This window comes from Lonchura striata, chromosome 21, assembly GCF_050655825.1.
Source record: "Lonchura striata isolate lonStrDom1 chromosome 21, ASM5065582v1, whole genome shotgun sequence".
Lineage (NCBI taxonomy): Eukaryota > Metazoa > Chordata > Aves > Passeriformes > Estrildidae > Lonchura > Lonchura striata.
In genome coordinates this window covers 1270588-1407075 of record NC_140723.1, presented here as the reverse complement: position 1 = coordinate 1407075, position 136488 = coordinate 1270588, and the positions used below count along the sequence as shown (strand labels likewise).

Genomic DNA, 136488 nt, shown 5'->3' with positions numbered 1-136488 from the left:
ATGAGTGGCTGCCTGAGCACTCTGAGAGCTTTGCCATGGACCTGCAGGTTTCTGTGTGTTCCTTAAAGTGCTGCAGGCTGGCTCCAGTTCCAGGAAGGTTGTTCTGGCTCGGGGGGTTTTCTTGACAAGAGTGTAGGGGATGGGATGTAGAGTTTTGAGCCGTGTCTCCCCTGCAGGAAGGGGTTTTTGCTGTCCCTGCTGAGTTCAGGCTTGTGCCAACCCTCCATGAGCCACTGCTAATACAATATCTCTGACATTTAAAGTTCCTCTTTGAGACTCTCTTTGTTGTCTAAGGATCCAGCAATGGAAGTTAATTTGGATAAGGCAGCATCTTAGAACATCTCTGTATTTTTTAATCAAGCCTGAAGGCTAAGACTCCCCTTCAGTTTATGCTTATTTTTATTGGAAGAGGAGATACGGTAATTGAGTCTAATATTAATGTAATTTTATTTTTCAATCATTGTTAACACCTGTATGAAAGTGCAAAATCCAGGGTGTTTTTCTTTACTCCAGGAGCTTTTTAGCTGACATCTGTGGAGTGTTTGTTGTTTGTTTTTATGGCTCCAAGAATAACCAAGGAGCCCTGAGGCATCTCAGATCAGCCAGTGTGTGTGCTGGAGAGGGGATGTAATCCTGAGCTGTTCTGGGCTGTTCACACGTTGGTCTTGCCTGCATTGCAGCAAGAGCTAACACAGCTCACCCTCGATGAAATCAGGCTTTCTCACATAGTTTTGAGTGCAAGCAAAATGCCTCTGGGGAAGTTCTGTGCCCAGAAGCATCTCCTGCACAAGCCCCATATTCCCTGTTGCCCAGCTCCTTGCATTTCCAGAGGGTGGGTGGCTCTGGGCTCTGGCAGCTCTGGAAATGGAAGCGGTGCAGGGAGGAAGCACGAGATGGGAATTGTGCTGAGACCTTGGTGATTGCAGCTCTGGTGTTCCTATAGCAACAGGATTGTCGTGCTGGCTCCTGGAGGAAGCTGGTCCATGGGGAGGGCAAGGCTGAGATGCAGACACGTGCCTGGCTGGGTGAGACTCTGCTGTTCTCTGGGTGCTGGGGCACCAAAACCACCCAGGCTGCTTGTGGGGCTCCAGGGGACCGTGCTCAGGGCTCTGCAGGTGCTGATGGAGAATGGAGATCGAGCTCTGCTCTGTGCACTTTTATTTTGTTGAACACAAGGCTTGTTTTAGTGTGCTGCTGCTCTCAGCAGTGCATGGTGTATTTTTAGAATGCCAGACTAAGATGATAATACTGGGAATTTCAGGGAAGAGTTAATGTTTAGAAGATTATTGCTGGAAGGTGGGTGAAGAATTGTATGTATGCAAAGATCTCGTGTGAAGTGAAGAATTTCTTTTTTTAAATTTGGCAGCCTTTAGAAATTCCCAGCAGGCTAAACCTTCTGACCTCTAAATGCTTTTGGGGCTTAATTAATTCTGCGGGTGACTACAAGCAAATCAGGTGTACATATCTATTTCTCATTCAAAGAGCACTTGGGAACACAGCTGTTAGAGGTGTCAGCATCTTCTCTGGTGTTGAGGTGGTGTGTTCCAATCCAGCCTGTACCTGCTGGGTTCATGTCTCTGTGCCCAGGTCCTTGCTGAGAACACTGAGCTCAGGGCACGCCTGCAGCCTTCCTGCCTTGCAGTAAAGTCATTTGACCTTCAGCTCATCTTGGCTTGCTAAGACTGAAGAATAAGTGGTGTAAAAGAACTCTAAATTCAGCAATTCAAACAGCTGCAACTGGAACATAATCTCAGCAGGATTATTTTGGAAGTTAGTGGGTAAGATTGTCACTATTGCTTTCTAAGATAGGACATAAACCCACCTGTTAATTATTGTTAATTTGTAGGAAGAATGAGGGTGAGGAAGCGGGAGGCAGATGCAGTGAGAGAAGTATCTGAATGTCCAAAGATTTGTGGCAATCAATGCTTTGCTCATAGAAGATGGGGGATATTTCACTGGGTATGTTGTACGTCTCTATTTCAGGGTAGAAATGTGTGCCCAGGAAAGGGACAGCTGTGGAGAGAGGTGCAGGTCAGGTAAAAGTGTGCCTTTGCCATTGTTCTGTACATTAATTGCTGGAAGTGAAGAGCCCAGTGAAGGATGTGCTCCAAGCAGATGTGGTTCACCATCCCATTGTCTCAGTCACAGGCTCTTGGCCATGTGCAGCTCAACTTTATAACCTGTGCTCTGCTTTTTACATTATTTTACTCGATGAGTAAGAAAACATCCGCTGTGGGAGCCAAGTGGGCCTGCAGGAGCAGCTCAGTGCTGGGGTCCCTGCTTTCCCCTGAGCAGACAGAAGGGCCAGCTCTGTTCCTGGGCAGTGTTTGTGTCTGTACAGGGCACTGGAGAGCTCCTTAATGAGCAGCCTCGTTAGCTGGGTTTCCTTTGGCTCTGGGTAGTTTGGGTTACAGGAAAGGGCTGGAACAAAACCTGCTTTTATGCTGAGAAACGTGGATGACCTTTTTCTGGACAAATGTCACCCAGGCTCTTTTGCTGGGAGACACCTCCAGATGTGGCCACGTGCCCTCAGTGGCCTCTGGGCAGTCGGGGCAGGCAGGGCATGGAGCTGTGGGGTTTTCTGGGATGCAGCCTCCTTTCCTGCCTGGGATTCAGGGAAGCCTGCAGGAATTTTGTTCCCATTGAGACACTGGAAAGAGGAGAGCCCAGGGAAGCAGTCAGCATCTGGGAAGGAATGCAGCTGATGCCGTGCTGGGTGAGTCTCTGTGCTTGCCAGGCAGCTCCAGCTGCTCCTGCACCTTGCAAGAGGCGTGGGGCACTGGTGGGGCACTGGTGGGGCACTGGTGGGGCACTGGTGCCAGAGCTGCTGCTGCAGCTGCCCCAGCCTCCTGCTGCTGCAGCGTGGGGCTCGCCCCCTCCAGCATCGAAGGCTTTGTCACAATCCTTGCAAGTGAAATCCTTGTTTTTCTTTAGGGGCTGCTGGTTCTTGCGTGTTTTAAAATCAACAAGGCAGCTTGTTAATTCCGAGCTGGATCCTGGTGCTATATATCATTTATGTTTTGATCAAGGAAGAAACAGTTTGTGCAGCAGATGAAAAGGGAGATGACTGCAGGGCTTCTGAATGCTGGCAAGAGGGTGCATCAGAGCAGTTTTTGATGTCGTTTTATATAAGATAAGGGCCCTACATATGAAAAACAAACTACTACTGCTTGGTCCTTAATATTTCCTCCTTTGAGTACCTATAACAAATAAATTGTGAGATTTATAAAAGTAAGTGTAGTTGCATTTCAGGAACATTGATTTAGCTTTTAAGAACATTAGCAGGGGGAATTTATAAGCATTTTGACCACTTTTCCTGCTATATTGCAACTGAGGAGTAGATTAGATACCTGAAGAAATGGAATTCATATAATGAGAACAGATTAGAGATTTTTATTAGTCCTCTTTTACCTTGTGTGCAGGTGTATGGGCAGAAGTTGCTTGGGGCACAAAACAGATTTGCTTGTTGATATGCTTCAGGTAAAACACTGGAGGAATTTGGCATGCTGATGTTCTGAGTTCAATTTGAACTTTGCAAAGGCCTGGAAGAAGATTCTGTGGAGCTGAGCAGTTACCTGAACTGGGACAGGCAGTGGTGGTGTTCTTGGCATTCCCTAGTTTGTCATTTGCTTTCCTGATGGTTGTGTGGATGTGTAGAATGATACTTTGGGTACTGCCTCTCTCCACTGCTCTTTAAAGGAAATAATTATGGCACAGATTTCCTGTATCCATTGTTGTTGCAGGTGCTGAGGATGTTGTGATGGCATTTTCCAGGTCAGAGACAGAAGACAGAAGACAGTAACTACAGGACACCTGAACAACACAGAACTGGAGAGGACAGTGAAACTCCTGAAGATAGAGGAGGATGGCTGAGCATTAATAAGTTCCTCTGCCCACCCTAATTGTTCCTTGGTATTCCTTCTCCTTTGTAATGTTGTTTCCCTTTGCCCAACCCTCAGAATGCATCTCACAGCCATCTATTCCTGTCAGATTTTGCAACTCAGCCGGGCTGTGTTCATTAAGGACAAACCTAAAGGTGTGGTTTTGGTTGGCTCAAAGGGACAGGCTGTGGTTGGATAAAGGAAGGCAATTTTTCAAACTTGACCAATGGAAACCTTTTATCTCACATTTTATTTTATATTTTAAACAAAGTCTCTTGACATCCTACTTCTAAAGAAGCTTTTTATGCTGTGGTGCTTATTTAGGTCAAACTTGTGAATTTGAAGAGGGTTTGATTTGGCTGCATAGAACTGGAAGCAACTTGTGATTGGGTGACAATGCAAAAGCTTTCCCTTCAGTTGGCTTGCAGGTATTTTGCTGACTCCAACGTTTTCATTGCAGGAAGCTGATGTTTTGGTGCATTGGTTATTTCTTTATACTTATTGACTTGGGGGGGAAAAGACAAATGTGCTTTGCAATATTTATTACATCTACACACATATAAACGCTTGCTTTTGGGGGGGTTGTTTTGGTTTTTTGATTGGCTTTGAAGTCATGGTTTGATTTCCTTTTGGCTGCAGTGTTTCTGATGCAATCAGTTTTTCCATACTCAGCTGCTCTCTGGCCTGGAGCACTTTTGGGAGCATGTGTCAAAGCAGATTTGGTTCAAGAAGTCCACCTGGCCAGGCTGGAGGCCGAGGATGGCCAGCCCTGGTGGGACGGGGGCTGTGCCCAAGCCTGGCACTCCTGGCTGCCCGGGGGCTTCTCTGCTTCCCAGAGGAGCTGGAGGTGCAATTCTTGCAGGAATTGCAAGAATGAGATCTAAGGCTGTGACACGAATTTGCCAAATTTGTATAGAGAATATGTGAACTTGTGTAAAATACTGCAGAGTTCCACTTTAACCCTTTGACTGCTGCACAAGAATAGCTGTCACATTAGGAACAATTAATGATCATTAACTTAAATCCAGCTTGCACTGGGCTTTAATAAACAGAAGTTTCTAGTCACTTGAAAAATTGTACATGGTTTCCCTCCTTGCAGCTGTTTGGTGATAGGGAAATTCTCTGGATCCTGGGATAACAGCATGTTCCTGAGGCACTGTTCCAGGAGGCAGCAGTGCTGCTCTAGGCTCTCCACCACTGAGTGTACAGGTGACACTCCTCAGCTTCACTCTCTGTGGCTGCAGGGCCTTAAAGCACACACAGACTTTGACAGACTGAAAAACCTGCAGTGGAATTCCCAAGGTGCACTGACTGCTCAGGAATCTGCACAAAGTCTCCAGCACTGCTGCCTAAAACCAAGCACTTCATTTTCTCTCATGTGTGCAGGTGGTTTTTACAAAACTTCTGGGTTTTGCTGTGGGTTGCACTGACTTCGAGATGTTTCAGAATCTATTAAAAGTGAACTCAATTTACCTGTTGTTGGTTCTTTTCCTATGGTTGTTAATTATTTACAGTGACAATTCTAGAATCTAACTGTGAGAACATGACCATTTTCATGGCCAGAAATTCTGCTGCCAGGATGCTGTTGTGGTCTCAAAATTGGGAAAAAGCTGGAGAGAAGCCATGGACTGTCTGCAAAAGGAAGAACAGACTTGTGAGCACAAGGAAGAAATTATCTTGAGCAAATAAATACTGTGTAATGAGAGCAATTGTACCTTTATTTATGAAAACACTCATTTTGATTCAGTTGCAGCTTTGTAAAGGTCTATGTGAAAGTAAATCTTCTACCCCTTTTTGTTGGGGCCAGATAAGAAATTTCTTTATTAAAATAAACAAGGAATGAGCCCAAAGAATTCTCTAGATTGTGACTTGGTTGCCTAAGGAGCACTTTAATGTGAATTTGGTGCAGAGGGGGGGTCCCTGTGACTCTGGCTGCTCTCTGGTGGCCTCCCAGTGCTGACATCCTCCCTGGCTATCCATGGCACTCCTCAGCAGCCAAGGCTTTTCAGAAGGAAAGTGAACTGTTTAAACTGTGGTTTAATCTTTTCACTAAAAAGGGAAGTTTTGGGGGGTGGGAAATAAAGTTTTTAATATCTACTCTTGTTTCATATTGATTTATTACACTGCTCAGCTGCCAAATGAAAAACACCAGGCTTCACCTTTGAGAAAGACACAGGACATCAGCATGGGGGACTTGTTTATTGTTTGTACAAATTTCTCTAGCTTTGCTGTTGTGCCTTTGCCTTCTCAAGTAAACCATTACTTATAAAACCAGGAAATAAATGTTTTAGAGGCCAGAGTTGAGCACAGGTCTAATTTGAAATACGTTTGTAACTAGAAAAGGCTTTGTAGTCCAATTATCAGCCATACAGTGCTTAAGGCACTCAGAAAAGGAGTGTAAAAGCTTTAGAGGCATCTTCCAAGAAAAGCACGCACTCTTTGGGTGGTCTTTTGGGGAGAAACGTTCCTTTAGAGATTCAAAATGTGCTATTGTACTTTTGCTGCCAAGCTGCTCATTACCTCTCCTAACACACTGTTTTGCAGAGCTTGAGGAGAAGATTCAGAGCTGAGTCCCGCCCCTCCTCTCTCCCCAGGTGGGCAGCAGGTGCTGCAGTTGTTGGAAGCTCCTTGTGTCTGAGCATGGCCTGTTGTAGATGAAAATGGGGCTCCACCATTCACTTAGACCTTGAGTCTGATTCTCCCAGGTCCTAAAATAAACCCTGGAGTAACAGAGCACGTGAGGTGGAGGCACAGCAACACTTTGAAGGAGATACAGCCTGAAAGAATCTTGGACCACTAATTAAATTTTAAAAGCTCTTGAGATTTTTTTTGTTACTATTCCTACCTAAGGTAAGCAGTTACTAGGAGTTGTATCCTCTGTGGAGTTGTAGCCTCTGTGGCCTGTGTGGGGATTTCTAATGCTTGATCATTAAATCTGTTTCAGTTTCATGAAGTCTGCTTTCTAATTCACCTGCAGCCTAATTAGTTCCATTAATGGCTGAAGATTTATTGGCCCATGAAGTAGAAAGACCCTCACCTATAGTAGAGATTGTCTAAATGAGACATTGGGATCATATGTGGGATAAATTCCTATGGCTATTGAGAATCCCTTACAAGAAGATAACAGTGCCATGTCTGAGGTTACCAGTGTTCTGCACTGCAAATGGGAAAAATAAAGGGTAGAAGTTAAAAGCTTTGAATTAAATGTATAAAATAGGTTAGAAATTATTTATGAAATACATCGAGTGCTTTGGCAGGGAGGGGAATATATGATTTGGAGTCTTTTAAGATCAGTCCTTCAGCTTTCTTTTTGGTCTCTTGCCTCCTCAAGAACTGTGGCAGAGCTGACAGCAAAAAGGGCTGCAGGGCACTGGGACCAACAGAAACCAGGAGTCAGGAAGAACAGTTTCTGGAAGTTTAAGGAATCTTGAGGTCTATCCAGTCTGCACAAAAGGAAGTCCCTAGTGAGTAGCATCTTTTCCTCACTGTTACCATCAGAAACAAAGTGTTCCAAAGCTTGGAGGCTAAAAAAGGGCGTTTAGGAAGCTCCATTAAAGCTGCAGAACAGTCAGAGTTTCACAAATATCAAAGTGCTGTGTAACAGGGAGGACCACTGTTGTTGCTTACCAAGGTAGGAGCTTGGGTCTGTTCCCTGCCAGACTGAGGTAGGTTCCCATGCAAAGACAGAAATCATCCACTGCCTCCTGAGCTCTGCTTTCATTTGCTCTGCAGCTGATTTGCCCTAAGCAGGATTCCTGCTGTATGTTGTAAACAACCTGGCTGGTTTCCTTTGTAGCCTGAAGAAGTTCAATTTGGGGATTGTTTATTTTGGAAAAGAGGAGGAAAAGAATTTGAAGCTTTATAACCTGGCCTGTTCACAAGCTGCCTCGTGTATCAGCATGAAATGGTTCCATGCACAGAGCTTTTTGCTGCCTTGACATTTTCCAGGTTGACTCTCCTTGGTACTAAATGGTGCTCTGTGGCCAGAGGCGTGTGAAACTCAGAAAATATACTTTCAGCCCTTGGTTTACAATTGTAATAGTGACTCCAGCCCAGATGTGGACTGACGCCTCTGTGCTTTAGTTTTTCACCATCTACAGTTCCTGCTGCTCTCTGCTGATGCAGTTACAAGTGCAGCAATCCCCAGAGGGGCATGAGAGGATCCTGTCTGTCCTGTGGAGTGCAGGGAGTTGATCAAGGAGGGACACAGGGGCTCGAGCTGCTGCTGCCTGGGCTCTGTAATCCGTGTTCAGCTTTGCCTGTGACCTCCTGATGGAGGGCACAGTGTCCATGGCCTTGACTGTGATTGGAATGGACGGGGGTAGCTGAGCATTGGCCTTCAGCCCTTTGTGCTGTGCCTGAGCAGCCAGAGGCTGTGTGTGCCTGCTGCAGTGCCTGCAGTGCTGCTGCAGTGCCTGCAGTGCTGCTGCAGTGCTGCTGCTGTGTGCAGCCAGGGCCTGGGCTGTGCTGCTGTGCCTGCAGTGCCTGCAGTGCTGCTGCACTGCCTGCAGTCAGTGAGTGCTGCTGCTATTCCTGCACTGCTGCTGCACTGCCTGCAGTCAGTGAGTGCTGCTGCTATTCCTGCACTGCTGCTGCACTGCCTGCAGTCAGTGAGTGCTGCTGCCATTCCTGCAGTGCTGCACTGCCTGCAGTCAGTGAGTGCTGCTGCCATTCCTGCAGTGCTGCTGCACTGCCTGCAGTCAGTGAGTGCTGCTGCCATTCCTGCAGTGCTGCACTGCCTGCAGTCAGTGAGTGCTGCTGCCATTCCTGCAGTGCTGCACTGCCTGCAGTCAGTGAGTGCTGCTGCCATTCCTGCAGTGCTGCACTGCCTGCAGTCAGTGAGTGCTGCTGCCTGAGCACAGGAAGGCACAGCCCTGCCTCCTGCCAGGAGAACAGCTCACAGCGTGGTCTCTGCTCGGTGGTGGATTTTTTAATGGGTTGATTCTGCACAATCTCTGGGGTGTGTGGGGAGGGAAGTCGGGGCAGGTCAGGAAGGGATGAGTTTCTGTAGGTGGAAGCACAGGAGGAGAATTCTGCCTCGCTGTTTTGTTCTCATAAGCTTCTTTGAGCCTGCAGAAAGATGATAATTGAGCTAGACAGAATCTTAAGCTTTTGCCTTGCCTTGCCAGCAGCACTTCAGAGTCTCCCTCTAAGAGGAGCTGTGCCTTGTGCTGGGTCTGTACATGCTTAGCTGCTCTCACACCATATGGGTGTACAGCAGTGCCTTTGTTTTAGTCTGACCTTGACCTTGAGGTCACAGGCTTCTGAAACTATATGGGACATGTGGACTTACCCTGGCTGTTGTAGCTACATCATGATTTTTACCTGGTATTTTTCTGCTCTCTAGATGTAGCAAAGTCTAAGTGCCAGAGGATTGGAGCGGTGCACGGAATTAATTAAATCTTTTCAATTTTAGTGCCATTGTCAAAAGGAGGAGGGGAGACTGGAATAACTGAGAAGTATTTAGATAAACTACATCCCAGTAGCAATGAGGCTTTTGCAGAGACCAAAACCAGCAGAGCTCAGAGTGTACCTGCTCTAGCAAGTAATAGACTAGCCTGGTACCTCTGCATATGCAAAGATTGCCAGCTCATGTCTTTCTGCAGAGAAGGTCCTTGGGGGTTTGAATAGAGAATTTTTCAGGAACAGCACCTTGACTTAAGTACTGGTGAGATGGATCACAGAGAAGGAGGCCTTTGGCATAGTCAGATCCTAGACCTGGTCATGCTTAAAGCTGAAAGTCAACACCTTGAATTCTGCCCTGACAGAAGGAACATTAAATTCAGCTGTGCCAGGCTGCTGCAGAGCAAAGACTCAAAAATACTTTTGATACACAAGTACTATTAAATATCACTGAGGGATCATAACATTCTATCTGCTGGATTGGGTTGTGGCTGAGTTGAGCCTCAGTCACAATTAAATTGGTTGTGTAATTCTAAAATGACACTTACTGACATCTTTGCAAGAGAGGCCACACTGCTTTTGTGATGTGTTTGAGTGTGTTCTGTCACCTGGGTAGGAAGAAGTCGTGTGTGTGGTTTTTATAGCCTCCTGTCTTGACAAAAGTGCAGAGTTGGTTTCTGTCTGGACCTGAATAAGTCTTTGTGAAGGTTATTAGTACCATTCTTGCTCAGAGCTACTAAAAAGAGAGGGGAAGCAGTAAGGGAAGAAAGAGAGAGATTAAAGGGGAAAACCCAGTAGGTTATAAATGCATTTTCCTCTGTGCTGGAGGTTAAATAATATTTTATGTGTGTGACAGATACTGTGATTAAGGAGCTGTTAGGCAGAATGAGAGCTGGGCAGCAAAGGGAGCAGAGATGCTTGAGGGAAAAGGGTACTAAGATGTTCTAGTGCTGAATTCTCTTGAGAATTCTCTTGTGCATATCTACTGTGTGATATGTGGCTTTGTGTGCCTTTCAGTGAAGGGGGAAAAAAAAAGGATATTCTACAGACATTTAGGGTGTTTTTTGTTGCTTTGGCATATTTTCTGTCTGAGATGTGTCACTGGTTACTAGTGACATTGCTTTAGAAAATGGTCAGAGGCTCTAATCTCTGCTGCTACTTCAAGGTCTAGGATTAGGAGCGTAGAATGGCATATGATAATCTTGTACATAAATCATGGCTTTAACAAATGGAAAAGGTTTATCCTGTTTACTCTGCTGCAGACAGACTCACCCCTCTGTGTCTTGCTCAGTTTGATGCTCCTCAGTCACTGCAGAGCCTCTGGAGTTTCAGCTGTCATCATATACCCTTCATTCAATTCAGTGAAACCTGGGCACTCAGACTGGGTTTTAGATCAGGTCAATAAATACTTGACCTATGCTGGGTTGTATTTTAATGTTCCACAGACGCCTGTCATTCCCAGAGGCTCTTCCTGTGTAAGCTGGGCTTCAGACAGGATGATATGCCTGTCTCATCTCATAAGCTTTTTACTTCCACTCAATGGACAATGTCTCATTGAAGCAGCAGTAAACAGGGAGCAGTGTGTGCTGTTAGCATGCACTACAAAGCTCTGTACTTCAGTCATTTAACACAACATGGGATTTAAAGCCCCCCCTGCTTCCTTTTGCAGAAGACAGTGTGTCATTCCACTTCTTCAGCTGATCCACTTCTGACAGACAGCAGTGGATAGAGCAGAAGGAGAAAAAGTAAAAAGTCTCATTTTGGAGGCTCTTTGTCCAGACTGAAAATAAGAGAAAGCCTGGAATGTTATAAGGTCCAGGTGAAGTGGAAATGCATGGCTGTTGAATGTTTGTGTGAGTAGTGGGATGGTCCTTGATATCCTGTGGGGTCCAGCAGAAGGAGATCCCATGAAAGATAATTTTCCAAAAGGTGAATCACTGGAAATGTTTTATCTTCCCTCACTGAGCAGAGGAAGCCATGGAGTTAACATTAAAGCAGCACACAGTTGGGATGGGGTAATTATTCTAAATCCCTCTGATTCATTTGCATATATTAGATTGGTTGGGGAGGGCCCTGCTGAGTACCGAGGTTTGTTCTGCCTGGTATGTGAGCCTTAACTCAGTGGATGCTTGTTTCCTTCTTTGTTAAGACAAAACAGCTCTTTGCTGTCTCCCTTTTAGGATTAATGTGTTCATAACACCTATTCAAAAGCCACAGAATAGAATTCTGCTGTTTTCCTGCTGGTGGTGGGTCAGTGGCTGAGACAGCGATAGCAAAAACCCTTTCTGTACATTCCCAGAACTGTGTTCCACTGCTTCAGCTCAACCTCCCACCCCGGGACAGGTCACTGCCAGCGGTCACCCATCGTGCAGTTATTGAGAGCAGCGAGGGAAAGCAGCCAGCTGTGCCAGGGCAGCCAGCTGTGCCAGGGCAGCCAGCTGTGCCAGGGCAGCCAGCTGTGCCCCGGAGGGAGGCTGTGTCCCTCGGGGAGGCCGTGGGGCTGGCTGCTGGGGCTGGCTGGTCCTTGTCTGGGCAGCATGGCCGGGCTTTGCGTGCCCTCTCCGCTCTCAGGGCTGCTCTGGCATACAGCAGCGATTACACTGCTGATCAAAACATGATTAGCAAAGCTGTAATTAGAGAGGAGGCCAGGAGGGTGGTGGCTTACTGCAGGAAGGGTCAGCACTGGTATCTGTCAGAACAGAAATAAATATGGGAGATGACAAAGGATTTAGCTGCACTCGTGTCTGAGGAGACTGTGGCTTAAACAGCCAGGGCACTGCCAGGAGGAAGCTGGGAGCACTGGAATTTTAGAGAAAGCAGGATGGGGAAAAAGGAAAAAAAGAAAACCAAAATTGGGTTTTCTTCCTGACCAGATAATTTCAAAAGGGACTTTTGAAAACTTTCTAAGAGGTAAGTTATGTAGGTAAAACATTGCCTCAGGGGGATCTGGGAAAATTATCTACAGTGCAGATCCTGGAAAGTAATTCACTGATACCAACAAATATCATGGGGTTTCTGCGAAGAGGGACTTGTTCTTGGGATTGTGGCTGCAGCCTCAGGTTTCCTTATTGGTAAAAGGTGGTGAAAGGTGCACCAGAGAGCAGGAGGTGAGGCGTGCAGCTGCTGTCTGTGGGAAGGAGCGGGGACAGCGATGCTTTGGGTGACACCCCACTTCTGACACACGAGCTGTACTGCAGCCAGACCTGCTGGACACCTGGACACGGGACTGGGAGGACAGGCTGCTGAGGAACCTTGCACCAAGTACTTTCCTGTTGCAGAATGATGTAACATTTTGCTCCTTCTTTTCCTTCTTTCCAAAAAAAGAGAGAAAGAAACTGCTGCAATCTTTCTTTCCATTGTCGGGCTTTTTTAGCCATAGCAGATGAGACTGATCTGGAGGTTCAAGATCTGCTTTTAGAGAAAACCACAGAGAAACCGTAACTTGTTTTTAGAGGAACAATAATTTGTCCTGAAGATAAAACCCCAAATCTTTTAGGAGTCTATATGTACTAAATTAAGTAAAATCTACCCACCTCAATGTTTTACAGCACTAAGAGTGGTTGTTTTGTTTTGTTCCTTAATATTCCTTTGCAGTATCTGCTACATGTTGGTTTGTGGATGACCCTTTGTCTCTTTTGTTTTTGCTAAATGGCATTGGGTTTCACAGATGACAGTGGGAGATCAGAGGTTTTGGTACCAGGGAGGCTTTGGACGTGAGGTGGCATTGGAAGAGCTGTGTGTGGCAGTGCCAGTAGAGTTATTATGGCCCTGCTGCTTCAGGCTGATTGTCATGCTGGATACACAACTAGAGGATAGTAATTTGGTTCATTTTGGAGTCTCTGAGATAGGCTGCAGCCCAACAGGAGAACATCTGCTTTTCTTCTTGCTGAAGAACACTACTGGAACTTCTGTGTATAACTCATAAGAAAACCCATTGCTTGATTTTATTAATATGTGATGATTTGGCTCCTTTTACCTACAGAAAATTACTTTTCAGAATAAAACACAAGAATATTGGCTATGAAAGGGGAAAATAAAGAGTGTAATTGTGTTAATTATCAAATACCAGACATGTAATTAATATGCCATAGGAATAAAGAGCAAATGTACTAATAGCATATAATTGGACTTAAACTACACCCTTGGTAGAAGTTTCTGCAATGGAACTGTTGTGTTTGTGCTCCTTTTCAAATTAGCAATAAGGAATAAATTAACATCCATTTTCTTGCCCGTACAAAGGCAGAATCATATTGTGGGGCCGGGTAATGAATTCAGAGAATGCCTTTACATTCCCACATGGCTCTTGGGGAGGGGAATACTCATGCACATGGCTCTTCTTCCTTGCAGGGGGAAGGCAGAGAGGAAAACCTCATTGTGTGACCAGATGTTTGCAGAATACCATGAGCCTAACGAATACAAAACAGCTGTAAGCTGAGAAATTTAAACATTGTCACCAATTCCTGGTGAAAATATACCAGTTGGTTTATCCACCCACCCTTTTATATCAGGTGTGTTACTGGACCATGTTGTCAGATAAAGAAATGGGGTAGGGGCAAGACACTGTCCCAGAGGGACATCTGTGATAGAACTGGGAAAAAAATCTATAGTTCTCCACTCAGCAAATACTTATGTTAATAAAGCCTAAATATTACTGAGGTCTTTAACAAGTATTGCTTTTCAGGTAAAGACTTGAGAGCCAGTCTGTTCCAGGTATTTCAAGGTATTTACAGTATATCTTGATTCAAAGTATTTCAAGCTATTGCAGCACTTGTTAATTTTCCCTCCCTTCTTTGTTCCCTTCTTTCCTAAATATGTAAATGGAAAGCCTGGAAATTCTGTCTTATTCAATTGTAATGCACCTGTCACCACAGTATCGAGACACCTGCCTTTTGCTTCACAGAAGTATTGTTAGAGTGCATTAATTAACGCTTGTAAATGCTCGGAGATCCTGGGATGGAAGGTGCTAATGAGTTGTAAAATATTATAATGATGATGCAGAATATTCAGTCTCTCTTTGTAAGGAAGAACTTGCATCTCCCCTTCATTGCTTTCATGTTTCTGGATGCATATTTTGCTACAGAAGGTGAGTCTGAGCAGGAAGAAGAATTGAACAAGGTAGAAAGATTGCTAATGCTGCTGGCTTTCCTTGTGAGGGAGCTGGTTGGTTTCATGTACTTCTTTGCTTATTGGATTTTCTTTTTGTCTCTCTGATGAACCCCTACTTCAATGGCTTGTTGAGAATTCTCTGAACATTCAGAAATGTCAGGGGAGAAGATTTTCTTCTTCAGATTGCCAAGGCCTTCATTTGCATCCCCTAAATCAATTCTCATACATGATCAAAGCAGTTCTGGAAATTTTCAAGTGTGGGGAAAACCAGTCCTGTAATTTTTTCTCCTCTAAAATATACAGTCAGGTTCCAAAGCATTAAAAAATAATAATAATAAAGTCTTAATCTACTGAATCTAAAAACACTCGAGTTTTATGCCTGTGTTCAGAGTGTGTATATTGGGGACAGCAAGATTAGACATTCTCTAACAGGTCACCTATGTGTGTGTTTTGTCTTCCAGCTGGCAAGGGCATTGCTCTGGCATTGTTGTGGGGTTTTCTTTTGAATGACCAAAAGATGCCACTACTACTGCCTGTTGCCTTATGAGAGTATTCTGGGCTTTCATAGACCTTGTTGTGCGGAATTAATCCTTTATATTCACCCCGAATTATCTTTTTCTTAGCCTCATAATTGTTTGTTCTTCAGCCATGTCAGAACCAGAAAACACCAAAATTCAAATTCCCCAAATAGTTCAGGATTGTCTTATTTCCTTTTCCAGTGGGGATGGGAGCAGCTAGAGTGGTGCTGTTACAGCTTCTCAGAGCTGCTCTCTTGTTGCCCTCATCTAATATTTAGCTTGGGTGTGCATGCAGCTATCTCATGAGTTTAATTACTGCATAGTCTCTGTGGCAATTGGTCCCTTTTCAGAAGTGGTTTCAGGGCAGCTGTGATAAACTGGTGGAGGAGATAAAGCTGGGTTTTAACTTCCCATTAAAAGAAATCGTCATCTGCAAACACTCTACTATGCAGACACTAATTGCACTGAGATGAAAAACAAGCCCACACTTGGTTCCAGACTCTTTATTTAAGGTAACCATTTTCTCAATGCAGTTCTAGACTGTTTGAAGTTTGGGCTCTTTCCCTATACAAATCCCTTCAAACAAGAGGCAAGTCTAATGTCCAGAAGTAACAGTGAATATTCTGCATGTATTCAAAATAATTTGTGATCTGAACTCTAACAAGCAGATCCGGATTTGATGTTGATGCACCCGAGCACGTCCTGCTGCTCCCTGTATTCAGTGTGCATTGCCTGCCTTTCAGGAGCAAGCAAATGCATTCATTTCTCCCTATCACCCTATCTTTCCTGTTCTGGCTGCTCAGCTCCACTCTGACAAGCACAATAAATGTGTCCTCCTGGGTCCTTGCAAGCCAGGCATTAGTCACACTGTGCATTTCAAGGACATCAGGCCGATAGGTTTTCAGCTGAAACAGAAAACATGTCCTGCCAGGAGCCATTTGTTCCAGTTTTGTTGCTTACCAGTAAAATAAAGATCAATGGTTTTTTGGAACCAGAGAAGCAGGTCAGAGAGTAGGAGGGAGATAAGTGGTAAAATGAAGTTGCTGAAGTTAGTTCCCTGAATTTCTCTGAAATAATGGCATGTGGCATTTGGGATAGAATGAGGATCTCTGTCAGCGTGGGAAATGAGTTTCCTCTGGCAGACAGGAGGAACAGGACAGCTCTTGCCTAACAGCAGACAGGACTGGTGCACAGCAGGTCCCACACTGGGTGATTGAAATCAAATTGAGCTTTGTGAAACAAAATGAGAGGATGTTGTATTTGCCGCACTTCCAGAGTAAGTGCCAGTGCAACATCTGTGGTGACAGGGATCAGGATTTCATGTGGCTGCCTCACCTCATCCTGTCTGTATCAGCCTCTCAACTGCCTGTTCAAACCTCTGCCACCCAAGGAAATAAAGCCATTGAATTGATCCTAAAATACAGCCTAAAGAATTGTTTGCTTTACTGAATCAGTGCCTTAGTCACAACTGACTCGGAGGAGTTTTGCTTAGAAAGTGAAATGCCATCAATGCCTTCTCCTTCCTTGGAAATTTCCCAGTTTCAGCATGACTGATTCAGCTGATTAATTCATCTGAGCTGGTAGTGTCATTGTGTAATAAATAAGGTTTACCCAGACATAGCATTTCTTCTCTTAAAAGCATTTCCTCTTCCTAATTCTGCAGAATCAGAACAATTTAAACAAGTCCTGATGGTAACACTGAAACCCCTTCTCACTATGGTCCATGGTGCTCTGTTTTCTCCTGTTAAAATGCATGATACAGCCCTAGTGAAATGCAAAGCACTTTTAAAATGTTGTTTTGCCACACCTAATGATAACTTAGTTCGCAAAAAATGTTTTAATAGAGAATGTGTATGTGAATGCTGACTGGCCAGACATTCAGCCCTCATCAAATACCTTTACATTGACATTAAAGCTGTGTCCATAGTTAGATTCCTAATCAAAATCCAGTATTTGGGTGAGTACTGGGTGTGTATTATGCCATATATTCATCAATGGGCAATCATCTTTCAACTGATGAGATCTTGCCTAGCAAATCTTTACTAATGGGGTGGTTCTTACTCAGACGGTACATTAGTAAGCCTAGTTTGAGAGTCACACTGTGCTGGACAATCCTCCTCTCCACACAAAAGAGAAACACATCATGTAGCACCCTGTCAGCTGAAGCTGCGTTGGCAGAATGTAAAGACTCAGCTCTCTGGCAACAGATGGGCTACAGGCTTCTTCTGACATGATCTGCCATCCAGCATATGTTAGCCAGGCTGAGAAATCAAGGAGGTTTAGACTGAGGCTTTAGCTTTATTTAAAAAAAGGAGATGTCTTAGCTCTTGCTAGAGCAGCTGCCCTACAGTCCATGGAATAACTGGAGTACCTTGGCTAGGGGAGAGCTGCAGGGCACAGGATGGAACGAGGGATGTTCACTGTCTTGGGCCTCAGGGTGCGGCTCTCCAGGCTCTGCAGACAGAGTGAACAGCGAGTAAAAGCGGTTGGTTTTGGGCGTGGAAGAGGAAGAACATTTTTCCTCTGGATGCCCAAATGTACCAGCTTGTACAGACCAGATTCTGTCACCTCCGAGGCCCGAGTGGCTGCTTCAGGGCAGGTTTCTCCAGGTTTCTCACCTTTGCTTTCTCCCCCAACTCGAGTGTGGGGTGACCAGGTAGTGAGCCCTGGGCTTGCCTCAGGACGGAGGAGGAGGCTTTTCCAGCACAGATCAATCTTGGTATTTAAATTGCACAGGAAATAAGGAAATACCACATCTCTAAGATCCTGAACATTCTGGACTTTATTTTTATTTCGCTGTGGGAGTGAAATGGCTAGTAGGTACAAAGCATAAGTACTCAGATCTAATTATAAAATCAGTTGGTTGCATTTTAATTGTCAAAACTCAAAACTCAGATCATGGTATTGATTATTTTTTCCTTTGTTGAAATATTTTCTCATTGGAATTTTGGATAGTAGAGCAAAGAACTTTTCTGTTATAGGACTTGTTCTGTGTAACTTAATGAAAATTATTGATTTATATAGCACTTGGAATTTTTTCCAAACCAGAATAATATTTTCCTTTGATAGAAGTCACAACACTAAAAGGTTTGTTACTCTGCAGGGCAGACTCAGCGATGCACCAAGGTGTGTTTGTGTTTGGACACATTCCTGCAGGATTGCACTTCTAGAGCTGGGAAAACACCAAGGCAGGGTGCTGGGTTAATGGTTGGATTTCATGATAATAAAGGTCTTTTCCAAACTAAATGATGCTGTGATTGTTTGTGCCCGATGCTTGTAGCACCAGGTGTTGGCAGTTTGTTCATCCGAGCTGCTGACTGGGCTGTGCGTCCCATTCCCAGCGTGTCCCTGTACCTGCCTGCCTCTGCCATCAGCTTTGGGTTGGGTAAAACCCAGCGGTCCTGTCTTGTTTTTCTGAAAAGATGTGTGAATATAAGGGCGAAGGCATCAAAATAGCTTTATATGGGGTTAATTATTTCTTAAATAGCTTTATACGGGGTTTAACTCTTCCCAACGACTTGGGGACTTAATCAGCATTTATTAAATGAGCGGTGTGAGGCTTTGGCCAGGCACCAATTGAAATCAGCAGTGTGAGGCTTTAGAGGGGCACCAGTTGAAGTCAGCGGTGTGAGGCTTTGGCCGGGCACCAGTTTAAATCAGCGGTGTGAGGCTTTGGCCGGGCACCAGTTGAAGTCAGTGGTGTGAGGCTTTGGACGGGCACCGATTTAAATCAGCGGTGTGAGGCTTCGGAGGGGCAGCAGGTCCCCTCAGCCGTGTGAGGCGTTGCGGAGGCCCCTCTGCTCCCTCCCCCGGCCCGGTTCTGTCCAGCCCGCGGTACGAAGCCAAACGAAGCCCAGAGCGCCTGAAACAGCGGCGGCGGCGGAGGCGCTGCGGGCCCGGCGGGCGGGAGGTGCCCGTGAGGGAGCACCATGGCGATGCCCGTGAGGGAACACCATGGCGGTGCCCGTGAGGGAACGCCATGGCGGTGCCCGTGAGGGAGCGCCATGGCGGTGCCCCTGAGGGAGCGGCGGTGCCCGTGAGGGAGCGCCATGGCGGTGCCCGTGAGGCAGCGGAGATGCCCGTGAGGGAACACCATGGCGGTGCCCGTGAGGCAGCGGAGATGCCCGTGAGGGAACACCATGCCGGTGCCCGTAAGGGAGCACCATGGCGGTGCCCGTGAGGGAGTGGTGACGCCCCTGAGGGAGCACCGCGGCGGTGCCCGTGAAGGAGCGGCGGTGCCCGTGAGGGAGTGCCATGGCAGCGCTGCCGCAGTGCCCTCAGCGCCGGGGGCGGGGCGCGCCGCAGCCCGCGGGGGTCCGCAATGGGCTCTCCCGGCCACCCCCCGCCCCGCGCCGTTGGTTCGCTCCCTCCCCCGCCTGTGCCCGGCGCGGGCCCGGCCGCCATTTTAGGAGCCGCCGGCGGGGTGGGCGGGGGAGGGAGGGGAGGGACGGTGAGCGGAGCGGCGCCGCGCAGCGCTTCTTCTCCTCCCTCCTCCTCTTCCTCCTCCTCCGCGGGGCCGAGCCGAGCCCTCCGCCCGCCGCACAGCGGAGCCCGGACCAGCGGGGGCGCCAGCCGGGGCTGCGCGCTGCCGTCCCCGCTCCGCGCTGCCATGCCGGCCCCCGCCGCCCGCCTGCTGCTCGCCGCGCTGCTCTGCGGAGCGGCCGCGGCCGCTCGAGGTAACGCGGCTGCGGCGGGCGGGGGAGGCTGCGCGGCGCCTTGGCGACCGTCCGGGTCGCCTGGCGAGCTGCGGCGCGGGCGGGCGAGGGGACGGTGTCCTTGGCGCCCTGCGCAGGGGAGGGAGCGCGGAGGCGGGCGGACATCGAGGGTTGGGGAAGGGGGCAGGATGGAGCTGCGGCCGGGATGACTCCGCCGCGGCCATTGCACCTGCAGAGGGGACGAGCGGATGGCGGCTCGCCCTCCCGGCTCACCTGCGCCCAGCGGCCCCGAGCCGTGCCAGCCGCGGGGGGCCCGGCCCGGCCCGGCCCGGCCCGGCGGGGGATGCGCGGCGGCGGCGCTCGCTGTGTCCGCCCGCCCGGGCCCCGTTATGTAACGGGCGGGCGGCGGGCGGCACTTGTTGCCGGGAGGGTCCAGCGGCAGAGCCGGCCGGAGCGGGGATAAAACCCTTGGGCAGGCGGGCCTGGCTGGGCTGGCGTGGGAAAGCTCCGTGCGGGGATGAGCCGGAGCGGCGCCCGGGCCAGCCCGTGCGGGTTGGCGATGTGAGCGCGGGCCTGTGGCTATTGATTGATCCCGAGGAGCAGCAGCATCATACGCATTGCGGGGCTGCTCCCCGGCAGGCTTCAGTGAGAGGCTCGGAGATGCCTCCTCACCTGAAGGTTACCCCTGGCAGCGGGAATGCTGCTTCTGCAAGATTCAGCTGATCGCATGATGGAGATTTAAGAGCGTTGAAAAGCAGCGTACATTAGAAGTGCGGCTGTAAAATGGCTTATAAATTCCTTGAAGGGAACTTCTAGATCTGAAAAACAGCTCGTTATGGACACATCTTGCTGCAGTTTCCCTGTGTGGGGAGAAGAAGCTGATGCTGTAGTATGTCTCGAAAGTCCTCTGCCAGCTGTTTTGACAGTGGCCATCATTTACCTGTGTAAGATCCCTCGAGTACAATCTGTTCACCAGCGTTCATGGTATCATTAAATGTAGTATTTACTACACCAGTGCACAAGCACAGTGTTTTTGAATATCATCGTTTGAAATTAGGAATAAGATCAAGATCAAAAAACCATTTTCCAAGAAAGCTGCTTGGAAACAAATGGCAGATTCATGCAGCATTACCCAGGACAGCGCTGGTAGGCAGATTTTCTGCAGCTTGTTGGAGGCAGTACCTGTTTTCAGTCAGACCTACAGAGCTGCTGGACTGCAGGTCCTGATCTGTTTAACTTCATCACACATAACTGAGTTACAGAATGAGGGCTGATTCAGTGTAGTATGTGCAGCTGCCTTAGTCCTTGCAGCGTTTTGGCTGCTGTAGGTAGGCCTGTTAATAATATTATGTGGAGATGCACTTAGTGACAAGAAAAGAAAGCTCTGGGCTGCTTGTTTTTATTTCCCTGTTGTTAGGAAAGGCATTTGTTTGGAAGCATTTATAGTAAGCTTTCCATTTTGTGCTGTATTGCTAGTTTCTTTTTTTTTTTTTTTTTTTTCCCAAGTACAGTTGAACTTGCCAGTTTTGCCATTCCTGTTGTTGGAACAGGGGAGTGAAAAGTGGTTTTGTTTTGTTTTGTTTTGTTGATTGTGGAAAGAAAGGGAAATAGCATTTGGGGGATGTGATCTTGCACAAAAAGCAGGTGTGAGCTAGCTGACCTACCATCTTCCCTGTAGTTATTTTAAGGGGTGCAGAGAGTGATTTTTGCATTCTAAAGAGGCATTTTCCTGTCCAGCTGGTGCAAAACTCCTAATTGAATTTGTTTTGTAATTGATCAAGTTGACCCAAATATTTCTCAGGTGGTTGCAGTGGAAAAGCAGTACCTAGCAGTGCATTGTGGCTGTGTTTGCGGGTGAAGCAGTTGGATGTCTCTGCCCAGAGCAGGCTGGGGAGTGGAATGGAGCAGCTCCGGGAGGAGGAGGCAGCGCAGCTCACGGCTGCTGCTTCCCTGGGCCTGACCAGGCAGAGTGGCAGACCTCTGTTGTCTTGGGGCCCTTCCAGCTCACTGTCGTTTAGGAAGGGTATTGATGGAAGGAAGTAATACTATCTTGAAGAAACTTTGCTGATCTGTGATTATTTCAGGAAGTTATGTGGTGCTGTGAATGTCTTAAATCCAAACCACAAACCACTTTGTTACTACCACAGTCTTGCTGCAGATGTTTCTTTGACACAGGAACAGCCTTTTTAATATAGGGCTGGGGATTAGGTAGGTTCTTTCTCCTTTCTAGAGGCAAGGAAATGTAACACTACCCTAAAGCATTATGTAGAGACAATTTGGCTATTTATGTGGCCTGTTCTTTTTTTGTTCTCCAAGTATTTATGAAAGTAAGAAACCACTGAGAAGAGAGAGAGAGAATTAACCAGTGCAAGACCTCTCTACAATATATAGTGCTTGGGAAAGCATTATATACAGCCATCTGTTCATGTAAACAATTTTAATCTCTTTTTCTGTATGTGTTATTTAAAATAATGCACTGCTGTGGAAACTGAAATGGAGGAGAGATGGTCTGGGCAAGCATGGTTTACACTGCATTTTGAATACTCCTGTGCTGGTTGTCTTCTCCCATGTTACCAGGCTGCAGGTTGTGCTGTCTGTGCTGAGGTAGCTGGAAAAATTAACAGAAACTTATGAATAAATGTATCTTTGGTTTGAGGTTGTAATGTTACTGCAGACACAAAATAACCAGTTGCAGATAATTGCAAATATTTTTTTTAGGAGGTGGAAAGAAGCTGGGCTCATGGGCTTCAGTGTGTCATGAAAGTCAAAAGGGTTGAAGTTAAACCCAGGTCAGGCCACAGCTCTGCATAATGTGACCATCCCACAATTTAGAATTCTGATATTCTGGGTAAAACAGTGTTTCCTGCCATGAAGCCCAAGTACGTGATAGCTGAGTGGCTTGCGGCTCTGAAACTGTTATGCAGAGAGGAAGAAACTTCTGTAGTCAATAAAGTTTTCTGAAGAAAAGCTCTTCTGCCATTTTTCTGAGCCTTATCTCATTCCCTTTAGTTCCCTTGGGAGTCTCTCTGAAACATGGTTTGTGGTGTTAAGGGCCACATATCTTGTAGCATTATCATTGTTGTCAAAGACAGAAACGATGCCTCAACTTGAGAGAGTTCAGTGAGGCAGAAGCCTTGGTCTTAAATAAATCTTATTTTGCGCTCTAATTTATTTGTTTTGTACTGATTGACTCACATTGGCTTCTGTAGGGACTAAACCTCCTTAGGAGTCTTTAGAAGGGATTATTGGAAACCTCAGTGCCTTTGAAGAAGTGTCTGTCTGTCCTTTGTTTATAGTATTAGGTCTCATCTCACTTGGCTTTGTGTCTGATTGAAAACAAGTTGCAGCTACTGCTCCCAGTGGGTTTCTCTGTTTTTAAATGGAGTCAACAAGTAGAGCCAGAAGTGCCAGCTATACAGGGGTGATGTTTGCTGTATTTCTAAATACTGTTTCTTTTCAAGGAGCAAAGTTTGTAAATATGACAACAGTTAAAAGGAAAGGGGTTTCCACTCTTGCACTATAATTAGCAACATTTAAGATAACATTTATTAAATTAGTTTTTGTAGTTAAAGGCTTATGTTTTCTATTTCAGTTTTCTGTTTAGTGTAAAATATTTTAAATTTCACTTGAAATTAAGGCTTTGTTGTCTTAATCCTATTAAAACTGTTTTGTGGTGGAATCTTTGTTTTCTCTGCCAGTCTTTTATCCGAATTCAAATTTGGTCAGCTCTGCCTAAGGTCTTTGGTGCTCTGAATGTTTCTTCTGTTGCAGTTGTGGATAGTAAAAATTGCAGATAGTTTCTAATCAGTCATTTGCATGTCTCTTAGTTTCATCAGGCTTATAGCAAGACTTCCATGTATCTTTGTGCAAATAAAATCAGATTTAGGCAACTGGTTCAGTGGAAAACAGTAAATTTTCTGTAAGTGGTGATAAACAAATTATTTTTCTCTAGGCAAAATACAATTTGATAAAACCCTGTTGAATCCCTACAGCTATTGGTTTGAATGTGGTCTTTGAAGAGTTAGTGTTAAATGTACAGGCTGATAGTGTGGGCAGCTGATAGATTGTAAATGTTATCTTGTGCTCCAGTGTATGGCAGTTGAGCGTTCAGAGCAGGAGTTAAAAGTCCTCCTTAACTGTGGCAAAGAATCCAAGACAGAGATCTGAAACTGTGGGATGAATTTCAGCCAGGAACCATAGAGGGTAATGGTGGATGTCTTTGCCCTTACTTAATCCGTGTCCTGGGGCATCTCCTGGATATTGCAGGTGAGTCTCCTGGCTTCGCTCCCTCGTGCTTTGCTGCTGCCTTCAGTGCCCAGCAGTGGAAATGGCAGTTTGTCTTGGAACCTCGCACTGTGGGTGAGTTCCATGCTATCAAGAAGGTCAGCATTGGAGCAGAACTTGTGTTCTGTTTTATCCCATTGTTTGGACCTGGTTGAAGGACAGTGACTTTTGATCAAATTCTAGGTTTGAGAAAACTTAGCTAAATAAACAAGTACAATACATCTTTTCATTACCACTGGTTTATCTCAAGTTGCTTATATCCAAAGTTAATCCTGGGTCTTTTTCGTTGGAGACTGGAGGCAGGAGCTGTGAGTGGCAGGCTGGGCAGGACAGAACACACATTGTAATCAGGCCAGGCTACGCCTTCTCTTATTCAGCTTTGCTTTCAGGGTGGAGAAGGCATATTTTATTGTGTAGCTCTTCACTCCTTGGCTCTGGTTAGGTACTACACAGATTTGTTCTTTTAATGATACTGCTTGAAATTTCATCAGAACTGTACTAAATTATGCCTGTTCAAGGTAAGACACGTTGAAGTTTTTATTGTCTCACTGGAAGGCATCCTTGTGATCTCTTGCATCCAGAGGAAGACAATTAAGCAAAAGATACACAGTAATCAGTTTTTGTCAGACCTTCAGGACAAGTAAAGGACTCTTTGCTAGTTCATCTGTGTTAACAGAGACTATAATTCTCTTTTTGTGAATTTTTTAATGCATTTTTCATGAAGTCTCAAAGGTACGTTTTCAGAATGAGGATTTTGTTGTTACTGTCGCTAGATTGAACAAACAGCTTTCAAACTCTAGTACTTGTTACTGAGTTTAATATGTTTCACCAGTTAATTTTTAAGATTTTTTTTTTTACATCAAGCATCTTGATTTAATTCTAACAATATGCAACGTGGCTAGACAGCACTGTATATTAGACGTAGTTAACTAGAAGAAAAAGGGTTCCAACTACAGTCCTTTCTGGGTGAGGTGTGTTTAATCTTTGGTCATGTAGGTGCCAGATCCCATCTGAGTTAAATAAACTTCTGACCACTTGTAAGAAGAAAACAGAAGTCCTCAGAAAGGACTTTGATAAGTACATTTAATTTTAGTATTTGCTTTCAAATTACAGAACTGAATTAATCTGATTGACTTAATAGCCTGTGATTAAAGTTTCCATACTAGCCTTAAACCCAGCTGCCCTGCCTACCTGTTCATCTACATTCATTAATTCTTTTAGGCAGCAGGAAAAGGTTGCTGCTGGTTATCTGCTGGATTGTGTCCTGCGGCATCAGCCATTGCTTTTGGGAAGGAAGCATCCTTGCTTTGAGGAGCATTCCCTTTGCTGCAGAACAGTCAGGCTGGTCTGTTCTGGTTCAGGAGACAATAGCAGATGGTATTTTCAAACCTGGTGTTGGAGGCTGTTCCTCTCCCTGTAGCAGCAATTACCTGCCGAGAGCAGAGCTGGGAGTGGCTGGTGCTGTCCTCGTGGGACGGGTTCTGTCAGGCTGGGCAGCAGGAGGGTGTTCTGTCAGGCTGGGTGTTCTTTCAGGCTGGGTGTTCTCTCAGGCTGGGCAGCAGGAGGGTGTTCTGTCAGGCTGGGTGTTCTGTCAGGCTGGGTGTTCTGTCAGGCTGGGCAGCAGGAGGGTGTTCTCTAGGCTGGGTGTTCTGTCAGGCTGGGCAGCAGGAGGGTGTTCTCTAGGCTGGGTGTTCTCTAGGCTGGGTGTTCTGTCAGGCTCAGCAGCAGGAGGGCTCTGCAGGAGCATCTCCATTCAGGGTGACACCCGGGAGATGCCTGTGCTTAGCTGGCCTTGCAATTTCTTTGTGCCCACTAAAAGGCAGGCAGAAGTCTTCAAGCTGCCTGTGCCAGCACAGCTCCCCCCACTTGACTAGATTAAATGCTCATTGGGATTTACAGCAGATTCCAGCTGAGGTGCGTACAAATAGTGTGAATATTGTATTTCAAGGAAACCGATGTGGTTTATCCCAGTTAAATGGCAAGAGATTAACAGCTCAGGGCACTTCGTTAATGTTGAGTTTGGGATAGGTTGCTGTTCTGGTTTGAAATTACCAGTCTGTCTTGGAACAATTTCTGTAGATTGCAAGAGTTCTGTGACAATTAAACTACCCTTCACAGTCCAGCATTTAATGCTATTTAAGCAGCTGAGATCAGGATGATACTTGGTTCAGTTTGATTGAAGGGAAGCAGTGATGTATTGCTCATGAGCTGTACTTCATATTTCAAATGCTAGCTTGAGAATTCCTTCCAGTGTGTGGTTATGCTGAAGTCAGTAGATCACAAATATGGATAACAGGCCTTTCCTGGATATTCAGCAGTAACTTTGGTGTTTTAAAATCCAGTGATGTTTAGCCTTCATACACACAAAGGGATTTAAGCTTTATGTTTTAAAATCTGGTGATGTTTTAGCCTTCCAAAACACAAAGGGGTTTAAGCTTTATGATTTTATTGTCTGCAGCACAATAAAAAGACATGACTTTGCTTTCAACTGGGCCTGTTGTTTGAAGGTTCACTAGACTCTGCAGATGCTCAGCATACTCAAAATTCTGTTCATATGTGGTTACAGTACTTCAAGGTTTTATAGAACTCCCTACCCAGCAGTAGTGGGATTTAGGAGGTTGCTAAATTAGGAGAAGATTTCTCAGAACATTAAAAAAACCTAAGTATTTTTGTAATCCATGTTCAGAAGCATTAGAATGGAGATGGAGGGGTTTTTCTGGCAGTGATTTGTTCTGGTATTTAATACCACATCCTTGCAAGGATGAAGATGAACTGATGAAAGGACTCCGATTTTCAGTTGGGGTAACTGTCCCAGATGTACTGACAGAAAAACACAACTGTGACCTCCTTGTACTCCCGAAGCCAAAGCTGTGTTGGTGACATGGTTTTCTTGAGGTCAGGTGTGAGTTGTGGCTGAGTGTTCCATGGGAGCCCCAGACCTGAGCAGTTCCTGGCACCTTCCCTGGGAGGGAGGAGTGTGTGTTAGCAGCTCTGAGAGGAGCAGGTTTGTTCTGAAATGCACGTTCCTGGGAGGGTGCTGCAGCACCGAGCTTCTCGGGGTGAATGGAGCAGTGTGCTCGGCATTTACTGCCTCTGTGCTCTGCTGCATCCTGGAAGTGTGCCTGTGTGAGCCTACTGAGGCAATAAACACAGTGCTGCCATATTAAGTGAAACCACATGGAGTAATTAAACACAGTTTGCATTAAAACAGTTCCTTGTGAGATCTTTCTTGCTGCATTGTTATGGGTGAAGAGATGATATATCCTGACTGCTGTTGCTACTAACGAGTAAAAGATTGCAGATGAAAGCATATTGGGAGTATTATGGTTTCCTGTATGAGTTCTCTAGGTCTAATCATTTATTGAAGCGTGCTTTTATCACTGTTTTTTAATTCTCCATGGCAAGCATATGGAATGTGACATGAATCCCTTTTAGTTTGTTGAAGAGGCCGGATTCAAGAGTCTGAGCTAGCCTTCCACCTCTGCCTGTTTTGACAATCTGCTTATTTAATTCTTTAGAGGTGAAGTAGCAGGACTCAGCTGTGTGGTAGTGTTCAAGCTGTAGTGTATATTCTGCTGTAATTGCACCGGCATACATTTCCTAAGTTTTAAGTTCTTGGTCTCCTGCAGACCAAAACCTGGGTGATGTTGCCTGTGGAATGCTCTTTGGTAGGTTTGTTGTAACCTGTAGCAAAGCATTTCTTATATGCATCGTTTGCTGAAGATTACTTGGTTTTGTCTGGTAAGGGCTGTTTTCAGGCCCTTTAGGATGTTTTTTAGTAGACTCAAAGCAGCTGGATACATACAATTTTCCAGAATTGTGTGTGGGGAAATTGCATGTGCTCTTAAGGAACCTTCACCATCCAGGAGGCACTCATGATCACCTGAGCTGGGGATCATAGCATAAAGCCAGATATTTAATAATTAAGGGACTCTCCTGCTGGATTGTCACACAGTAGATGACAACCTAGTAGAGAACATGATTTGATCTTACAACTTTAGTGATGTAGTAGAAAAAACTCCTTTTGAGGCTGACAGGGAAAGACACTGCATTTCTTTGCAGCAGAGGAAGACCAGTCATCTTGAGACAGGCTCAGGTGATCAATTTGAGGCTCCTCAGTGAGAGCTGAAGAATGCTCTTGTGTGAGATTTTTTTGTGGAGTTTCCCAACTACTACAGAGATGAAGTTTATCCTCTTTCCCACCTGTTTCCTTAATGATAGTGAAACCCCCTATACAGGACAAAAAGCTGACATGAGAACAATTCTCTGAGTTACTTTTGAAAAGCCTACAGGGACACTCAAATTTTCTGAACATACTTAGCTAGGATTTTGTCTCAAATCTTTTAGTTTATTAAAACCTTGATTCAGAATTATAAAAGGAAAATACTGAAATTAGTAATATAAAGCATTTTTAAAAGATATTGTCAGTTTCAAATATTTTGACTTGGTATTTTGCTTCCTTTCAGTTAACAAGCATAAGCCATGGATTGAAACAACCTATCATGGCATAGTTACAGAAAATGACAACACAGTGCTCTTGGACCCTCCTCTAATAGCCCTGGACAAAGATGCACCTCTGCGTTTTGCAGGTAAAGAATTCATCTGCATTTCTGTCTGAAGATGTGGAAATGTTTTCTGTTTTACTGTGTTTTCCCTAACAGTAGCATAACATTTAAGACTTTTAGATCCTAGGAAATGTGTGTGCATGGACCAGTGTTTTGTTTCAGGTTTGCAGCTGTATCCAAGTGTCCAATCCAGAAAGTACTTTGCTTCTTTCAATTTCATGTGGTAATTTTTCTGGTGGTTTATTTTTGTTTTTGTATCCTTTTTCTCAATCCTCTAGATTCCACATTTCACAGCATTCAGCGTGGGAGTTCTGAAATAATGATTTTCTTACCATTCTGAAGAGAGTTTTGGTTTCCTTAGCATTTTTTATTTGTGTCTTAATAAAGTGAAAATACTAATTAGTAGAATTAAAATTGTATGTTTACGATAAGTTTGCTTAACAGTGTAGGGTATTTTAAAACCTGAACAACTTCCTCTGGCTGAAGCAAAGGCTTTTTCTCCTCTAGCAAAGAATATAGAGAATGATATGCAAGATATTTTCCAAGTGTGGGCTAGTTGTCAGGACTGACAATTTTCTTATCAACTTCTTCAGTAGATTTTTTTTCTGAAAACTTTTGTTTAGGAATACTGTATTCATTAATTGGATGCAGTATTATGGAAAGTTATTTTTGAAATTGACAGTGTTAGAATGATGTGTTTGATGAATACCACTAGGCATCTGCAGGTATTGAAATTACTTGTGGATAACACAAGCTTAAATTGGATATTTGGAGAAGCTTATTTGGTTAAGCAAAATCTGAGGGTTAAGAGTCCTAGTGAAGTACCTAAAGGATGTGACATGAGCCATTTTTGGGAGCATTGCTTGGCCTGGTTTTATGGAGGAAGAGAGGAGAGTGATTAAATTAAATTAGAGCCATTTGAAAGGTTCAGCACCTGACTGCATTGAGTGCAGCAATTTTTTGGCAGTTTGGTCACAATTTTCTTGAGGTACTGCTTAAAGTAACAGTTTTGTTACATTATCATAAGGCTGTAATTATCTCCAATGAAGTTGAAGATAATGGAGATTTGCTATTCAGAAGCTGAGAGATAATACTAAACCTCTGAAATTCAAACTTCCTCATGTATTGGGTACATATGGCAGAGGCTCTTCTGCTGTCTTAACTGGAAATAAAACTGCTGTCTGTGGACAAAAAACTTTCATTGCCAAATGAAGATGCTTGTGTTGGGATACACAAAATCTGTTAATTAAGAAGAGGAATGGGAAGCCTGAATTGTGTTCTCAGGGATGAGGAGAACATGAATCACCTCTTTCAGTTCTTAAGTGCTTTAAATGTAGGTGCTGGTAGTTCAGCAACATTGAAGAGATTCTGAAAATGGCAGTTTTATACCTCTTGGATAGGAGTGTTTTCAAGAAAGTACTGTCAGAATATCTTTAAATATTTTGCTGTGTTTGCAGAGGAAAACCCAATGTCAAAGCATTTCTTAAATGAGACTTTTCCTGTTGGGTTGATCTAAATTGTATAAACCTGCTTTCATTAAATGAACATTTTTATCAAATGGAAATCATATAAACAGAATATATTTGTATAAACAATATATTTTAGCTTTCAAAAACTGATATTTCTTAAACAGCAGGAGCAGACCAGTGGATTTAAAGAAATTAAGTTTTGAGTATGGCACATGAATGTTGTAAGGAAATTCTCGGTATGAGACTGTTGGGTTTGAATTGCATAAATGTGGAAGGACTGTGCCCTGGGGCTCTGTGGAAGTGTTTGTGGGCATTAAATGGAGCAGTCCTGCAGCCTGTCCTTGAGGAGCCCAGGTGGGTGAGTGCTGCCTGTTCCCAGCACTGCTGGAGCTGTGCTCACGTCCTGGCACAGACCCTGCGGGTGCCCAGCACGTCTGGGGGGTTCCATGTGAGGAGCCAGGGATGTGCTTTCACAGCAAAACAAAGCCCTGCTCAGGATTAAACGGCTGCTCCAGCCCGTACTGCTGTACTCCTGCTTATAAATCACATTTATTCCTGCTTCAAAAGGCTGGATAGTTTCATTAATTGTGCCCTCTAGCTGAGCTGTGAAACTTCTGAATGTCTGCAGATTTAAAATACTTTAAGTAGAGCTTTTTTGCTTTATTTCAATTTTGAGCATGTCGAAACATCTCGAAATGAGTTCATTTAGATGCTTTGTAGTACATGAACTGTGGGGCCAGTAAAAGTAACATTAATTGCTTTGCTCACTCTGTGTTTTTGGGTAGGATCCTAACATTTGAGTGTGCAAAAATAAGTGGAGTTATGTAGACGTTTATTTCTCAGGTTATTTGTATGGTTCTAAATCTGAAATGACACACTTTTGGAAACAGGGTGGATATAGTCGTGCCAGCTTGCCTTGTCAAACTGCCTGGCACATAGGGACAGGATGGAATCAGTCTTCTGCACCATCACTGTTACAGATCTGCTTGAGAAGACAGTGACCATTCTTGTTCCTCAGTGGCTCTTTTCTACATTACAAATTGAATCGTGTCAGAATCTGATCCTAAGTGGTTTTGCTGAAAAAAGAATAAAAAAAAAAATAAAAAAAAGGACAGTTACATTTTTTATTGTACGTTTATTGTTTGTGCCTAAAACCAGTTTGATGGCTGAAGCTCTCCAGCAGGGATTTCCCCTTTACTATGCATAAAGGAACTGAATTTCTATTACATTTGAAACAGACTCTGCTGTATCTGGATGCCTTCACACAGCTGAATGTGCAGCGGAGGGTCTCATAGCCAGATGTTTGAAGTTTTGTTTTTTTTTGATGTGCCTGTAACAGGGCTTCAGTCCCTCTTCCCCCACCCCTAGAGAAAACCACTTCTCAGCCACAGTCCTTTATTTCCCTCTTGTTATTCTGGGATGCAAGTAGTATTTTGTGGGGGTTAGGAATTTTTAATTTAAAGCAGGAATATGTGGAGAGCTTTGAAAAAGATCTTGCAGAATCTCTATTGATTCTTGTAAAAAATCCCCAAAGTCCATCAAGCCTTTGGGTCCCTCTCCCTGGAGGCAGCTTCCCGTGTTGGGATGGGACAGTTCTGGTGCCACCAGCCCCAGTTTGCTTAGGAAGGGAGCTCTGCTGCCATGGGCAAGGCAGGGCTTGGCTGGGGGGAAAATTTCTAGAAAAGATATGTCCTGTAGAGGAGATGACACTGGAAGCAAACAGATTTTACTCTTGTCCCATCTGTGGCTCCTGCATAGCTGTGCAAACCTAGGAGGAAATTTTGTTGCAATAGAGTTTCATCCATTTTTGTGTCAAATTTTGTGCTATACTGCTAGGAAAACATATAGCACCCCTCCACACTCCTTAAATTAAAACTTAATTTATCAGGATTACAATTTAATGTTTATATTTTTTAGTCACGAATTATGGCAATACTTTATGCAGAATAATGTAAATAAATTCAGATAAATTCTACTTTATGGGCAATTACTCATAAACGTGTAGTTTTGAAAATATCTCGTTTAGCAGTTGGCATTATTAAAAAAAGAAAAGGAGAAAGCAAAGCCTTGATTCTATGAAATATTTCAAAATTCTCAAAATTAAAACCTGCAGTTAAAAGATTAACCATAACAAAAGATTTACCATAACTAAAGCTCTCAAATTGTAACAGTTACAGCAAATCACCACTGGAATTTTAAAATACAGTTTTCCCAAAGCTTTTCTGTGTAATGTGTGCATCTTTGCCTTTTCCTTATTTGCTCCCATTCATCCTTTCCTGTTACTGACATGGGTTTGTCTTTTTTCCCTTTAGAGAGTTTTGAGGTGACAGTCACCAAAGAAGGTGATAAAGGGTTCTTTCTATCCCTTTTATGAATATTAACCTACTAACTTTGGTTATGAAATGGGGAATCAGCACTGAAACAGAAGATCCTGTCATGCTCTTTTGTCCCATTTATACTCCCAGTTTTTTTCTATTTTAAAATATATTGATAAAAAGTGTTATGTAACCAAACCCTTGGTTAGAAATATCTGTAAATCAGACATCCATTTGAACTATTTGGCGTTATTGTACATTGTGTGGACACTGACGAAGTTGTTTGGAGGAAAGTAGCATTTTCTGATATTTTCACTTGTAGATCACTTCTTTGGGACAGCTGAAGTTTTCCACATGCTTTGTGAAGTGATGTTGAAGTGCTGAAGCTTTACAGCACCTTCCTGCAGTACACAACCTTCAGGACTGCCTTCAGTGGTTTAAAATATTAATCACCCCCCTCTTTTTGAATACCTCTAGATATGTTTTCATTAGGAGTGTGTTGTTGGTACTAAGAAACCTCTGCAACTATAATAGCAAAATAGTGGGGTTTGTTGGTGTAAGAAAATCCCCATCAAATATAACAAGTTGCAGAGGTAAAAACACAGTGTAGGTGGTCAAAGAGTTTATTGAGTGGCTTTTGTTGTGTTCTGGGCTCACCCAGCTGTGCCAGCCAGAGCTGTGATGTGTTTAAAAATGATCTGCTGGGGACTTGTCTTCCAAGTTTGTAGGGTGAAGAGTTTGACTAGCAGGAAAGCCTTCTAAAACATCTCCTGAGAGCTTTCTTGACTAACATTTGGCCAGTGTTGGTAGATAGCTGTTGAAATGGATGCCTGAGAAGTTGGTATTTCTACCTTTCTCATTCAGTAGTTTATTTTGATTCCCTGATTTTAGCCAGGTACATTGCACAGGAAGACTTTGTCCTTTGATCTGTTGACAGAATTTCTGTAATTATGGTGCTGAGCCTGTAATCGAAGCCTTTTCATCCCTTGACTTGTAACTGTGCATTTTAACCTCTTGCTCTGGTCAAAGTAAACCAGCTGCCCAGCTATTGCCAGTAGCTTGGCATAGAAGATATTACCAGTGGCCTTGGCTGTACGCTCACATAAGATCTACTCTTGCCCTAGAGCTGTCTCAAGTACTCCTGTGAAATGCCTGTCTACATTTCTCTTTTTCTCTTTTGTACTCCTGCATGAATGGATGCAAAGTAAACAAGTTGCTTGGAAGGCAGACGTTTGCTTCTTTTTACTAAAGTTCCCAGAATTCACCCATTTTAAAGCACAGTGCTCTTGCTTTGTCCACAGACCCTCACAAACCCCTGGCTGCAAAATATTTGGTCATTTATTTTTGAAATGTATCATCATGTTGACCAGTTCTAACCTGTCTTTAACTCTGTAGGTGAGATTTGTGGATTTAAAATCCACGGGCAAAATGTTCCCTTTGAAGCAGTGGTAGTGGATAAATCCACTGGTGAGGGAATAATACGCTCTAAGGAAAAGCTTGACTGTGAGCTGCAGAAGGACTACACGTTCACCATCCAGGCCTACGACTGTGGGAAGGGACCAGATGGAGCAAACGCAAAAAAATCCCACAAGTAAGTCAGTCTGGGCTGGGCTGAGGGGAATTTTGGTCCCAGGGGTCTCCTGCTTGTGGTGATTTATGGTCTGTGTATTGAGAGTCAGTGGGAACCAAGTTTTCATACTAAAAGGCTTTTCATGGAGCCACAGACAGGGTCAGCTCAGAAGGGACAACACTGGGGCATCTGGTCCAACCTCCCTGCTCAAGCAGGGCAATAATACGATAAAAAGGGCAGCAAAATGGACATGGACTGCTCGGACATGCCTTCATTTGTATTTTAGGCGGTACTGCTTTATCCTTCAATGTCTCTGGGTTTGCATTAGAAAACCAGGTGGGGACAGAAGCAGGGAAGCTGCTGATACACTTAAAATCTGTCTTGAGTTGGTAGAGTTTGCACTGGGGTACAAGGCCTCGACATTGCTTTGGAATTCAGTTTCTAAATCAAAAAACCTGGTTCAAGAATTCAGTCTATTAAGCTTAACAAAAAGCCAAAGCATTCATGTTTCTATTCTTTCCAGACAGCCCCACCAGAGAACCCAAGATCAATAGCATGGGGCTCATCTCTGCCTACATTAAAGAATGGGAACAAAAGAGGTCTTTAGCTTATCTTTATCTAAGGAAAAACCACAATATAAAATAGTCTCTAGAAAACCCACTTGAGAATAACTGTTTGACACTCTGGTGTAAACATCTGCAGAGCATGTGGGAGATGAGCAGTTGTGTGAAGCAACGAGAGGGGCCTAAATAAGATGAGAAGTAGAGTAGCAGACCTTCAACACAGATTTTCCTTTCTTATTCCTTGGTTAGACCTATCTGTGTAGTTCTTGCAACAGATATTCTCTGGTAGCATAAATGCCATTTGCCTTCATTTCAGTGGTGTATTATAGGGTATGAGGAGACAGGGTTGAGGTTGGTAGGAGGGAGCTCATTGCTCAGGAGCAGTGCAGTTCCAAGCTGTCAGGTTGAAAGACTGGCACGGCTCTGGTGGCACAGAGGGAGCTGCTGGATCCAGTGCTGGCTGGAGCAGGGTTTGCAGTGCCTGGGAGCTCTGTGTGTGTCATTGCAGGGCCACAGTCCACATCCAGGTGAACGACGTGAACGAGTACGCCCCGGTGTTCAAGGAGAAGTCCTACAAGGCCACGGTCATCGAGGGCAAGAGGTACGACAACATCCTCAAGGTGGAGGCCGTGGATGCAGATTGCTCCCCCCAGTTCAGCCAGATCTGCAGCTACGAGATCGTGACCCCGGACGTGCCCTTTGCCATCGACAAGGACGGTGAGACACCGAGCGGGCGCGGGGCTGACTCGCACTGGCACCCAAAGAGCAGGGGTCACCCTGCCAGCAGGGCTGGGCCTGGGGTCTGGCATTGCCAGCAGGGCTGGGCCTGGGGTCTGGCATTGGGAAGTCAAACAGTGCAGGGAATTCACTTGCTGATGAGTTTATTCAAGTCTGTATGAAATACATAAATGGTACCTGGATGTGTTTTATGCAGTAATGACCCTGAAGAATTGTCTTTATGTCTGACCATTGCCTTTTCTCTGTGTCAGGTTATATAAAAAACACAGAAAAGTTAAGCTATGGTAAAGAACACCAGTATAAACTGACAGTAACAGCCTATGACTGTGGGAAGAAGAGAGCTGCTGAGGATGTGTTGGTTAAAATTAGCATTAAGCCTACGTGCAAGCCTGGCTGGCAAGGTTAGTTTGCTGTCTTTCCTCTCTGCTTTTAGCATTTGCTGGTACCTTCAGTTAAACACGAGAGATCTTTTAATATTGTTTCTTTGGATAAATATTCAGGTTGGAGCAAAAGAATAGAATATGAGCCTGGCACTGGTTCTTTGGCTCTATTCCCTGGGATGCATTTGGAAACGTGTGATGAGCCAATAACCTCAGTGGAAGCAACAGTGGAGCTAGAAACCAACCATATTGGTAAAGGCTGTGACAGAGACACCTACTCTGAGAAATCCATCCACAGGCTCTGTGGTAAGAAGGCTTTTGTTAAAATAAAAGTGGTCTCTCTTGCTTACTAGTTTTACTTTGAATTTTGTGTTAGACCAGAAATCAGTGAGTAGATCTGGTCTTCAATTGCACATATTTTTGTTCAACTCATTTCCTCACTGGTAGCAAAAGGCATGAAATTGCCTGAAGGTGTCTTCTACAATAATTCTTAAATGTGGTAAAGAATCTCTCTCTTCTGCCTCTCTACTGTCTTACGTAGACTAATAATGTCCCTTGCATGAAATTCATAATCAAGAGCTGGAAGAATTTGTGTGGAAGGGTATAGTCATTAAAACCTCTGTTTTTCTGAGCATGATGGACGTAATGGCTGCAATCTGAGAAATACATGATGAAACACAGGAGAAAACTAAGAAAGAGTGGTTTGGAAAAAAACAGTTAACTTGGATCAGTTAGATTTGTGCTGTGCTTGCCCAGGAATAAAGGCCCTTGGCATCCACTTATGCTGCAGTTAAAGGTCTTACAAAAAGTCAGTGAAGTCCTTTGTAGCCATATGGAAGAATTGGGATTACAGGATAAATTATCACTCGTGACTTATGTCTTCAAGCACAGTTGAAAGTAATTGAAAGTCTGAGTAGCATGTAAGCCCAGAGAGGCAGGCAATTCCTGATTGAGGTCAGTGTGACGTTAAAGGTACCTGCTGCTGACGGTGCTGCAGGCAGGCAGTGACTGGGAGGGGGTGCTTGTGCACTCTTCAGCTGCTTCACTTCTGCTCTCACACTGACTACAGTGTCTAGAGAAGGGCATCGTGCTCGTGGGGCTGAAGGGCAAGTGGCATTCAGGAAAGGCTTCCTGAGATAGAGGCAAAATATCATTCTATAGCTGTGGAGGTTGAAACTGTTTTGTTTATTTTGAGATTAATTGTCTACCCAGAAGTGAAATTTCTGGAAGTTGCCATGGTATTAGATGCCTGTAATTAGTGCCACACTATTTAAAAGGAGAATTGGGTGATGGTAGTGCATAATCCTGACAGTTAGTGCTGAGGTAAACAGTTGAATTTGAAACGAGTGGTGGTCTTTTAAATTTCTGATTTCATTTGAGCATTTGTGTTGTAGGTGCTGCTTCTGGCACAGCTGAGCTGCTCCCCCCTCCAAGCAGTGCTGCTAACTGGACTGTGGGGCTGCCCACGGATAATGGCCATGACAGCGACCAGGTCTTCGAGTTTAATGGCACACAGGCTGTGAAGATTCCAGATGGTGTTGTCACAGTCAATCTGAAAGAGCCCTTCATGATTTCAGTATGGATGAGGCATGGGCCTGGAACCAAAGAGAAAGAGACAATTCTGTGCAATTCAGACAAGACAGGTTTGTCAATACTTCAGTTATAAACAGTCTTTTTGGTTGGTCGGTTTTTTATGTGCTCTGGCAGTACATGTGACAGTGTTTTCTCTACCTTAAGGTTTTCTTGCAATTTATATGAAGTTGACTTTAAAAATCACTGCTGTGCTTACTTACATTCAGGCTCGGCCTTAGATTATGTAGCTTCAGATTGGGCAGACTTGTTTTTCTAATTCTGTTTCAGTTTACATTATGCACTTCTTTTGCTGTGGTAGATGACTTATTCTGGCACTGCAGCCTCAAGTTTGCATCTCCAAAGATAGCCTTGTTCTTGAAGCTGCCTAAAAACATTAAGACACACATATCAGGTCTAGTGACAGCATTTGCTGCTGTATCTTTTTTTTCCTTAGGAAGATATAATTTCTCTTTCTCCAGAGATGCTTTTTTTAATTCTGTGCATAATTTCACTCTCTGCTTATGACACAGAAACAATGATTTGGAAAATGCCATTAATGAGAAGGAAATGTGATAACCCTGTTTCCCTAATTGCCATTTGTATCAAAAGAACCTCTTTTGTTTGCAAATAGAGCTCTTTTTCTCCTGCTGACAGGTTTTATCTCTGGCTGCTCAGTGCTGTGCCTTGGTTTAGGTTGGGTTTGGATAGAGACTTCTCTGTTCTGCAGCCTCATGAGTTCTTCAAGAGTGTTTGCCCTCACTGCTGCTGCAGATGTTTTACATTCCTCTTACCTTGCCTGATTTACTTCTGCATTGATTACAGCCTATCAGTGACTTTGATATTTAAGTGTGAAATTGCAGAGCAGGTGGATTTTGTAGGTGAGGTTTGCAGGCATTAATTGTTAATTAATTAATTGTTACTGCCGTGCAGATATGAACCGGCACCACTACACCCTCTACGTGCACAACTGCCGCCTGGTCTTCCTGCTCCGCCAGGACCCCTCCGAGGCCAAGAGCTACAAACCTGCCGAGTTCCACTGGAAGCTCAATCAGGTGAGCCTGCAGGGCTGAGTGCTGGAGTGCCAGAGGGAAAGCCAGTGAGCACTGACATCCCTGGCAGTGTCCTTAGTAATGAGTGCTTCCTGCCACTCCAAACTCCTGACTGCTGTTCTGCAGAGCCCAGCAGTGCTGCTTCTGCTTGTATCAAGTGGCAGCTTCAGCTTTTCATCTTGATAGATAATACAGCGTCAGTCTTACAGCTGTGACATCAGTTGTCTTCACTAAATGCACTCTAAGGTGGAGTGCATGAGAAAACAGGATGTATTTACTCCAGGTTGATTATAGGATTCAAGTACTTCTGAGCATTTGACATTTTCTCAGTGCTCTGGATCTGTGATAAATAGTCATGGCTTTTTAACAGTTTCTCTCAACAAATACCTGTCCTTTGTCAAGTCAGGTTGTCTTATAACAGTATTTCAGGATGTGCATACATGTAGATATGTATTTTTAGATTGAAATATGCTGTTATTTAATATAAAAATTAAAGGAAAGGAAGCATATCCAGCTTCCTGTTTTGGCAACATAATAAAGAAACTTTTTATTAATGTTTGGCAGTCAGTTTGCTTTTCAGATGTGTGCCATGTGTGTGAAAGATCAGCTGTGTCTGTACAGGATTGTGTTGTAGGTCGTTGGTACATCTGCATGTATGTTTATGTAAAACATGGCACCAGATCAGTTTCTGAACTGTAATGGGGGGAAAAAAAAGTCTTTTCAAAACTCTCTATTCAGGTGTGTGACAAAGAGTGGCACCACTATGTTGTCAACGTTGAATTTCCCGCGGTGTCTCTTTACGTGGATGGGGTTTCCTACGATCCTTTCCCAGTCACTGAGGATTACCCACTCCACCCTTCCAAGATAGAAACACAGCTGGTGGTTGGAGCATGTTGGCAAGGTAACTACTGACAATTGTTAATACTTCTAATTAACTTCTTTTAATGAAATCTTTGTGGTTGTCTAGAGGTACCCAGCAGATCTTTTTAGTGCATGAAATGTAACTTGTTTTGCCTCTTGCAGATGGGTTTTACTCCAAGCTGGTATCACGTATTTACTTTGAGTAATTTTTTCAAGGAGTGTTTGTTTATTTTCTCGTTGGCCACAGGTATGTGAAATACAGGGCTGCTCACCAGCCTGTATTCCATCAACATTTTTGTGGTGGCCATGGGGAATACTGTTAGCTTATTTTTAATAGGAGTTGTAACAATACCTCATATACTTCAGATTATCAAGCAGTACACTTCATTTCAAGTAGGTTGAAAAGCATCTTGTAGGAAAAATGTTCTCATCAGTGGAAGCCTGTCCAGCAGACAGCTCTGCAGAGCAACACGGCAGTGCTGTCTCTTGAGTATTTTACCATTTCTGTTTGTAAAAATAGACATCTGCTTTATTGTCTGTGCTATTTAGGCTGCTCTAAGTTGTATATACAGCTCCTCTCCAAGGGGAAAAAGATTTTATCCTTCTGAAGAAGTTCTTTTAACATTTCTTTTAAAAAATTAAAAGCCAATTTTAATTTTTGGTGCTTCCATTTGATAAATTGACTGCTCAATACATGTGATTCTATTACTGATAAGGGAATCTGTGTTGATAATGGCGTCTTTTGATCAGCTTACAATACCTTTTGGTGATCTACTGTATTAGTCTGGATCTCACATTAATTTCCTCTCAAATGGAGCCAGTTGTTAGACTTGTATCATCTTACTAAAGGAGGTTTGTGTGGGGTTTCCTCTCTTGGTTCTGCAGCTCTTGCTGGTGTCCCTGCTGCTTGTGTGTGGGGCTCTTTGGGCTGTGGTGCCATGACTGTTCTTGCAACAACACAGTGATGTGTCTTCCCCTGCACTGCAGCTTTTTGTCTCCAAGAACTCGTAATCCTTGAGGAGCTGGGTCCAATATAAGCAAATTTTGGGGGATGTGCTGCTTTGTGTATTCTGGGGTTTGCGAGTTTGCCAAATTGTAACTACTTGGTCCTTTCCCTATTGTCCTATTCTTTGTCTTGCTTTTCTACAGAATATGCAGGAAGTGAAAATGACAATGAAACTGTGCCCGAGACCTCTGCAGGTTGCTGGAGTTTTTTTCCCTACTGTTTTATTTCATTTTTAAGCCAAGACATTGCTTCATCTCACACACAGCATGAAATGCAGGCATTGCATTTGGGCCATTGACCTTCACATAATCCTCTCCTAGGCTTGTGTCTTCATTGTGCTTCTATTTGCAGAGCATCATCAGCTGACTTCTGCTTGGGTTTGGGTTTTTTTTTGTTTGTTTTGGGTATTTTTTTTGTTGCATCCAAATGTACTTCCATATACAAATCTGCAACAGTTGGGATTGCAGTGAAGTGGTGAAAAAAGTTGCTGTTGTAAAATAGCAGCTATAATCTTTTTCATCCAGTTTTGTTAAAGCATAAACACACATCATCCTATATAAATGTATGTATTTATGCATGTAGGTATGTGTCTTTATTATAGAATTTATTCAGTACATTGGGCAGGACCTCTGGAACTCGGGTACCTTTGCTCCTCTCTCAGAACAAGACTGATCTCATATTTAGATCAGGCTGCTCATAAACACAGACCTGTAATTCACAAGGGATACTCACTTGGTCAGATATTTATATAAATCTCTAATTGTGAATGAGCAAAAAAGCTTTGGCTACCGGTTATTTTAGATTTGCTCCAGGGTTATTTCCTCGTAACAAATTTTAGTGGTAGTTCGGTGGGTTTTGTGTCTTGAGTTGAGATACTTAAAATTAGTGTATATTTTTAAAAGTGAATTCAAGATATATGCCCTTCCTGTAAAGTTTAAGAATTGCTGGATTAGTCTAGATGTAACTGGCAAGAGGTTTCTAGCTGTGCATCGCATTTTAATTTGGCAAGGAGGAAGCAGCATCCAGGGGCTCCAGAAGCTGAAGCCATATGAAAATTGTATAATTTTCACCACTAAATATTTGAGTTGTATCAAGGATCTTTTATCACTTAGAACTTCTAAAACAAGTTTAGACATCTTTCTAAAATCAGGTTGCTTAGTTAAGTAATGGGCTTGAAAACAGACATTTTCAGGTGGTATTTTGTGGCCCCAGGATTTAGTAAGATGGACTAGCTGATCATTATGACATCATCTTCAAAAACACTGAGGAATCAAGGGTTTGTTAGGTTGCCCTTATCAGACTTAACTCAGCTGAGGTGCCTGGGTTTAAATTGCTCACTTGAATCTGCAGAGAGAAGATGGCACCTTTAGAGGGGGCAGGTAGCTCTTGGACACCTCTCTCAGAATGAACTGAATGACTTTACAAAGCTCCTTTCTACCCTTGGGGTGTAGGGAGATCCTGCAGTACTGGTTTAGGTGGAGATCCTTGCACCTGGAGGGATGCTGTCCTGTGTCCTGAGTAGAAGGAGGTGTTACCTCAGCAGGAAGATTGAGGTTTCATGGCTCATCCCATTGTGTTTGATTTCTGAGCACCACCTCGCTGTATGGGGCTTCTTTAGAGATGTTTGTCATGGAGCAGTCAGTTCAAGGTGGCCACAGCTGTCTGAAGGCCACGTGCATGGTGACCTGTTTAATTCTTTCTTTATGCCTGACCATAATCACAAGGTTAACACCCAGAATGGATGAAAACTAACCTGCATGTGTGTAATACTGTGTGTATCAGCTGGCATACTTGTTGTTTTACAAAAGAAAAATCAAAAAGAATCATAACAAGTAAAGATCTTTCCTCCCTCGTGTTTTGAAGGTGGTGAACTGCGCATGGCTCAGTTTTTCCGAGGCAGTTTGGCAGGGCTGATGATCCGTTCTGGTAAACTGGAGAACAAGAAGGTGATTGATTGCCTCTACACTTGCAAAGAGGGGCTGGATTTGCAGATGGCTGATGGTGTTGGCAAAGGTGTGAAGGTAAATTTGCATATAAATAAAGGGGAACATATATATTCCTTCCCTGATAAGAGTTGCAAGTTTTACTGGCAGAGTTAACAGGGTGCCCCAGATAGAACAAGCTCATCTCTTGTGTCATTCTGCATTAATACATAAAACTAGGAAACTTTTCTTGTATAAACCTGGTCTTAGGAATGAAAGTTACTCTGCTGTCTTTTAAGTCTTGAAGAGAAGACTTACATATTTGTAAGCCGCTGTTTTACCAGCTGTGCAGATTGTCTAATAAGAGATCTTTAACAAGCAGCTTCATAAAATGAGATTATGTGGCTTTTTCAGTAGCAAGGCTGTGTGAACAGAGCTAAATTTCTCTTATATGTTAGGTGTCTCTCTTCTGTATTGCTAGAACCAGAACTATGATGTGTGCTTAGATTTTTTCTTAAAGAATAAAACACAAATGCATTGCACTGGGGTAAGGCAGTGTAGGGAGCTCAGACTGCCACAAGGCCGGGAAGTAACGACCCTGTTGCTTTGAATATGGAAGCAATTCTCCTGCATTTAGCAGAGCTGAACTCCAGTTTGAATTGCCAGATCATGTCACTCCGTTGGGTGCTCTCTTACAGTTTTCTTCCTTTTTTTCAGCTCCACATGAACCCAAGCCAGTCAACGCTGACCATAGAAGGGGATGACATTGACAGGGTGGACAAGGCCATGCAGCACATTTCCTACCTGAACTCCCGCCAGTTCCCAACACCTGGCATTCGGAGGCTGAAGATCACCAGCACTGTCAAGTACGTCCTGGTGCTGAGCTGGAGCATCCCTGTGCAGGGCTGGTGGAGCCTGGTGTTCATGGATCTCACTTGGGAGAAACAAAGGAGTCCTGGGCTATGTGACCATCCCGCATTTCAGTACAGCTGATGTTTTCCACACCAGCCCTCTGCTTTCTGCCTGAGAATGGAGTAGGGAGTGTGTAAGATGGGGAGGAAAGTATTGCCAGAGTGCTGGGAGCGTCTCCAGTGTCACAGCTTCATCTAAAGGGGTTACCTGTGGCTCTAAGTCAAAATGTAGAAATGAGGCCAAATGGTAACTGTAAGTAAAAATTAATTGTAAGATTGCTCCCTTGGTGGCTATTCCATACTTTCCAGGGCAGCTGATGAATTTGTCTAAGACTCTTGGGTCTGAGACAGCTTTTCAAAAATTTATAAAGCAATTACTGTCTGTAATTGTGCTTCCATCTGAAATAACCATCTTGACTTCAAAACTGCTTCTGTCTCTCAGGTGTTTCAATGAAGAGGCCTGTGTCTCCATTCCCTCTGTGGAGGGGTATGTCATGGTCTTGCAGCCAGAGGAGCCAAAAATCAGCCTGAGTGGCATCAACCACTTTGCCCGCTCTGCCTCAGAGTTCGAGAGCTCCGAGGGCGTTTCCCTCTTCCCGGAGCTTCGCATCATCAGCACCATCACCCGGGAGGTGGAGCCCGAGGGAGATGGGGATGAAGATCCTACAGGTAACAGCCACTGTTGCCCACCCTCAGCTGGCTCAGTGCTCCTGGGGGAGCATCTTCCTTTTGCAGAGAGCTGTGGGCTTTTCATACAGAATCCAGTAAGGGAAAAAAAGATGTAGATCCTCTGGTCTGGGCTAACAAAAACTTACCTGGAAATGATAAGAAGTCCAGGCCATTATCCTCATGTAAATATCCCTTGTTTGTATTTTGTATTTTATTTTTTAAATCATTATTTTGTGAATACTTGTTCTCCTCAGGCCTAGATTTTAATATTTGTTCTGGTGTTTCTGCTTAAATCTTTGGCTTTTTCTCTGTTTTTTAGTCCAAGAGTCTTTGGTATCTGAAGAGATCATGCACAACCTGGATATGTGTGAGGTGACAGTGCTGGGAGAGGAGCTAAATCAGGAACAAGAGAGCCTGGAGATTGACATGACACGATTACAGCAGAAAGGCATTGAGATGAGCAGTTCCAACCTGGGCATGATAATCACAGGTAGGGGTTCCTGCTGCTGCTCTTGGAAGGGTCTGAAGGGACTGACAAAGGGAGTAATTCTAGAGAGGTGGTTTGTTACACCTTACCCCAAATACTTCATTTTTTTTTAGAAATTCAAACTTGGAGTACCTTTAGAATTCCAAGCAAAGCAATTCTGTGGAAAGCTGTGATTCCAGAAAATACAACATTCTAGAACCTTCCTTCTGTTCTTTACTCTGTTCCAAATAGCAGGTCACCTCTGGACTGTGGAACTGCAGTTAGACTTTGCCCAGAAAAGGCTCGTTCCTTCCAGGGGTACTCCAGTGCCTAGGACCATGCATCATTCTTTTCTGTTATGTTGAAGTATTCCATAGAACAGCTCCCAGAATCCTTTCAAAGACTCACTGGGTTTAGGATTTTATCACAAAACCAACCCACAGGATTTCAGTGGAGCCACACGTGTGTGTCAGTGGTGTTACCATTTCTGCATCCTTGAACATCTGCTGGCCAAGAAACTCTAGGTGAAGGAACAGAGCAGTATTTGTCTGGGCTCTGAAGGGTGCCAGTCCTTTGCAGAGCAGCTGCTGTAGCTGTGCTGTCCCCGCAGGGGTGGACACCATGGCTAACTACGAGGAGGTTCTGCACCTGATCCGCTACAGGAACTGGCACACGGCGTCTCTGTTCGACAGGAAGTTCAAGCTGCTCTGCTCCGAGCTCAACGGCCGCTACGTCAGCAACGAGTTCCAGGTGGAGGTGGGTGCCTGCCCCGAGGGGCTGGGAGCCTGGAAGGCTCAGCAGCATGGCACTGCTTGCCTCAGCTGATGGATAATCGATCAATTATTGATTTAGGTCTTGTCCTGTAAATAAGTATTAGGAAATGTCAGCGTTTCAGGCAGTATTTTATATATAAATGTGGTTTTAGTCCTGTATTTCAGCTTGAAATAAAATTGTTGTTTGTAGAAGTAGTAGTGTGGCTGATGGAGGTGCGAAGGTGAAAAGGTTGCATGGAAAACACAGATTATTAATTTAGCAAATGGAGTGAGAGTGGTGCTACCACAGAGCTGAGTGGCCTTTGTGTGTCACTTCTGGGATGCCACAGATGGGTGTGCTGGGCCCTTTGCTGTTTTGCTTGTGATGTGTAAATTTCTGATACTAAGGGATTGCAAGCACAGAGAGGCTAAAATTGTATTTCCTCTGCAGCAGGGTACAGGTTGATTATTATTTAGTATGCTCACATCAAATGGATGGAAGTACAGCAGAAAATGGCATTAAAAACACTAAAATTTTAATTTTTTTCCTCATTATTTTTATCTCTTCAGAATTAAACTATTGGGTTTCTGAAGCATAACACTTTCTGTTTTTGTCTAGGTGAATGTTATCCACACAGCCAGCCCAGTGGAACATGCCAATCACATTGCTGCACAGCCACAGTTCATTCACCCAGTGCATCATTCCTTTGTTGATCTCTCTGGTCACAACTTGGCAAACCCTCATCCCTTTTCAGGTCAGGATTCTCAGCCATTGAGTTGAGCTGTTTTCTTGTCTTTCAGATTGATGTGATTATATTTAAGGAAATGAAGCCTAGTTCTTTCCTACTGACTTTTAAATGGCTGTAGACAAACTGCCTTTGTGTAATATATATGAAATATAATAATGTACTGAAATACTGGTGTAAAGCCATTTCCTCTGGCAGTGATGGGAAGGGGAGTAGTTGTTAGCACGGTGTAAGCTGTGTGTGTGTTGTGTTTGCTGGCTGCAGTGGTCCCCAGCACAGCCACCGTGGTGATCGTGGTGTGTGTCAGCTTCCTGGTGTTCATGATCATCCTGGGCGTGTTCCGGATCCGCGCCGCGCACCAGAGAACCATGCGGGACCAGGACTCGGGCAAGGAGAACGAGATGGACTGGGACGACTCTGCTCTGACCATCACTGTGAACCCCATGGAGGTAACCCTGGGCAGCTGCTGGCCTCCTCAGCTGGGGCTGGCCATGGGCACAGGGAGGGCAGAACCAGCCCTGGGCACGGGGCAGAGGCTGGGGATTTAGAACGAATGTGCCAAATGCCAAGGGCAGTTGGCTCTAACTGCTGTACAGCAACTACTAGCTGCTGTAGTTGGTTGGGATCTTGCAGGGGTTAGAGTTTCATGATGGAGAATGGCATTTTACAGGCCAGTGTCCAGCACTAGTGTTCATCATGTGCACAGTGCCTGAAACACAGCTTGCTTTTGTCTAAACTAGCAGGAATTTATTGTCAAAACATCTGTGTTTATGATGTGTCCTTCTCCTGTGGCTGACATCTGAATTTTTAGAAAATTGGCTCTATGTCCTATTGTAAGATTCTTTTCCAGTAGAATTTGCAGTACTGGATCACCCTTCAGAGCCATTTTGTGTAGAGTGCCAGGACTGACAGCAGTGTCACAGAACTTTTTTACAGCGTGCTACTTCCTTTGTCTTTCTGGTTTCTGTCTAATTCCTGCTGAACTTCTAAATCCAGCAAGGAATCTGTAATAGCTCTTCCTCAATATAATACCTTGAATAAAGAACAAAAAGAATTTTGGCCAGTATGGTAATGATAGCTAATTTTTGTCTGAACAGACTTACGAGGATCAACACAGCAGTGAAGAGGAGGAGGAGGAGGAAGAAGAAAGTGAAGACGGAGAAGAAGATGACATCACTAGTGCAGAGTCTGAAAGCAGTGAGGAGGAAGAGGGAGAGCAGGAGGAGGACCAACAGAATGTTAACAGACAGCAGCAGCTGGAATGGGATGACTCTACCCTCAGTTATTGATTCTAGCTGCTCCCTTTGTCTTTCTGTTCCCGCTCTAGAAGACTCCACTGTAACACACTCCATTGGTACCAAGGATTCATGGTGTTTAAAACAAAAAATTCATTCTGGCCAGTAGATTGACCCCCCACACAAGCCGTGTTTGTGTTCTGTCAGCTAGTTCCTGATGTTTAGGGTTGTAGTTAGCACCTCTTCCTTCAGCCATGCCTCAGTGACTGGATTTTTTTTACACTCTGTGAGGAACCACCTTGCACTTTTTTCTTCTTGTCATCTCAGCTAAGTGACTCTACAGCTCTGTAGCCATTGCACATGAAATTCTGAACTGTCTTTTTTTGCTCAGTGAAACAAATTTGGCTTTGTTCCTTTTTCTCTTTCTAAAAGATGCAAAGATTGCTTGTTGACAAAGGGTAAAGCTGCTCATTTCAGCCTGTTGATTTATTTTAATTTTTTTTCCCCGAATTAGTGCATGTGTAAAGTGGCAGAATGAGGTTCATATGTAGAAGATTAACAAGACTTTTTAATATTTTGTAAATATATTGGAATTATGTAATTACGTCATTTGTGGTAGTGAAAACAGGGATTGGGGTTTAAAACATGCTAAAGTGAAAAATCATGCAGCATGAACTATTCCAAGTCTCATCCTATTGCAGCAGGAGCACGGGCACAGTTCTTAGTGTAGATGTTCAGTAACTCTGTCTTGGCCTTGACTGCGATGTGTGCTCATGCCCCGCTCTCCTTGAACTCCTTCCTTTTCTTTCATCTCCTTTTTTTTTTGCAGAGGGAACAGACAAGCTTGTGAGTTTTGTAAAGGCTTTAGGAGCCTCTGCAGAGGTTCAGCTCCCCTGTGCACTACAGTTTGTTTTTAGTTTTATTTTTATCTCCAATTAAGGCTTGCCATGAAGGCTTTTAAGTTATTGGGGAAATAACACTACATGTACGGTGGGCAGATCTGTGGGGTGTGGCCACAGCTCCTGCTAGTTCTGGGGAGCGTGCCTGGAGTGCAGTGTGGGCTGTGCACACTGCAGACAGGTTTGGGTGGAGGGGAGGCTGAGACCTGGCTACCTGAGCACCCAGGCTACCGGTCTACATGGATAGGGATTTTGGGGTTTTTTGTTGTTCATTTTTTCTAATTTGGAAGTGGGAGGGTTTGGGGTGTAGCTGATACCACTGAACACTCCTGCTCCTCCCCTGCAGCCCCTTGTACAGTAATTCAGATTGTCGGTGTTTTAAGCCTTTGTTTACACTTAGTAATTGTGTTTTCCTGCTGGTGAAAAACCGTAGCATAAACTATCCGACCAGAAAACCTTGGGAATCATATTAATTCATGTGATTGGGTTGTTTCTGATCCCAGTTCCAATTTGGGATTGCAGAGGGCAGTAGCTGGAAGGTACAAACATGGGGGGGTTGTTTTTCCTGTCAGGCAGGGTTGTTTAACTTTATTTGGTCTGATGCAGAGTCGTGAATAATGAATTTCTGCTCGATATCTGTGGAGTGGATTAAAGAGTAACTTGTTCTGCCTGTAGCAGGAGCCTGGGACTGCATTCCCTCCTGAGCACGGTAAGCCAAGCGCCAGCGTTTGCTCCTGGGTGTGGGTGCAGAGCCCAGCGTGCCACAGCCAGGCCAGGGCAGGGCCAGGAGCACTGGGAAGGGCCAGAGAGGGGCACAAAGGCTGCTGAGCACCAGAGGGATGAAGGATCAGGGTTGAGCACGTGTTTGTACAGCTGGATTTCCAGGGCAGCCCTGCTCTCACCTACGGGATCGATGGGGCTTTGCTCTGGGGGAACCCACTGAGGAGTGCCTTTACACTAGAGATGGACCTGGCAGCAGGGAAAGAACCCACACCAGAACTTACTGTTTTTTGGGGTTGTTTTGGTTTTTTTTTTAATGTAAAATTTTAGATTTCTAAAATGGGAAAACAGTTTTGACTACTTATGTGGTAATTAACTGCTAGTTTTAAGTAAACTGGGAAACTTTTAACTTATGTCTGACAGTTGTCCTGTGTTAATGTGTAGAAGACTTATCCTTCCATATACTGTTGCTGTAGCTGCTGTATTTTAGACCAAAACTGATCATGACTTAATGGTAATACTGAGGGGTTGTAATGTCCTGATGCAGTTTGTAGCCACTGTGGGTATAACTTTTCAGATGTGTATATTGGTAACAGGTCAGTTTGGAAAGTCTATAAGCTACAATAAATTTCTGGTTCTAAAGGTTGTTTGCATTTTTTATTTTCCTGAGTGAAACAATAGAATCCACTTATATAAACTGTGTTAATTTGCCTCTGCTGGGGGAGTACGAGAGTTTGTGGTCATTGCTCTCAAGCACAGAAGGACTTGGCAGCATTTGTGTACAATTTATCAATATCTTTTATTTCTTATTTACAAAACATGTACCTAATGCAACTGAAAAGCTAAACATGTAAACATTCTCTTCTTGCAGAACCACGGTTTGGCTTAAAAAAATACTTCTTTTTCAAAGGCAACAGAATAAGCACAATCAGTTTGTACAGAGTTAAAAAAAAAAATAATGACAGAAACATCTCTAAATAAATAGAAATCGGTCTATCATTCTGAGCATATTTATAAAAATGAGAAGCTACTTGTAATGAAATGGAACATTTTTGAAAATTATTTAAGTTTCAATCTTTAGTACAGTTCAGCTTGCTGAACCATTAGGTGAGCTGCTGCTTTGTGAATTTGGAGTCAAAGGCTCTTTGCTGACCCAACAGAGCTGTCAGATTTATCCAAGATATTCTCCCAGGGTGTACAAGGAAGAAGGTCCACACGATGACTCACTGAATTTTTACTGCTCGTAGGTAAGTCAAGTTTTCCAGACTAAGCAAGCTCTGTAAAACTGTGCTCAGTTCTTGCAGTTGATACTGATACACCTTTGTGTTATTGCACTTCTCAAAGAGAGGGGCAGGACAGGAGCCACTGCTCTGAAATCTGTGAGGGCCAGGCCTTTGTGCTGGGAGAGCTGGAGGGACTGAGGAGAGCAGGGTGCCAGTGCTGCAGCGCCCGACCACCAGGCTCTGGCACTGCAAGAGAATTGCTTTTGCAGCTCTGGAACTGTAGTGTCTTCCCTTCCACAAGAACCTGATCGGGGCTGTGGTTTCAGTGCATCTCACCTTGCACAGGGCCCAAGAGGTTTTTGGTTTTTTTGGCATACTTTTTGCTCAGTAAATCAGTTTAATAAGCAAGGAAATAGCAATATTTACTCTAAAATGGAGCAGAGGTACAGGACTCACTGATCAGCCTGCACAGAGCTCTAAATCCTGCAGTATTTCCCTCTAGTACCAAAGCAGCTGTTAGAGCCTGAGTGCTTCAGTCACAGTATCATCTGAAGGTGGAGGAAAAGGGTTAGATTAAATTGAAATGAGGTCTCTTCTGTGCCAGAACTGCTGCTTCTACCACCAGGTGCTTGAGAGGCAACAGGGCTTGTATGAATAGATCCAAACCAGAACAGACCTCACAGCTTAACATCTTTTATGAAAAGCAGTTAGTACTTTAATGTGAAAATGCAATCTTAGCGTTTTCAGGTTTGAAACCAAAATAAATGCAGAAATGCAGGAGTTACTTGAGGCTCGACTAAAGCCTAACTTTGGAAAGCAAAGTACCTGATCCAGTGGCCACCTCAAAGCTGCTTTTGTGCCATCAGTTCTAGACAGCAGTGGCTGAGTTCCAGCTCAGTTTCCGAACACTTTGGCCTCTGGAGCAGACAGAAAACAATACGACAGCGAGGTGTTTTTATCCTGTCTCAAGGCAGAGTAAAACCATTTGTCCAAGTCAGCTTTGGTGTGCTTTGAGCTGACCCACCTTGGTGGACACTGACACAGGGCAGGAGTGACCACATGCTGAAGTTAATGCCTCTAAGCTGTAATAGTGGTGTTCTAGAAGGTAGGCTACAGGCATTGGGGGGATCTCTGCTCAGCTAAATTTTCAAGAAAATAGAAATACAGACATTAGCACACTGGAGGGATGTTACAACTGCCTCAACTCTTCCATTGAAACATGTATTTGAAGCTCAAGGAGTTCTCAAGGGTACAGTACCCCTACCTACCTTTACTGTATGCAGTAGTTTTATTGCCTCACGTCTCCCTTGTCCCCCAAAGATGTTCAGCAGCCACAGTGACGGGCTGAGGACAGGCCAACAGTTTTTCAGTCATGCAGCAACATCTGATCTCTGGGAATCAGAGGTGGGGGATCTTCCACACTGCACCACTGTTCAGTCTTTAGGCACCTGTCTGTCAGTGCTGGGGCTGTTCCATGCTCCTGGGCAGGGCAGCTCCTGCTCTACTGCCTGTTGTCTTTGGATACGTTGTGTGCCAGCCAGTTCACTTTGGTTTTCCAGCTCTCCCGCAGGGCTTCATTAAACTTCACTCTGAAGTGCTTCAGTGCCTCCTCATCAGTTTTCCCAAGGGCCAGGGAGTCCTGTAGGCAGGAGGCACAAATCAGTGCTCAACTGAACAAGTCACTGCTCAGCCACTAAGACATTTATTCATAAGAAATTACTCCATTGAAAGGAGGAATGGAGTAGCCATCAATTATTTTTCATTGTTCCTGCGGTTGCAGGAGGCTTTTTCTCTGATAAACACTTCCACCCTCTGCTTCTGTTGGTGCAGGGAAAGAGCAGATTCTGTTTTGCTCTGGTACAAAGTGTTCTGCAGCTGCCAGGGACGGCTGGTTATGACTCAGGAGGTGAACTAGGAAATGAGAGCCAAGGGCTTTGCCTCCTTCCCTGCCCGTGGGCACCTGCTGCCTTTGTGGTGAAGAACCTGGAGAGGTTTCTGGGCACCAGGACCTGGCATTTCTGATGTCCTGCACAGGGGCATTGGACATCCCCTCACTGTTGTGGAGCTCACCTGCTTCTAAGAATGTGGCCTTGCACACTGAACTCCTCCTGCTCACCCAGCTGCAAAATCAGGTGCTCAGCTTTGGGCTCTGCCTCTTACCTTTAGGTACTGGATGTCTTTGGAGCAGCTGAGCTCTGGCAGCCCAGCAGCTTTCATCAGTGCAAAGAGGTGCAGGAAGAGGAGCCCGTGGCGCCGCAGGATCATGTAGGCCCTTTCACAGTAACCCCTGAACCTGAGCAGGAGCAAAGACCAGCAAGGGAGTGAGGACTGCAAACTCCACCATTTTGTAAAGCATTTAAGCAGTCTGAACCCTGTTCTCGCCAGTTAATAATTTATTTACTTTCATCTGCACAGGCAGCTATAAGCTGCATATTGGTGGAAATAAATGCTAAAAATTCAGAGCTTCAAAAGCTGAAATCAAGTTTAAGTCCCAGCACTTACCTTTCAAACTTCTCATTGTTGTTAGTTTTTCCTTGCTGGATGACATGCACAAAGTCATAGGTTAAGATGAAAGGGACTCGTTCTCTATTAATACCAAATTTAGTCTTGAAGTTCCCCAAAAAGTGACCAAAATCAATATGGAACAGCTGCAAAAAAAAAAAAAAAATCAGAATATTACCTCTTTTAGCTGATCAGTGTGTATTCTCTTCAATTACTGCAGTGAGCAGATCCTGGTTACCTGCCCCGTCTCCCGGACCATGATGTTGTCGCTGTGCCGGTCCCCAATGCCCAGCACGTAGGTGGCCACGCAGTACCCAGCACAGGACAGGGTGAACTCCTCGATGGCTTGGTCCAAGGCATCTCTAGAGAGGGCAAGAAAGAATGAAAGGTAATTTTACTTTGGACTCCAGCACTGCCCCATGGGGAGAGCTGTTTGCAGCTGCAGGAGAAGGGAGGGAAGCTTGTTTGGACTCCTGTAGTGCTCTCTGGAGGCAGGACTCCCACCCCTGCTTTACAAAAATGAGCTGCAAGAACTGTCTGTGACTGAAGGGCTCTGAAGGAGGTGGTGTCCACAATCTCAATGGAAATGAGATCCACACAGGTTTGCCAGGCAGGGGAGCAGCCGCAGCCCACGTGGGACAGCCTGGGGCTGCGCAGAGCTGAAGGAAAGGAGCAGGGAGGGAAAGGTGAGCCCCTCACCCCGGGTTCTTGGACTTGAGCCAGTTCAGCAGAGCGTCCTTGTTGAAGGCAGCCGTGGCCACCATGTTGCTCTTGTTGAGCTGGATGTTGGCGATGGTGTCCGAGTGCATGACCACCTCAATCAGCCCCGTCTTGTCTCCTGTGGAGAGGCAGCCATAAGGGGTCATCCTGCAGAGATGAAAGAAACCCTTCCACTGAAATCCTGCCCACAGACGTGTGGTGGTGACTTTAAACCTTTCCCTTGCCTGCCCTGTCTCCTCCCGTTCTGCTCTGCGCTTCTGCTCCCCAGCCCCACAGAAGCTGTCCCACAGAACAGCAGACAGACGGGCTGGGGGCAAAAGGAGCTTGCAGAGAGAGCAGCCTGGGCAGCCCCGAGGGTCAGTGCAGCTGTGTGCACGCTGCTCACCTCAGGTCCAGGCCCTCCTGCTTCCACAGGATGTCCATCAGCTGGATCATCTGCAGCGTCAGCATGTCCTGGCGCAGATCTGGGCAGCGTTACAGAGGAAAAGCATCCAATTACCACTGCACTCAATTAAAGGGGGAAGCAGGTGAAATATAGAGGGGAGTTAATATATAGTTTCAGATTACTACCAAAAAACTCACCCAAAAACATTAACATTTACCATTTCCTAATGGTCCAGATTTAGACCCACTCACCCCAGTAAATACTTGAGACTAAAAGATATCTTTTCACAAGCACAATAAAGACTTACCATCTCCATTTTTAAAAATTATACCCACTCCACCTCCACCTGTCTCTTCATTATTAAACACAATCCACAAAGGTTTCATTTTGGAGTCCATGAAGGTGCACTGATCCACACTAGAGGAAATAAAAATATTACCCTCAGTTTCCATCTATTAAAATATCAGCCAGCCAAGCTGCCAGTCCTACAGCAACTCCACACACTGATGAACATGGGACTTCCATGAGGAAAGAACCTTGGGACAACCCAAAGCCTGGCTCCAGTGTGAAACAAAGCACAAAATTCACACAAATTCAGGGGTGCAGATCTCTCCCTTACCAAACTTCAGCAAGGATAATGTTGGGATTCAGGGGGTTCTGGAGGTGGGAAAGGGCTTCCCTGTAGGTTTCCTGCTTCATGCACATATGCATCATCTCCTTGGTTTGAGGCTTGGTGGCCTTCTGAGAACTCACTTTCACAAAGTCATTCAGAGCTTTCATCTTGTTCAGTGCTTCTCCCTGAGAAAAGGGAGGGATAAAACAGGGTTAACAAATAGGAAATTCCTGGAGAAAGTTTAAAAAACATTAAAATCTCCTGTGAAATATAAACCTTGGTTCCATCTCTTACTTCCTCTTCAATGTGTACCAATTTCACACAATGCAGCAAAACAAATTTAGTAGCATCTGCTTGAGGAAGATCCAAAATTAACTGTGGATACACTGGTGGGCACAAATGCATTGCAAGGTAATGACTGCAGCAGGAATAAAGCGCATTACCACACACCAAAGGAAGAAGTGAGGTGCTCTGGCTGGCAAAGTGCAGAGGATGAGACCCAGAGCCCAGCATTAAACTTAAATGCTTTTGGGGAGCTGTGGCTGTGATCAGCTCCCAGTGAACAGCAGCTCACCCAGCTGATCTAAAAACAGCAGTGTCTGCACATTTCAGAGCATTCTAGAACAGACTGGGGGTGAGCAAGGCACAAGCAGAGCCACACGTGCTGGGGACCTCCAGAACACACCAAAACCAGCAGCCTGGTTTACTACGAGAAAACCAGGCTTTTCTTGTAGTACTGGTAACATGAATTTGGGAAAGCCAAGAGCTGAGAACTAGTCCCAGGCCAGAGGGAAGGCCCCAAGCAATCTGTACCTGCTTCATCAGCACCTTCATGTGGTGGGTGCTGCCCCGGCAGTACGCTTCCAGGATCAGCCCAAACCTCAGGGCCACGGCGGGCACGTGCATCTCCGACCTGGGCAGGGAGCAGGAGGGAGTTAGGGCAGAGCTGGCTGCCTGCAGGGTCACTTTCTGTCCCCTTCACTGTCCCCTTCACATGGCACCAGCCACGGGGGGAACCACAGCACAGCACCTGGCTGCTGGTTGGATCCTGTGCCATGAGGAAGGAAAAAATGCCCCCGCCCCAGAAGGTGATGGAGGAAAACCATTGCTTGAGGTGATGAAACATCTTTCTGGGTGATTCAATCCCCAACCCCTCCTTTAAGAACATCACCTGGGGAGCAAGAACATGGAAGCAGGTGGCCATGGAAGTACCAAGCAAATTCCAGCTCAGATGCATGTGTGTATATACTCACAAATATATATAAATTCTGAGAACAGAACCTAACCCAAACATCACCACTACAATGACAAAACACAAAAAGAAATCAATAAAAAACCAATGTTGTGTCCTCCTGAATCACTGCAGGTAAAAAGCAGCAGCTCCCACATCACAAAGCAATGAAGGGCTCAGTAAATGCTGGTTTCACTTGATTACTGAGAAAAAGCCTGAAACATTTCTCTTCACCTCAGATGCCAGAAGAGGAAGTGGCCGATCTTGCGGTTGGATAATGCCCTTTCCAGCAGGAACTTGGTTAATTCACAGTCTAGGTAGGATTCATACTTGAGCACCTGGACAAGCTGCAGCAGGTATTGGAACACATCATCATCCCTGTGGACACAAAGGAACATGAAACACAACCTTGTCTTCACTGTTCCTGTAAAAGCTGCAAAGACAAGGCTGTCACTCCTGTTCTCAGCCCCTCAGCAGCCCTGAGCAGAAATAGAAAAGGGCTCTGCCTCTCCCCTGGGGACAGCACTTACGTCAGCTTCTTCAGGGAGTTGACAGCAAAGGAACCAACGTAACGGTCAGGAAAGCTGAAATCCAGCAGCTCCAAGGCATTCAGGACAGGCAGCTCTGGCCAGGTCTGAAGCAGGGAAATCATCTGTAATGACCAAAAAGAAAAGAGCTAAAAAAAGGAACAAGGTTTTTATGACAATCTGAAATTCTACTGATGAAAGAGCAACTCCTTATGGAGGGGGTCACTATTTATAGATGCCTCACAGCAAGCTTGCAGATACCAGGTCAAAAACTGATCCTTTGAGGTGGCTTGTGCTGATCTCTTATTATCATTTCAGAATATTCAATCCAGATATGTATTTTACCCAAGAAATATACAGATTTTTCTTTTTGCCTCCAGTTTCTTGAATGGATAAACAAGACCTTGCTGGTCAGTAATAAATCTGGGACAGCCCCCAGAACCAAACAGAGCCCAGAAGAGCCAGACCTCAGCTGAGAGCTTCCCTGAGAAAACTGAAACATCCCAGCCCAGCCAGGCTCCCAAACACAGCACAGGAACGTAGACACTGCAAGATGGACCCAAAAAGGAGCCCTGGCTGCCAGCCCCAACATCCTCACCTGGGCAACATCCTCGTGCTTGTTCCACTTGGTGATGACGAGCAGCTTGGCCAGGGCCTGCGGGTACTGGTCGCGGATGTCGTACCTCATCTTCCACACCAGGTCCTTCTCGTGCTCGTACAGCTCCGTGTGGCTCCTCCGCTCCAGGATCTCCCTCAGCTGCAGCTTCTGCACAGCAAAGAGCACACTCGGGACTTGCTCAGCTCACACAGACCCTGCAGGACTGGGGCACGACCCAGCGGGGTGAAAAATGCTGGGAGGGGGCAAGGTGGAAACAACCAGCCCACGAAACCAGGCTGGCAGGAAAACTGATGCCAGAAGACTCACCTCCTCAGAATCCTCTGGTGCAGCTCGGGGCTGCTCTCCATTCCTTCCCAACTCCAGCAGCTGGGACACAAATAAAGAGGGTGAGAAAGGCTCCTCAGTTCCTCTGTAACTGCAGTCACCACCACCTCAGGCATTTCTGCTGGGTTGGAGGTCGGTCACTTGCCATCTCTGCCATCTCCCCTTCCTCCCTGGCACAGCCTCTGAGCCTCTTGGGGAGCACAGAGCACATCTCCTTCCCCCCCTCTAACAGGAACATCTCTTCCTCCACTTGCCTGGCCAGTTGCAGTGACAGATGGAAAATCTCCACCTCACACACAGCATGTTATCACTCTGCTGCCTACTTTCACTCGTTTCCTCTTTACTCCCCTTCCTTCCTACAGAGCCTAATGCAGTCTGAAGGCAGCTCAGTTAAACCCATTTTTAAAACAAATGCTCATCTATGAGAGCAGCTTTACCTCAGTAATTCATAGCTTGGAAGAGTATTCACTCAAAGGTCCATTAGGTAAGAGGAGAAAGTGAAATTTTCAGCTAACAGTATCTATTCATCAAGTCTGCTTGCACCCAGGCCCTGTTGATGGCTGCCCCAGAGGTTCCCCACTGGAAGGGACAGCCCTGTGGAAGTGTCCCTGTGCCCCACCTGCTCGAAGGACGGGTAGTACACAGGATGTGCTGCCACGCTGGGGAAGCAGATGACCAAGGCTGCTGCACTCTCCGTGTTGGGGTTGCACTGCACTGTGCCCATGGGGTTCAGAAGTTCCCCTTTCTCATCTGAAAAACAAAGCACATAAAACCCATGAGCCCAAACCTTGTGAAGCTTTGGTGCAGAAAGCAGAGCAGAGACTGTCCCTGGGCACTGCCCTGGGCACTGCCTGGCCACGAGCACTTCACCCTCCCGAGCCTTCCCCAGCGAGGGGCACGGGACATCCTCAGGTGAGCAGCCAGCGCTCAGGTGCAAAGCCAAGCTCAACAAAGCCTTGCCTGGGCAGGGCTCAGCTGCCATCACAGTGGCCACTCCACCTCCTGGGGCAGCCTGGGGTGCCAGAGGACAGCAGCTCCCTCTCTGCCTTACCTGGGAAGGAGGACCACATGTGCAGGCAGCACTCCCCTGTTTTCAGCTGGTCCTTGTAGTCAAAGAGCATCACGTTGACCCAGGCGATGGGACAGTCCTGTGGGGAGACAGCACTGACACTGAGATCCCCCTGCAAAGGGACAGCCTGCCTGCTCACCTGCTGAATTCTCCAAATTTAAGAGTACAAGATGGCATCAGGCACTGCCAAAACCTGGGGTCTTTTGTGTGGTACTGAATGGCACCAAACGCTCCCCACAAATGTGTCTGAAACTTCACCACCTGATATCTGGCAAAGCTGAAGAATCTCTGATTTTCCAGCTTGGTACTCTACACTCAATATTTGAGAGAACTTATTTAAATTTATATAAATTTACATAAATTTAAATTTATATAAATTTAATATATTTCACAATTTGAGGGCAGGGGGAAGAACTTTAATTTTGAAACAGGGAACACAGAGTAGGCACAATTTTGGAAAACGAGACAAAGGATGCTAGAAATAGCTCATAATAGCAAAAAAAGGCTTGGATTCTTTGTACAATAATAAACACTATCTATAGAAATCAAACTTTATGCTGCCAATCCCACACCCCCAAAATAAACCCCACAAATCCCACCCAGCCTCGTCTGGGAGGAGGGAGTAAAGTGAAGTGGCTGGGACATGGCCAAGACAAAGAACCCATCCCCTGCCCTGAGCCAGCTCCCAGCCCCAGAGCAGACACATTCCACGAGTGAGCTCAGCTTTCCTGCAGTCAGGTTCCCCAAATGGAACACTTTACCTCATGCAGCAGCACTCACATCACACCACGGCCCGAGCACAGAAAGAGACTGGAAAAGGGGTTCCGTGGCAGAAATTCTGCATGAGGCACCCACAAACAGGGCCACGATGGAAGGAGGCACAGAGACACACCTGGTTCCACTGGGGCATCCCAGACAATGCAGCAGCCTCACCCCCAGAACACCCAAGCACGTGGGGGAGGTAACAGAGCCCCCACTTCCCTCTAACGTGACCAAATGAGTCACTTCCAAGCGGCCTCTCACAAACCTTGGCACTGATTTGATTACTCCAAATATCTTCAGTGAAATCACATTTGAGACATCAGCTTCCAGACAAGAGGGAAAAGCCAAATAAAACACCACCGCCAGCAATAACCTTTTCTAACAGAGTGAATGACATCTAACCACAGCTCAGAGCCTGCCAAAACACAAGGCAAGATCTCTGGTGGACAAAGCCCAGCAAAACAAGGATCCAGCACTCTAAAGACAGCCATCTCCTGCATGATTTAGAGAAACACTGAAAGCCAACCCTCTGGGTGACATTAACCCTCTGACTCATCCAGTCAGCCTGCAAACATGCCTGCTTTTTGGTAATAAATGATTTAGTCCCAGCTATCTGCTCTGGACACTCTGCCTATAAGCAACATGTATGGAATTAACCTCTGAGTAAGGGGAAAAAAATTACAATCAAACCAAAAAAACAAACAAAAAAGTCAGGGTGCATTTTGTAACCTGCCCTTACCCATCATTTGAAATTATTTCTGGGCACTTCACTCAGAGCTGTAGCTCACCATGGGGAAAAATTCCTTTTCGCAGTGCTCAGCTGTAGTGAATGTTGTGATTTTACACTAAGAGCTCATCAGAATGCACCCACCTTTCCCCAGCACCAGAACACACATGAGTAAGATCCTTTTAACAACTCAGCTAAAGAGACTGGTTCTGTTTTGTCAATCAGAACAGCAAGATTTCCTTCTGACTGCTTCAAAACTGAAAATTATTCCAGTGTGACCACAAACATCCAGCCTGTGGATGAATCAGATCTTCTGTCCAGCAGAATCCTCCAGCAAGAGCTGGGGTTCTGCTATTCTTAAATAAAAAAGAAACCCAACAATAAAACTGTTAATCCTGATCCTGGCCCCAAAATGTTTCCAGTCTGAAGTCTTCAACCCAGAAATTGGTCCTCACAAGCAGGATTCATGAGCTGGCTGTTGCTTCCAGACATGACTGCACAGTAACCCTGAGAACCCCACTGATGTCAGCACAACAAGGCTCAGGGAACCTCCCAGCAGTGAGGAGGAGTGAGCAGAACTGAAATCTTCTGTGTCACACTCGTCAGTGCCTCATTCCTCTGCACTCCAGCACAGATGGCATGAGTAACCCTCTCCTTAAGGCACGAGAAAAGGTTTTGTGGCCACAGAAACAATAATTTGCAGAGGCACAAATGCCTTTGCTGCTCATAAAGAAAAGAGCTTGAGGCTTACATTACAACTCTGGGAAATCAGCAATTCAGTTAAAGGCTGCAGCTGGATCTGCTTTTACTTCTAAATCATTAATGAGCTAGAAGTCTCAGAAAGTGAGAAATATCACTACCTCTGATTCAGATGCTCAAATCAAGAGCTTCCAAGGTGATTTAACACTTTCTATGGTCAGTTTGCAACACCTGAACAGTAACCTTGAAGAATCTGCACTTTAATTTTACCTTGCCTATGGCTTTGCCATAACCAAAGTTTACATTCCTCAGTTCATTCCCTATCCCTAGCTGGTAATTTGCTCCACTGGGGATTTGCAGGAAAGACCTTGTTAGAAAGAAAATGCAACAGAGGCGATGGTTTAACCTCAACTACAAAACAAGGAAGTTGCAGAAGAGCGAAACAGGGACACCAAGATAAGTGATTCCTCTTTAGGTCCAGCCAGATGCTGGGTATGTTTCTCAACAGTCTTTCTAGAGAAGAAATTACATATTTCTTACAGGCAGCCACCTCTCAGCTTCCTGTCCCTGCTGCAGAAGTTGTTGCCCATTGCTCTGTAAGTTCTTTATTAACATGAAGTTTTCGGAAAGGAAAACTTCAGGATTGGTTCGGGATGGTGTCCTGTGCCCTGCAGCCCCAGCCAGGCTGGCTTCACTTACAGCTTTCTTGGACTTCTTCTTGGTGGAACGAGCCTTCTTGGCCTTCTCGACGACGGCGTAGAGGGCGAGGCAGAGCCGCGCCATGCGCGGCAGGTCGCAGACGCTGATGTCGAAGTCCAGGCGCTGCCTCCACACCGGCTCCGAGCACACGCTCACCTCCGAGCTCGACACGGTCTTGCACAGCATCTCAGTGCCGTGGAACAGCCCTGCCTGCACCACCAGCTGAGGGGAGCAGGAAGGACAGGACACCGTGAGCCCCCGGGGAGTGGGCTTGAGGGCCGAAGGGAATGGGACAGGGCAGCCGCTCCCCTGAGCAGATGTCCTGCTCCTGAGTGGGGTAACCTGCTCCTGAGTGGGGTATCCTGCTCCTGAGTGGGGTATTCCGCTCCTGAGAGGGGTATCCCGCTCCTGAGTGGGGTATCCTGCTCCTGAGTGGGGTATCCTCCTCTTGAGTGGGGTATCCTGCTCCTGAGAGGGGTATCCCGCTCCTGAGAGGGGTATTCCGCTCCTGAGTGGGGTATCCTACTCTTGAGTGGGGTATCCTGCTCCTGAGTGGGGTATCCTACTCTTGAGTGGGGTATCCTGCTCCTGAGAGGGGTATCCTGCTCCTGAGTGGGGTATCCCGCTCCTGAGTGGGGTATCCTGCTCCTGAGTGGGGTATCCTGCTCCTGAGTGGGGTATCCTACTCTTGAGTGGGGTATCCCGCTCCTGAGTGGGGTATCCTGCTCCTGAGCAGAGTGTCCTGCTCCTGAGTGGGGTCTCCCACTCCTGAGCAGGGTGTTCCACTCCTGAGCAGGGTGTCCTGCTCCTGCCTCCTTCCCAATTCAGTTCTGAAGTCTCCCTCTTTACTCATCTTCAGTGAGGGCATTGTTATCTCCTCACTTCATGCACACTTGCATATTGATTAATGTGACACATTCTGGCCTTGTTTCCTTCCTTTCCCAAAGGGCAGCTGCTCCCCTTCTCCTCATTTTCCTGCTCCCCCTTCATGGCAAACACCCCACATATCCCAGGCCTCTGCTGCCTCCTGCCTTCCCTTTTTCAGTCACCACCTCTCCCATCCCTCTCTTCTGAGCTGGGTTTCCCTGCCCTGCCCAGTGTCATTACCTCAGGGCAGCAGCTCTGTTTGCTCTGCAGCAGCTTTTCTAATGCTGGGCTGCTGTCTGCCCCCTTCCCTCCCCATTCTGTCGTGCTGCAGTTCAGAGACTGCCCAAGGGCTGGATGAAGCCCCCGAGCAGCAGAGATCACACTGCCAGCCACTGTCCTCCCCACACAGACCAGAGGGGTGGGACTGGGAGAGCACAGACACAAACCCCCAGAGCGGGTCGGTACCCACCTTCATCCTCTCATCTGCATTGACCTTGCTGCCTTGCACCAGCTCGATGTAGAAAGGCTGCTCTAAGGACCAGAGAGAGCCGTAGTTTGGCTGGAAAGAGAAAAGGGTTCTGATCAGAAACAGACACAACAGAGGCCTCTCAGAAGGCACCAGAACTCATCTCCCATTCTGTGCTTTTGGGTCCCATAGAAAAGAGCAAGAAGCCTGGGACAAGCAGGGAAGCTGTGGAGGGGAAGGCTGGCTGGACATTCCCACCCCACACCCCAGCTGGGAGCCTGTCCTGAGAGGGGCAGGGAGCACCCAGTGCTGCTCCCAGCCAAGACCAGCACCCATGGGAGAGCCCGGGGGTCCCTGTCCCCTCTTACCTTTTTCTTGGGGAGCGGGGGAGGCTTGGGGGCCGCCTTTGGGGGGCTGGTGATGCAGTTGGTCTGCTCGTCCCTCATGGCAATGATGGCAGAGGAGTGCACCATGGTCAGGTGGGGGGTCAGGCCCCGCTGCAGGCAGCTGCGGATGTGCTGAGAGGGGACAGGGTCAGCCAGGCCACCCGCCAGAGCCCAGCCCAGGCAGGAGCCCTGCAGGACACAGCAACAACCCAATTCCAGCTCTCAATTATCTCCTCTTGCTTTATAAACCTGCAGCTCGCTGGCCTCGTGTTGCCAGAGCTGAGAATATGAAGTGCCTTTTATAGCTGGCATTTCATCAATGAACTCAAATGGCTGCATTAAGGGAAACACTGAGGAGGATTCAGCACTCCCAGCAGCAGTCTGCCCTGCCAGAGGAGCACATGATTCAGGATTACTTGAACAACTTTCAATGGGAGAACCCTCATCCCACCATACAAGCCAGCAGATATTTCCAGAACCACAGTCTGTAAATGTATTTACACAGCACCTGGCACCCAGGGACAGGCTTAGACCCTTGGTCCCCCAAAAATAAGGATTGGTTAGGTCGCTGAAAGTACCCTTTTTCCTGAGGAGCATCCAGGTGCTGCACTCCTGTAAACAGCACTGTAAACATGTCCCAACCCACGCCCCCAGCAAGAGAAGGCCATGTGGGAACAGTCACTGATAAAGCAAGACACGAGGCTCACCTGGAACTGGTACAGGGGGTAGTTCCCATAGAGATATTCACATTTGCCATTCACCTGCAGGGTGTAGTCCTCTGGCTTCTGCACGGTCTCGTGGCGGAACACAGTGGCCTGTTTCTTAATGGCATAGCTCATTAAGGTGATGGGGAACTCCCAGGGGGAGATCTGGAACGTGAAGCTCTCCTGCAATCCCAACAACACAGCAAAGTGTCAGACACAGCACAGGGCTGGAGTGGCACGGACAGGGAGCAGCGTTCCTGCTGCTGGCAGCGAGGAGCAGCTTGGGAAGGTACAGCCACACAGACACCAGCCTGTGATTAGTAGGGATGCTTGCCAAACTGGGCAGGAGCAAGTTTCAGCAGTGTAAGCACAAGGCTGGAAATCAGGAACTTCGATTTTCAGCAGAATCATCAGTTCATGTGGTTTCCAGTCATTAAAAACCTTCCCACAGTCATTCCAGCAGCAGGGCAGAGGCTGGAAGGGTCCCCATGCTCAAACACACTGCTCTGAAGGCTGTTCTGCTGCGAGGGTGACCTTGCATGAGCCAAGGCAGGAGCAGGGGCCACGGGCAGCACAGAGCAGGGCCTGCAAGCAGCATTTGCTGAGCACCAGCTCAGCAGGCTCCTGAGCTCCCAAAGCAAAGGCAGCTATTGCATTCTGAGCTCCTTTCCTACCCAAACCCAAAAAGGTTTCCAGCCCGTGTACATGCAGTAACCCCAGCTTCCAGCTAACCAGTAGACCCAGTGCACGTTCAGGAGGGAGAACAGCTCCCTCCCAACCATCTCCACAGGCAAAGCAACCTGGAGAATGAACACTGAACACATGGAAACACTCTCCAGGCACACATTACTCTGTCTCCACACACGCAGGGGTTTCCAAGGGAAAAGCACAAACCATCAAACACTGTGACAGAAAAGTTTGTGCTTTACCCCGCCAGACTGGAACTTGATGTTGACAAAAATGTTCTTGGTGGGGATTTGCAGGGAGCCAACACCGAGGCCCTTGGCTGCGGGCTCCAGCTGCAGGGGGAAGTTGTACTCCATCCACGCTGCCCAGCTGAGCTGCTGCCGCTTCGCTGCTTTCTCCTCGCAGAACTGGCACATCTTGGTGCGGAAATCGCTCACCTCCGGGTCCTGCACGGAGTCAAACTCGTGCAAACCTGGGTGCAAAGTGAGAGAGGAAGGCAAAATAAGCATCTGCAGCCAATGGGGGAAATGAGCCTTTCCCTCAAATGCCTGTGGAAGTCTCCCTGAGCATGTGTTTAGCACGTGGCCAAAAGCAGAGTCAGCTGTGGGAATCCAGGGAATCCCCCTGGCTGGCCTGGGACCCTGGCAGGGCTCAGGAACCCCCTGGACAGAGCCCCCAGAGACACTGTCTGTGATCTCTGCCCATGGAAAAGAGTTTTCAACCTTACAGCATGAATTACAAGCTCTGAGTGTTTGATATCAGTAATAATTAAGTGTGGCACGGGTGCAAAAGTGAAATTTTAGGATTCTAGATGAGGGGTCCAAAGGGGACAAGATGGAGGAAATTGGGTGTGCCTTGTCCTTTTTCTCCTTCTTCATGCCCTCCATGTCTCACTGTGGTGTTGGCATTTTTCTGTTGGTTCAGGCTGGGGACACACTGTCCAACGTAGGTGACAGATATTGGCACGTTCTTGTAAATGCAGCCCAGGGAGTTTCTGGTGTTTAATGTTTGTAACATCCCACTGAGGGCAGAGCCCCACACGCTGCCCTGCAGGACAGAGCTGGGCAGGGCAGCAGAACATGTTAAACAGAATAAACAACCTGGAAACCAGCACAGATGAATTATGGCTTCTTTGGCAGGGGGGCAGAAAGACAGAGACTTTCTACAGTCTGGGAATCATCAATACCACAGATTCCGACAGTCAGCCAAGCTGCCAGCAGCCCCTGATGGGTAATGTGCAGTGCGCTGACCCCACAGCAGCACTCCTGCAGATAGATCCTGCAGATGGATCCTGCAGATGGATCCTGCCAATGGATCCTGCAGATGGATCCTGCAGATGGATCCTGCCGATGGATCCTGCTGATGGATCCTGCCGATGGATCCTGCAGATGGATCCTGCTGATGGATCCTGCCGATGGATCCTGCAGATGGATCCTGCCGATGGATCCTGACGATGGATCCTGACGATGGATCCTGACGATGGATCCTGCCGATGGATCCTGCAGATGGATCCTGCAGATGGATCCTGCAGATGGATCCTGACAATGGATCCTGCCGATGGATCCTGCAGATGGATCCTGCCGATGGATCCTGCCGATGGATCCTGCCGATGTCCCGGCGCCCCGGGCCCCCAGCCCTGCCCCACGGGCAGCCCGGACACGCTGTGTGCCCCCCAGAGCCCCCGGGCCCCCCGGGGGAGCTGACCTTTGCCGATGAGCAGGCTGATCTGGGAGTTGATGACCTTCTTGGCGCGGTCCCCCTCGCGAGCCACGAGGCGCAGCACGGGCAGGAAGGGCTGGATGTCGCAGAGGCGGCGCTGCTCGTCCTCCAGCTCCTGCTGCTCGGCCGTCTGGTTGATGCAGGTGAACACGTAGGCCTCGGGGTCGCTGAGCATGTGGAACAGCGGCTCATACTGCGCGTGCTTCCAGAGCACCTGCGGGAGGGTCGCCTGCTGTCACCCTGCTGTCACCCTGCCACTGTCACCTGCTGTCACCCTGCCACTGTCACCTGCTGTCACCTGCTGCTGTCACCCGCTGCTGTCACCCTGCACACCTAACCATGCTGTTTCACCTGTTGCTGTCACCCTACCGCTGTCACCCTGTTGTCACCCTGCCGCTGTCACCCTGCACACCTCACCAAGCTGTTGTCACCCTGCTGCTGTCACCCTGCTGCTGTCACCCTGTCGTTGTCACCCTGCCACTGTCACCCTGCTGTCACCTGCTGCTGTCACCCTGCACACCTAACCATGCTGTTTCACCTGTTGCTGTCACCCTACCACTGTCACCCTGTTGTCACCCTGCCGCTGTCACCCTGTTGCTGTCACCCTGCACACCTCACCATGCTGTTGTCACCCTGCTGCTGTCACCCTGCTGCTGTCACCCTGCTGCTGTCACCCTGTCGTTGTCACCCTGCCACTGTCACCCTGCTGTCACCCGCTGCTGTCACCCTGCACACGTAACCATGCTGTTTCACCTGTTGCTGTCACCCTACCGCTGTCACCCTGTTGTCACCCTGCCGCTGTCACCCTGTTGCTGTCACCCTGCCACTGTCACCCTCCCTCTGTCACCCACACCTGTCCCTCAGCACCCAGCTAAGGCAGAGCACGGTCCAGGCTCCTCGGCCAGCTCTGGTGGCTCCAGCTCGTGCTGAGCAGGTTTATTTGTAGGTGCCTTTAACTGGCTTCCCTTCTTCATGCTTGCCTTTTGTTTCGGGCAATGTTAATCCCTCAGCCTGAGCATTTCAACAACCCTGCCCCTGAACATCTCACAGTAAGCACCTCCTGCCTCTGGTCCTGTGAAACTCAGCAATTACACTGGAAACAAAACTGGGTTAAGTAACTTGCCCCCAGTAACATGAAATCTGTCAGGATGCCAAGGACAGGAGCCAAGAGCTTCTCAAGCCTTGTCAACACCATCCAGTTCCCAAAGATGCTTATCCCTGTGGATAGCACTCTCACATGACTTCATATCCCCCTTTTTACTCTCATCCTAAGCACCTGCTGTAGTAGATGGGCCCCTGTAACACAGACATGTCACCCTGCAGCTGCTACAAGGCTGTTACCTGCTTGATGGTGCCCAGGCTGGCATTGCAGGGCACTGAGAGGTTTAAGTATATGCCTGTGGGCAGCAAAAAGTCCACCTGGATGTTTTGGTTTTCCCCCTTGGACCAGAATTCCGTAGGGCAGTAAATGCCTGGGGGCATCCTGCTCACTGCTTAGCTACCACCTGCAAGAAAAGGGAAAACAATCTGTTTCTGTTGACTACATATCATTTGCTCAGTTCTGTGCTGGGCTCTGTAGAAAATTAATGTGCAAATGAACTCAAAGAAAGGAAGGTTAGCACATCCTTAAAGCTCAGGAAAAATTAGTAAATTAGTAAAATTCCACTTCAGTGCCTTTGAGCCACATGTAACCATAGCATTTGCTTCTACTTCAGTGCAACCCTCTCTTAATAACTTCTAGGCCATGATTAACATCTACACTTGCATTTGACAAAGAAATAAGAGAATTATCTTCTCTGGAGAACAAAGACATTGTCCCAATAGCTCATCTATGACCAAGCAGCCAAGAGAAACAGTAAGTTCCTACCCCTGGCTGTGTAAGGCAGTCCCCAGGCCACATGCTCCAAGCTCCACTTTGTTTTTCCAGAGCTCAGTTCCAGTCTGCAAGAGGAAAAAATAATTGTTGCCGGTTCCAAGTATGTATGCATTTTTATACATACAAACATAAAATACTCTGCTGTACATCCTCCCTCTACAAGTATAGAGAAATGAAGTTGAAGGGTGAGGCAATCAGAATAAGTTTGTTAATTCCATCTGCAGCCTGCCCCTTGGCAGGATGCTACAATTTATTTTCAGCACATCCAAGGAATGCAAAGAGAACAAGAATCTGAACGCTGTCAGGTACAAACTGCTGTTTTCAGACACAGGAGGAAACAACAGACATTCACCAGCAGCCTCTCAGACATTTCCTTTCTCAAAGACCCGTAACAAAGTCTCCATCCATTTGCCCACAAGCAAAATGCCACAGCAATAAAACCTCTGGTTTCCTGCACAGATGACAAGTGGCAGAGCGTGGTGTCCCCAGGTGCTGGAGACTCTGAACTGCTGGCACTGGCTCCCAGCAAGAGACAGGGAAGTGGTTCCAACTAATTCCCTGCAACCACCCCAGCAGAGAAAGCAGCTCACCTCAATTCCCTCTCAGCTCCTGGCAGTTTTCCTGCCAGGTCAGCAGAGGAACATCCCAGTGGCACAGCCTGGAAGGTGCTCCACAGCCCCAGCTCCAAACTCAGCCCTGAGCGAGTCTGAGTCCCTTCCCTTCAGCCCAGGAAACCAGCACAACATTTCCCCATTCACAACTTAAAATACAGCTTGGAACCGTGGGTGTAGAGACTTTGAAAGAAGCTGAGCGAAGCGCTGCTGATTCCCAAACCACAAAGTCCTGCTGGCAGCTCCTCAGGAGCCAGCCCTGGGCTCCAGAACAAGGAGCCCAGCATCTTATCTGCCAGGTCCTGGGAGCACACCACTTCCCTGTCAGCAGTGAGGTCAGGATTCCCAGAAACATGAGCTGTGTTTTATCTGTCCTGCTTCCTCAGCACAGAGGCTGCATCACCACAAACCACCCCGGGCCTTGCAGGGAGGGCAGCAAAGGGGGAGGAGGCAAGGCTTACAGAGTTTGAATAAAGCAAAACAAGCTGGCCTTGTTCTCTGCCCATCAACAATAAAAACAGCAGGTTTCTGGTATATCTGCTGCCCCAGCCTGAGTCAGCAAACTGCCACAACTCTACTGACCAGCAGAGCCAGAGACACAGCCACGGCTGGGCTGCTTCCTTCTGCTGAGGATTCCCATCTGCCACCACATCCCAGAGAATACGAAGTGCCTGTCCAAGCCATGAGCACTGCAGTGTCAGCTCAACCTCAACACCTTGTCTTTCCAAACTCCCTGATTTAGAGGACGCAGGATTTTTTTCAACAGCACCTGACATGAATATACCAAAGGAAGAATAACTCTGGACTTTCATGGTTTCTAATACATCATTTAGCAAGTCTCTCCCCTTCCCATTGCTAAATTCAGAATGTTCTACTTGCTGGAGCTCAGATCTGATGTGACAGTTGTTTCATGAGGCCAGCTCTGCATAGATGGGTGTTCCTGCACTGCCTGACTTCCCTCTTCCCCTTGGTCTTGGGAAACTGAACAGAGTTCTCCAACCTTGTTCGCACTATCTTGACCTCATGTGTACAAGTAATTACAATTCCCTTTTCTCTGGGTCCTTCTGCCGTTTGTGAACAGCCAAATGCAGCATCACTCCTTTTTGGCAGGGTTTACACTACTGGAGTAATTTGAGATATACTCTCACTGCAGCAGTCTTCCAAAAAAAAAACCAAAAAAAACATTCTCCATTAGAATTGTCACTTTTTAAAGCCCAGACCTCTTCATCACTGGGCAGGAAAAGTAGTGGAGGAAAACAACCATGAGACAAAATTTCACTTTTTAGATGAAGGCAACTCCACAGCTTCCCCTGTGGCCTTTGCCTCAGTTCATTATTCTTTACTCTGCAGGAAAGCTACAGGCTGCTCTCCCCTCCTGAAGGTTTGCCCTTGCAGTAGTCAGCGTGCAGGTAATAAATGTGTATCTTTAGCAAAGAGGGGAGCTGGCCAAGGCAGAGCTGATGTCCACATGGGATGAGTCCATGCACTAGGACAGAAATGAAACCTCAGTTTTACTGGATGCCATGTAGAGAATAGAGGCACAACATCAGCATTAGAGGGAACACAGCTAAGGAATGTGAGGAAAGGTAAATTTGTGCAGAGTGTCAGGGTCCAAGAGACACATCTGAAACCACCCAGGCAGTATTTAACAAGCCAGCAGCCAACATAAAACCCACTAACACAAATTTCCTCTTGTGAAGTTTATCAACCACAGCTCTGGTGTTTACAACACGCAACTGCTTTGGAGAGGAAAAGGCAAAAAAAAAAAGCAAGCAGCAAGATCAGACATGGAACAGCATTACCCAAACCTCTGTGAGGCTGCAGCATCAGACAGACATGGAAGCTTCAACACCCACAAACTGCTAAATTACAAAACCCCAGGACTACCAAAATACCTCTCGAGCTTATAGGAAATGAGCAGTGCAGAGCTCACAGGTGATGTGCTGCGTGGGAGACTGCAGGAAGTCACTTTCATTGCACCCATGGGTTAGGCCAGGGGAGGAGACCACGGAATTTTGAGGTACACACGTGTTTGACATGGCTTCAGCCATCAGTACACTCAGCAGAGCTGAACCAGCTCTGAGCTCTCACAGCACTTCAGTGTGCTCTGAGAGTGTTTTGAGCTTGGTCTTGATTTTTTGGTTGGGGTCACAGGGTAAAACAAACCCACACTGCAGACAAGTCATTTGAGAGCTGACTGATAATAAAAGTACCCCCCAAATTGCCCTTCAGGACAGCATGGGAAGAATCCTGCAGCAGGTAAGTGTGTCAGGCTGTGCCAGCACATGGGAGCCTGGAGAGAGGGGCTCTCCCCTGGCAGGGTTTGCTGGGGACTCACACCCAGGGCCAGTCACTTCATCACACAGCAGAACCACGCTGGAGCTGCTTCCCTTTGGTGCAGCAGGTCAGACTCTGCTCTGGTGCCCACAGATGTTTCCATCACAGCTTCCAGCAGCCTCCTGTAAAACAGGACCGAGTCTCAGCTGTGCCACGGGGCCATCTCTGCTCTCCTTCAGTTCCTGGGACAGGCACCTTCAGTACAGACCCAGGCTGCACCACAGCTCTGCCTCTGCTTTCTCCTTCAACACACCCGCAAGGGCCAAACTCAGGTCATGAACTAGGCAGGAAAGCACTGAGGACCCCTTAGAAAAGTGTGGGAAACAATCCAAGCACTGAACAACCCCTAAAATCAAGAGTCTGGCTTTTTATCTTCCTCAAACCCTAGTTTAGAATATTTGAATTTCCTTAAATTGGTTTGCCACCATATGACTTCTACCTCTACCAAATAAAAAAAGTAAATTTTTTTTTTCATATTATCAGCTTCCATTTTGTACATTGATCTCTCCCATTCTGCCACACATTTGCCTGCACTGATTCACTCATTCTTTCAACAGCAGCTCATTCTTCATCCAACTCTACATACCAGACACACAGTTATGTTGCTTTGACAATGCCTTTTCTTAGATATTGCTAAACCCCTGATTAATCTGACTTTTACTTACACAAACCATTAGATGGATGTAGCTGTACCATGAACTGTCCCTGGCAAGGGATGAAAATGCCCACACCTAACTCTTCAGGCCTCTGAGACACTACAGAGCATCCCCTTCCCTACCAGAGGTGCTGATAAAAAGCAGCAATTAATGAACAAAAATCAGCAACTTCTATGCATCAAGATGTCACTGGAGAACCATGGATTTTCCCACCTTCCATGGATGTGTTCTGGTTATGTGGAAACTGCAAGGATCAAGCTTTAAACAACCACTGTGGCTAAAGAATCCCTTGGCTTGGACCCTTCCCTTAATGAAATAAAGACTCCTTTGAGATTTAAATTGTTCAGTGCCCACCCTACACACATGTCCACCCACAAAACAGACTCACAGTGAAAAGTAATGGAAACAGAACTACACTAATGTGATCTGAACTGGGGATAACCTTGTTTGTGTGCAGGGCTGATGATGAAAGGGGTTGTCAGCAGGAGAAGAGATAGGACAGCAGAATGTACGTGTGGTGATAAAAACAGGCTGCAGTTTTTGGGCCTCCCAGCTCCAGAAGAGCATCAGAGCAATATACCATCATTCAGGCTCAGCAGAACCTTAAATCCAACCAGAAGCAATAGCCAGAGAGAGGGAAAGAGGAGTTCAGGCAAAGCAACTTAAGAGAAAAAGAAATGTAAAACCATTCCTCATTCTGGAAGTAAAACAGTGGCACCACAGAGTGAGAAAAGCATCTGAAGGGAGGCTTGAGAACCTTGGTGGAAACTTCCAATCAGCTTTAAGGCAAGTTCACAGCATTGCCTGAGGAACTACCTAGTGGGAAACCATATATTCAGTGGTTAAAGCAAAAGCTTGAAAACCAACACTGTGCAAAGCTCTGCTCCCAAACCTGACGATTGTTTGCTGCACAACATCAGACAACAAACTCCTCCACGTTTCAGCTTTCTCACATGCACAAGTACAGCCTGTAACTCATGAGGGGTTGTTGTAACTCTTAAATGCTGGCAAAGTGGTATGAGATCCTTGCACCCTTGCTATTACTGCTAACACAGGCAGAGCCTGGGAGTTGGAGGAAGTTGTGATAAACGAAAGCTTCCAGCTGAAGTTGCTGAAATTAGGCTTTTTCAACTGTTCCCAACGGCTCCACAATACCAGAAACCCGAGTCCATCTTGTTGATGGAAACAAAAAACAAGGCATGAGTTTCTAATGACTTCCATCATGACATTCAACTTTCAGGTTCTCATCAGGCACACACAGCGTGCCGTGTTCGAGACTCTCTTCTGGGAGCTCTTAAAAGGCTCTCAAGCCCTGCCAAAAACATGATCCAAAGCTAACCCACAGCAGAAGCACACATGAACAGCTGAGCCAGCCACCACAAGCCCTGCACCAGAGAAGGTTTGGATGTGCCACTCCCCAAGCCCGGGAGTGACAACTGTGGCGACAACGTGCCATGTGCCAAAGCCACCTAAAGGCCAGGCAGACACCAGCAGCATCCCGCGGGGTGGGCCGGCAGGTGATGAGTGTTTCCTGGCCAAAACAGCCAGCCCGCTGCCTGCCATCCATCCATCCATCCATCCATCCATCCATCCATCCATCCATCATCCATCAATCCATCCATCCATCCATCCATCCATCCATCCATCATCCATCCATCCATCCATCCATCCATCCATCCATCCATCCATCCATCCGTCCATCCATCCATCCATCCTCCATCCATCCATCCTTCCTCCCTCCCAGCCGCCAGCACGGGGGACACAGCTCCAAGGGCGGCCCCCGGGCAGCTCCGGCCGCGCATCCCGCGGGTCGGCGGCTCCGCCGAGCGCCGCTCGCTCCCGGCAGAAGCGCTTTTCCCGAGCGCAGCGCCGCTCGCCGCCCGAGCGCAGCCGGCGTTTGCCGCAGGCGGCCCCGCAGCGCCGGCCGCGCACCGCGGAGCCCCCGGCCCGTTCCCATCCCGTTCCCATCCCGTTCCCACCCCGTTCCCACCCCGTTCCCGGCCCGGCGCTCACCTGCGCTGGCGGCCGGGGGGTCCCGGGGGCTGCGGGGCTCCCGCGCTCCCGGCCCCGCTCCGGCGCCGCCCCGGCCCCGCCTGCGAAGGGGCGGCGGAGGGGCCGCGCCCGCCCCGCCCCGAGCCCGCTCCGCTCCCGCTCCGCTCCCGCTCCGCTCCCGCCCGCCCCGCTCCGGTCTCGCCGGTCCCGCCGCTCCCGCTCCGCTCCCGCCCGCCCCGCTCCGCTCCCGCCGCTCCCGCTCCGCTCCCGCCGCTCCCGCTCCGCTCCCGCTCCGCTCCCGCTCCGCTCCCGCTCCGCTCCCGCCGGTCCCGCTCCGCTCCCGCTCCGCTCCCGCTCCGCTCCCGCCGGTCCCGCCGGTCCCGCTCCGCTCCCGCTCCGCTCCCGCTCCGCTCCCGCCGGTCCCGCCGCTCCCGCTCCGGTCCCGCCGGTCCCGCTCCGGTCCCGCCGGTCCCGCCCCGCATCCCCCGGCAGCAGCCGGGGCTGGCGGCCGAGCGCTGCCCGAGCTGGCGCGGCCGCCCCGGGCACCGCGGCTCCCCGGGCCGCAGGGCCACGCAGCGGCTCAGCACCGAGCGGGTGCCGCTCTGCCTGGGGAACTGCCCGCGCAGGAGCTGGGGAACGGCTTGGGATTCACTGCTGCCCTGGAAGGAGCTGCCCTGACAGCCTCGGGCACACAACGGCTCTTTCTTCATCTGGAAAATTGTGGGAAGCCTGGAAACGGGCTGACACCGAGTCTGGGAGAAAAAGAGGGACAAGGGCATTTGAAGGGAAAAGAAATGTAGGAGAAAAGGAGAGAAGGGGAGAGACCCTGGTGGTGCTTGCAGAGTGCAGTAAGGGTGGGGAATACCCCAAATCCCAGAGTCAAGTGGATTTGATGGATGAGAAGAAATGCCTCCAAGGCAGGCGAGGTGCCCGTGGGTCCAAAGCAGGAGCAGGGTAGATTTTAACACACCTGCTGCTCCACTTCCACCTGCTACTCATGGGAACGGGACCAAGCCCTCCTTTGGGTGCTGGACACAAGGACACACAGGGTTATCCAGCTGGCCTTTTCTCTCGCCAAGCTGTTGTGCAGCTCCGTGGACTGCAGGGGAAGCCCACCCGGGCACTAAAGCACTGCGGGGTCTCATCCCACCACTTCCCCATGGCCCAGCCACTTCTCACACCCCTGGGGCTGCCATCACCCTTTGCTCAGTGCAGCTCTCCCAACTGTCACGGGAAATTAGTGGTTCCAAAGCAGCAGCAGATGGGACAAGAAATGTTTCCAGTGTTCAAAGACAATCATTCCTCTCTGTCTCATTAAATTTTCAGCAGCAATTAGATCCTCAAAGACCATGTGCTCATCTGAAAAGTCTCTCTTTTTTCACACATCTCCTCTGAAATGCCCACCATACTTTGGGTCACAAATGAGAAAATATTTGGAACATGGATTTTGATTTTAATTATTTCACTGCCACAGATGGAAACAAGCAACCCTGGTACAGTGCATGGTTCCTGCTACTGGCCCTGCAGTTTTATGACTCCCAGAATCACTATTTTCCTCAAGCTTTTGATGAGACATGTGACTAAGGTATAATTTCCCCCCCCCCCTATGTTAGCATCCAAGAAAAAAAGCTCATTATTCTTGCAATCTGACTCTTTTTTTTCCCCTGAACATTACTAGCTGGCAACACAGATATCTTGCCAACAGTACAAGATGTGACTGTTGAAACATTCATTGTTCGACTCCATTTGAATCTACTATCGCCTCTCCATGTGACCTCTGACGCTCAGAAATTATCTATTTTAAAGCATCGGTCCTGACATGTGTTGAAGATATTTTTAACAGACTGTTTACAGGAATTCTGGTTTCTGTTCTGTTTTGTTTTTTTTTTCCTTTTCAACAGATTTTCTATTCATCATCTCCAAGTTTCACATGTACAGTTGTCCTGAACACCAACAGGGCATTTGCCCACATGGCCTGTGAGAAATTGGACATCAAAAACTGAAGGGAAGGGAAAAAGGAACTCAGAAAAAATAGCTGCAACCTGCTAAGATTAAGATCTGAGACCTCCAGGAAGACCAGAAGGGAGGGTTACTTAGTTCTTCTTCTGTGTTATCAAGAACCAAACAGAGCAAGAAGGCCAAGTGGAATTATTTCAAATGCACCCGACACGAGGGACATGCAAGGCATGCCAGTTCACAACATCCCTTTCCACTCCATGCCAGTCTGGTTTATTTATTATTTACCCAGATTTATTATTATTATTTATTTATTTATTATTTACCCAGATTGTTAATAAAACTCTGAAAGGTTAATTTTGTGTTCTCAGCTCTCCAGCTGCCTGTGGGCACGTGCTCTATGCCACTTAATCTGGTGAATCTCCAGAATCACACAGTTCCACACTGCTGCTGAGTCAGGGGGGGCTTGTCCTGCTTGGGGAACGATGCAGACCCCAGCCTAACAGCCACCACTGTCCCACTACCAGGAAATTCAGCCAAGGATGGGATGTGGTCAGCTTTACAGGAGAAACAGCAGGAGGGAGGATGACAAGGAGACACGGAACCACAACGCCTTGGTGTTTCCAGGATCACCCAGCAAGAACATTTCCACCCAGAGACACAAACACCCTGGCTGCCCTCCTGGGTCCCAAGCCACAGAGATGTTGGCAGATGTGGTGAACAGTGACACTCTGGAGGTGTATTCCCCACTTCCAGACGGGGCCAGAAGCGTCTCCCTCGTCCTTCACCAGCACAGGACAAACAAACAAACAAACAAACCAACCCAAGTGGCTGCATGTCATTGCACCACGAGGCAAACAGGAAGCCCGGGCAGCCTGATGAGAGTTGAGGTTCTCTACTCCATGTGGTTAGCGCTACTTAAAGTTAACTCTGCTCAACAGGGAAACCACGCCGGGCTGCAGACACGGCTGGGAGCCCGCTCGTGTTTAAAACTCAAAAGATGGGGGATTTTGTTTGCTTTTTTTACAACAGGATCTGCAATAGGATCACAGCCACCCAAAGTGCAGCCCTGATCCACACTGGCTGTCAGTGGTGAGCAGTGGGGCTCACCTGCCTGAGCACAGCCACGGGCCACACCAAATCCTCTGGCCAAACCAAACTGCTCCAACATTTGAAGGTCACTGTTTGGTTTTGCATGTTACACAAAAGCTCTCAGTGCTGTAGAATAATACTACAATGCTACAGGCTTTGGAGATTTATTTAAACACACATACCTATACACACACACACACACACACACACACACACACACACACACATATATATATATATATATATATATATATATATATATTTTTTTTTTTTTTTTTTTTTTTTTTTTTTTTTTGGGGCACCCAGGTTCTCTTACAAGCGAGCAACATGTATGTCAAGGGACATTAGGAGAATTAGGATAAACTGCACTAAGTATTGTAACTGCACCTCACAGAGCACAGGAACAGGGCCAAGGGCATCCCCCCGAGCCCCCAGCTCTGCTCCCTGGACTGACCACTCCATACACCCCTAACTTGTCACATCCTGACACACAGACATCCTTCACCCACCCCCAAACCGGTGCTGTTCCCTCTCTTCTCCACCTGCACTCCAGCAGTCCTCTCAGGAGGGCATTGCCCTGAAGAAAAACGTGCCATAGCTCAGTCTTTGGGACAGCTGAGGACACTGTGGTTATAATATGAGTTGTTTTTCTTTCAGGAACAAGGCCACAGTTTACTTGTTGATATTGCCACAAGAGAGATTTCAGAGACTAAAACCACAACAAAGCTTCAGCACGTTTTTCTCTTTGGTGACCTTGCATTCAGACAAATATGCCATGAAGCAAAACCTTTCCACAAGCTGCGAGGAGCTGATGGTGAAGTATTAGGGGGTGGAATTCAAGGACCTGAGCAGTCTGAAAATTTGTTCGAAAATCTTCTGAAATGGTGTCAATCTTGTGACCCCAAAATGACAGAGAGAAGGGAGAATGATGCCAAAGTTACTCAGCCCTCTTGCTGAAGGCCAAAGTGTTCTAATTTGGTGTCCTTGCCCAGATAAAAATACTGTTTTATCTGTGTGACTATGTATTTAAATGAAGGATACTGCAGACTTGAGAACAATGTGTTCCTCTCTGGTTCCCCCATAAATGTTTGCAGAGCAAAAATGTAACGAGGCACGACCTGAGTCAGCTGCAGTGAGATTCCCCTCCTGACCATCAGCAGCACCTCAGCCTTCGACAGGACAATAATCCCGGGAGGCAGTTCTGCTTCAGGGTTATCCAAATGAGGGTTTTTTGGTACCTCCTTGCTTTTCTCCGTCAGAATTTCTGAGTTGCAATCTCTGCCCATGGCAAAAGGTGAGTTCTGTGGATTGTGGGTGCTGTAAGCAGCACATCGTCCCGAGAGCAGAGCGAAGGCACCGACCAAACGTGAGGCAGGAGGAGATGCTGCTGACCCAGTCCTGCAAGGAACTGCAGACAGCTACAGCTCTGTCAGGGACACTGTGAGTCACTGCAAAAACCCAGGAGAAAATTGTCTGGGGAAAACACCCAAATAAACAAAACTGCCCAGCAAAGTTACGGTCTGCAGTGGCAACCCGAGGCTCGTGTTCTGCTCCTCACCTGGTGCCAGCAGCACAGCTTTTACTGTGTTCTTTTTATTGTGTTCTTTTTCCCTGCATGCAGAACACTGGAAATGTTCCCCTGTGTTCCACAGGGCATTTTGGGGAGCTCTGCTCTCTGTACAACCCAGCTGAGGTCTTCAGCTGGTGGAGCTGCACAAGTTCAGAGCAGCAATGTCACAACACCCCATGTTTTTATCAATTCAGAGCACGGCTGCAGCACAAACACAGCGTTTCCCCCTCTCAGGGAATGCCACTCAAAAGCTCACTTCTGTTGAAGATGGGTTTTTGATACAAAGCTAAAAAAAGGTCAAACACAGATGCCAGAAGCTACATCCCTTTTCTGACTATCCGTTCTTCAGGAGGGACAAACAACTTTCCTTTCTCTTCTTGTTTTCTTTTTTTGCAACACAAGTGAGTGATCTTTAAAACCACACATTTCCATTATGAATTGTAACTGCCTATTTAACTAAACCACGCTATTTATTCTTGAAATTACTGTTAGGGGATTCTGGATCCTTTTCTTTTCTACCAGAAGGAAAACAGCACCCAGTCTTCCCACACTCAGAAGCACAGCTCAAGTCCACAAAACCAGACTTCAGTGATAAAGTCACAGTGCTAAAAAGAAAGCCCTTCATCCCGTTTGGGAATTTTGGGGCTCTTTATGAATTGTTTCCAGTAAGACCGGATCTTGCAGGCTCGTGTGTGGGTGGCTGGCTGCACCCTGAAGACAGATGCAGGTGCCTGCCTGTGCTAAATATTTTGCACAAACTCAAGAGTTTGTTGTATTTCAGTGGTTTTTGTTTGTTTAGCTTTATTTGACATCTAAAATGTGTATTCCAAATTAAGCAACATTCACAACACAAATGAATACACACTCTGCATAAAAATCAGAATATATGTATCGTGTTACCAAGTGAGGCAGATGCCAGTGACAAATGCTTTAAGAATTTTTTAGCAGCCACCTGAAAAATCACTTAAGAGTCAGAAATAAGTAGCAAAGGCCATTGCATGAGTCACCAGTGACAACAAGGAGAAAAGGAATGTGAATGGAATTTTTCTTCTTTATTCTAAAATGAGAGATGGCTCTAGCTGAAAGAGAATTATTTTTACTGTCACCAGAGGAAAATTTCCATTTGCAAAAAGGGGAATTTCCACCTGAGACATATTGATGAAGACTCATTTACATAGTTGGAGGTAACAACTTTTACCATGGGAACAGTGATGAAGGAAAAACAAATTCTTTTTGGTAGCTGGAAAGTGCAAAATTTTTGTCCTCAAATTTTGGTCTAGAAATAGATAATGTTTGTTTTCATTAAGTCTTTAAAAATATTTACAAAGAAGAGAAGATGTATTTCACAGAAGGGAGCAGTCCAGCCAGCCTAAACAGAACCAGGACTGGGAAACTGTGCAGGACAAGTACTGACTATGTTAAACACTTGGTTTATGTGCTACAAGGGCAAGTGTGGCTCAAAAAAATAAAGTAAAAGGCTCCATTGTTTGTTATGAGAGAATAACCATTAAAAACGTGGCAGCAGCCAGGTCGGAGTGAGGGTGGGTCTCCCCTCAGCAGCAGGAGGCACCTGAGCTCCCAAGTGATTTTTCCATTTTCCCAGAATGGCAGCAAGCCAACACAAATTACAGAGCTCAGGCACCTTTGCCCATACAACCACTCATTCACTGGGTTGGAAAATTGTGAATATCTTGGATTTAATTTAACACAACTCCATTTTCACCAGGCCCCAGTAGCCAGGGCCTGTATTAGAGTGTCCAGCTCACAGCAGCTCCCCTTGTATTCCAACAGGGAAGATGTCAGTATTATCCCCACTGCCTGGATGTCCCTTTTCTAAAGGGTCTCTGCTGGGAGCTGCTCTGCAGCACCACATGGACCTGAAATCCAGCTTTTACCCTGGCACAAAGAGGAATAAACCATCAGACAAATGCAGCCATAAAGCACCTGCAAGCCTGTGGTGCCAGGGGGCTCAGCAAGATGATAACTTTGCATTGAATTTCCTATTTTATTTCCTTGCTACCTGCAACAGGAAAAAACTCAACCTCTCATTTCCTTCCTCCTACCCATTTTCTGTTTGGTGTTTTGAGCAGCTGGTGCAAACTAGCTGCAGTCAGGAGCCAGATTTTCAATTTGCTCTTCTTTAAAGGCCACGGGCAGAGGTGCAGAGCAGAGTCTGCTGTGGAGTGACAGAATGACAGGGCTGAGGAGAGGGCAGTGACAGCCACAGAGCTCACAGGCACGAGGGGAGCGATGCTCAGACAGCAGAACTGGGAGCACGGCACTGTCAAGGAGAGCTCCGAGCACGACTTCAGCTTTCTGAATTAGCCTTGGAAATATAATGGAAAAATGTAACTAAATCTTTGCGTCCTCTTTCCACCAGCACCAGCTTCCCAGGTGTGTGCTGCTCTGGGCAGCACAGTAATGCTGCCAAGCATTGCTTTGGGAGTGCAGTGACAACACACACCTCATGCTTTGGGGTGCTCTGGGGAGCCAAGGTACTCACTCAAACCTCTAGAAAAGAGTTGGCCTTGAAAGACATTCCTCCTCCCCCTCAGCAGCCCCCAGCAAAAATATAGCTACTCACTACACATGTGATCCCTTTGGTGGCAGAAGCAGAAAACTTTCAGAAGCCCTTTGACACTAAAAATACATTCTTCTCCTCCTCGGACTTCTTCTTTACCAGAAAAATTCCTCTCTCTGTGCCATTCCCCAGCTTGTCACACTTGTCTCTTGGCTCCTACCCTGGAGCCTGACAAATTCAGAGCACAGAGTTCCCGATGGACCATAAGGGCTTTCACCCACTTACAGCCCATTCCCTGCTAACAGGCCATGCCCTGGCTGCTCCTCCCTGCACATTATTTATTTACCGTTCTCCTCTCCCTTCAAAGCTTTATTGATTGCTGCTGCTCACGCTGGGAAAGCCCCGGTGAGGACAGACACCAGCACCACTGGCTGCTCCTCAAACACCAGACAGTTCTGCCACTGTAAGGATGCACAGAGATCTGAACAGATTCCTCCGATCACCAAATTACAAACCCTTCCAAATCCACGCCTCTTGTTTTCACTGCTGAATCAGAACCAGCAAAAGCCCCAGGGATGTGAAATGTGCATCCCTCCTCTTGGCAAAATACAAATAACAGGCATCTGATCTCATTTACCAGCGTGGCTGAGCTCTTGTCCCCTAGGGCTCTCATCTTGACAGAATCCTTGTCTTCCCTTATCTCTGACAATGGGCACGGCAGAATGTTTGATGATAAGAGATTTATCACAGGCACTGGGAATTGCTCAGTCCACAGCACCAGAGCATTTTCCCCTACTCCTCTTCCTGAACCTCTTTTGTGGGGTTCCAGCTGACCACAGGAGGAAAGGCAGCCAAGCATCTACTCAACTTACAAATGACAAAAAATAGCACATGAAATCCCGCTAAGTTGCAAAAAAGTCAAGATGACAACACCCAATAAACTTGCACAGGAGAGAGCTGACAGAGCAAAGTCCCTTCAGTGCCCTTCAGCCACTTTGGGCAGCAGTGACCAGCCACAGCACAATCAAACCTTGATCAATTTTTATGACCTCCTTGATGTTCCGTGTTTCCAGCTCATCACCAGATGATTGTGCCCGTTACCTTGGCTGTACTTTGGGGACCTTGTAGGTGCAAGCTGCTGCTGGCAAGCACATGTCCTGCCCTCATGTGAATTAGCAAAGACTGAGGGAGCCCAGCAAACTGATCCAGGGAAAAGTGGCCTCCTTCCACTGGCAGCTGCAGGAGACAGTGTGAATTGTCCAGCAGTGCTCCCCACTCACTGCCCTGGGATCAGTCTCAGCAGAAAATGAAATCCAGCCACACTGCTCCTCTTATGTCACAAAAAATAGAAGAAGAGGCCGTAAAAACCCCCAGCCTGCTGCATAACGGATTCTGAACACAAGGTTTTCCTCTGCTCTGAATGAGAAGTCAGCAGCTCTGATTGCATGAGCACGAATTCCCCCAAAATCTCCCTGAAACCTTCCATTACAGAGAGGCAACTGAACTCTAGTAGTAATTTAGGCTGCTACTTGTTTATTTACCTCAGTTAAGATTATCTGTTAGATCTTATCATGGGTGAGTGAATCAGCCTCTACTACACAAGTGCAGCTGGCTCTCCCCAGGAGAGGAGCACAGCAGCAGCTCCACGGATTCCAAGTGCTCCCTGCAAAGGGGCTTCTCCCAGCACTGCCTTTCCCCTCCCCTTTCTGGCTGGTTGCCTTAACTGAGGAACAATTTCTGGTGGGAGGACTGAGAACAGCCAAGTGACAGGCTGTTTCCTCTTACAAGACAGTTGTAGCTCCTGTGCTGTCTGTGTGCACCACAGGTTTGCAAAGCCCAGAAAGATTAGCTTAGGTAATGCAGAAAAATCTCTCTGCAAGAGCTTACAGGGCAAGGAGGGGATTCCTGCTAAATGCTAAACAGAGGTGCTGGGAAGACTCATCATGGGAAACAGAACGAGGAGGACAAGAATTAATCTGCAAGACATGAATGAGTGTCACCATGAAATCACCAACAACCAAGCGACATTTAGCACACGGTAGAGACTCACTGTCAAATCTTATTAACTGCATCCTTGTATCACAGCAGACAGCTCTGCCCACAGATCAGAGACCACAGCATTACAGTGCAAAAATCATTCATGAGCCTGCTGGTGGTTCTGTAAGGAACCATAGAATGGAGGAGAAAAATGAATCCTAATGGAAATTTATTCCCATCATTTAGAAACCTGGACTAACCAACATTCTGTCCAGTTCCCTTACAGCCCTGGCACCAATTCCTACATGGATAAGTCAGGCACCCTTCCTGACAAACATTTGCAGAAGCTGTGCTCACCTCTCTGTGTGTCACTGGCCATACCTGGCACCACTGGTAACTGCTGAAAAGCCACAAAAATGGCACTCAACCTGCAGGAGCCTCTGGTGGGAGTAATTTCAGTGTGGGGATGCCCTCTTCCTCCTTGTCCTGCACTCATGTTCCTGCAAAGCTCATTCATTATTTTTCATCTCTCCCCAGCCACTGATCAAAGGGGCATCTCACCCAGTTCCCCATCCCCAGCAAAGTCCTGCCTTTCTCTGCTTTGGCAGCTGCTTTTCCTTCTCCTCCAGGCCCATTTGCCTGCTGTTGTCTGGCTAATTATTTTTACAAGGCTCAATAATTGCTGCAATCTCCCCCATTTTTCATCTCCTTCCTGCAGTGGAGTTTGGCAGGCAGGGACCTCCTGCAGCAGCTGTGCTCCTTGGCTGCCCACCACCTCCTGCCGAGGGAGCAGTGCCACAGCAAGGCTGTAAAACCCCATCCTCTCTTTGCCTTTCCCTGGGCTCGGTGGTCATTAGCCAGGGGAGCAGCTTTGGAAGTCACTTAGCAACGTTCCAGCAAAGCAAAGCCCTGATGTCACCAGCAGAAATAGCATCTCAGAGACACCCAACTGCCTCGTGCCCTGAGCCAAAGCATCTGCGGCCCTGGAGCTCCATTCCTCAAAAATTGCTGCTGATGGAGAACTGGTCTTTGACTCGCTGGCAGATGAGGCAGCAGCACAGTGATTTCAGATTAAAAATAATCTCCCACTCTTCAGTGATCACACTGGCTAGAGCACAGGGCTCCTGCTGCCCCTCTAACGTGAAGCATTGAACAGGGGCACAGATCAGGCCCTGAAGTGAACAGGTCTATGTGGTAGAGCAGCTCCCTCAACCCTTCCAGTTATTCACCTATGAAAATGAATTAGTTTTTAGACAACTTTCTTCACATTTTTGCCATTTACTTATGGTCAAAGAGGGAGGCCATTTCCCTCCCTCAAAACAGTGAGGAGAAAACATGGAAGTAAACACAGAAATTACACTGACAGCACAGTTCCTAATGCAACTTCTTGGTTTTTTAAGAATGCTGTCAGGCCCCTAAATAGAGAAGTCACAGCTCTTGAGAATTTTCAGTTCTTTGTGAATTTTCAGATAATAATCAAACCTGGCCCTCAGTTTGGGAACCACTTCTCTGGGAGTTCACTCTTCTCCAGCTGTGCAAGCTGCCCAGGGTCCTGGAAAGGGAGGACAGCTCCTCACTGGTGCTCTTCAAACCAGATCTTTTCTTATTTCACACACTTGAGCAGACCTGGACTGCATGGTGGCTTTGCAAGCATCAAATCCCAGATTCTGCAGGAAGCAGCACTGGAGATTCAACATTCAGCATTATTCTGACACCAAGTACCTCCGAGTGATTATCAGAAGGCTCCTAAGAACAGCACAAATTCTGGATTGGTCCGTTCAAGAGCAGCTGAGGAAAACACCTCGAAGAGCAAAAGGAATGGATAGTTCTGCTGCTGCACAGCACTGAGCAGGGCATTTATGGGGAGCACAAGACACCACAGCAGCCCCTCCTCTGTGGGACAGGATCACACCTGGGGAACGCACAAACACACCCTGCTTTTCCAGAGCCTGCACCCAGACCTTCTGCAGGTGTTTCCAGGGGTTTCTTCCAGGCGCCCAACCGCCAGCCCTGTCCTGCTCTCTTGCAGCTTGTTGTTTCTAAGAGCAGTGGTGTGAAAAAACAGGAAGCCACGCAGAGAAGAGAGAGAATACAGATTGAGGCATGAAACTGCAGTAGCCCCAGCTCCCCCAGCACTCACCCCACCCCCTCTTCCCTTCCCACCCCCTCACCACAGGCCGCATTCTTGATGAGAAATGCTCAGCTTTTGACGGGAAACTGGGTAGGAGCTGAGCCTCGGCAGGAGGGGAAATCCAGCAGGGCCATGCAGCTCCCTGGGCTCTGATGGCCACAGAGCACCAGGAACAGCTCAAGTCACACTCTGCTCCACGGGTGCCTCCATTTGAGGCTTCAAGGAAAAAGTCTGTAACTCCCTTGTCCTCAAAAGTTCAGATTTGCTGCTTCAAAGATCCCCTGAGGACCGTTCTGCAGGATGTCTGAGGTTCATCTATGATTTGCTGCAATCCAAACAGGTGTTTGCACCATTCTCATTACATTCCCATGTAATTGTTTAAGGAATAAGGACTCCAAGTCACATCTCTCTGTTGAAGAAAGCCAGCAGATCCTTTTGTCTACAGCTCTCTATTCCCAACTCACCCCATGCTGGCAAATTGTGACACAAATATTTTGTTTTTCAGGACTCTTCATTGCTCACACCCTTATCTCTTCAGTCTCCAACACCAGGCTGAGAGATCAAAGGGGTGAAGATGAAGAAAGAACAAGAAGTTGGGGCAGAAACACTGGTAGGGGACAGAAAATCAAGCAAACCACCAAAAACACACCAGCACCTCAGTCTCCAAGGCAGAGAAAATATTCCCAGCTTCACCCAGCACATAAGCAGGGCTGTGCTGTGTCAACCAACTGTCTGGATAAAAGAGGAAAGAAGGGAATGTCTTGGGAGTCCCAGTATTGCTGAAAGCCAGGACAAAGCCAAACACCACCCACAGCTTGGCCAGTGCTTCTGGAGACCAACACTCCGAAATCTGGGTGAATACAGGTGGGATGAGCCTGCACAGCCTGGGCCACAGAGGGTGGCAGTGCACAAGGGGAAGGCACAAATGGCCTGGCACATCCCAGAGCCAGTGACAGCCCAGCATCAGATAAAGGCATTAACACACGGAGACATCAGCGCTCGGGTTTGGTCCATCAGAAGTCTTTTACACCTGTACCAACCCAGCACCACGCAGATAAACTGTCCTGCTTTTCCACATAACACATAAAACCACTGTTAATCACTAAAACCAAGGACAAAGGAGTAAGGACAGGCATGAGGCCGCACAAAGAATTAGAGAGTCTGAAATCTACTGGTGGGAAAGGGGAATGCTCTATTTCCTTAGTCCTGCCCAAAGCCTCTGTACTGTTTCACAAGGGGATGTGCTGGGCTGGGGTTTATTTATAAAACCTATAAGAATGTTGACCTAAGGCTATAACTCGGAGAAAAAAAAGCAGAGGTCAAGTTTTCTAAATGCAGCCACAAGCCCCAGGGAGAATCTTACCAGCAAGGACCCTCAGCTTGCAGAGGGAAGCAGAACTCAGGAGAAGCCCCAGTGCTTGTGAGCTGCCAAGGAAACGGTGCAAACCATGAGCCATCCCCTGGTTTAAGTGCAGCCCCTGCTGCAGCTTTCTGTTCCAGCCACAGAAGCAAGGCAGGGTCTGCAGGGAGCCCGAGGGGGATTCCCAGCACCTCTCTTTGCTGGAAGAGCTTCCCAGGCTCTTAGATTTTTTTTTTGTTTGTTTTTAAATCACTGTTGAAGAAAGATGCTCCTACAAGTGGTGATTCAGAGCAGGGCCTTTATCTAAACGCTCTGAATCATTCTTTGTAAGAGACCATCCCTGCTGACAACCGAAGGAGCCTCTGGTTTAACTCTTGTGTGGCACTGGCATCAGAGCAGCCATGTGAGAGACTGAGCTCTTTGCTCAGCTCATTTTCCAAGCCTGCTCCAGCAAAAAGGCCGGTGCAATTGGAGGAGGAAGAGCACTCAGCCTGCAATCCAAACGCCATCCCCACTGCTGTCAGGAATGCCGTGAAGTCCTCCTCACCTCACGGAGAATTCCCCACCATGGGGGATGCTGCTGGGGGGGTGGGCAGGAGGAACCCCCGGTGCAAACGGCGCCGAACACTCCCATCTCCGTGTGCCGACGCTCAGAATCGCTCCTTGGGGCATTTATGGCTGCGTTTGCCACAGAGGGGGCCGGTATTTCACAAGGAGCCCCTCTCGGCCCCACCAACACCCATCCCCGGCGGGATGCGGCACGAACGCTCCATCTGCCGGCAGCCACCAAGGGAGAAGCTCCGGAGCCCGGGCAGCGAAGCGCCCGTCTAGCGGCAAGCTGATGTAAATGGCCGCAAATATCTGCAAAAAAGCGCTTTATTTGTGTGTTCCCCCAGTCCATCGCCGCCACCGCAACGCAAAGCACAGAGGGACGAAAAATCCATCGCTCTGAACACACAAAAGCCAAAGCTGCGGCAGCGCCTCGCAGCCGCGGGCACGGAGCCCCTCCGAAAACACGGAATTCACTCTACACACCCCTACAGTCTCTTACCTTTAGGAGGAACAATCCCGGCAGGAGCGATCATCCCTTCAGGGCACGTAAAAGCAGCTCTGTCCATCGCTGTGCTGGGATCTCAGCCGAGACAGCGCCCGCAGCTCGGGGTCCCGGAGCTCACGGAAGGAATGGTCACCACGGAATGGTCACCACGGAATGGTCACTACGGAATGGTCACCACGGAATGGCCACCACAAAATGGTCACCAAGGAATGGTCACCACGGAATGGTCACCACGGAATGGTCACCAAGGAATGGCCACCACGGAATGGTCACCACGAAATGGTCACCAAGGAATGGTCACCACGGAATGGTCACCAAGGAATGGTCACCACGGAATGGTCACCACAAAATGGTCACCAAGGAATGGCCACCACAAAATGGTCACCAAGGAATGGTCACCAAGGAATGGTCACCACGGAATGGTCACCAAGGAATGGTCACCATGAAATGGCCACCACGAAATGGCCACCAAGGAATGGTGACCAAGGAATGGTCACCATGAAATGGCCACCATGAAATGGCCACCAAGGAATGGTGACCAAGGAATGGTCACCACGGAATGGTCACCATTCACTCCGTCCTTCCCGGCCGAGCCGCTCCAGAAACAGCCCTGAGGCACACAGGAACGAGAGTTTGTGGGGAGCCAGGGCAGGAGCCCCTCCAGATCCCCCCGGGTCCCGTCAGCACGGCTGGGCTGCAGGTGTGAGGTGAGGAAGGTGAGGAGTGTGAGGGTGAGGAAGGTGAGGAGTGTGAGGGTGAGGAAGGTGAGGAGTGTGAGGGTGAGGAAGGTGAGGAAGGTGAGGTAAGGTGAGGGAGGTGAGGGAGGTGAGGAAGGTGAGGAAGGTGAGGAAGGTGAGGAGTGTGAGGTGTGTGAGGAAGGTGAGGTGAGGAAGGTGAGGAAGGTGAGGATGGTGAGGAGTGCGAGGGTGAGGGAGGTGAGGAAGGTGAGGAGGGTGAGGAGTGTGAGGTGTGTGAGGAAGGTGAGGTGAGGAAGGTGAGGAAGGTGAGGATGGTGAGGAGTGTGAGGGTGAGGGAGGTGAGGAAGGTGAGGAGGGTGAGGAGTGTGAGGTGAGGGAGGTGAGGAGTGTGAGGGTGAGGGAGGTGAGGAAGGTGAGGAGGGTGAGGAGTGTGAGGTGAGGGAGGTGAGGAGTGTGAGGTGAGGGAGGTGAGGAAGGTGAGGAAGGTGAGGGAGGTGAGGAAAGTGAGGAAGGTGAGGAGGGTGAGGAGGGTGAGGAGGGTGAGGAGTGTGAGGGGGCACCGCCCCTGGCCTCGGCACAGCCTCAGCTCGCCTGGGCACAATCACCACAGCCCTTACTCATCTCCAGGAGAGGGTTTTCTTCTTAAAAAAACCCCAAACCACAACCTCCCCACCCCAAAAGAAAAAAAAAACTAAAATAAAAAAAAAACCCACAAAAGTTACCACCAAAAACCGCAGCGAAGGAAAAGCCCCCTCCTGGGGCTGGTTTCAGCCTGCACTGGGCCCACCACAGGGCTCCAGTTCTGAGCACTGGACCCAGGCAATGGAATATATAACTGTATTTCCAGCACTGTTTTCATTGTGCTGGTGGAATTTAAGTATGAGGCTTAGAATCGCTTTTTAAGTATAAAAGTTACAAAATAACAACTATAAAACTGAATTTCAGTTGTATCTTCTTTCAAGAAAAGCATCGGCATAATTTAAATACTTTCAGAAGGCGCAATTCTTAGGAAATTCTCTTTATTAATATAACATACAAAAAGTGTTGCTCCTCACATAACAGTATTTGAACTCTTCTCTCCCATAAACTTAAAACATGACTCTTATTGGAAGTGTATCTTGTTTCTGGACTATATTTTGAGAGAAAAGCATAAAAACTACTCTCTCTGAAATCAAAAGGGAAGAGATCCTTACACAGTAATTACAGCATCGTTTATAAGAATTAACAATGAACAATTAACAATGAATGTATGCAAACATACATAACCATCAACAATATAAAATAACCCGTATGAAAAATCCTATATAAATTCACTTTTAAGTACAAACCCACAAGATTCCCAGTATTAATATCTTTGGTGTTTGTTGGCTTAAGACATTTTCCACCCAAAACAGACCTACATTGCTTTTCCATAGACCTTAAAAGAAAAGCTCCAAAGTAAATTAAGGACACTTGAAAAATAAATTCACTGCATGAGGCGATTGGCCTGTACAGGAGTCCTCGTGTGCTTTCAGACGCAGAGGACGCGCGGTGCCGATTTGCTCAGGCTGCCTGGAGGCTCAAACAACAAAATTAGGATTTCCCCGAGATCCAAACCGCGGGAGCAGCGGATGAGCCCGGTCCGCTCCCCTGGGGCGGGCAGCAGCGGGACAAGGAGCTCGGGACAAGGGGCTCAGGACAAGGGGCGCGGGACAAGGGGCTCGGGACAAGGGGCTCGGGACAAGGGGCTCGGGACAAGGGGCTCGGGACAAGGGATGCGGGACAAGGGGCTCGGGACAAGGGGCTCAGGACAAGGGATGCGGGACAAGGGGCTCGGGACAAGGGGTTCGGGACAAGGGATGCGGGACAAGGGGCTCGGGACAAGGGGCGCGGGATAAGGGGCTCGGGACAAGGGGCTCGGGACAAGGGATGCGGGACAAGGGGCTCGGGACAAGGGGCTCGGGACAAGGGGCGCGGGACAAGGGGCTCGGGACAAGGGATGCGGGACAAGGGGCTCAGGACAAGGGATGCGGGACAAGGGACGCGGGACAAGGGGCGCGGGACAAGGGGCTCGGGACAAGGGGCTCGGGACAAGGGACGCGGGACAAGGGGCGCGGGACAAGGGGCTCGGGACAAGGGGCTCGGGACAAGGGATGCGGGACAAGGGATGCGGGACAAGGGATGCGGGACAAGGGCCGCGCCTCGGCGGCCGCAGCATCGCCGCCCGCGGCGGCTCCGGGCGGCTTGCGGGGGCTCGGGAATCCAGCGGGGGTCAGGAATCCAGCGGGGGCTCGGGAATCCGGCGAGGGATCGGGAATCCGGCGAGGGATCGGGAATCCAGCGGGGGCTCGGGAATCCAGCGGCGGCTCGGGAATCCGGCGAGGGATCGGGAATCCAGCCGGGGTCGGGAATCCAGCCGGGCTCGGGAATCCAGCGGCGGCTCGGGATTCCAGCCGGGCTCGGGAATCCAGCCGGGGTCGGGAATCCAGCCGGGGTCGGGAATCCAGCCGGGGTCAGGAATCCAGCCGGGCTCGGGATTCCAGCGGCCATGCGGCAGCGCCCCGAGCCCGCCCGGAGCCGGGCGCTCATCGGAAGGCGGGGGCCAGCCTGGCGCCCAGCTCGCTGGTCACCGCCGTGCCCAGCTCGGCGGGGAGCGGCAGCGGCGGCGGCCCCGGGGGCACGGGCGGGCCCCGGGCCGGCAGCTCCGAGTACCGGCGGGGCAGCACCAGCGCTGGCCAGGGCTCCTGCGGCCAGCCCGAGGGCACCGGGCGCGCCGGCCGCGGCCACAGAGCGGCGGAGCCCGGGCGGATCTCGGGGAGCTGCGGGGGCTCGGCGGGGCCCGGCGGGGTCCCGGAGCCAGAGGGGGTCTCGGAGGGCGGCGGGGGCGATGCGGACGGGCGGCGGCGGCGGCGGCGGCGGTAATTCCCCCCCGGGAACATGTCCGGGAAAGCGGGGTCCAGCGCCCACTCGCCGGCGCGGCCCTGGCGGCACGGCAGCCGTCGGAAGCAGCGGTTGAGGCTGAGGTTGTGGCGGACGCTGTTCTGCCACTGCCCGCCGGAGCCGCGGTAGAAGGGGAAGCGCTCCGCGATGTAGGCGTAGATGCCGCTCAGGGACAGCCGCTGCCCGGGGCTGGCCCGGATGGCCATGGTGATCAGCGCCACGAACGAGTAGGGAGGCCGCTGCTGCCGCCCCGCCGTGCCCGGCCCGGTGCCCCGCTCGGTGATGGGCTCGGTGATGCGCTCGGTGCCCGGCCCGGTGCCCGGCCCGGTGATGCGCTCGGTGATGCGCTCGGTGCCCGGCCCGGTGATGCATTCGGTGATGCACTCGGTGCCCGGCCCGGTACCCGGCTCGGTGCCCCGCTCGGTGATGCGCTCGGTGCCCGGCCCGGTGCCCCGCTCGGTGATGGGCTCGGTGATGCGCTCGGTGCCCGGCCCGGTGCCCTGCTCGGTGCCCGGCCCGGTGATGCACTCGGTGCCCGGCCCGGTGCCCGGCCCGGTGCCCTGCTCGGTGCCCGGCCCGGTGATGCACTCGGTGCCCGGCCCGGTGCCCGGCCCGGTGATGCGCTCGGTGATGCGCTCGGTGCCCGGCCCGGTGCCCGGCCCGGTGATGCGCTCGGTGATGCGCTCGGTGCCCGGCCCGGTGATGCATTCGGTGATGCACTCGGTGCCCGGCCCGGTACCCGGCTCGGTGCCCCGCTCGGTGATGCGCTCGGTGCCTGGCCCGGTGCCCCGCTCGGTGATGGGCTCGGTGATGCGCTCGGTGCCCGGCCCGGTGCCCTGCTCGGTGCCCGGCCCGGTGATGCACTCGGTGCCCGGCCCGGTGCCCGGCCCGGTGCCCTGCTCGGTGCCCGGCCCGGTGATGCACTCGGTGCCCGGCCCGGTGCCCGGCCCGGTGCCCCGCTCGGTGATGCGCTCGGTGCCCCGCTCGGTGATGCGCTCGGTGCCCGTCTCGGTGCCCGGCCCGGTGCCCACTGCCTGCCGCTCGCCGGGGTCGGTCTCGGCCATGGCCCCGCGCTCCGCTCGCCCCAGCCCCGCGGGCCCTTCTAAACCCTCTCCCCGCCGCCCTTCCACCCCCGGCCCGGCCCAGCCTGGTCAGTTCGGGGTCGCCGCCGGGTCAGGAGGGGCCGGGGTCGGGCTGCGGGCACAGGTCGGGGCGAAGCTCGGTCCCTGCGAGCAAAGCCGGCGGAATCCCATCGTCTCCCGGCCGCGGGCTCAGCCGCACGCCCGCCACGCCCAGGGGCAAACACAGCCCTGTGCCCGCACCCATCGCCCCGGCGCGCCGGGATCCGGCCCGGGGCCACTCGCGGTCCTGTCGGTACCGGAGCTGATGGAGAAGCTGCTCTGCTGCAGCACCGTGGATTCTACCAATGTCGCACCTGTGCAAGCACCCCAAGTCATTAAATCCTTCAAAATACACCTGTGTGTACAGAATGAGGAGTGAGCTGTTGCCAGTCATTTAATTAAAATACATCCTCCTTTAAAAAAATGTTGATTTATCAGTTTATGCTGCCTCCTCCTAATTTACCTTACAAAATAAAAATATAAATTAAGGACTATACAATAATACATAAACACTCTGTCATGACTTCACAAAGAAAAAAAACCACTGAAGTGCCCAATGAACACAGAAGAATGGTGTGCATATAACTGGACCACGCACACTAAGGTGAAAACTTATCCGGTTTTATTTTTTAAAGAAAAATATTCCTCTTTAAACACGAAGCATGAACTAAAAACCTCCGAGGAACAGCTTCTCCTTCCTTGGAGCATGTTTAACTAAACTGTACAGTGATACAGCTCCCCAAAGTACACACACATAACATACAGTCTTTCTTTCACAGGAAATAAGGTTTAGGACTTGAAGTTGTCCTCCTCACCCTCTCTAGTTACCCATTCAGTCAAAAAATACTCTGTACCTTACTCCCAGCCCAGAACACAGTGATGGTAATTTCTGGATGCAACATATATTATTAAAAAAAAAAAAAGTATGGGCCAAATAGGCCCATTCTAGCCTTTTAACAAATGTCTGTGAGAGAAGTTAAGACCATCATTATTTCCAGGAATGGTGCTTGGAAGAAAAATATAGCAGCATCCACAGGCAACAGAAGCCCTTCAGTCCAGCTGCCCTGTTACAAGGAACCCAGCCAGTTCAGCAGGGATTTACAGATTTTACAGATGTTCCCAGCACCCAGGAAGAGGGAGCGGGAATCAAACATTCACAGGCCTCATCTGTTGCTTGAACAAATAGGCTAAAATTCAGTGAATCTGGCCTACATATGCCAGCAATGAGTTTTTTTTCTCCCCAGTGACCAATTTAATGTCTAAGGTTTTATGTAAAAAGGTATGGTAATCTTCAGAAACCAGCAACTTGTTCTACCCACTCCCTCTATCCCATCAAATAGATATGTGCACAATATTTGTCACATCTGCCTAACTCCCCAGACTGTGGAACTGGAACCAGACTCCAAAATACAAATTCTTTCTAATTCAGAACAGCAAAATCATCTAAAGTATCTGCAAGGTCTCAGAACATGCCTAACAAGCCCATAGCCAAAGAAAAAGTACCTGGACATTATCAATGGAAAGTAGGAAATGGAAAAGGTCTGGAAATAAAGCTCACTTGACCTCATCATTAATTGTTGGTATTATTAAGTCATGTTCAGATCTTTATCAGGCCATTTTGTAAAGATCTTTCCCACTCCATACACTCCAACAGTTTTTACAGTAGGAAAAGTATTAGAAAAATAAAATCTCCCCTCTGAACAACACTGTATGAAGATCAACATCATCAGTCACAGATATTTTTACAGGGGGACCAGATAAACTTCTGCTTCCTCCAAACCAGCTTTGTACAGAAAAGAGCAGCAAGATAGACACAGTATCTACGAGCTAGATTAAGGCCAACAATATACAGACAAACATGGGCTCAGATCTTCTGAAATGAAGAAACCTTGCAAATGTTTTTGTACATCTGCACGCACACACACACACACACACACACACACACACACACTCACGCTCGTGTGTTCCTCAAGGAAAGGCTTCACAACAATGAGAGCACCACGGGAGAGTTCTAGCACCAAATGAAAAGCTTCCCAATTCCCAAAGTCTCTCTATTGCTTTGGACAAGGTCACCAAACCCCCTTCCAAGAACAGTTTGAGTGAGCAGCCACAGAAGTGCAGTGACAGGTTAGTGTTCTCGTTCTGGAACGCGGGTGGGAAGAGATGGAGATGCTGCAGCTCCTGGCTGGCTGGAGAGGAGGAGAAGGTTGGTATTGCAATCTGGTCGAGTGTGGTGGTGAAACTCAGCGCAGGCTGGCAGGTGAAAGAGGGAGGTTTGCATACATGGAGTCACAGTGCACATCTGCTGGGTGATGGAGACAAGCAAAGCCACGGCATTTTCTGGCAGCTCGTCTCTCTGTGTAGGAGGCCTCCAGGTGGGACAAGGATCACACATGGCACCAGAACATCATGAAACCCAGAGAGCAGAGGCCTAAAGAGAAGCTTGGCAGCTGCTCTGCCATCATCCTGCCTGTACACATGCTCGGGTGAGCGTGCAAAGTCTATAAAAGGGACAAAAATCTCTTCACAACGAGGTTATGGGTCCGGTTTGGCTACAAGGGACAATTCATGCAAGTTACAATAGAATTCATCAGTCTGCAGCATATCTTTGTGCTGCAGGTCTCTCCTGGCTCTGCGCCTTGGTCCAGGAGGTGCTGGCAGTGCAGCCCTTCACTGCTGCCCGAGGAGGCCGAGGGAGATGCAGCCAGCAGTGACCTTTCCTCAGCCCCTGGCTCAGCACGAGCGTGAGCAGCCCCGGCCTCCCCTGCGAGCCACAGAGGGACCAGGCTCACCCACAGGCAGGGTGGGAGCAGCAGCTGGAAGTGGGCAGCTCAAAGCATGCAGGGGGATTTGGAAAACACAAAGACACTCAGGTTTTCAGTGCTTGAATCGGCAGCAAAGCCCCGTTTATGCTGTCACATGCAGCTGATCAGAACCTGGCCAGGGCTCCCATGCTCTAAGTGAGGCTGGGTAGGAGCTCAACTAAAACGTGCAACAAAGAAAACAAAGTGAAAGGAGAGTGATCATCACTGCGAGCTGTGGCTCCATGCTCAGCAGCAGATACACTTTGCTCTGTGCACATGCAAGAACACAAGAGAGGAACAGCAGCAGACTGAAAGGGAGGGAAAGACACCAATCACCAATTGAGGATGGAAATCACCAATTCAGGTTGCAAACACAGGGCAGTGGGGCAGGGGGGTGAAATTTGAGGTAAAGGAGCACAAAGGAAGAGACAACAGAAAACCTCTTAATACATTTGAGTCCTGTTTCAGGAAATACACAGCTAATGCAAGTCAACTCTCTTCTCACCAGGTATTTTTAACACATTGGTGAATCTTCTCTCTGCACTTGGTTTTTGAGAACCAAAACATCAAGATTTTTTTCCCTAAGATGCATTAAATGACTCTGAGTGTTCAGCACAATATTCTAAATGGCCCATGAATTCTAAGCAATGCTGAAGACCTACCCAAAATCCAGAAATACCCAAACTACAAACTGCTTTTGAAAATCTACTACTTTCCTCGGGCTAGAAAAGAAGAATCTATCCAGAAGGCTGAACTGTCCAGAAGCAGGTTTGGCATTTCCCACTGAGAGCACCTGTGCATTTTACTAGTAAGAAATATTTTAAACAGTTACTCAGCAAATCCCAACGTCAGACTGAGGTGTTAGGTTTCTGGGTAGATGTATACAATCAGACAGCTCCTCACCCACCTCTAACAGAACAGATTTGTGCGATTTACAGCAAGAACAGGCTCTGCCACTCAATGCTTCAGTGAGAACTCCAGCAGAGCTGTGAGCTGAGGCCCTTCGACTGTGGTGCAAAGCACACCAGGATCCTTTCTTTTTACCCACTTTAGAGTAGCACAGTTCATGCCTCCTGGGCAAAGCAAGGCTTGGGCTTCCAGGTTCTGCTGCAGCCAACACAGGTGTCTGTCTGGGGGCTGTGCAGCCCTGCAGCCACAGAGAGGGCTGGACACAGGCACACACTGCGGGCTGAGAACCAGCATGGCCAGGATGGAACTGGTAAAAGTGGCCTCAGGGCCAGGTCCAGCTGGAAGCACAAGGACATCTAAGATGCAAGAACATGACAGAGCAGCCAAGGTCACCCATGTGCTTAGGCAAGCTTAAGGCAACTAAAGAAAGTTCACTGACAATTTAGAGGAGAATGCCAGAGAGAAGAGAGAAGAGGAACCACTGAGCAGAGCCTGGGGGTGCTGTTACAGTTGCCAAAGCCCAGCACCAGCTACTAAGCCATCCCTCTTCTTCAGCTCATTTGTTCTAATTCTCCCCATTTTACCAGCACCATCAGCACGAGGTCAGTATGTCAAAAAGAAGAGCATGGGGTAGGTTCCTAAAAATGCAGCTCACACATTTTCAGGTGTCTCAGTTCAGTTCTTTTGAAAGAAAGTGTGTGGGCCATTGGAGTGGCCTCCTGCTTTGAGCTGGAGCTGGGAATTCTGCCTGCCATCTCCAGGAACAGTCCTGGGATATGTTCTACCTGGAAGTGATGGCAGCAGCTGCCCAGGTTCCTTCTCATGCCAGCTGAGTGTACAGTAGCTTTTTGATGAACAGCATGCACCGGTGGCGTGGCCTTGGCCGTGAAGCCGTGGTGGAGTTGTTGGTGTCTCCTCAGGACCAGGTGGAACCAGAGAGACAGGGAGTGTTGGCACAAGTCAGCGCAGGCTCCTGTAGACGTAGGCTGATGTGAAGACAGCGTTGAGGGTCAGGCTCACGGCCAGCAGGCCCCGGAGAGCAGAGGTACCAAAGCGACCTTGGCAGAACACAGAGGAGAAAAGGGAATTGTAGAAAGAGGTGTTAAAGAACTGATAAGTAAAAGTGAACATATGTTGTACTGTTTCTCTCTGGCCAGTGTTTCAGCACAAGCAGAAATTGCTGAAGCACTTTTTCTTTCAGGAAAGACTCCATTGCTCTCTTTTGGCTCTATTGTAGTCTTATCTGATGCTGTTGACACCTGTATCCCCACCCTTCTTCTTCTGTCTCAGTTTAGCACTTTGACAGTGTTCTTCAGACAGTCCAAAGAACAGGAAAAGCCTTGTTAAGATCTTAGAATAGCGGGCTGAAGGTCCATTTAGCATCTACTTACTTGGTTTCCAGGAAAGATCTCAGCTCTCCTCACAGAAATGCTCACAGGTGCACAAAGCAGTCACCAGACTTGTACTCACCTCTCCAGCCTGCCAAATCATCCCCTTTGGTAGTTGTGTCTACCACACAGGTAGATGAGTGCGATGAGTGATCCTCCTTTTTGATGGAATTATCACTGCAAATACTCCCCCCTTCCACAGCAGATCTCATATCTGCAAGGAGAGAAAGACAGGAAAATTCACGCCCTGGGTTTCTCCTGAAGGTTCCCCATCCACTGTGGCCGGGGCTCGCCGGGAGCGCGGCGCTGCCGTACCAGGCACGCCGAGGCTCTTGCTGGGGCAGCCGGGCAGCTCGGGGGCACAGGCGTTGCTGTCGGAGTGGGTTTGCTCCTCGGAGCCGCCCGGGCTGAGCAGGGCCTCGCTCTGAGGGAACAGCAGCAGCTTCTGGCCCTGCAGGTTGAGGCGCGCGGGGCTGATGAGCGGCCGGCGGACGCGCAGCGACCCCGAGCTGGAGGTGACCGAGCCGGCCACCGACGGCGCCGGGGACGGCAGGCGGGACGGGGCACGGCTGCCCGCCGGCAGCCAGAAGGGATCTGCAACACAAACAGCCCACGGACAGCCCCCGGGTTAGCATCCCCTGCAGCAGGCACGGCTCTCTTTAACTCAGCTTAGGCTCTTTAACTCTCTCGTAGTACTACAAGGAAAAGGAATGGCAGTTGCACGTGTCCACCAATGTACCTTGTACTGAAATTATTTATTAGAGTCCCCACACTGCAAAACACAGAGAAATTCCGTAAGTGCTTTAGTACACTCAGGAATGACTCAGGAATCAAGGTATCAGGAGCCTGGTGAGCTTTGTCTTTGCTCAGCTGTGCCCATCCAGGAGAGCCTGCACAGTGCATTTTGCATTTTGAATTGTCCTGGCACGTCCCCCAGAGCTGCAGGGCTGTGACTGCCTCTGCAGCAGCACAAACTGACCTGTCTGGGCCAGAAGGGCAACAGACAGGTCACGGAGCAGCCAAACTAGCAGCACCCTGCTGGGAAAGCTACAAAGGAGCTGCCCTGGGAGCAGCTGAATATCCTGTCCCACTCTGCTCTAATCAGCCAAGGGCTTCTTGTTTTGTCTCTCAGTGATGTCACTGCGAGCTCTCCCAGGGAGAACATCCAACACACACAGCACTGATTTCAACGCCTCCCCACTTCTAGCAGGGACTCTCCCTGTAGCATTTCTAGAAGCAAATTGGACATTTTCACTGGAATGTGAGTGGGGAGGAAAGAATTCAAGCAGACCACGAGTTTCAACCCACTCAGTGCAAATCCTGTTGCTCTGGAAGGCCTGGAGCAGTACCTGATATTGGGAATTCCTTGGACTGGGATGACTGCGAGGCCGGCCGGCTTCCACTGAACAAGTAGCCAGAATCTAAAATCAGAAATGAAACCATTTGAACCCAGCTGGTTCAGCTGCTGCCAAACCCCAAACCCAAATGCTGCATACTCCTCTGTGCCACAGGAGCAGGACTGTAATGTGTGGATCCAGCCCCAATCCCTCTGACAGCCTGGACACTCACCTGGATCCCTCCCAGCCCATTTCCTCCTGCAGCACTGCAGGGCTGCTCCCTCTGACAACCTGGACACTCACTTGGATCCCTCCCAGCCCACTTCCTCCTGCAGCACTGCAGCCCTGCTCCTTCTGACATCCCCTGCACTCTCCTGGAACCCTCCCAGCCCATTTCCTCCTGCAGCACTGCAGCCCTGCTCCTTCTGACATCCCCTGCACTCTCCTGGATCCCTCCCAGCCCATTTCCTCCTGCAGCACTGCAGCCCTGCTCCTTCTGACATCCCCTGCACTCTCCTGGAACCCTCCCAGCCCATTTCCTCCTGCAGCACTACAGCTCTGCTCCCTCTGACAGCCTGGACACTCTCCTGGATCCCTCCCAGCCCATTTCCTCCTGCAGCACTGCAGGGCTGCTCCCTCTGCACCCACCTGCCCGGGCCAGCGAGGGGATGGTGCCCAGCGAGAGCGCCCTGTTGAGACGGCCGGGAAGAGAGGACGAGGCAGTTCTGCGTGGGGACCTGAAGAGCTGCTGGTTTGTCAGGTGGAGGATACTGGGTGGTGTTGGGACAAACAGAGACGTGGCAGGTGAAGGGAAGGCTGTGCCAGGGCTGCTGGGAAAGACAGTCATGGAGTCCCCAGAGAGGAACCTGTGAAGGACACGCATGACAGACACTTAGCAACAAGAAATCCCAGCACCTGCCTCTCTCCTGCTTGCAGGAACACCTGCTTTGGTACCAGGTTTGCACCAACTTTTCAGTGCAGGAGTGCTGAAGAGTTTACAGGAATGTTGCTACACTTTGGGAAAAGAACTGCTCAACCTTACTTAAATTACTGTGCACCAACCTGTCCTAAAATACAGGGTGGAAAAGAGGGTAGAACAGTTTAGGAATGCCAGTGAAAATACCCTGGATGAGAAAATTACCCAGAGAATGCTTTAAGAAGTCCAGATGTTAAAATACAGGAATTTTGTATTCTTTTGGACAATTTAATGAAAATACATGAAAGAAAGTCTAGAATATGAACCAGAATCTCTGTTCCTCTGTAAGATTTTTTTTACTTAGAAACAGGTAATAGAACTGTCAAATAAATCATGATGAAGAACTGAGTATGAAGTGCACACGTTTTTAAAAGGAGGTATCTGACTTTGCAGATACAATTTAGCAGATACAATATTTGGAGCCTTAATCTCACTTGGAATGGAAACAGAGACAGATGAGAGCAGCAACATGGTTACATGGCTTTTCTTCTGTCCAAGGAAAGCCAGGAGGAAATCAGAGGGTGAAGAAAATCTTAGCCTTGCACTGTGGGGTGCTTTCTGCACGTGTCATTCTGTCCTGGGGATAAAAGAGTTGGTGCAGCAATATTATGCCATGCTAACTCCAGAGTGAAGATTACAATTTAAAGTATCTTATAAATGAGTTATCTGCTAGTAGGAGGCAGCCAGCACCAATCCTGACCAGCTCAGTGAGGCTGAACACGTGAGCCAAGCAGGGTGCTGGTGCAGGACATGCCTCTAAAGCAGCCAGGGATGTTCTGGCCTTGCAGCCCCAGTGGCCCAAGCTCTCAGGCTCCAGAGGATCTGCCTTTAAAGGGGGTCCTGCTCTGGGGAGCCCTTCAGAGCATCCCACACACACAGATGGGTGTGCCCAGCTCAGCTTTGTAAGAGGAAATGAATGGGAAGGGGAATTAGAAGTGCAGCCAGGACTGATATGAATCAAAGGAGAAAGAGTGATACCTACCCCTCACTGTGCCATGGCTGTGGAGGGCCAAACCAGAGCATCACCTGTGAGCAACTTGGCTCTTTTGTCCTAACTTTGCACCTTCTGTGTCTTTGGGCTAAAGGATCCAACTTTACACAGCTCCTTGCTGCAGCAGAAAACAGCTTAACTGGTTTATTGGCTTTTGGAAGTCTTTCATTTAATGGGCTGGGAGATATTACAGTAATTTATCACTCATAACCACAGTCCTGGGACTGTAACTGTTTTGGATCAGGCTTCCATGGGCTCTGCTGCTCAACAGCCCCACTGCTCAACCTCACCCAGTTAGTGCAGCCAGAGCCTCAGGGCAGTGAAGAATGGTCTTGAACCATCCAGAAAAGGGATTTTTCTGATTAGCAAAGAGGAGCTAAGATATTCAAGTATAGCTTATTAATGCCTTAGGACTGAATTCTGACCAAAATGTGTCCTAAACTTTGATCTGTTCTGAACAAATTCCTGCTAAGTGTGCAAAATCCTGTTCCTGTTCTCTGCACTCTTTAGTGTTTGCCACTGCCATGTCAAGAGGGCTCGATGCTGCTAAAGCTCTCATGGGAATGAGCTTCATGCCTGAGAATGGGTAGCTGAACTAAAACTTCTTCCAGAAGCAGATAAAAAAAAGGTGAGGAGATCAAGAGGATCATGAGGCAGGAAGCAACCACATCACAGCCCCAGGATGGAGCACTGCAGCTGTGCCTTTGCTCCAAGCCATCTGTCACATGGTAATAGTGGCTCTGGCAACAGTAAAAAAAAGCAACATAAAAAAAAGAAGGAAAAAAAAAGGCTCTGGAGTCAGATAGTTTGTGGAAATAGTCGAGGCCCGGAAGCCGTTTATTTCAGAATTTGATATTGTGAACATCAAAAGTTGGGTATCTTAATTAGTGTTTACAATGATCACAATGTTACTAGACAGTTGGGCACAACTCTGCTACACAGATACTTTAAAAATAAATAAATAGATAAAGAAAGGTATTACATGGTCTGGGACTGTACACGGTCCTGAAGAAACACGTCCTGCCAGGAGAGCCTCCCCTCCTCTGTCCCAACAGCTCCCTGTTATTCACACAGCACCACACGTGTGTGCCTGCTTAATTCACATTTTACCAGAGGTGCTGCATCATCCCTGGGACAGAGAGGGACAAGGGAGGGCACGGGGCAGGCCAGGCTGCAGAGGGCCCCACTCCTCTGTCAGGTTATTCAGCCCATGAGGAAAGAAGGTGAGGTGCAGTCACAGGCAGGAGCTTGGGGGCCGTGCCCAGCTTCACCTGCCCTGGCAGCTGGAGCTGTGTCAGCCAGGGGGTGAGATATTTCCTCTGGACTCAGTGTCCCCTGGGAACTGAGCTGCCCATGTACAGCAGGCACCTCCAGGTCCCTGCCACCCAGGAACAGGTTAACCCTGTGTGCCCTGACACTGCCCTGCCCTGCTGCACCTCCTCACTCAGGGCCACAGCCTGTGCCTCCTGTCAAACTCAGAACCACGAGTGAAGAGCAGTACAGGAATAAAAAACAGGCACAAGGACAAGGGAGAGTAGTGCTAAAATGGGCACAGCTCTCAGACATATTAATATTTTGATATGTGGCTTAGAGAGCTAGAAACTTCAGCTGCCAAGAGTAAGAATTCTTGCCTCTTGCCTGTTGTCCTGCTTTGGATGAAAAAGGAGGGTTGAATTAGAGCTGCCACATCCTGCACTAAGACCTTCTAGAGTAGAGATGCTTGTCATCAGCTGTACCTTTCCTCCCCAGCTGGTGGCAGGGAGGTGTGTGTGTACATGCACATCCTACGCCTACACAAATCCAGACTCGCTGGCATGCCAGGAGTGGGCAGGAGCCTCCTCCTGCCTGTACACCAAGAGCTTTGGTCCCAGACGAGGCTTTAGAGGGATGACTTCAGGACTGAGTACTGTCCCTTTCCCTGGAGAGCACCTGCCATGCTCAAAGAGCCAAGTGTCTTTGCAGGTGACAGCACACCTGGAAGGAAATGGCAGGCTGCACGTGACAGCACACGATTTCAACAGCACCTCTGAAAACCATAGCACAGCTCCCTTCACCTTTCATGAGTGCAGTCAGTCTGGAGCAATTAACTGGCTATTAATTATATTAATTTTTATAAGAGCATAAATACTTTGTTCACATTACATCAATACACACTTTCTATAGTATCTAAGCATGATTATTAGCTTCACATAATTTCAGCGCACTTGAGAAATATTCATAAAGCCAAAATAATAAGCCACGACACCATTTTTACATTCCCACGTGTTCTCACCCTTTTGACACACCCAAGCTCACTAGGGCATGCAAAGCATGGATGTAGGAAAGGAGGAGTTGGGAGAAAGGAAAGAACTGGATAGAAATACAGCGTGTTTAGAATGGTGAAGGGTCACAACGGCATCAGTTTGCATGCACTGATGTCACTGAGGGCCTCAGGAAGAAGAGAAGCAGCAGCAGCAGAGATGCTGACTCGGTTGCTACCTCTGGGCTCTCTCTCCCTGCAGAGGCTGCAGTTGCTCAGAAATGTTAGCCCAAGTGTCCCCCTGTGCCCTGCCAGGCTCAGTGGTGGCACAGGAAGGACAGAAGCGCTGGCCTGGCAGACACACGGGCACTGCTGTCCCGTGCTGAAGCCATGTTCCACCAAGCAAAGCAACACAGTGTTGTCCCAAATCTTGTCCAGGGAAAGGCACTTAATGAACCCACATTGGCCCCTTTATAAATCTGGCTCTGCTGGGCACAAGATTTTGAGTTGGCACATCAGCCACAGCCACTCAGAGCCAGAGCCAGGCACCTGGGGATGGAGCAGATTTGATTTTGAGTGACACACAAACCCACTAAACCCCCCAGCACCTCAGCTCTGCTCTGCTGCTGTCATCCCCTGGTCCAGACACATGGCTAGTATGAAAAAGCAGCACCTCAAATTAGGGGCTTTTGGGCTAAAGCCCTCTAATATTGTTAAGATATTCACATGCTCTAGCCTGCATGGCTGAGAAAATCCTCGGGCAACAAAACAGCACCTGGAGACCACCATGTGTTGCTCTGTGGCCTGAAGTAAGAGCCCAGCAAAGGTAAAACAAGAAGCTCAAAGCAGTGACCAAGTGGTTCTGGATGATTTTGTGTCAGCTGTGGCTGTTAGTTGTTACCAAGCCTCTGTTGGCTCTTATCCCACCCAGCAGAAGGAAATGTGTCACAGAAAATAGCACCTCAGCTGCACAGGACAGCACCACTGAGCACCAAAACACACATTTTTTCCTGCTGGGCTCGGTGTGGGGCAAGCAATCATGCAGTTAGATGATGTACCTCAGATATCTACATCTAGATGACATATCTAACTGCTGGGTGAAAAATGCAAAGCACCTTCCATAAAACCTATGGCATGGCAGTGTCTGGGACAGCCTATCTGGCTTTGAAATCAGGTGTGGCAAGAACAGTCTCAGCAAAGGCAGTAGTGGTTTGACTACTTTTTTTCCACAGTCAATGTAGAATACTGCTAACTTACAACTTCTCTGCAGGGCTCGATGTCTGAGACAACTGGGACAGACTGAATGCTGCAGTTTATAAATCAGAACACCTCTGGACAAACCCCACCTTCCTCCTCCTTTCTTCCCTTACCCCTAAAGAGCCATCATCCTCCACCACCAGCAAAAGCAGGTGAGACAAGGAGAAAGGAAGGAGGCTGTCAGCATCAGAGTCTCTAAAACACCAAAAATTCAATTGCTGCAAGTTTGGTTTTGAGGCTCTGAAGTGGTGGTTGCTTTTAGAAGCAGCAGCACAGACATGCTGAGGCACCCAGAAGTGGGGAAAATAAGCTGACACCTGAGCAAAAACAAAAGCTTCTTTGGCATTAAATGAGCCCCACTTCAATATGCACTTTGTTATTCTGTTTCACCTTTGAAATTTTCCCAATTACGAGCACAAAAGTTCTTAAATTGTAAGTTGTGAACAAAGCACCACAGAGATCAGCTGTTCAGCTTGGCCATAAAACAAAGTAGCTTTCTGATGTTCTGACATATAAATTAGTGCAACTAGTAAATATACTTCATTTGTATTAATTTGCATAAAGTGAAGACAAACGGATGTCACTTGCAGTTAACATATCTCCCACATTAAAAGACTTTAAACTCAGTACAGATTTGCACTTGCTGTGCAAACAAAGCTAAAACATTCCTTAACAGGATTATTTAGGCTTCACAGTGTAAATTCTCTCCTTCCCACAGTTCTAGCAACTGCCTGTTCCCAAAATTTAGTGTGCATCCTCCCCATCCCAGCACTGCACAGGGAAAAAGATAACAAGAGAAAAAAACAGGCATGGTAAACCAATATAACATTTAAGAGCAAAATGTCACAAAAGGTGCCTGACCCCAGGGAGCTTGAGGATGAGTCACGTTTAAATAGAAAAAACAAAAGTGCTCCTAAAAAGGGAGGAAAACAGATACTTAGAGGAGATAGCATTCGATAGGAAACAGGACACAGTGAAGCTCAACACAACTTTCAGCTCCTGAAAATAAAACATCTGAAGAGGCTGCCAGCCATCTTAGAAGCTGCCACTGAGAGTTTCCTTACTACTGGGCAAGAGAATTTGGACAGATACTTTTCATTCTTATTAATAAAAGGACATTGCTGACAGAAATCAGGCATGACATTCCCACTGAGTTTGTCAGCTTCTCATAACGCTCCTTTGAGGCTTCTCAGTATATCCTTCAAATATGAGGTTCCTCCCATTCCTTGGACACATCTCACAGGAGAACAGCAAGAGGAATTTCAATCCAAATTGTACAAAGTAAGTGCAGAAGACAATCACGGATAAAAGTATTTTCTTACATGTACTTTATGAGGAGAATTTGGAAGTCCTGAAGCAGGAAGAAGGGAGGAATTAAAAAAAAAGTCCAGATGCCTTATTTCACTTAATGGCCATAACAGCTCAAGGTTTCCCATGCCTGTGAGCTGGAAGACAAATGTTTTGGGTGAGGACATGGGAACGTGGAAGATGGAACCAGACTTTGCAGGTGCTGGATTCCTCTTGTGGGTACATAAAACAACCCTCAGCATCATTCACAAGCACCAGATGGAAGCAGGTTCTGTTAGCCTGGAGGTGGATATTGCAGTTATCTGAAGGCACCAGAAAAAGATTCCAAAGGAGAGCCCAGGTGGGCAGCAGGTCTGTGTGGCCACTTCCTTACTCAGTTACAGGCACACAGCCAGGAGCTGCACCTTCCCATGACTCAGCCTGGCTTTTTGTTAATGAATTTCAGAGCTTTTGGCAGTGCTACCTTTATGCTTTCACAATGAACAGCAGTTTGAGGAACAGTAAGTATGAGCAGCTAGGAAATAGCTTTTGTTTCCTTTAAAAAAGCTCCTCTAATTTCACCAGCATCTGCAGCACCCAGTAGTGTCTGCATTTTTCAGCAGGAGTTGCAGATACTTCACAGTGAGAGCTCCACTCTGATTATTTTATAGCTTATACACTGGAAGATCACTAGACCCAATTAACTTACATCAGACTATTAGGGTGGCGAGTTTCATTGTGCTATTCTGAACAGAAGAAAATAGCAGATGTTCTGTAAAAGTGCTATTTCCTCTTGAAAAACCAAAGTCCATATGAGAAACTCAGTGGAGTGCCTTTCAAACAACAGTGCAGGATAATCAGACTGCTTATCCTAAGAGGCCCCAACAAGTTAATCCTAAAAAACCCCAACAGCTGTAAGTTCCTTCCTCCCCACACAATAATACCCAGCCACCACAGCTTTCGGCAGAGGAGTGCCAGGCACTCAACTCCAAGTCACAATTTCCAGACCCTTTTTTCAGCAGTATTAGCACAATGCCAGACTGCAAAAAGAACCCCTGCAAGTAACCCAAAAAAATCCATCTCTGTTGCCATGCAGTCCCACAGCAGAGCTCCCACCCCTTCCTACAGCACACCCTGCCAATCTGTGCTGCCAGCAATGAACACTGACTGAGCAGTGGTGTACAATGAAAGCATGAGCCTGGCAGTCCCATACTTCTCTCTAAGGCTATAGGAGTGGAGGAACAGAGGCATTTTTATCCAGCTGTGCTTATACACAGATGTTGCTTGGGGAGCAGGTGGGTAAAAAAAACCCAAAGAAAACTGGCATTGAAAGCAACAACCACTGGTAGATCTGAAAATATAGCCTCAAACAGCTGAATACTTTCAGGTATTAAGACACCCTGAGCACCACGGCTTTTTAAAGCACCTTTTTGAATAAATTACTGACGTTTCAGACAAAAGCACTTAAGGACACTTCTCCATTTGAAACAGGAGCCAGGAGAAGGGCAGAGCGAGAGGGTGCAGGTAAGTGATGCTACACAGTGGAAGGCAAGAAGAACCAGGTATGGGCTCTGTGTGGTCCCCTCCTCGCGTGCCTGGGCACCACAGCACGTGTTAACGAGGGCTCCAAATCCAGAGGCAAGTTCCCATCAGTTCCAAATTAAAATGACCAGCACCATTAGGAAAGTGAAGGTGGCCCAGGCCCCATGGTGGATCAGGGCAGAGGGTTCCTCTGTGAGTGGCTAAGGATGGACAGGCAGTGAGAAGAACCAGGAGGACAGGAGGAGCCAGAATCTCTTTGGCTGGAGGAGCAGAATGGGGAGGAGGAGGAGGCTGCATTTATGGAGGAGTTTTGTGAGGCAGCTGCTGGAAGAAGGGGCTTTGGGGAAGCTGGATATTTGTACTGCTGATGTAGGGTGCACAGGAAGGGAGAATGGAGGCAGCACAAGTAGCTTCCATGGCTAGCAGTGGAAATGCTAGCACAGTGGTAAGCAAGGATGGGGAAAAATTATATATATATATACACACACACATATATATAAGTGCATATATAAATATATATATTTTTTAAAAAAGGAAGAAATCTTCACTGCTTATCTAATTTTAAAAAAGAGACACAGAGGAAGGGAAAATAACAAAGAGGAGAGAGAAGCACCAGTCGCAAAGAGTTCACAAGGCTTTTTTCCTCCTTCCCCCAGCGTCACTGCTCTGGCTCTGACCTTCGGGGCCGGAATCTCCGCTGGCCCGTTGACTTCCGCGTGGCCACGGCTGCGGTGAAGCCCACCAGGCAGCACAGGGACGTGGTGCCAAACTTGGCCGTGTCCAGCCAGCTGGGCGTCTCCGTCTTCAGGTAGCGCTCGGCCAAATGCAGGCTCATCACTCCGAACCACAGCACCGAGGCAAAGGCATCGATTCGCCGGAGCCTGCCACGGGACAAGAGCCCAACTTCAGTCACCAGCCAACCACCCCGGCCCTGGCAAGGAGAGGGAAGGTGGGCAGGGTACCCAGGCTGAGCAGGCTCTGCACCGCCGCTGACTACAGCACCTCGTGTGCAGCCCTGCCTGCTGCCGGGCAAGTGTCGGAGCAGATCAGCTCCATTTTCTGCCGGAGCTGCACAGGCAGCTTTTCATTCACAGTAATTTGAGCTTAAATGGAACGAACCGAGGCATGCAGCACTACATGTGCCCTTCTGGAACGTGTTTAGCCCTGGATCACCGAGGCAACACGGGACAAGAGAGCTGCCACTAAAGCAGCTTGAGTGAGACAGAAGCCGAACTCACCTGATGCGCCCCGCCAGGAACACGGCCAGCAGGCAGGTGAAGAGCCCCAGCACAGCCACTGCCATCTGGTGATTCTTGCCGTAGGCCCACGCCGCGCTCAGGTTCTCCAGCAGGTGCCCCGGGAGCAGGTGGAGCAGCTCTGGCCAGCCGTGCCCCGAGCTGCCACTGTCACTGTCACCGTCACTGTCACTGTCACCGCGGGCGCTCGCGCCGGTCCTGTTCCGCACGGGAGCGGGGCCGGAGGGGACAGCAGCAGGGACAGCCGTGCTGAGGGAGAAGGGGTCGCCTGACCCATACCAGGCCATCAGAACCAGGAATGCACAGCTGAGGAAGGCCAGGAACCGCAGAAGTATCACCTGAGCTGGCGTGGTGATGGAAGTGGAAGAGGAGGATGAACACAAATTCTGCAGAGGGAGGGAGAAACACCTTGTCAGAATGAACTGCAGCATGGTTTGGAAACGGTGCTGTATGAAACACTTCCAGACTGTATGGTTTACTGGACTGTTCTGCTCAAGTCCTTCTAAGTCTCTGTACTGGGCTGACACCACATGGGATTATTGTAAAGTAGCAAGGAGCAACTGCAGAGACATGAGCAGAAGCCAAGTTCAGGCAGGGCAGTGAAACAAGGAGAAGGTCATAATTCAGTTCCCATTGTTCTTTTTTTTTCTCCCTTGTACTCTGTAATTTCCTGCACTGCACTCATAAATTGGCTTCCCTACCTCCCTTGCTCTGCCTGTCCCATTATTTTCCTTCCACTCTATTATTACATTAGAGTTACCTTCTGGCAACTATGCTGAATGACACCAGCAAGAGGCAAACCTCAAGCTAACATTACAAGCATCTCTGGCAACTCTCCTGTGCTCTTCTAAACTGCTGCCACGCACCCAAGCTCCCAGGGCTAGAGAGCCCCGGGCTGCTGCCTCCCTCTCCCAGCTGCACAGGCAGGTGCAGTGGCAGAGCTGTGTCCCTGCACTCCCTGATGGGTCCCCACCTACCTGGGTGTAGCTCTTGTCCGTCTCCCGGCGCCTGAAGTGGTGGCTGAGCAGCAGCGCCCGCAGCTGCCGGTTCTGGTGCTTTATGTAATACTCCACAGCAGCCTGGCACGGGCGGCACAGCTTGTAGGTCTGCTCCAGGTGGTGCTTGTACACCTCAATCTCCTCATCGTACTTGCCCTGGAGAGGGAAGAGCAGAGGAAACGTAGGTGAGAAGTGCACGTGCCTCACCGGTTGTCACGTTTGCAAAGGTCACCCCAGTCCCACAGGGCCAGCTCCCTGAAGCAAGCTGCAGGCCAGGCACACAGCCAGCCCCACACAGAGCTGAGCTGAGCCAGCCTCCACGTCCCAGAAGGGACAGCAAAGAAGAGCCCTGGAGAAGGCTGCTGTGGCCCAACATCAGGATGTTGAATTTCCCTGCCCGATTTTGCTGTCTTTGTTGAGATCTCATGATCTCACATAGGTCAGACAAGTGACTAGAATTGCTCTTCTTCTCCTCCAATAAGGGGACACAAAATCCCTGTGGCTCCTTCACTCCAGGCTCATCCCTCCCTGGAACAGCCAGCCCTGCTGTCACTGACACCCTTATCCAAGCACACTGGATAACACAATCCCAGGTTTCTCAGCTGGCACAGGCACTGCAGCCCACTGAATGCTTAAAAAGGGACCAAAGGCTGGCAGTATGTGAGCAACTGGATAGGTCTGGCAAGAGGCAGGGACCAGAAATAAAGCTGAGAAAAGGGCACCAGCCAAAAATATTATCATTAAGCATGATCAAATTTCAATCTGTTCTCCAGGAATCATTCTGATTAAACTCATTATAATTACACAAAGCAGACTGGATTAGGCAAGACAGAGGATGGACATATCACACTATAGCACAGCCTAACCCTAAGGCTTGACCATGGTTAAAAGGCCAAGGAATGTAGCACTAAATTCTCTGCACAAAACTTTAGGGAGCCATAAATCTGCAAAGGAGAAACCCCATTATCCCATCCTCTATGCATATTAAGTAATGGGAAGGCCAAGAAGTTGCTCAGCAGGAAGTCCTGTTGCTCTAAGTGCAAAGTCCCTTTGCCCTCCTAAGCACAGGTGCCCAACCAGGGAAATCATGGCTGCACAGGATTCCTCTCCCACTTCACTTGTAAGTGCAGAGCAGCACAGCCAGGGCCTCAGGAAAACAAAATCTATTAAGGCTTCATGTTAACTAGTGGGTTGTTGTGCCTCTCAGGTCCCATAAACTCAGCCATGGGAAGTACTGGAGTTGTAAGATGATCTCAGAAATGTCTTGAGCTCAAGCTTCAGTTTCCAGTGCTCATCTAGAACAGGGAAACAGTCCAGCTTTGAAGTAGAATTAGGTAAATGTACAACACTAACCACTGAACTTCTCTGCGCTGGAGTGCCACAGAGTGCTTCTGAAGACTGTTGGAACATCATACCACAGCACACTGAAAAACTGCTCTCTCTCCTGCTTGCTAGGCTGCAGCATGGAATAAACAGAGCAGGAATAGCAGATCATGGATGGGAATGCCTTGGACAAACATTCTCAGTGATGGCAGTCCCTAACGAACACTTACCTCCTCCCTTGGTGAGAATGAAGCCAGCTGTTTGATTTTCATGGTTTGATGGTTGTTGCATTTCTTGCAGAGCAGAATTTGGCTGCTCACCCACTGCTGTGGTTTGGTGGGGTCACAGAAAGTTGGACTGCCTGACACAACGTGGTTAAGGTGTTCCATGTACTGGGCAGGGATGGGCTTGTTGTAATCTCCATTCTGACAAAAAGCAGGGGGAAAAGCAAACATTCAATCATAAAATCAAAGCTAGGCTGACAGCAACATTCCCTAAGTTCTGTCAGCAGTTCTGCATTTCATTAGCTCTCACCTATGTAACAAAATAAATAAATAAAGAGACAAAACGCTTCAAATCTTCCCCCCATCTCCACTGTCCTGCACACCTACCACAAGCAGCTGGTGGTGCTGCATTTCAGCTCAAGGCAGGCTTTGCTATTTAACAGAACACAAAAACAGAGGAGAATTGTTCCATACAGTAAAATAAGTATTATTAAGGGATAGGTCGAGGCCTTTTACACTTTTAAAGTAAGAGAGGAACATTTGTCTGGATCTCTCTAGTCAGCACTCCCCAGCACAGTGGATTCTTTCCCCAAGCTGAGGGGCTGAGCTCTCGTGTGCTCAGCACAGAGCTGCCAGCTGCCTGTTCACCTGCACTGCAGCTGTACCATGCTACCTGCGGCCCAGGCTGCCCAGGGCAGGTGCCAGCCTGCCCAGGGTGTGTGCCAGCCTGCCCAGGGTGTGTGCCAGCCTGCCCCATACCTCCTGGAAGCCGTTGTACTGCTCGCAGTTGGGGCAGTCCCAGCAGTTGCGGTTCCCGTAGGGCACCACCGTGTCCTGGTTGCAGAACCAGCAGTTCACTGTCACGTGCGTGGGCTTCTTCCTGGTAGTAAAAGGGTTTTAAAATCATGGGGATTTTGGGTTAAAAGGAAAATTAAGCTTAGTAGACCCTGGGAAAAATAAATACCCTAGGTACATGAAGATTTTATACCTTGCTAGAACTGCACCTATGTAGCCTGTACATGATATATTATATAATTGTTAGATGTGATGATTGTTTAGTAATATAATTGCCATTTAATCATGGTCAGGGGCCTAAGAAAGATCATGAGAAACTCATGTCAATGTATACAATAGAACAATATAAGTTTAATAATTAATATGTAAGTTACATAACAATAGAATATAAAATACGTTCAGCTCGAAAGCCATGTCGGAGTCAGATTCGGGTCTGTACCCCTGATTCCCAGAGCTCTCAATAAAAGCACCTGCATAGAATCATATCCCATGATTCTGTGTGTTCCTGAATGCTGACATTCCTGGGGGGAGAACAAACTTCTCAGGCAGGAGCACTGAGCTCAGCTGATGGAGAGGAGAGCAATGGCTTCCAAAAGTGAAATTCAGGCAAACAGCCAATCTTCCCGCTCCAAATGCTTCATGGTATGACTTGGAGTAGTCCTTTCAGCAATGAAAAGATGGAATTCTAAAGCAGAAATAAATTCTGCCTGACAATCATCCCTCTGTTCTAGTACCATGGACATGCCAGAACTTTAATAACAACCTTGTGATTTACCCACTTCACTGTTTTTCAGGGGCATATTTGGGGGTATGAGCCCTCTCCATAATCAGCAATGCTATTCTATGAGAAAGTGCAGTAGAATTGGTGCTTAATACACAGGATTCCAGGAAAAGGAAGTCAGGATCCACAAGAGCTGCTGCTGACGGTGCTCAGAAACCCAGCAAACGGGCATCCCCTGCTTTTCTGCACTAGGACTGAAGGGATAAAGATTAATGACCTTGATCCATGAGCCCCCTGTTTTCTAAAGCAATCCTGCTAAAACAACAGCCAATACAAACAGCTGTGACATGGCCCCACCAAAACCAGGTTGTGACAGATGTTTGAGCAAAGAACTTCAGCGGCCTGACCCCTGAGCCTGCCTGCTGGAGAAGCTCTGCATTTGTCTCAGAACTCAGTGCAATCCCCAAGAGGAGCTCCCTGGCAGGTCAGGCAGCACAGCAGCTGTCTGGGTTTATCAGGACCAGTCCCAGTCACCCTTCCAAGGTGGGGCAGCTGCCCAGGACTCGCTATGGCAGCTATGCAGACAGATGGACCCAGCTGCCAGCAGCCCAGCTCCAACAGGGAATTCATTAATCTGTGTGGCTCCAGTGCAGCAGCAGAGAGGGCAACAGAGCAGGGGAGCAAATAACAGCAGCCAAAGTGCTCCCAGCTCTAGGGAATGTTCTCTGCTGCTGAAGCATCTGAATGCTACAGAAGTGTTGCCTGGCACCCTGCAACCAAACAGCCAGGTGGGTCTTCTCTCTCAGACATCACCTCTGCAGCTGGATCTCCACAATTAACATTTTTCCCACTCACATTTCCATAGACCATGCCCTGAAACTCGGTTCATAAAACATCAAACCCTCAAGCAATGTCTGAGCCTCCTGTTTAGGCACTAACAATGAGGATATGCTTGAAATGAAGCACTGAAAAGTCAGAATGTACAGAGGATTCCCTGCCAGATGCTGAAAGAAAATGGCTGGAGCTACTAGGATGACAGACTCTCATCTCAAAATAGATGCAAACACCCACACCCCTCTTAAAATGAATATTCCCTGCTCAACTTTCTTCACTGCCAAGGGGGCTCAACTGATCTGACATAAAAATATCACTGTGAAACTAACAGGCAATAAAACCCCCCAAACCAACCCAGAGTTTAAAGCAGACAAATCCAGGTTGATAGTCTGAGTTATCCATGAGCTCCCGCTGTCCAAAAGCCAAGCACATGTCAAAACAGCCAGATGGAGGATGGACAGCAGCACCTGTTGTATCAGCCCAATCTCACTGTCCCAGGTGTAAAAGCTGTGCACATACAACATGTAACTTCAGCCAGCAGCACACAGATCCTGTGGCTCAGGGCACAGCCTGAGCTCCACCCTCTGATGGAATTATTAAAGGTGTAAAAGCTGTGCACATACAACACGTAACTTCAGCCAGCAGCACACAGATCCTGTGGCTCAGGGCACAGCCTGAGCTCCACCCTCTGATGGAATTATTGTCCAGCCTCTGTGGAACCCGCCACAATCCCTTCCTCTGGCACCCAGGAAACAAGACACACCTCCCCTCAGCCTCTACCCACCCCCGGGCTCTAAATTCCAAGACATGACAGAGGTAACAGCACTAATTTCAAGCATGACAGAAAGGGAAAGCACAGGTGAAGAAATGAATAAAGCAGTCATGCTGTAAAGCAAAATGCATCAGTGCCAAACCCTACCTGAGAACGTGCTACTATCATAGAGACCAAATCCTCACTGTCCTCTAGGCCTTTCCATCCTTTCCCAAACAGGATTTCATTTCTCACTCTTGAGGCTCAGGAAGTACTACCAAGGATTAAATAGCAGCACTTCATTTGCAATATAAGCAAAACAAATGGCTAAATCCTGGATTATTTAGGATAAAAGGCAATAATACTTCCTTCTGTGAACCTATAATCTGTTGCCATAGAAATAGGTGCAAAAAATCCCAAATTCCCCATCTGGTGGATGCAGAAGAACAAGGGGAGAAAAAGGTTGTTTAGGTAAGAACATGTAGGTAGGGTGCTAATTTTCTAGTAATTGGGCAGGACTGAGAAAACAAAAACCAAGTTCTGCATTTGGAAAGACTCTTCAAATACAGATTTAACTACTTTGGAGCTATATTTACCTTGACTGGATTCAGGCAGCAGCTGAGGGCAGTGAGCTAAAGCACACGCTGCTTCCAAAGTCAGATTCTGGTATGAGACTGCCAACACAAATCGAGCCTTTACCATGTGCTCAAGCCCTTGCAAATTGAAAGGCAAATCATCCCTGAGGAGTTCATAATCCACCACTGAACTAATCTGAACCAGCTCCACTGGACAGAGAACCTCCCTGCAAACTAAAACCTGAGCAACAAGAAGTGATTGAGTTACTTCAAGCACACTCACAGCTCTCACACACAACTCACACTCAGATCCCACTCACAGCTGAGGTGCTGTGTAACCTGCACACCCAGCCAAGCTCAGAAAATACTCCCAGGCCTGGACAAACTTTTGCAGGTAGAAAATATTTGCTTAAGACAAAATTGAGGGGAAAATACCTGCGGTAAACTCAGTTATGACATCAACACCTAAATGTTTGACATTGCTCAGGTAATCTGACACCCTGCTCCTTTGTGAGAAGCTGCTGGATTCCTTTATTTTGCTCACAAAGATCAGGCTGCAGCTCTGTTGGTCCCATTGACAAACACTGGGTAGCAACTAGTTTGTGTCTGTCATGTAACATGAGGAACCCAGGCTCCTTCCCAGAACTCTTCCCTTCTCATTTAACACACATTTAAGGTCATGCTGAACTCCATGCTTCTAACGGATTGCCAGAACACCAGTTTACCTTGGTAAGTGCTGGTATTAATAAACTGGATTTGTAAATATTTTTATTTACATTTATTCCCCACCCTCTTTAAGTCAGAAGATGTTTACTTTTCTGTAGTCTTGAAAGAGACACTGGTGGATGTGCAGTTCTTCACCAGGTTACCAAGGATTAGAAGAAAATCCCAATTCTCTATTAAAAGTATTTAAAGCAGCAGCCTTCATTCTGGCACAACTGGATTACAAAGCAATTATTCAAATGGCTGTGCCAGCAAATCTGAACAAAAATACACGGGGAAGAGGAGCTGTTTTGCACAGGTCAGTTTTGATCAAGCCACATCTGGTGGCAGTTGGACAGACCAAGAGCTGGCACGGCACTGTTGGCACAGCTGGGTTCAGACTCAGCTCCCTGGCAGGGAAACTCCTGGGTGGCACAGAACAGCTGCCAAACCCCAGGCTGTGCCCATGCCCACCACATGTCAGGAAAGGGGTCTGTCAGGGCAGACCCAACACTAAACCCCATTGTCCAGTGCAAGAAAAACACATCACAGCTGCCCAGATTCCAGCAGGTGAGCTCTAATGTAGATGCATTTACTCAGAAGTAGCAGCTAGAGACAAGGTTTAGGCACAAGACCAGAATTCTAGTACAGTGATGATGTAAGTTACAATGCAGCCTGTCCTCCCCCAAGAGCCACACTTCGTGTCCTCTCAACCAGGAAAAAGGTGCCCAGTGCACTCAGGCAGGGACACCCAGTGACAACCACCCCAGGCTCTGCTGGTATCTGGACATCAAATCTTTTATCTCCTTGATAATCAAAAAGCAAAGGCAGCATCATAGCTATGTCTCATATCACATCTGTGCCCCTTATTAAGCTCTCCTCCTTGATGACTATGGGATTCATTAAACCAAGGGAAAATAAGAAATTCAGAAGTACCAGGATAGTACCGAGAAACACAAACATGTAGCCTCAAAGAATTATCAAGGTCACCTGAAAGAATTTACCGGCAGTCTTCAAGGACTTGGGGAAGAAATGCTTTCAATTCCAGAGACCTTTTGATGAACTTGAGCAAAACAAACCCACTCTCCTCCCTCAAAAGGCATGCTAGCCTCAACTGGGTCAAAGAAATCTTACCTGCTTCACTGGGATTGCTTTAGGCCACTTGGATTTCTTGTCTACCCTAAATATGTCACAGAAAGGCCATGTCTTGTATAGGGACTAATGTCTCTTGATCATCGATATGGTTAAACAAACAGCAAACGCTTTAGAGCAAACCTTAGGCATCGCATTGAGGGTGCAGGAACATGCTTCCCTTGCAAAGCATTAACTTGAAGTGAATCCTGACATAGGGAGCCCCTGGGACTGGCTTGTCTCCAATAGAAGCACTTAACAGATGAGCAGGCTGCAAAGTCTATTGCTGCTACAGAGACTGGAAAGCCTTATATTCCACACATCACTACCTTCCTTCCATTCTATGCTAGATTAGAATCTGTCAAATTGAGCATTTCTCCTTCCACGAGATCTGAATCGTGACATCTCTCCTGACGCTTTCCAAACCTGGTTTTCAATTGCTCTGAATTTGTTCTAAGGTCAGGAGGGCTCTGCGCAATTAAGAAACAAGTAACCAAAGAATTTTGGTCCCTAATCAAAGAAACAAGTAACCAAAGAGTTTTGGTCCCTAATCAAAGAAACAAGTAACCAAGGAATTTTGGTCCCTAATCAATAATTTTGACTTGTATAGACTCTCCCCTAGTAGTGCTAAAAGCGCTGTTATTTTACCAACCTGTTCCCCAGCAATCCATCCTTCAAAGGAGCGGGATCTATCTCCTCTTTCCCTGCCTGAACGCCGCCGGAAGGGAAGCAGGGCGGAGCGGGATGGGCCGGAGCGGTGTGCTCGGGCAGCGCAGCGCGGATGATGCTCCGCGGGGCACACAAAGCCGTTCCCGGCATGGGAAGCACGCTCCCAGCCCTTGTCCCCGGTATTCCCTCGGGGGCCCTGCCCGCAGAGCCGCCCCGGGGCCGGGCCGAGCCGGGAGCGGTGTGCCCGGGCAGCACGGTGCGCTCACCGCTTTGATGATGCTCCGCGGGGCACACGAAGCCGTTCCCGGCATGGCAAGCACGCTCCCAGCCCTTCTCCCCGGTACTCCCGCAGGGCTCTCCGGGAGCGCCGCTCCCACAGCGGGCGGGCCCGGGCCCCGCATGGCGCCTTCGGGCCGCATCCCGCCGAGGCCCGGCCTCCCTCCTCCTCCTCCTCCTCCCTTCCTCCCTCCGTCCTCGCCCCGCTCCCCGGCCGTACCTCCGCGCGATGCGGTAGAGCAGCAGCCCCGCGGCCGCGGCGCAGGCGGCGGCGCCCAGCCCGGCCCCGTCCATGCCCGGTGCCGCCGCGGGCCCGGCGCTGGCGGAGCCGCTTTGTAGGGGCGCGGCCGGCGCGCGGCCCGCCCCCGGGCCCGCGGGGGCGGCGCGCGAGTCACGGCGGGCCCGGAGTCGTGCGGCGCGCCCGCCGTGACTCAGCGCCGAGGCCGCGGTCGTGCGCGGGGGCGGCCCGGCCCCGCGGGGGCGGCCCGGGACGTCGTGCCTGGCCCGGCCCGGCGTGCCCGGCCCGGCGTGCCCGGCCCGGCGTGCCCGGCCCGGCGTGCCCGGCCCGGCGTGCCCGGCCCGGCGTGCCCGGCCCGGCGTGCCCGGCCCGGCGTGCCCGGCCCGGCGTGCCCGGCCCGGCCCGGCGTGCCCGGCCCGGCCCGGCGTGCCCGGCCCGGCCCGGCGTGCCCGGCCCGGCCCGGCGTGCCCGGCCCGGCCCGGCGTGCCCGGCCCGGCCCGGCGTGCCCGGCCCGGCCCGGCGTGCCCGGCCCGGCCCGGCGTGCCCGGCCCGGCCCGGCGTGCCCGGCCCGGCCCGGCGTGCCCGGCCCGGCCCGGCGTGCCCGGCCCGGCCCGGCGTGCCCGGCCCGGCCCGGCGTGCCCGGCCCGGCCCGGCGTGCCCGGCCCGGCCCGGCGTGCCCGGCCCGGCCCGGCGTGCCCGGCCCGGCGTGCCCGGCCCGGCCCGGCGTGCCCGGCCCGGCGTGCCCGGCCCGGCGTGCCCGGCCCGGCGTGCCCGGCCCGGCGTGCCCGGCCCGGCGTGCCCGGCCCGGCACCGGACACGGGTTCTGCTGAATGTCGGCTGCGTGACGGCAGGGACGGGCCCGGAGCTCGCGGGACAGACTGAGCTGGTGGAGGGCACAGTGCAGCCCCGGGCCTGCACAGAGCGCCAGCGAAACACTACGGAATGCAAGGGAAACACAGCGAAATGGCAGCAAAACACAGTGAAACACAGTGAAACACAGTGAAACGCCAGCCAAACACAGTGAAACACAGCGAAACGGCAGCAAAACACAGTGAAACACAGTGAAACGCCAGCGAAACACAGTGAAACACAGCGAAACACAGCGAAACGCCAGCCAAACACAGTGAAACGCAGCAAAACGCCAGCAAAACACAGCGAAACACAGTGAAACACAGCGAAACGCCAGCAAAACACAGTGAAACACAGCGAAACACAGTGAAACGCCAGCAAAACACAGTGAAACACAGCGAAATGCCAGCCAAATGCAGCAAAACACAGCGAAATGCCAGCCAAATGCAGCAAAACGCAGCAAAACGCAGCAAAACAGTGAAACACAGCGAAACACAGTGAAACGCCAGCAAAACACAGTGAAACACAGCAAAACACAGTGAAATGCCAGCGAAACCCAGCGAAACGCCAGCCAAATGCAGCAAAACGCAGCAAAACTCCAGCGAAACGCAATGAAAAGCAGCGAAATGGCAGAGAAACACAGCGAAACACAGCAAAGCACCAACAAAACACCAGCAGAACACAGCAAAATGCCAGCAAAGCACCAGCAAAAAAAACCCCAGAAAAAACCCCAACCAACCAACCAAACAAAAAACCACCAAACAAACAAACAAACAAACAAAAACCCCCAAAAAAACCCAACACCAAAAAAACAGCAAAAACACCCAGCGTACACAGCCCAAAATCCCTCCCTGAGCATCCCTGGAGCTCCGGCAGCCTCGGGCCATGCCATGTCCCGGGGAGCCTGGGCAGTGCCCAGCACCCTCTGGGGAAGAGCCTGATGCCCACCTGAGCCTCCCCTGGCACAAACCATACCCTGCCCTCGCTCTGTCACTGCCCAGGGCGGGCAGAGATCAGTGCCTGTTCCCCCAGGAGGATGCTGCAGGCTGGGATGAGGCCCTCGGTCTCCCCAGGGTCGCTCCTCGGCCCCAGCTCTGAGGGGAAAAGGCTTCAAACCTTTGCAAATCCACCCCAGCAGCACCACAAGGGTCTGCAACAAGGCAGGGAGCTGGCACTCGGTCAGGAGCTGTGCCCTGGAAAGGAAATCACCCCGTTTATGCTCTGCTCCCTCAGCACTGGTTCTCACAGAACTGGAAACCGTAGTCTGACAATCATGCTGTGCTTTTGCATGGAAGTAAGAGGTTAAGATCTCTCCAAAATATGAGATTGACCCAGCCTCAAATTGTGTAGCTGTTTTTGTGATTAAAACAAAAGGAAACCTTCTCAGCACAATAAAATTGCTTAGAATTCAAGAGTTCCAAGTTATGTCAGCATCATTTTTTAAAAAGGGCATAAATGGAAAAGCTCTTCATAGACAAATATTTGTGCTGGGAGTAAACTGTACTTTTAAGCTTAACTATGGTTGGGCTCTTCACTGCTGCATTTCCATCTGTACAGATTTAACCATAGAAATGAATTCTGTGGAGTAACAGTGAATATTTCATCTTAATGAATTTAAAAGGCACATCATTTCCCCCTCTCTCTTCTATTGTTTAGTGCAATTACTTAGGGATTGTATTATGAGACCAAATGATAGGCAAGGGAGGAAGAACAACCCACCCAGTCTTTTGGCCGAGACCTCCTGCGTGTCCTCCAGGACTGTGCTGCAGAGCTGGTCCGTTTTCCCGACACGAGTCCCTCCCTTCCTATCAGCTTTATCTGCACTATCAGTCCAAGCAGAGGTGCACTGTTTAAAATTTAGTTTCCTCCTCGAAGGAGCTAACGAGGAACTTGTGCAAGGGGCACAAGCACAGAACAAGCACGGAACCACAGTGCAGTAAGCCTTGCAAGTGTAAGGACTTGGGAAATCCTCGAGTGGCTCAGAAATACTCCCAAAACAAAATTAACCAACAGGAGTAGCTCATAATATTGCAGCAACAGTATGTGTGCCATTTCCATTTAACTGTTAATTTATGAATGGAAACAGGCGCAGTCCTGGTAAAGTGAATGGAATCTTTGTGATCACTTCAGACAGCAGTAGTTTCATCACCTTACTGATAATTAAGCTACAAAGGGTCTAGTAATTAATCTTTACCTACCTTCCATGAAAATGACTTTCTGTAGAAGCTGGAGAAGAGGAGAGAACAGTGAAAAATTCCCTTAGATTGACTTTGACAAACAGAGAGGAAGGTTGTTGGTTATTTTTAAATTCAGGTATCGTTTTGAAAAAAGCTACTTCAAATTCTGCCCTCTGGTAATAGGCTTATTCCATACTCAGTGACATCAATGGGATTGCTCACAGAGCATCACCTAAAAATGGTAACTCTTTACAGGGTTTAAGGCATCAAGGGCTAGTGAATTTTAAAAATTCTATTAGAGAGAGGAAGGAAAAAGGATTTAATTATACTAATTCACAGACTATTATCTCCCAATATAGCTTATTAACCCCTGAACAAATTAAGACGAATTACGTCAGGATTGGTAGCAAAGCTTAAAGGACAAAACCAAAAATCCTGCAGAATTCCTGATTTCCCATCAGATTTAGGCAAAACAAAAATTTTCTCACTTTCTCTTGCATTCTCTCTTATCCAGTCCCAGACTTCTTAAAAGGGTTGGAGTTCCCTCCCCTCATTCTCAAAAGACATCAGCAGTCTACACATTTGACTAACATTTTAGAAGCGTGCTAGTGCACGGGAAGTATAGAGGAATGCTAATTTAGGAAAGAAAATATCAGAAAATGTTTCAGAGTAGCAGCACAAGTGTCCTAGTTCTCAAAAATAGAAACACAGTTTGACAGTTTTACCTCCTATACAGAGCCTGAAGCTTCTGCTGCTCATCATCTCCATAAAAAAAGTCATGTCAATTTTTACTCAGCTGTTTCCTATTTTAGCTTAGGAGGAATGTGGTAAGTTAAATCCAAGAGGACATAATAGAAATCAGTTATTTTTTGCAGTTTTGCCTCATAATGAGGTACACACACATTCAACTCTCTCTGCTCCAAGCTCCTACATCACACTGATGTCAAACCTGACCTCCAGCACCAGTCATCAGCTGGGGTCTCCTGGGAACAAACAGGCAGCTTGGAATGCAGTTATCAGCCCATCCCATTGCTGCCACCAAATCCCAGCCTGAAAGCTCCACCTGATCCCAGGCAGCCCCACTCCTGCCAGGCTGTCCCTGCTGCTCCCCAGTCCAGGCAGCTCTGCTGGGAGCAGTCCCTGCAGTCAGAGCTCCCCAAAAACACTTGTTGGTGCTCCAGGACTCAGCACCTGCTCAGACCAGCAGGAGCTCCTTGTTGCCACTGGCAGGGAAGGCCAAAGCTGGGCTCAGATGCTGCAGGGTTTGTCTCAGCTGCCAAAGCAAATGACACTGATGAACAGAAGGGCAGAGTATGGCCAAAGCAAAACACCAGGCTACATGTGAGCTCTAAAATACGTTATCCTGCACTATCAGTAGTAATTTATGTGCCACATTTTAGTCACAAGGTGCTGCTGCAATACAAGGGGGGTGAAGGCTGTTAAAATGAAAGCATATTCTAATGGTTTTGAAAGAACTAACCTCAAGTATGCAGGATATTTGATTTGTAAGTGAAAGGTAAGAATTGTACCATGAGAATTGTTGAAAGTCTTTCTCTCATGGAACTTCCACAGAGCAGCCAGGCCACAGGCACTGGCTGTCCTTATGCTCTCAGGCCTGCACCGAAGCCAGGTCTAAAAGCCAGAACAGATCTGTTCATACCCAGCACCATAACCATGTATCCCAATGCACAGGGGCCATGGAACTTACTAAACGTACAGAATTTACTAAAAGCCTCCCACCATCATATTGCCAGTGCAAGTGGCTTTTTAAAGAGATGCTGGTGTGCACAGCTCCTACCCTCCAAACAAAGAAACAAGTCTGTCCTACTTGAACACCTCAGGGTGTTCACACAGCAGTGAACGATGCACCCTGAAAAAAAACAGATCTACTCTCAAACTTATTTGGACACTTAGGCTATTACAGTGCTCAAAAGCTATATGATCCAGTTGTAAGAAGACAGTTTCAAATGTCCAAGCCAGTTCTCCTGTTTTAATACAGTTTTAATGAACATCAGTCCAAGAGATCACTTGATATATGAGGTACATTCCTTGACCACATATGGCTGTGCTTAAGGAAAAGGACAAACATATAATTAAATTAAATAGTGTAATTTAATTTAGTAGTTTAATTATCAAGTTAAAAAAAAATTATAATTAACTATTAACATTAATGACTTGAGACCTTTTAGAAAGCATGAGTCCAAAAGGAAATATCCACAGTTGGTCACAGACTTGTAGTGTTTCCACCAGCAACAGTCTCTTAAAGGACTATTTGTTCAAGGAAGAAATTGGTCTTCAGTCTGTAAGAGGAAGCTTGGCTCTGCTACTTTGCGTGCTCTTCCAAGAGATAGACAATTAACTCGTAGGTGGACAAGACAATGGCTGTGTTTGGTATCTGCCGGATGAGCTGGGCAAAGAGTCCTCTGTAGAAGGCCAGGTACCCCTCCTCCCGAGCCACCAGCCGGGCTGTCTGCACGAAGGCCTTGTACTTGGTGCCCTCCTCGCGCAGCCGTGTCCGGATCACCTCTGCACGACAGGGAACCAGAGCCCACAGTTACCCAGGAGAAACGTGCCAGACCAGGAAACTCCTGCCTGCAAACCCCAGGGATGGGGAAACCTTCTGGACAGCTGCCAGCCAGCACGCCCAGCCATGGAACCTGGACATGCTGCCCTTCAGGCAAGAGGAAGAGTTAAAGAGGAGTTCTCTTTCATGTGGAATTAGAGTGATTGGCTCACTGGAGCTAATACAGATCTAAATGCTTTACTGATGCTCACAGAATCAATATTGCTCCTTCTACACAACCATGTAATTCGCATCTATTCAAAAAGACTAACATCATTCAGTCCTCAAGTGCTTCCCACAACCTGACCACAAAATCCTGTGGGTACTTACCCAGCTGAGGCTACTGGGGAGAACAGAAACATTAGGCAATCAGATTTTTGGTGGTTTTTGAGTTGTTTTTAAACTAGCAAGTCCCAATTGCCAGCCACATGTCTAACCAGGAATAGTGGGACCAGTACTGAAAATGCCAGTGCAGAAGCCACAGTAACAAGCATTTGGCCCTTCAAACAACTAAGGGTTTTACAGCCCTAGACCCAGCATTTGCCTTGGATTCCAGACAACAGCTGTTGTACTGCACTCATAAATGGAAGGGTTAACATACCATGAGGATAAGCAATACAGGAGGCACAGCCCTTGGAAACAGCAGCAGCAACCATCAGTCCAAAGAAGCTTGTTGAGGTCCTCTCGGTTCCATTAGAAGAAGGGGGCAGTTGGACTTCCTTTAAGTGCTTTTTTAAACTTTCATAAATAGCAAAGCAGATAATGGTCTCCGAAATCCCTGCATAGGAGGCAGTCAGGCCCCTATAGAAACCACGGACACCTTCTGTCTGGTAAACATATCTAGCACACTGCAAAGCATTCATTGGTTTGGAGCCCCTCACTCTAAAAAACAAACAGAACACAGCATACCATGAGTCAAGAAAAATAATTAATATTGAAAAAAACCCTTATGGCTTCCAATACTTTTTATAACTACAGAAATGGTTCTCTAAGTTTTACTCCAAATTTCTCCTAGGAAAGCTGCACAGAGCAGGACTACAATGCACACATTGTACAAGGGTGCACACTTGGCTTTGCTACTTCACTAATACACACTCATAATTCCTTCAGCTCAAGTTCAATCTAGTCTGTCACAGCTCACACCAAGGCCTTAAAAGGCAATAAGCGCTGAAGACACACTGCTTTGTGTCAAACTGGTGATTGCATTTAAAGCCATCTTCAGCAGGCCAAGAGACAGAGGTCTGCTGCATGAGACATGATCCTTCATTTTAAGAAGCAGCAGTCAGTTCACAGGTGCCACCCTGCAAAGTGCTGGGATTAAGTCTTATAAATTATTTATAAAGTTGTTGTGTCTTATAAGATCCTTTTTATCTGACCTAGCATGTCCTTGCAGGAATGAATTTCCATTTTAAGCATTCAGGTTATTAGCAGAGTCCCTTACTGCTTTGATATCCACCAGTGACTGTGAAGCATTCAGCTAAAAGAAATTGCTGTCAGATTCCCTCTGTGTTCTGGATGTGTGGTTAACAGTAACACAGTGGTGAAGGAGGCAAAAGAACATTAAAGCACTGCAGCAGATCCTTATTGCCTGTAGAAGTTATATGAAATAAACTGCTGTGTGTTCATCCCAGTTTGAAGGCAGCACCTTTTCGGTTACCTCCTGAGCAGCCCACCTGTCTGACTGGGATCAGTGGCCTTGGCTGGCTGCAGTAACACTCACCTGTCTGAGCTGGGACCACTGCAGGTGAGGCTGCCAAAAGAGACACAGACTCCACCCTCATGCTCAGCCGCCCACGTGAGCTCTCACAGCCCTCCCACAGCTTCCACCACTGCTGTATCACAACATTCTGCCCTCAACACATTTGTCCTCATCTTCAACCCCAGAACTACAGAGGATTCTGTAAGCAACACAGAGAAAAATAATGCTATGCTAAACTAAAGATTTACAGTGAAACCAGAGGCTGAACCTAGCCCAGCACTCAAGGCAATTCCCACATCCTTCTCAATAGTTTCTGTACCCACACAGAAACATGGCTTGAAAGGTGGAACTGACAGTCAGGGAAAAAACTGGGCAAGACCTATCAAAGCACAAAGAGCCATGAGTAAAACCACAATGGTTCAGTTTTCCAGAAGCTCCTGTAGCCACCCAGAGGCTCCCATTACCCCATCAGTCACTCACTTCCGTTCCAGCTGCATTCTTGTTTTCACCATCCATATAGGGTTCATCAGGGAATTTGTGATAAAGGCTGAAAAAACATGACCAGAAGTGCAGCTGAAGCCAGGCCATTGTATTGCCATGAGCCTTACACCCTGTGCAGTGAGACACTTTCAAAAGCCACACAGGTGCACAGCTTCCAATTTAATGTTAGAATCTAGGAAGCATCAACCCATGGATTATTCCTTTTTGCACCTATTTTAGTATGTGTGTCATGCTCCTAAAGGCTGTTGCAGACAAGATGCCTTCCTGACTGGCTGGATTTGGAACTCCAGCTCAAAGGAAACCCGTGGGGACACAAACCTGAACCGGACTCGTGTTCCCCAGGGCTGTAGGTGGTGCCATTGAGCTGCTCATTAACAGAACCCACCCCTAATTAAGGGCTTACTTTGGGAGTGATTATTTTTAGTGACCACTCTGGTGACTGATGACTGAACTAGGGGAGCTCTTCTGCAGTATTTTTCCTAAAAGAACAAACTAATTTTTCCCAGCCTGGTAGGAAAAATACAACATCCTGAAACAATTTGGCAAAAGCAGTATCAGAAGTTTAATGGTCTTTACTAATATTTTTTCCTTGCATTAAGAGACATGACCAGAGCATTGCAGTTGGGAAAAAAAAAGAAACCATCCTAAATTAGTAAACAACAATCTAGAAATATTTCCATGCTGAACAGAAAAACAGCTCCTCTGTAGACAAGGCCAGCTGCAAACTCCTGGGTTTTGGCATATAGCACCTCAGATTAAGGGCACATTTTCAGCACCTGCCACACACTGGCCTCTGTTCTTGGAATTACAAACATTACCTGCAGAACCTGCAGAACAGATGTGCACAATGTTGCTGTTGGGCACAAACATGCTGTTAAACTGCTCTTTGGCTTTGGAGTAGCATGCAAAATAGACAGCTCTGTGGGGAAAAAAAAAGAAGAAAAGCAATGTAAACCAGACAATGTCAAACTAGACAATTATTGCTCTTTGCCCAGTCCCCTGAAAACCAGAACTCTCTGAGGAAGTCTCCACATGACCACTTCTATCTGCATGGACACGGGGGTTTTTGTTTTCTTTCCTCCCTCACACTGCAGTGCCACAGTTTGACACCCACAGGGCAGGAATATTTCACTGTGGGAGGCACAGGGTGTTGCAGACACCACGAGTGGATTCCATGGAGAAGCAGAGCCCTGGATCCAGAGCCCTGCTGCAGAGGCTACCTGTACAGAAATGGGATTCCCTGCTTCTGTGCGGGGACATCCCACCTAGGAGAGCAGAGAGGGAGCTCACCTCTCTTCAGGCTCCTTTCTGACTGGAAAACTGGTTCTAACTAGTTCAGATTGAGGCAGAGAACACCTGCCAATATCCAAACTGCTAATGAGTTTTATCATTTCCTAGACACAGAGATCCTCAGCCCTGCCAAGAACAGGACAGTCACAGGGAGGGACCTTTGAGGTGCTGTAAGACTTCCAAATACAAGCAAACTTTGTTGCTGCTGAAAGAGGGACACACACCCCTATTGGGGCTGGGTGGCAGCAATGAGACTCCTTCCCCTTCAGCTGCAGTTTTTCATTTGAGAAGAATTTAGGCAAGCAAGGCCCAGAGAGCAACTCCTCTCCCCTGGCATGCAGCTCCCACTCACTGCTAGCGAGGCACTGCTATGTGTCCAAGGGAAGCAGGACATTAGAATAATGCAATTATTAACCTACAGATTTCTCTGCACTGCTTTCTCTTTCTTTTTAAGCTCAGAAGTGGCTCTTTCAATGACTTAGAACTCGAGTATAATTGGCATTCAAGTGCCTTGTTTAGTCTGCACCTTCCAGTATCACAGAAGTGTAAACCAGATTTTTATCAGTATTTCTTGGTGTGTACACTGAGCAGAATGCAGACACATGTCTCAATTTACAGATGGGATAACTTCATGGCCTATTATTTTGAATCACAAATGCACTGTAAAATTTGTGATGGCACCTTAAACACAGCTTTTAGCAAGAGTTTAACTATTTACCTTGATGGTGCAACTCCAACCAGGTTTGGACCCAGTCCTCGGAAGAGTGACCTTGGTCCTTCTTTTTCCAGAATTGACCTTAAAATAAAAAACAAACAGGGAGGGAGAAGACAGTATTTGGATTAAAAGTTAGTTTCTTGTTCTGTCAGGCAGAGAGCCAAAAGACCTACACAAAAGCAAAGACTATGACTTGTGGAGCTGTTAGATTTTAATCTACATGATACACTTCAAAATAAGTGGAATTATACACTGAGTAAAAACCACTGTTCCATAAAATTCAGTGTTCTACAGGCAAATGGATGTCAAATGGCATGAGGTTATACTTTCCATTCTTTGAAAGCTGTCAGGAATTGAAGTTTCATGGAGAACCCAGTGATAGCTGACTCTGATGAACAAAGAATATTTTTTGTGTTCTCTGTATCTAAGCAATTCAGAAGTTTGCTTCCTGCACGGAGACATGGAAAAAGAAATCCTTTTCCCTTTCACAATTACCCAGGGATGTGCTTTTTCCCCCCAAGAAGGCTGAATGTGGCAATCCCACAACAAACAATGTGAGTGCAGTGTGCCAGACAGCAGCTCTCTGAACTGAGCTCACCATGGGAAAAGCAGGCAGGAAATTCTGGGTGCTCTGGGCAGTTCACTGCACCCACGGGAGCTGCAGGCTTTCAGTTTGCTCCCTGGTCACTGGCACTGCTCAGAGTGCTCCCCACAGATCTCAACCCAACCTCCTTAGACAGGAGGAGACACATGAGCTTCTGAAACACTTTTGTTTTCTGCAGCAGAGCTGAACTTTCTGCATAAACTCCTGGGCTGAGTGTTTCCAAGGAGACAGATCCACCAACTACTTGTTCTTTGTCATTTAACAGTCACGACTGCAGCTTCCAGCTGGGCTAACTCATCAGAATCTTAAATGGATTAGACAAAACCTGCCTGTCCTTCTGGAGTGCTTTCCATCAGCAGCAGGCTGAACCTGCCCTCTGGGTTTTCTTTCTATTTACAATAGTCAAGGCCTTTACACTTAACACCTTTAACTCTCACAGAGCTGTTTTACTGGCAGGGCTCCTTCCTTAGCTATACAATTTTCCAAACCATGAGGTCCAAGTCCTGTCCAGTTTGGCAACAATCAGGACTGAGAAAGGGATGAAAGAGTAAAAGCAAGGGACCGAACCTCATTTCTTTCTTCAAACATTTGTATTTTCTCAGGTCATAATCAATAGCATTATCTGCTCCTCACAGATGCTGCCTGCAAGGGAATGACAGCAGAAATACTTTGCTCTCACTTCTCAAGCATCTAAAGTAATCGGGTTGAAAACTTGGCAATACACACAGCTAAGCAATTCCTGAAGTGAAATGAAATCAACATCCCAGTCACCAAATTTAATGAGATTAATAAATATATTAAAAGGCTGACCCATTTAAAACCATTTCTTGTCCCTAAAAATAAAAAGACAACCCTAGAAAAAGATGGGCCTGGAGGATGAATTAAGATCTTTCTGCCTTAAAAGTTATCACTTTCTTTAGTTACAGCTGCCTAAAGTCCAGTGCTGCAAGGTGAAAAGATAGCAAAGGAAAGGGCATTAAAATCAAAGCAACTGGCACTGCCTTATGCATTCAGTCACGAATTGCTCTAGACTCACCTCTGAGTAGACAAAGAAATGTTTGGCAGGGGAGAGCAGGCTGTTTACAATACAGAAACTCAAGTCCCAGAATGACTCCAGCCAGAGAGCTCTGCAGAGAATTTGAATTAGCACTCCAGTGTTATATAACTGTGCAGCTTCTCCCCAGGCAGTCTGCCAGGCGTGCTGGCCTTACATAAAATCATTCAGCTTGCACTGCTGGTCGCTATTTTCCTTGGCACTCCTGCCACCTGATCTCAGCAGGACCTCTGCATCACCCTGGGCTGCCCAAACAAACTCAATCCATCTGCAGGAGGTCTGACCATAAATCCATGGTGCTTTGGTATTAACATGCAGTAGCTGAGATTGTCACAGATGCTGGTAGCACTTTGAGCAGCTGTTAGATAATATCACATTTCCTCTTCTTTATGAACACCTATCTGAAAGGGAGCAGCTAGAGCATCACACACTGCAGGCTGAACCACTCGAGGCTTTTAACAGGGACTAAGGTATAGCCAGGATGCACAATAATGATCAGCAAAGACAACACCTCATAGCAGAGGACAGCTCAGAAGATAAAAGCCCCCAGGATCCCCACAGGACATTCTATTTTAGTGAAGTGGAACTGGGATCAGTGTGCCAGGAATGGTGAATGAGAGGAGGAGCAGCACTCACTTGAGAACACTGAAGAGCCCGGGGGACACAGACGTTGGCCTGACCATTCCTTCCCCACTGATGGTCCCCAGCTGCACCTGGGGGTAGTAGACAGTCCTGAAGGCCAGTTTTGAAGATTGAAGCCTTGTCTTTATCACCTCTAAGGGACACGTAAAGATGGCTCCAACTGTTCCTCCACACCTGCAAGGCACAATTCCAAGAGAAGGCAGAATGTGACAAACGTTGCTGCATGGATGTGCACAGAAATTAATCTGAAGACTGGTCTCCTTACTCCACACTGGACAAGTCTTTGGGAAACAGGCAGCTTTGGCACCAGGCAGGGCAGGCTGTTCCCATGCCCTGGGGAAGGGATGGCTCTGGGAAACAAACACAAAGGTGATACCAGCACCAACAAACATCCCTGACTGCCCATGGGGTCAGGAGACCACTGCCTGCTCCCACGTCCTGGGATGCTGCCTGTAAAACCTTCCATGGCATCCATCTTTCAGAGGCTGCTGTCCCAAAACAGACACAGCCTTGGATGGATTTTTCTTATGGGAAGCAGGAAGCTGCCAGATGAGAACAAGCCACTGGGGATTAGGAGACTAGAGAATGAAAAACATAATATAATTCTTCACCATTTCAGTACTTATGATTAAAGAACTGCCTTCAGAAGCGGCAAATATCAAAACTACACTAAGCTAGGCACTCTTAAGAACAATAGATATCAACTTTTTTTAGGGGGGAAGGAGGGAAGGAAGCAGCAAGGGTGAGGAGGAGGGCTGGCAAACAGAATAATAGGGCAGAAAGGCTCCTAAAGAACAGACCTCCCATACTCTGGTAACAGAGGGACAAAAATGAAATATTATACAGACATGACCCTATAATAGGCATATATTCATCTTAATACAATCAGACTGAGCCTCAAAATAGCACCTTGGGCCAAGAATATAAAGTGTATGAGTCCTAATTTTAATTTTTATCAGTGATTTGGAATGTGACTGGTCAAACTATTTTTCTCTCTGCTGTTGTTCCTCTTAGGTAATTGAATGTTCCTTCTGGCAAACTTTATGATTAAACATAATGCTGAGGTTGGCTAAAAGGTAATATAGCTACATTTTATTACTCAAACACACTGGTATTTAGAAAGACTTAACTAAATATTTCAGGTTTCTTGCAAGGGCATTTACTACAGCTCAACTGACTAGGAAATATTTCCTTTGTTTGCACAAGTGTCAAAGCATGTGATTGCTTCAGAAACTCGTGTTTACTATTTTCCTTAGAAAACACCAGGGGGCAACAACTTAAATCTCTTTGATGTTCATGTGAAATTAAAATTTTGGTAGTTTTCCATGAAAGGGAGATGAATTTAAAAAAACAATTGTACCCTTTTTCTTGTGCATGCATTGCTTGCTAAAGAACATTGCATGCACTAATTTGGGAACAGAGATCCACAGAAGGACATTAATAAAGGTATTAGTGGGTATTTTCTAAAGCTCCTTCCAGACATAACTACCTTACCAAGAGAATCTTTTTTTAAACACGAGGAAAAGGGCAACAAAAGAATGGCAAAAAGATCCAAGCTGTAGCTGCACACCAGCTCATGAATGCAGCTTATTTTGCCTGCAGAACCATCTATTTTATATGAGCAGAAACCATTCACTGCCAAAGCCCCCGAGTCCCCACACGTGCATTAACAGCGTGGCCACCCAGGCTGTGAAACCACAGAAATCCTCAAAAAAACACCCCAGACCACATGGCCGGGGAACACAACTTCCTCACCACAGCTTCAGGTTCTGCAAGATTCTGTCCAAGTCCAGCCCAAACTGTGCTTTTCAAATGCAAATGCACCCACCAGAAGAAACTGCTTTTGTGGAGACTGGTGATAGGATTTAACAGCTTGTTCAGTTCCTCTTCTCGCTGAAAGGGATGGAAACCTAAACTAGGGACAATCCACAATGGCAGGCACTGTAAGAAAGAGCTTTGCCTTCATCCCTTTGAAAGCTTTACAATGTTGACTGGATCACTGAGCTGATGACAGAACAGAGTGCACAGCAGCTGGAATTGTGTCACCTGGCTCTGAAACACCAGTGCTCACAGACCTTATCAGGCCCCTGATTATTCTGTGTACTGAAGCTTGGAGCTGAGCCCTCTGTGGGTCCACACAGCTCAGGAGGAAATGGCTTCAGCTCATCCTTCTCTCTTTTGTCAGGCTTCTCCCATTGCTCACACTTGTCTGAAATGACATTTCGGGGGAAGAGACCCCATCAGGAATGGCTTCTCCAGCAAAACCTTTCCTGTTCTCACAGCTCAGCCATTACCTGGAACAGAAAGTGTCCCCTCACTGCTGCCTTTCCAACTGTGTCTATCCAATACAGACACACATATGTGCAATCAACTCCTGACTAATCAACAGAGCAACTGCAGGTCTGGGGGAACTTCATTAAGGTAATTTGATTGCCTTAATTCCCAATTCCTTTATCTACCAAAGCTCCACTACTGTACATTCAGTCTTCAGTCCCCATTTATTTCACATTAAAACAATATTTTGACAGTAACAATTCATAAATTCAGAGCACTGAAACTTTATTTTCTATTTCTGAACTACCAGCTGCTCAGTCTAGTGACTCCTTGCCCCACAGCTTTTTAGCCTCTCTGGCATATTCTCTCCCACATCAGCTGTCTTCTTGCCTTCCTAGCCCACTCCTTGCCTTTCAGTCTAATAATCCAGTTAATCTATGCAGCCTTTAATAGTTAAGTACTTCTGCTAATGCATATGCAATCCTCTAACACCCAGCATGATGAGTTTCAACAGCTCAGAGTTCATATTGTCAGTGGAACATTTAAGAAAAAAAATAATTTACTTCCATAAAGAGACAATGTTTAAAAAACATGCAGAGGACACACATATCAGAATCCAATTCCCATTTCTCTCTTGCTGACAGGTTTCTACCTGTACAGAGTCCACCCTCAAAGTATCAATGATCTACATTTGAAATAAACCCTCAGCACCCACTAGCACAATTGATAGAGGTGCCAAGAATCTTAATGAAGACTCGCTTCATCAGTCCTAGATTTAATCACTGAGCAATATTCTTAATACAAATATCAAGCCAATGCTGAACGTTAAAGGAAATCCTGCAGAACAAAGTCCTTCCAGTAGAGTACCACCGACAAGATCACAAAGATGATGGAGCTGCCTAGTTACAGCTCGTAACCAGCCTGACACATTTTGCTGTGTACTTGAAATTATATTGATTTTCTAAAACATGCCACATGCTCTAGCATGACATGCACAGCAGAAACAGGAAAGCAGGTTCCACCTTTGATAATTCATTACTGCATTGTCCAGACTGTGAACCAAACACGTTTCTGCACTCTCAGATGCCAAAGGAAACTGAGTTTTAGGACAATACAGACTGTTCCTAATGCTTTAATGTTATTAACCATTCAATCAATTTCCACCTAATCATTTGTTATCAGGTGTAGCTATTCCTGTAAGCATTCCCTGTGTTCCTTGAGCTGCCACACTGTTAATGAGGTAGGGAATGCACAGGAACCTGAACCAGGAGCAGGGTGGGACAGTCAATCCCAGCACGACTCCCAGTCCTGGGCCATGCACACATCTTCAGGTGAACACTGCTTGTCTTCACTTCACAGGTGGAAACATTTCCCAGACCGTTTGTCAGCATCAGCACATTGCTTAACGCTGCCTCTTCTTAGGAAATCCCTGTAGCAACCAGCATTCCTCCAGCTGGGAGAGCAACATGGAGTAACCTCTTTCTCCAAACAAAAAAAACAAGGAACAACTTCAGGGACAGGAGCCCTGAGCTGAAACCACGCTCGTGTGTGTTGTGCAGCTGGGGTATTGCTGTCTCTGCTGCTCCTGAAACCCCCCCACGAGCACCCTTTGGCTGGCTGCTGCCACTGGAAGCCTGAAAAGAACAGAATTAAACAGAAACAGAATGAACAGAAACTAAAGGGCCAACGAGTCTGCCTGCCTGAATAACCTGGTTAATAGGAAACCATCTATTTCAACAACTGGAGAGCACTCTGCAACACTCAAGTGCATTTCATCACTCCCAGCCTCTGAAGTGCTCAACATTCTATTCTGGCCCCTCAGATTATCTCTGGCCTGCCTGCTCCGTGCACACACAAAGACATGAATTACTTCTTAATCCGACACCACAGCCCATCCCCACCTTCCCAAAAACCATAATACCAAGAATGCCTCTACCAAAATTATTTCAAGTGAATGGGCTCCTTTTACATTCTCTGCAAAACAAAGCACCGGATCCTTGCAGAGGGCAGGGTACAATAAATCACCAAGGAAGATGCTGACTTCCAGCACTAGATTAAAACACTGATGAGTTTAAAATTCTTATTTATTTATAATCTGAGGAGTTACATGAGGACACCAGAAGCTCTGGACGGGCGCTGCTACTATCCAAACAAATTCCACGTGTACACTCAGGTCCTGCTTCTGGCCCAGGCTCCAGGTACTGCTCTGATGCAAGTGGGGCAGGCAGAGGGGACAGAGGACTCAGTGCAGAGGCTGCAAGCCAGCAGAAGGGCAGTGTCTCTGAAAAACTTAAGATTTGTTTGGTTTAATATTATATTAAATAAACCTATGGCTCTAGGGACATGTCAGAGGAAACAGAAGTATCCTGTTAAGCAACAGAAAAACCAATGGACTACTATCAGACAGATTTTAACTAACCACAGGTTTCACGTTGGCTTCCTAACTACCATCAGCTGAGAAGCACTAAGGAGTATTCTCTTAGATACTTAGCTGTTAAAAAATGAAAATAAACTATTTCTGACAAGGCCAGAAGTGCACTTAATCTGCACAATGGATGATTAAAACCTGATTTACACCATACAATTATCTGCCTAGACTACTATTAAAAGAACTGGAATAAGTTAATTTTCAAAGACTTTCTGCTGGCGGTTTATGGGTTAGGGCTGTTGCTTTTAGCTTTTAACACAGCAAACCCAACTGGCGGGCACAGCGGGTCTGTCTGTGTGTCTGTCCTGAGGGCACAGCGGGTCTGTCTGTCCTGCAGGCACAGCGGGGTCCGTCTGTCTGTCCCAAGGGCACAGCGGGTCTGTCTGTCTGTCTGTCCCGAGGGCACAGTGGGTCTGTCTGTCTGTCCCATGGGCACAGCGGGGTCTGTCTGTCCCATGGGCACAGCGGGTTCTGTCTGTGTGTCTGTCCTGCAGGCACAGCGGGGTCTGTCTGTCTGTCCATCCCTCGGGCCCAGCATGGTCTGTCTGCCCATCCCTCGGGCACAGTGTGGTCTGTCTGTCCCTCGGGCACAGCGGGGTCTGTCTGTCTGTCCATCCCTGGAGCACAGCGGGGTCTGTCCGTCCGTCCGTCCGCCCCTCACACAGCGGTCGCGGCCCTGCCCCGGTGCCCCGCACTCACCCCCCGGCGAAGAGGTGCAGCAGGGTGTTCTCCTGCGGGCCGCCCGCCATGGCGGCGAGGCTGAGGAGGCTGAGGAGGAGGAGGAGGAGGAAGATGAGGCTGAGGCTGAGGAGGAAGATGAGGATGAGGAGGCCGAGGGCGCTGCCGGCGCCGCCGTCCCCGCCGGGCCGCGCGCCGAACGGGCCGCGCGCTCGTGACGTCACCGGGGGGCGTGACCGCCGGGTGCGCGTGACGTCACGGCGGCGAGCCCGGCCCCGCAGTGACGTCACGGGGCAGCCGAAGACAAAAAAAAAAAAAAAAAAATTTCATTTTAAGGCTCGTCTAACCCCAAACGTGCCGGGAATGTGTGGGGCTATTGCAGCGCTATCGGGGGGTGGGCACAGGCTTCTTATGGCGGCGCTGCTGGTGAAGAGCTGGCAGGGAGGCCTCGGCGCGCACCGAGATTCCCACCAAAACGGTCCCTTTTCCACCAAAATTGTCCCTCTTTCCCCAAAACGGGCCCTCATTCACCAAACCTGTCCATTTTTTTCATCGAAACGGTCCCTCTTTCACCGAAACGCTTCCTTTTCCACCAAAACTGTCCATTTTTCACCGAAACGGTTCATCTTTCACCTTTTCAAAAACTCTCCCTTTCTCACAAAAACGCTCCCTTTTCACCAAAACGCTCCCTTTCCCGCGGGTTCTGCCCGCAGCGCCCTCTGGCCGGTCCCGGCTGGAACAGCTGCAGCCCGGCTAGCACGGCTCCAGCCCGGCTCCAGCCCGGCTAGCACGGCTCCAGCCCGGTTAGCACGGCTCCATCCCGGTTAGCACGGCTCCAGCACGGCTCCAGCCCCGTTAGCACGGCCCCAGCCCGGTTAGCACGGCTCCAGCCCGGTTAGCACGGCTCCAGCACGGCTCCATCCCGGTTAGCACGGCTCCAGCACGGCTCCAGCCCGGTTAGCACGGCTCCAGCCCGGTTAGCACGGCTCCAGCCCGGTTAGCACGGCTCCAGCACGGCTCCAGCCCGGTTAGCACGGCTCCAGCCCCGTTAGCACGGCTGGCACGGCCCCAGCCCCGTTAGCACGGCCCCAGCCCCGTTAGCACGGCCCCAGCCCCGTTAGCATGGCTGCAGCCCGGCTGGCACGGCTCCAGCCCGGCTCCAGCCCGGCTAGCACGGCTCCAGCCCGGTTAGCACGGCTCCAGCCCTGTTAGCACGGCTCCAGCACGGCTAGCACGGCTCCAGCCCGGTTAGCACGGCTCCAGCACGGCTAGCACGGCTCCAGCCCGGTTAGCACGGCTCCAGCACGGCTCCAGCCCGGTTAGCACGGCTCCAGCCCGGTTAGCACGGCTCCAGCACGGCTCCAGTCCGGTTAGCACGGCCCCAGCCCCATTAGCATGGCTCCAGCCCCGTTAGCACGGCTCCAGCCCGGCTGGCACAGCTCCAGCCCGGCTCCAGCCCCGTTAGCACGGCTCCAGCCCGGTTGGCACGGCTGGCACGGCTTCAGCACGGCTCCAGCACGGCTCCAGCCCGGTTGGCACGGCTGGCACGGCTCCAGCACGGCTCCAGCCCGGCTGGCACGGCTGGCACGGCCGGGCCGGAGCTCTGCACGCTGTCACGGCCGAGCTGAGCCGCACTCCGCTCCCCAGCCCCGGCCGCCTCTGCCGCTCCTTCCCCAGCAGAGAGCACTGCAGGAGCGGCGCTAAGAGCAGCTCATTAATTAATTAATTAATTACCAGAAACTGGGGACTGGGTTTAGGCTGGGGACACACTGTTCAACGTAGGTGACAGATATTGGCATGTTATTGTAAATATAGAACACATAGTTTCTGGTATTTAATGTTTGTAACATCCCACTGAGGGCAGAGCCCCACACGCTGCCCTGCAGGACAGAGCTGGGCAGGGCAGCAGAACATGTTAAACAGAATAAACAACCTTGGAACCAGCACAGACCAATTATGACTTCTTCTTTGTCAGGGGGGCAGAAAGAGATTTTTCCAATCTCAGGATCATCAGCACCTCAGATTCTGACAGCCCATGCCAGAGGACGTTGCTGGAGAATCCATCTCTCCCTTGCTCCAGCCACCACCGTGTTGTGCCTGCTCCTGCAGCTGGGCACCCTCACCCTGGAGAGCTGCAGGGCTGCTGCAGGAGCTGCAGCTGCAGCAGGGAAACCAGAGCAAGGCAGGTTTGGTGTCATGCTGAGGACTGTCCAAGCAGAGTGGGCCAGATCTGGGAAAATTCAGTGCTCCAGACGCTGCTGGTACAGCCTGCTGAGCATTTCCAGGGAATTGCATGAGCATCCATGTGCACGGAGGCATTGTGGCCTCCTCAGATCAGACACCGCAGGAGCCACATCAGGGCAAGTTCCTAAATTACTGCCATGCCAGTACAGCATGAACACAACCAGCAAAGGGTTCAGCTGGCTATTCCTGGGACTTGTTTTGTCTGGTGGCTTCCTACAAACTGGAGCAAGGAGTCACCAGCGTGTTCCACATCATTAGCAGCTGGCAGCTTTCCAAGCATTACCAGCATAGCCTGGACCTCACCCAGCATCTTTGAGATGAAAGACATTGCAGCACCACTGCACTCACTGTTTTAGGTCCCAGTTCAAGGCAGTGACTCTTTTTCCACTGACTGCAGCTGGAACTGGGTCTGACGTTCCTGTAGCAGATCTGTCTCAAGTCCTGAGTCAGGTGAAATATTGGTAAAATAGTCCAAGACAACAGACAACA

General features: G+C 48.1%; 6 protein-coding genes and 1 long non-coding RNA gene across 29 annotated transcripts in view; 3 read left to right on the top strand and 4 right to left on the bottom strand.

The window, feature by feature from the left end:
• CTNNBIP1 (catenin beta interacting protein 1) overlaps positions 1-5978 on the top strand; it is a 23690-nt gene extending 17712 nt beyond the window's left edge. For 6 of the 11 annotated variants that reach the window (XM_085558694.1, XM_085558691.1, XM_085558693.1 and 3 more), the window contains one exon: positions 3775-5978. In XM_085558694.1, coding sequence (XP_085414820.1) covers positions 3775-3902 — 128 coding nt within the window. In that variant the 3' untranslated portion in view covers positions 3903-5978. Of the gene's footprint in view, positions 1-3743 lie in introns of all 11 variants that reach the window. The other 5 variants (XM_085558695.1, XM_085558697.1, XM_085558698.1 and 2 more) reach the window with 1 other exon arrangement.
• Positions 5979-19447: 13469 nt separating this feature from the next.
• CLSTN1 (calsyntenin 1) lies at positions 19448-48897 on the top strand. Of its 4 annotated transcripts, XM_021537792.3 has the most exons (19): positions 19448-19584; positions 28314-28436; positions 32194-32223; positions 33592-33787; positions 34838-35046; positions 35319-35468; positions 35568-35753; positions 36842-37090; positions 37950-38071; positions 38807-38969; positions 40079-40129; positions 41799-41956; positions 42575-42723; positions 43211-43437; positions 43757-43927; positions 44514-44659; positions 45275-45410; positions 45666-45850; positions 46499-48897. In XM_021537792.3, the coding sequence occupies exons 1-19, from the start codon at positions 19518-19520 to the stop codon at positions 46688-46690; spliced, it is 2910 nt and encodes a 969-aa protein (XP_021393467.1). In that variant the 5' UTR covers positions 19448-19517; the 3' UTR covers positions 46691-48897. The 4 variants fall into 4 exon arrangements, with proteins under 4 accessions (XP_021393467.1, XP_021393468.1, XP_077644223.1 ...); XM_021537793.4 differs by lacking the exon at positions 32194-32223; XM_077788097.2 differs by lacking the exon at positions 40079-40129.
• Positions 48898-50685: 1788 nt separating this feature from the next.
• PIK3CD (phosphatidylinositol-4,5-bisphosphate 3-kinase catalytic subunit delta) lies at positions 50686-72786 on the bottom strand. 6 transcript variants are annotated; one of them, XM_077788096.2, is made up of 25 exons: positions 72678-72786; positions 70010-70130; positions 67052-67125; positions 66526-66689; positions 65170-65398; positions 63708-63937; positions 62782-62961; positions 62057-62206; positions 61692-61781; positions 60356-60577; positions 57451-57547; positions 57019-57149; positions 56382-56441; positions 56055-56222; positions 55460-55581; positions 55164-55307; positions 54512-54611; positions 53705-53883; positions 53393-53502; positions 53086-53164; positions 52680-52847; positions 52219-52342; positions 51981-52126; positions 51639-51771; positions 50686-51117 (listed from the first exon to the last, which is right to left on the bottom strand). In XM_077788096.2, the coding sequence occupies exons 4-25, from the start codon at positions 66664-66666 to the stop codon at positions 50980-50982; spliced, it is 3141 nt and encodes a 1046-aa protein (XP_077644222.2). In that variant the 5' UTR covers positions 66667-66689; positions 67052-67125; positions 70010-70130; positions 72678-72786; the 3' UTR covers positions 50686-50979. The 6 variants fall into 6 exon arrangements, with proteins under 6 accessions (XP_077644222.2, XP_021393464.2, XP_021393462.2 ...); XM_021537789.3 differs by lacking the exon at positions 70010-70130 and having other exon boundaries at positions 62836-62961; positions 72678-72777; XM_021537787.3 differs by lacking the exon at positions 70010-70130 and having other exon boundaries at positions 72678-72775.
• Positions 72787-73145: 359 nt separating this feature from the next.
• LOC146765661 (uncharacterized) lies at positions 73146-74969 on the top strand. Of its 2 annotated transcripts, none has more exons than XR_014949758.1 (3): positions 73146-73452; positions 74131-74241; positions 74335-74969. It is a non-coding gene; the product is annotated as an uncharacterized LOC146765661 (long non-coding RNA). The 2 variants fall into 2 exon arrangements; XR_014949757.1 differs by having other exon boundaries at positions 73148-73452; positions 74558-74969.
• A 14491-nt stretch (positions 74970-89460) lies between these two features.
• On the bottom strand, positions 89461-91001 carry LOC146765660 (uncharacterized). Its single transcript, XM_085559087.1, has one exon. The coding sequence runs from the start codon at positions 90999-91001 to the stop codon at positions 89583-89585; it is 1419 nt and encodes a 472-aa protein (XP_085415213.1). The 3' UTR covers positions 89461-89582.
• Positions 91002-91663: 662 nt separating this feature from the next.
• TMEM201 (transmembrane protein 201) lies at positions 91664-116396 on the bottom strand. 3 transcript variants are annotated; one of them, XM_077788095.2, is made up of 11 exons: positions 116264-116396; positions 110349-110469; positions 109596-109790; positions 108022-108198; positions 107027-107430; positions 106466-106669; positions 98145-98362; positions 97509-97580; positions 96475-96753; positions 96242-96373; positions 91664-95829 (listed from the first exon to the last, which is right to left on the bottom strand). In XM_077788095.2, the coding sequence occupies exons 1-11, from the start codon at positions 116335-116337 to the stop codon at positions 95732-95734; spliced, it is 1974 nt and encodes a 657-aa protein (XP_077644221.1). In that variant the 5' UTR covers positions 116338-116396; the 3' UTR covers positions 91664-95731. The 3 variants fall into 3 exon arrangements, with proteins under 3 accessions (XP_077644221.1, XP_085414807.1, XP_085414806.1); XM_085558681.1 differs by lacking the exon at positions 116264-116396 and adding an exon at positions 115751-116142; XM_085558680.1 differs by lacking the exons at positions 96475-96753; positions 116264-116396 and adding an exon at positions 115751-115994.
• Positions 116397-121282: 4886 nt separating this feature from the next.
• Positions 121283-134442, bottom strand: SLC25A33 (solute carrier family 25 member 33). Of its 2 annotated transcripts, none has more exons than XM_085558678.1 (7): positions 134292-134442; positions 128370-128549; positions 126079-126156; positions 124889-124989; positions 124050-124116; positions 122472-122752; positions 121283-121833 (listed from the first exon to the last, which is right to left on the bottom strand). In XM_085558678.1, the coding sequence occupies exons 1-7, from the start codon at positions 134306-134308 to the stop codon at positions 121631-121633; spliced, it is 927 nt and encodes a 308-aa protein (XP_085414804.1). In that variant the 5' UTR covers positions 134309-134442; the 3' UTR covers positions 121283-121630. The 2 variants fall into 2 exon arrangements, with proteins under 2 accessions (XP_085414804.1, XP_021393460.1); XM_021537785.4 differs by lacking the exon at positions 134292-134442 and adding an exon at positions 133777-133977.
• Positions 134443-136488: the final 2046 nt, after the last annotated feature.

What these genes read in the sequence shown, in the direction of transcription:
- CLSTN1 (XM_021537792.3), top strand. Translation starts at nt 19,518, where the DNA reads ATGCCGGCCCCCGCCGCCCGCCTGCTGCTCGCCGCGCTGCTCTGCGGA. An exon ending in TGCACCTCTGCGTTTTGCAG is followed by an intron (nt 28,437 to 32,193) that starts GTAAAGAATTCA and finishes TTTTCCCTTTAG; the next exon opens with AGAGTTTTGAGGTGACAGTC. An exon ending in AAACCCTCATCCCTTTTCAG is followed by an intron (nt 45,411 to 45,665) that starts GTCAGGATTCTC and finishes TGCTGGCTGCAG; the next exon opens with TGGTCCCCAGCACAGCCACC.
- PIK3CD (XM_077788096.2), bottom strand. Translation starts at nt 66,666, where the DNA reads ATGCCCCCAGGCATTTACTGCCCTACGGAATTCTGGTCCAAGGGGGAA. An exon ending in TCAAGTTCCAGTCTGGCGGG is followed by an intron (nt 62,962 to 63,707) that starts GTAAAGCACAAA and finishes TTGGGATTGCAG; the next exon opens with GAGAGCTTCACGTTCCAGAT. An exon ending in TGAAGGTGCTGATGAAGCAG is followed by an intron (nt 53,884 to 54,511) that starts GTACAGATTGCT and finishes CCCTTTTCTCAG; the next exon opens with GGAGAAGCACTGAACAAGAT.
- LOC146765660 (XM_085559087.1), bottom strand. Translation starts at nt 91,001, where the DNA reads ATGGCCGAGACCGACCCCGGCGAGCGGCAGGCAGTGGGCACCGGGCCG.
- TMEM201 (XM_085558681.1), bottom strand. Translation starts at nt 115,917, where the DNA reads ATGCCGGGAACGGCTTTGTGTGCCCCGCGGAGCATCATCCGCGCTGCG. An exon ending in CGGACAAGAGCTACACCCAG is followed by an intron (nt 107,431 to 108,021) that starts GTAGGTGGGGAC and finishes CTCCCTCTGCAG; the next exon opens with AATTTGTGTTCATCCTCCTC. An exon ending in CAAGGAATTCCCAATATCAG is followed by an intron (nt 96,754 to 97,508) that starts GTACTGCTCCAG and finishes TTTGTGTTGCAG; the next exon opens with ATCCCTTCTGGCTGCCGGCG.
- SLC25A33 (XM_021537785.4), bottom strand. Translation starts at nt 133,826, where the DNA reads ATGGCGGGCGGCCCGCAGGAGAACACCCTGCTGCACCTCTTCGCCGGG. An exon ending in CTGCACCTCTTCGCCGGGGG is followed by an intron (nt 128,550 to 133,776) that starts GTGAGTGCGGGG and finishes TGTGCCTTGCAG; the next exon opens with GTGTGGAGGAACAGTTGGAG. An exon ending in GGGCTCTTCAGTGTTCTCAA is followed by an intron (nt 126,157 to 128,369) that starts GTGAGTGCTGCT and finishes TTTTATTTTAAG; the next exon opens with GTCAATTCTGGAAAAAGAAG.